Here is a 106,001-nt window from a genome sequence, read left to right as displayed (position 1 = left end):
TTAGAAGTTGCAATTTGACCTATAATGGTTTACTTTTAGAAATTGTGACTTGGAAGGAGAGTCTGGCTTCATCTGTCCCCTTAACAAAATGTGTACTAGTTCAGAGAAAAAGAACGCCATTCTTAACTACAAAACATTAAAATGAACCAAAGTTATGAAAAAACACACAAGACTAGCAAAGACCAGAGGTTCCTGAGTTAGGAAAGGCACAAAAATGCGGCGGGGTTCAACATGTTTTTATAGATCTCAACACTCCTCTATACCTCTGCACAATGTAAATAAACAAAGTGAACAAATAGCAATACACGTCATAGTCTGATGTTGGAAAAAATAAAACATCTTTGGTATAGTCTCTGTTGAATGTATTTACTTCTTTTTCAACCGTGTAATAGAGAGCTTGTTATAGGGTACTTATTGTAAGACACCTGTGTAATGTTGAAGATCTTACTACATGTATGTTGGTCGCGTGATATCTTTTGGTGTTTCGTGTTGTTGGGGTGACATATATTCCGCAGCTCTTAGAATTTTAATATTTTTTTCTGCATGTACTTAAGGCTGTTTGCTGCTCAGTTTCAAAATAAATAGCTTTCCATAACACTAGAATATATTGATAGGTGATTACTTGGGGAATGAAAAAAGCAAAAAAAAAATAGGGGTCAATGTGCTTAATTTTTAGATATTAACCATTGGAATTTGGGCGGGAAAATGTTCTCTCTTGATTTTACATAGCTTTATCATTGACCAGTTGAAGTTCTCAAAAACTATTAAAAAACAAATAAGATTTTATAAGACTTTCAAAAATGGCTTATAATTATACATGTAAAAGATTTATAAAAAGAAAAATGGGGGTCCATGGGCAAATTTTTTTAAGGCATTCAAATGGATAAAACCAGAGGATTTCGAAAATCTGACAAAAATTCTAAAACATGATAAGCAAACATCCTTAAGTGGAATTACTACATATCTGTGGTACCTCTTCGTGTTACTACATGTAGTGTGCACACTGTTGTTTTAATTTTAAGAAGAAAAAAACCTTATGTTAGTGGCTAAGATGGCTTCTATTTTCTACATAAGGAAATGCCTATACCAAGTTAGGAATATGACAGCTGTTTTCCATTTTCTGATGGGTTTGAGCTTCACGTTTTGTTATTAACGACTTTCCCTTTTGAATTTTCCTTGGAGTTCGGAATTTTTGTATTTTTACTTTTTCCAAATGCATGTAAAACCAAAAAATATTTCAATAATAAAAGAAAATTTATATTTGCAATTCTAATTTTGCAATTTTAATTACAAAATTCACACGAAATGTTTGTGTAGTCAATGTAGTTTCTGGTTTAACAAATATTCGAACTATAAACTAGTAGCCATTTTTCAGGTCAAACTTGAAGGAAAAAAAAACCCGCATTTTTCATTTTCTGTTATTAAAAAAACCGGTTTGGAATCAACAATCTCTTAGAATTGGCATGATATATTGTAAAATCCGTTCCGTATGACCAATTCATTTTTAAGCCGTTCCGAACTTCAATTTAAGTAACACATTACAAAAAAAAAGTTTTCAAAAGTCTATTTTCCAATTATTGTTTTATTCTATATTAATCAACTAGATGATAGTAAGAACGGTATCCTTGCCTATAAAAACATGTAGAACGAGCAGGTTGTATTATCCGGAATCCATTTAACTGTCGACAACAGAACATTCATTGAAATAAAAAATGAGAGAGCTTGACCATGACAAACTCAGTTATGATTTGAATAATATTTATAGAATTTTGAATAGAACATTTGACCAGTTGCTGTGACGACCAGTTTATTTACTCCATTATTTTTCGTTTACATTCCAGTTTTTTTTTGCATATATAGACCGAATGAACATTTTTTTTTAAATTACTTACGACCAGTTTATTAACTCCATTATTTTTCGTTTACATTCCAGTTTGTTTTTTGCATGTATAGACCGAATGAACATTTTTTTTAATTACTTCAACAATATTTTAGAAATTAATTGCTATAGTACTAGAACATCTATTTAATGTTGTCCACAGTGGTTGTCGTCTGTTGCCGTATGTCATTCATGTTTTCGTTGGTGTTATAACTTTTAAAATCAGGTTGCTCGGTTTTTCTCTTTTATTCAGCGTTTTTAATTATGTTGAAGCTGACTATGCGGCTTGTGTTATGTCATTGTTAAAGACCTATAGTTGTGGAAAAGTTAAAAAATTATACCACACATCTCCTTATTCTTATAACGAGATTAAAACATTTTTATTTTTAAAGATAAATAGACATGACACAGATTTTTAAAAACATGGTTGGCAAAACAAGGCCAAACGTGATGCATCACTGTTAAACTCGGAAGATCTCAGTAAACACATTTTATTTCAATACAGTGCATATATTCAAACTGTCCAAGAGTTTCCAATCTTTCTTACTATGCACATCGTTGTTACGAATAATTTAAAGTTTTAAATAAAGGCGTATTCTGAAAACTTCATTCATTTGAAAATTTTTAAGAGTACATATAAATGAATTACATAAATTGCATACAAAATTCTCAACATAGGTAGACACAATTATAAACATTAATAATGTTGTTCGAGTATTAAAGCTTGAAATAAATATAAAAAAAAATAATAATATAAACTGAATTAAGGACTATCACAACAATTTGAGTTCTACTTATAATATTCATGTACTTATAAAAATTATATGATCGGTATGTTGTTGGAAAACGAGTAGTCGAATTAAAAAGTAGGATAGAAAAATCTAAATTGATAAAAAGAACATGATTCCGTCGCCAGACGCACGACAGTCAGAAAATATATAGAACAAAATTACATCTATAAGTGGAACTTGATTCCGTCATTTTTGAATTCAGTTGCATTTTATGGAAAATTTGTTTTCATCAACTTCTTCACATAAGAATAATAGTAATCAAAAGTACCAGGATTATAATTTAGTACGCCAGACGCGCGTTTCGTCTACACAAGACTCATCAGTGACGCTCATAACAAAATATTTACGAAGCAAACAAGTACAAAGTTGAAGAGCATTGAGGATCCAAAATTCCAAAAAGTTGTGCCAAATTCGGCTAAGGTAATCTATACCTGGGATAAGAAAATACTTAGGTTTTTGAAAAATCCAAAGTTTTGTAAACAGGAAATTTATAAAAATGACCACATTATTGATATTCATGTCAACACCAAAGTGCTGACTACTGTGCTGGTGATACCATCGGGGACGAAACGTCCGCCAGCGGTGTCATCGACCCAGTGGTGCTATAATAGTTATCAAAGTACAAGTAAATAGTCGATATGATTTCGTTTAGTAAGATAATAAATATTAGTAGACGTCACTGTGTTAACAGCTCGTAGTTTTGAAAATAGAAATGATAAAACGTTCAGTTGCTGTGTATTCCTTCTTTTTCCAAATAGCTGCTTCCATCATTCAATTAACAACTTAAGGAATGTTTATGATAAAGGAATTCTGTTTCTGATTTCTATATTATCAAAAGAATTGTAAAATTTAGAATTTGAAACGTATGTTCAGACTATAAGAAAAATAAGAATGTAGCAAGTAATAAATCGCAGTATATCCGACGTATCTTGTCCAACATGGCTCCGTGCTGAAGACCGTACTTTAACCTATATTGGGTTACTTTTAATTCTTACGTTGATGGAGAGTTTCACATTTGCCCTTATACCGTATCATCCTATATCTATTTTATTATAAAACAGAAATATCATGTTCAGGAGAGGTATGTTCGAAAAGGAATTTCCAAAGTCAAGAAGTTCGTTGTTAGATATCTTTTGTAATATCTAAATGTGGTGTTGATATCTGTTAGAATTGAGAATGGAAACGATTAAAAAGCAGAAAACGTCCTAATGTTACCAATGGGTCATCAACTAAGCAAAGAAAATATCGCACACGGAGTCGGGCTTCAGCTGGCCCCTTAGCAAAAATGTATACTAGTTCAGAGAAAATGAACGCTATACTCAACCCCGAAACATTAAAATGAACAAAAGTTAAAAAATAACATACAAGAATAGGAAAGGCCAGATAATACTGACATAGGACAGACCCAAAAATACGGCGGGGTTTAACACGTTTTTATTAGATCTCAGCACTCCCCTATATCTCCAGCAAATGTAGAATAAACATAGTGAACACATATCAATACGCACAGTAAAACTCAGTTTAAAAGAAGTCTGAGTACTATGTTGGAATATGACTTTACACTGACGAAAAACAACGTATTGAACGTAATCAACGTTGATAGATACCATTCATTCATCAAAACTGCGCGTATCTTAGGTTACGTCAAGAAATTTCTAGATAACTGCCGTAATACAGTTACTAATACTAGTAGACTGACCACAACATATCTAACACCAAATGATATACATAATGCAACGATGAAATTTATTGAAGCTGTGCAACACCGATGATACAGTGATGTTTTTGAAAGCTTATGTTCAAAGTCAACGCATAGTTTGATACGTCAATTACGGTTGTATCTGGACAAAGACGGATTAATACGATGTGGTGGACGCATTAATAACGCACCACTTCCAGAGAATGCAAAATTCCCGTATTTAATACCAACAAAGCATAGACTAACAAAATTACTTATAAATGATATTCACATTGAAAATTTACATTCCGGCATAGGAGTTACCGTGACTTATTTGAGGCAGAAATATTGGATACCTTCAGCACGGCGAGAAGTTGTATGCGTAATTCGAAAATGCGTAAGTTGTCGAAAAGTAACATGAGTTGCCTACAAAGCACCTGATCCTCCACCTTTACCAAAAGATAGATTATCGTCCGAAGAACCATTTACTATATCAGGCGTCGATTTCAGTGGTGCACTTAACATCAAAGGAGACGATGGACTTCTTCGTAAAGTGTATATATGTTTGTTTACATGTGCCAATACTCGACCTTTTCTTCTTGAAATAGTTCCAGATATGACTGAAAAATCGTTCATGCTAGCTTTTCGTAGATTCAAAGGCAGGAAATAGATACAATTTAAGCAAATTTGGAACAACATGGAAATTCACACCAAAACGTGCCCCATGGTACGGCGTATTTTGGGAAAGACTGGTTGGACTAACTAAAAGTTGTCTAAAAGAGATTCTTGGAGGCGCATGTACAGATTTACCTTCTAAGACAGACATTAGTTGTAGAAATTGAAGCTAACCTTAACAATAGACCGCTTACCTATATATCGTTGGACATTGCCGATCCAGAGCCGCTTACCCCGTCGCATCTATTGTATGGAAGATAAATTAAATCTTTCCAGTATCCGTTACATACAGATGATGCAGACTGTTATAGTAGATTTCACAAACAATCATGCAACTATGAATGATCAAGGGAAAAGGAGATTCCGTCTTATTGAACAATTTTAAGCAAGATGGAAGCACGAATATTTGACTTCTTTACGAGAATTTCACCGAGTGTCTGGAAATAACAATAAAAATGTAAAACTAGGAGATGTAGTTCCGATATTTGATGATAATTCTCCACGTACGACATGGAAACTCGGTGTAATCGAAGAACTTACCTATGGAAACGATAACCTTGTGCGATCTGCGACGGTCCGAACATCCAACTCTCAACTCAACAGACCAATTGTTAAGTTATATCCTTTGGAGATTTGTGAATCCGAATCCATTAGTACCCAGACGCAAAGATATCGGCGAAGAGCCAAGATAGATGCGGTAGAGAAAATCACAAAGTGCTTAAAGTGACATTTTTTCAATTATATTCAAGTGAAGTGACAGTAAATTTAAATTACTTTTTAATTTATATGAGACATTAATTTTAAAGAAATATTTCATTTCATTTATTTGTTAAGTTTCATTCAGTTCTAGGAAAATTTATTTAATTTATTTAGTATATTGAGCCACTTTCTGCGGCCCCGGAGAATGTTGAGAAACCCACGAACTTTAGCGTGACGTCCTATGGACGTCGGTAAGGAACTTTTATTGTAACGTCATTCCTTTGTTGTTGTTACTCTATTACCTGAATGTCGCCACTGCAATACAAATATACAGCTTACAACTTTTGTTTCCTTCACAATAACGTCTTTGGTATAGTCTCTGCTGAATGTATTTATTCCCTCTTCAACTGTGTGCTAGAGAGCTCGGCATAGTGTACACACTTATTGTACAGACACCTGTGTAATGTTAAAGATCGTACTATACTGACCTCGAGATATCTTTTGATGTTTTGTGTTGTTGGCTTGACATATTCTGCAAACTCCCAGAATTTTGATATTTTTGCATGTTTTTATTGAATTCTTAGAATTACTACATCTGCATGCGTTACCTCTTCCTGTAACTATATGTAGTGTGCAAACTGATGTTTTAAATTTAAGAAGAAAAAAACTTATGTTAGTGGCTAAGCATAAGTAAAGAATATTTCTATTTGCAATTCTAATTTTGAATCTTCAATTATAAGACTCACACGAAACATTTATTTAGTCAATGACGTTGCTGATTTAACAAATACTCGGGTCAAGCTTGAAGAGTAAAATGAATAGATGCACATTTTTCAGTTTCTGTTATTAAAACATCGGTTTGAAATCAACAATTTCTTAGAATTGGCATGATATTTTGTAAAACCCATGTATTTTTAAGCCGGTCCGAACTTTATCTTTAATTATGAGACATATATTATGTAAGCTTATCAAAGAAAAGTCGATGGTGTTTATGCTGTTGAGTTTCTTTCTTGTATTTTTATGCCCCGCAACTAAAATTGGTGGATATGGTTTTACCCCAGTCCGTCCTTCCCATTATGAGTATATTGTTATTCTGCATAACCCTTTCTATAGTTTGCATCCTAGGAAGTTTTCACTTTGCTGACTGTTTGTACATATATATATGTACCATGCTCAATATTGTTTATTTTAAATAACACTTTGCATCTTGCGGGGGTAGCAATTGTGTCTCCCAGATCCAATATTATCTTAAACAAAGTCATACAGTAACTTCAGAGTGGAGTGCGGGGCATCACTTTGCCTAGTTTCACATTCTGTAGCAGCTGTCAATGTGGTATAGGATCTGTTCATTGCTTTCAATCCCATCCTTTAGTCTCTCGAAGAATACTAGTATATATCATATCTCACCAGCAATTATACCACACATCTCGTAATTTTAATGACATGATTAAAAACAATTCTATTTTTATAGATATACATAACAGAAACGAATTTTCAAACAAATGGTTGGCACGACTCTCCGGTAAAAAGTAGAATCCCAAAAATATTCAAATGACAAGATTAAAATCTAAAACACATCAAATGAATTGGTAATAACAGTCATATTCCTAACTTGGTACAGACATTTTCTTATGTAGAAAATGGTAGACTAAATCTGGTTTTATAGCTAGCTAAACCTCTCACTTGTAATGACAGTCGCTTCGAATTCTATTAGATTGACAATGATGTATAAACAAAACAAGCAGACAGAATAGGAAAAATGTTAAAATAGGGGTACAATGTAAACGATAATTACACACACAATGGAATAAGATAACACGATATACGAGATGTATCACGATAAATCTCGTAAAATCTCGGCATACCGTCATCATATTTCAGTATGCAAACTGTCAAAGAATGTCCAATCATTCTTATCCTACAAATCCGTGTTAAGAACAAGTTTTACATACAGGTGTTATACTTAAAACTTTATTTATTTTGAAAATTTTCAAGAGCACATATAAATAAATTACATAAACTGAAAAACAATTGTATACAAAATTCAACATAGGTAGACATAAAAATAAACATATAAAATGTGGTTCAATAAATAAAATACCTCGAAATACATACAATGAGCTGGAATTATATTAAGTAAAGATAAAAATGAATAAAACAAAATAAGAAAACAAAAAATTGAATGAAGGACTATCACACCAATTTGAGTCCTAGTAAAAATATTCATGTACTTATAAAAAAATATATGATTGGTATGCTGTCTGAAAATACGAGTCGTCGAATTGAAAGTAGGATAGAAAAATCTCAATTGATAAATAGAACATGATCCCGTCACCAGACGCACGGCATTCAGAAAATATATAGAACAAAATTACATCTATAAGTGGAACTTGATACCTTCATTTTTTTTTAAATCAGTTGCACTTTGCGGAAAATTTATTTTCATCAACTTCTTCACATAAGAAAATAGTCGATATGATTTCTTTTCGTAAGATCATAAATATTAGTCGCTGTCACTGTTTTAACAGCTTGAATGTAGTTTTGACGAAAAAAATAATCTAACTTTCAGTTGCCGTGTATTTCTTCTTTTTTCAAAGAACAGTTACTGCTTCCTTCATTCAATTAACAACTTCAGGAATGTTTATGGCAAAGGAGTTTTGTTTCTTATTTCTCTATATATGATCGAAAGAATCTTATAAATTTACAAATTTAAACATATGTTCAGTCTATTAGCAAATAAATAAATAAACAACAAGTAAAACATCGAAGTATATCCGCTGTATCGTATACCACATATTGCTGTTAACTTGTCACCAGTATAACCCGTCAACTCCGTAAGTTTCACAGGGATCCAGTTGTAACAGTCGCAGTAAATAATCATGGGTACACATTTACAGCAAGAATAACTGCCATGTATGGCGCTCATGCCAATAAAAAAGAACTAAACTTTCATAATCTTTTAGGACAAATAAATAAAATGGTAAAACAGCATGAAATTACATAAAAGAAATATTGCACATTTATAAAATATTAAACTTAGTATAACATAATATCCAAATAACAAGAATATTGCACATTTCCAAAGTCACAAGTATGATTAAAAATAAGAATCAATAAAATCATCAATTGTTCCAGTTTAAAGTATTTTATATAAAAGATGTCTCATAAATTTATAAGGTGAAGAATATTGTTTATATTAATTGAATTAATATATATACACCATGATCTATACAATAAGTTGACTCCACCTGAAACCGCCCATCAATGGCACTACACTAGACGTCATTCTTCCATTTGAATTTACAATATTAATACACTTCCACATGATGACTTTGTGTATGTGGCGGATAATCCGAAAATGAATTGTTATTATCGTTGATATCAGCGGCCATCATCCGAGGACCTCCTCCAAGTATGGTCATATTTTCAATAGACATTAAGTGTGAGCCAGGGTGATTGGTCATAGGAATGTTTGGAGACTGTCGACCTATAAACCCAGAAGAGTTGGGCGGAATATTTGAAAAATGAGACCATGAATCCATTGGAGGAGTTCCGGGTGGTACTACTGGTACCTGTCCCATGTTTGGTTCCCTGTCTAAGGGTTGTCCAGAACTAAACATATCACCAGACAAACGACTGTTGTCAACATCATCGAGATCGTCAAGGTCATCATCAACTGAAATATGAAATATGATAGTCGAACAAATTATATATATAAGTACAATAATAGTTAAGTCAACAATTTAGGCATTTATGTTGGTGTAAAATGTTTGTCTTTTCGTACAAGTCAGCAATCCTTTGGTAAAAATTGTTTCTTAAACGTGTTTTGCAGTTATCGTCTTATCGTTTATTGATCATAAAGTTTTGAGTATTTGGTCTCATCTGTTGATGACTTTTTTTTTAAATCAACATGTTCGGGCTCATCGCAGCTAGTATTTCTGATGATGAGCTTTGAGTATTTGCTTTATTTTATGAACTAGATTAAATCTAGTTATCCATAAAAGTCAACATTCACGTTTAATTGTTTGTTGAGTAGACCGCTTCATATGTAACACAGAATTTGCCATTTGACACCGTTGAGTGTATGCTTAGAACAATCTGCATGTTCCTACAATTGTATACAATTGATTATTTGTGTCGTTTCGTTGCTACCTCAACGTCTGACTTCAGTTGATATGATTAATTTAAAACCTTACTGTATGGACAATCCAGAAGACCATCATCTGATCGATCGTCAGCACTATTTGAGCTGTCTGGATCACCGTTGCGCTTAAGTTGTCGGAAATAAGGACTCCATCTTTTCCGTCCTGCATCCTTTTTTAGACGCTTTTCTTTCGCTCGTCTGTTTTGAAACCATACTTGAACAACCCTCATATCAAGACTAGTTTCTGAACTTAATTGTTCTCTAACATGTCTTGCTGGCTTTGGGCTTTCGTTGTATGCTCTTTTTAATGCTTCAAGTTGCTTTGCATTTATTGTTGTTCTTGGTCTTTTGTTTGCAGCATCTAAATCATACTCTGGTAATAAGATAAAAATGTTGAAACTGTAGACAGAGTACAAAAAAACTCATCCAAAGACATTGGGTTTATAATTTTATACGCCTTACAAGTTATTTTTTTAAATGTTTGTGCTATTTTCACATTTCCTGACCGGTGTGAGAAAAATATTTCTCCTCACTAGTGAAAAATCTGTTATTTTTAAAAGTGTCTCGAGTGGAGAAATATCGTAATACACAAGTTACAGTGGTGGAATCTGTTTTTCTTATGATTTGTTTTATCCTTCCTTTTCAAAGATTTGAGGAAAGTTGTGTACTGTTGATGTGACGTCATCAGGCATGGTCGCCTTTTTCATGACGTCACAATAAGAAAATTTCAACCAATCATTTGACGAGAACAGATTTTTCTCTAGTGAGGAGAAATATTTTTCTTACACATGTCAGGAAATGTGAAAATAGCACAAAAATTAGAGAAAAGGTTGAAACTGTAGACAGGGTACAAAACACTCATCAAAGATAGTAGTTTTATATTTGTGTACGCCTTGCAAGTTTCAACAGTTACGATTGCTTTTATCGTCCCAGACAGTTTTAATATGTCACGTGATTTTAAGATGAGTTCTTCCAATTTATTTTGCTGCGTATATCGAAATGTATTTCCTATATCCATTCTTCAAATTTCTCATTTCAAATAAAAGTCCGTCTTCAATAAAAACTCATCAGTTAACCTCGAATCAAAAAAGTTGAAAGGCAAAAAAAAGTACGAAGCAGAAAAATTAATCAGTGCAAACAGTTGTTTTGAAAAAAATATGTTTTCTTTCGGAGGGCATGACTGAATAATTTTCATAAATAAATCTTTTATTTTCAAATAAAAAGATAACATATGGCTGTATAAAATGAAACTATACATTTTCATGTACACGATTTTCTATAAAGCTGATAATAGCATATTTAGATAGCGAGTTAATATACTCTCAAAAGAAAAAAAAACACTTTTTTTATAACCCGAAATCAGTAAAACCAAAGCAATGTCAATTTTTAGAATTAAAAAAGATACATTTTTTATTTGAAAACTATCTTTTAATGTCGCTATTAATTCTTTCATCGACTGCGCTGGATCCTCCCAGAGGGCAATGAAAATCATCATTTTTAATTCAAGTGTGTCATTTTGAGTGACAAAGTGTATCTAATTGCAGTTTGATTATGGAAATAAACACACTACCTTTCAAGGATTAAGTAATAACAGTGATCGATCAGCGAGGATCGCAGGTGTCGCAAAAAGATAAAGTATCTAAAACTGAGATGAAATATGCTACCTGAAGCTACCTGCAAGGTATTAAAATCAGTTTATAGAGAATTTACCGTATTTTTCTATTCCCATGGGCTAAATGGTCGTCTCAGAAGGAATATTATTCAAACCATATAGCAATTTAGGCAAGATAGATTATGGGTTTAAAATATTGTAGCTTGAACAAGTTATATTTTACGACAGTGTAATAGCAGTATCGCCCGATTGACGGCATCACGACATCCGGGAAATATGAAACTTATAGAGTTTCCGAAACCTTAAAAAAACGCATTATTCAAAAGAAAATTGATTTAAGAGAATTTTGTAAAACCTTAAAACAACAATGCAGAATCCTAAAATTCCAGATAGATTCTTTTTCTAAGCTTTATTGACTTTTTATTATGTTATTAAAGGAACAAAGAAGATACCCAACTGTCATTTTATTGAAACAACCACCACCATAACTGAATACAAATTAGCAAAGTTGCTTAGTAATAATTATTAGTACTGAAAGTTGCTTTGCTTTATATTTATTAACATGATTTTATCAAATTCAATTAAAAAAAAAATCATCCTCATGAAATTAAAAGAATTGCTTAAAATCTCTCTTTTGGTTTGAAAAAAGAAACTGTGACATGTAAAATAAAATTAACAATTCAAATAAGAAACTAATTAATACATAGCATTCTTTTAAATTTAGAATTTCAGTTTCATAAAAGAAAAATCTTTTATAGAAGTCGATTACACTAGAACTTGATATGCAACTGCTGCCTAGATCTTCAAGAAACAGAATAAAAATGTCTGACGTACAATATTGTTTTGTTTTTCTGCTATGGAATTTTAAACAGGTTTTATCTGGGTATTGTAAATGACCATATCTTCTCGTATTGGTTATGAAGTTACATCTCTGAAGTACAATCAAGGATATTAGAGCTAAGATCGGAAGAGCTGTGTCGAAAAAGTGTCAACGGATATAGGAAGATGTGGTGTGAGTGCCAATGAGACAACTCTCCATCCAAATAACAATTTAAAAAAAAGTAAACCATCATAGGTCAAAGTACCGTCTTCAACACGGAGCCTTGGCTCACACCAAACAGCAAGCTATAAAGGGTTCATAAAATGGCTAGTGTAAAACCATTCAAACGGGAAAACCAACGGTCTAATAATCTATATATAAAAAAAAACGAGAAATGAGAAACACGTATAAATTACATAAACAAACGACAACTACTGTACATCAGATTCCTGACTTAAGACAGGTGCAAACATTTGCAGCGGGATTAAACGTTTTAATGAATCCAAACCTTCTCCCTTTTTCTGAAACAATAGCATAACATCACACCATAGAAACGGCATTTTTTACACCGGAATCTGTTTGTAAATTTGACAAATAATCTATGTGAAAAGTAAGCTATACTTAAAAGTTTAATTATAATATATCATACAGGACAGTGGATTTTTTTTATTAAGTTTCCCGATAAGTAACTGGTTTTTGTTCAAACCTACCTCTAGCTTTTGCTGATTCATAATCTGTTTTACAAACCAGTTTTCTATCCTCCATCAGATAGAATTCGTCTCCAGTATTCAACTGTCTACCACACATTAAACAAGCAAAACATTCCAAATGGTAAACGTTATCCTGCGCTCGGCGCACCACTTCTGTTGGTGGTATGCCCTTTTCGCATCCTGCGCATTTCGTTCCAAATCGCCTAAAAATATAAAAAAATAAATTAAAGATTTCTTCAAGGAAAAGCCAAGGCAGTTATAGTGAATCGCCCAATCAAGACAACTAAAATATATATAGGCCACAATATTCTTATCCCAAATAAATAAATGATGAAGATTATTTGGTTTTAATATGCAAACGTCACGTATCTGGCAGTACGGAAAGCTTCCTTTGCGGTATGAGTTTTGCTCATTGTTGTAGGCCGTATGGTGATGTGTAGTTGTTAACTTTGTCTCTGGTGGAGAGTTGTCTCATGGCAATTATACCATCTCATAATATATATATATATGAGTAAATGTTGATAATTTTATAGATGTTAAAAGTTCGGCTAGTTGTTAAAATTTCAAGTTGGTAATGAGGGTGACAAATCGGCTCTGAAGGTCAACAACGGTTGTTAATTGGTCCTAAAGGTCACCAGTTTCATCCTCCATTTGTTTTGGTTAATTTGTAGTTATAAATCTAGTTATAAAATCTTTCTGCAAGTTTAATGACTTTCTCTCGACGACTTGTCTGACTTTGACTGCAAATGATATATATCGCACACTTAGTTGTATAATATTTACTACGGAAGCCCTTTTTTACCATCAACAGTCTGATAACTTTTGATTAAATGTATGTAATCGTTTTCTCACGGAATTACAGGTTCTTGCTCTGTAAATACTATAAGAGTGTCCGCAAAATGGGACAGAATTATCATTGTGCAAACGTCAGAAGAGTTTAGCAGAATTGCAATTTGAAATACTGAGGGTTTGCAAGCATTTTAAAAACAATATCTTATTATTATATTGACTGTATATAAATTTATTACAAAAATTTCTTACATAAAACAGAATTTGCACTTCTATTTAATACAATTTTAAATAAAGTAAGAAACATGAGGCACGAATCCTGGGGATACATAAATCCCAGTAGAGATTATCTGCATGCAAACTAATAAAAGAATTATTGTAGAAATGATCAGTGTTCATGTTAAGGTAATATGGCTAAGTCAAGGTCAAATGTCGTCACAGAGCCATGATATAGGAATTAGCAAGGAGTTTGGCAGAATTAAATAAAAACCAGACCAATACTCTATATTTTCCCCATGTTTTATTTATATGGATACTTTTGAAACCTGTGACTATTTTCAACTTTTATAAAAGGAGCAAATATGTATTTTAAACAGCTTGTTCCAATCAACTTTAACATTTACATATTATTAAAACAGTTTATTGGGACTATGAAGTTTGAAGTCTTCAAGAATATCTACAGTTTTTGTTAGTTTTCGTCGCTGTACAAACCCTTGGCTTTCAAGTATGCCTGTTTCATCTTTATGCATTCAATTTCTGGTTTCATATCAAGAGCATCTATTCTACAATAAATCTTTTCGGTATTGCGAAAGTATGAGCAAACAAGACAATTATGACACATTAGCATAACCAATCTTTGATAAAACGAAAATTGTTCAAAAAGAATTTAATATGCCTGCATGCAACAATTGAAAAAATATGAACATGTCCAACATTTTATTGGTTAATTATCATCTGAATTGCAAGTGATTGCAGGGTGTATAATTGAGACTGATTATTAGATTCAACTCAATCAAAACTATTTGAGACATCTTTTCGCTCCACATCATAACTTCATTTCCTATTGTTTGTTTTTCTCATTAATCACGACACATTAAGAAAAGCAAACAATGCATAGGCTTTGATATCTAGCAAAAATATTACATGGTGGAAAAATTACATACAATATGAAATCACTATTAGCAATTGACGAGTTTCAATTTTTTCCACTTCATTTACCGTTTACGAAAACTAGTAGAAACTGAAATCATACTTTTATCCATATTTTACATGTTCTTTATCACTTAGACGTTTGACGTAATGTTTTTTTTTCAAACGCGTATTCCGTGGTAATTTAAAACATTGAAGTGCACATAAATTATTCAGACTGCGTCAAGACGAGGCAGCTAATCATATTAACGAAGTCAACTCATTTGAGAGAAGTGTAAATGACGAATGGACGAGAACATTACCGGCGGGAAAAACATCAACTTACTATAATTAATTAATGGAATATCTACTAAAAAGACTCAAGTCAATTTTTATCACTCATCTATGGTATGCTTCTGTACTATATATCCTTTAAGTTTCCCTTTTTACATATATTTAGAATAAGTAAAAAATAATCGTCTATGATGTTGTACAATCAACTTTCCGTCGTATTGGGATATTAGTTTCTGGATTGTTTAGTATTTATATGTTTAACAATGGATGTATTGTATACTACTTGGATCCTAGTAAAACGTTTCAGACTTCAACACTTCCAAAGACAAAGAAAATAATGTTTACCGAAAACAGAGACATATAATACAATGTCTCTGCCGAAAATTATAACAACTAAATTATCCCGTCATAGATTGATTAAAAAAAATAAACTTCCAAAAAAATTTCTAACACTGTGTCTGTTACTGTTACGCGAATCTTTGTAAGTTCTAGTAGTATCATTGGCTGTATCCGACATCCTAGATTTTATATCAATTCACGAACTAGTTAAGTAAGCACTTTAAAACTTTCAAAATTATCTGTACTGTAATTTGAATGATATGATAAACGTATTAAAGATATTAATGCAAAATTATTAAAATTCATTTCATTTTGCAGACATAAATTAACACTCAAACTATAGTTCACACACTTTTCTCATTTGCTATAGATATACATCTTTTCCCGTATTTTTTATTGTCGGTTTTGTATCATTCTCATCTTACGCTAAGACCATAAGTATCTTACGATTATATGACGGGTAGATAAAGAATCTTACTCGATATCAAGTTCTTGAACTCTCAGTCAATAACTGAACAATAACTGACTTAACCCTAATTTCATAAAATAATTTCAGGTTCGATCTTTTATGAAACATTAGTACCTACACGTGGTGTTCTTTTGCGGCGTGGAAAAATAACATTTCAAAGTGGCAGACCATTGTTTCACATCTTGTGTTTATAAATTGAGCACAGATTTATTATGAGCATTGTACAAGGGAAACCCCGTAAAGTAAGCGTTTCCATTTGTGTAGAGTAAGAAGTTGATTGAAGCTGGAACGGCAGGGAGTTTGTGTACAGGAAGGTTCTTCTCTATTGAACAAAATGCCTTGCTACATGTATGCAATTTTTTTTTTATAATATTGCAGCAGATGTAGTAGTTTTTGAAAGAAATGTAAGGTTCAGTATTTTCAAGTCATTGGGAATATCAGTACTTTAAAGAGCTTATTGCTTGTGTACACACAACTTTTGAATACGTATATGATTGTCCTATGAAACAAATCTCATATATGTTTGTCAATGTTTTTGTGTATAAGGTGACTATTAAAGAACTCCAGTGGCAAATAGTTCATGCAAGGAAATAAAAACCTAACGCGAACGGTCGAATATTGACACAATCGGTCTTGTTTTGTTGGTTGCGATACCTCTATATTTAATCTAAAAGCGGTATACATTTTAAAACGTACAAATGTACTAATATTTCAAACGATTTGAAATATATGGCCAACAACTGAATCATTGAATGTAGACACAATATTGCATATGTGTAAACAATAAATTTATACTGCAATGTTCATGTTTATAGAGGTGAAGTGTTTTCAGTTAAGCTAAAAAATAAAAATGGCACGCTAACACACGTTATTGTAAATATAATATTTTATTTATCTAAAGTGTCTTTTGCTGATACCTTAATTTCATATTAATAACATGTTTTGTAGACATCGAATATTCTCAAAGAACAATCCATATGAAATCCAACACAAGACATTGTTAACATTCTGTAAACTTAAAAGTTGTGCTATTTAAAGTTTGTGTATTCTGTTAAATTACATGACAGATGTGATGTTTTTCAATAAACAAACATGCATGTCAACATTTGTAAGTTATTCTACGGATTCCATCAATCATTAAACTAAAATCATCGTAAGACACGCGCCAACACGTCCAGCAAACACACAACATTGACAAATTACTTAAACCGGACATTTTATGGTTACAGTAAACGACCTAAATTTATTCCGGAAGGATAATTGACAAGCTAGACGAACTATTTCATTTAAGTGGAATTAATTACTACGCCTTTTTTTGTTTCCAAAGCTCTTATTATTGATCGTTTTTTTGTCGGAGTTTTAAAGATAAATGTATATCTAGTAAATTGTCTTCAATCATCGACTGTAAGTTTGTGGGCTGGAAATGAATATAAAAGAAGACATTAATTTGTAAACTTTTAACCAATAGATTGGCCATAATATATAAATTGTATATGTCATGCTATCATGTACGCATATGATATACATTTCAAGTGGTCAATGGAGTTGACATACTCCTTGAAATACTGACAGTCAGTATATTTAGCGATATTGAACAGTCAGGATCCTACTTCGTCAAAATTATCTCCCCATTACGCCAGTTCATTTTCACAATCGTAAAAATGGAAGCCATTGTAGCGATGACGCGCTACCAATTTTGCTCTTGGAAACCGATAAATTTATCCACATTGCACCAATACGATCCTTATATGTCAGTTATATTTTAAAAGACAAATGTATCAACTAGCTAATGAGCATCAGTTAATGATATTGTCTGCATTGATTCAACTTAAAACTATTGTCTGATCGGTTGTTAGGTGGAATTTTCGAAAAATCATAAACATTTAAAAAAAATCTAATTAAATATTTCGTGGAAGGGCAGACTAGATTTTTTTAGTGGTTGAAGACTATAAACCCTAGTTATCACACACAAAAAAATTAGAATTTTTCGAAGATATGCATTTTCATCATCCAACTTGTAAGACTGTCGTCAAGTACTTTCAGTAAAAAAATAGCTATTCGAACACACTTTCCCTGTTTTTGTGACTCATTAGATAGGTATTTCACTTGACCCATATATTTCATCTTTTAGTACTGTTATTTTTTTGTGTTATAAAGTCAACATATAGCTTTTATATATAAAAATGATAGAATCTGAAGCGAGACGATGTATGAAATATTCTTACTTTGAACGATATCAAGACAAAATACTCAACTCAAACACGCCCTAACATAAAAAGGTGCACTCGATTTTCTCTTTTCGATACAATTGTTACCTATGTTTTGGAATTTTTTCTTCAGTCACATAATGGAAGGGCAGACACGAAAATTACTGAACTAATAGATTGATATCTTTTCCGTCCATGGTAATTTTTTCAAAAAAATCGGAGGTTATGCATTTTTGTCATCCAACTTGAAAGATACCCATGTCGTCGACTTGATATATAATTGTTCTGCTTAACTATGTACTAGATAAATTGAAAACTTATGCAAATGGTGTTTTTAAAATAAAACACCTCGTAATTGAGAAGAAAATTGCAGTTTTGTTTGTTTCTATTAACTTTTTAAAAATTTGTCACTAAAGTAAACAATACAGTAAACATTTATCGCCTTCTCTAATAGAGAGCTTCGATTCTTTTGTTCTATTTCAACCTGGTTTCCGACTGTGAAGATGATAAAAAACGTTATAAAAAACCAACAAAGAAAATATATAAGAAAAGGAAAATTAAATAATAAAATATAGAAATATAAAAATATAAGCAAACAAATTAGATTTTTTAAATTTTATTTTCACATAATATTTAATATTTAAAGAGCTGTTTCCCTATAAAAATAAATTATCCGGTCAAGAAGGCTTATAAATCTACATTTCATGATGATAAAATCTTTTCAAATAGTCCAACGTTTGAGATTCAATCCTGAATATTATATGATTAATCCTGTACAAAGATAACAAAGGTCACAGTCATATAACAGAACCACCGTGACAGAACAGGCCAGACATGTTCAGTTTACTGACATAAACTTGACGATAGTCAACAATAATCCTTCCTAGTTAAACACTCGCTAGACTATCATTTGGTGTTTTAAGCATACAAAAAATAACTTGAAGACAAATAGAAAATTAATTGCGAAGAATTAAAAAAAAAAATCAGCAAGACTGACGCAGAAGCAAGTTTGAAAATAATATTAAAATGTTGTTATTATGAAATTCTCAGTCCATAATAGCCAAGAACTTCTTCATATAACATTATGTATCAACAGTCCGTCTATATATACATCTTAAAAATCTGTAAAATTGTTCTGTTCAGAATCTCTCATAACGAATATAATGGATCTAGGAAGATGTGGCATGAGTACCATGTGCCAACTCAGTCTCTCCATCCTAATCACTTTGTGAAAGTAAACCATTATAGGTCAAAGTACGGTCTTCAACACGGAGCCTTGGCTCACACCAAACAGCAAGCTATAAAGGGTTCTTAAAATGGCTAGTGTAAAACCATTAAAACAGGAAAAACAACGCTCTTATCAATAAAAAAAACCAGAAACGAGAAACACTTATGAACTACATCAACAAACGACAGGACAACCATATAGAACAATAAGGCTTGTTCCATGTAGTATGCGAAATGGAATGAATCGTGTTAGCTAATTACCGGATCTCTTGTGGAGAGTTGTCGCATTGGAAATCATACCACAACTTCTTTTTTAAAATACAGATGCAGAGTACAGATTATTATGATAATTTTAATGATTGTCGAAATACTTCACAGTTTCTTTTTCAGTTCAACAGTGTGTTATTGTTTGCCATCATTTTGTTTCATAAATTGTCCTCTGATAGACATAACTGCTTTTAATTTGAATTGGGGAATAACTTTAAATGGAAATTTAAAATCGATCCCCCTCGCGTAATTAGTACAATCATAAACATTGTCAAGTTTAAATTCTAGCAAGGATTTATAAAGTAAACATAATATATAATAAGAAGATGTGGTATGATCACCAATGAGACAACTCTCTGACTACAAGAAACTAAATGACACAGAAATTAATAACGTTAGGCCACCTGTACGGCCTTCAACCATGAGTAAATCCCATACCACATATATAGTCAGCTACAAAAGGCCACGAAATGACTATGTAAATCCTCGGCTTTTAGGAACTATATGACGAGAAAGTGTTATCCAAATGCTAATGATGAACTTAAAGTTTATTTGAACAACAGCAGAGTCTGCGATGTTTATCGTGAAACCCCTCACTCACGTCAACTATGAAAATTAAAATGTAAAGAAAAGCAGCGTCCCGGATGTTTGTGAAACCCCATGCTTACGTCAATAAAAATAAAACGTACTATTGACATCCACTTTCCCAAGAAGATCCGGGCATGACCCTCTTGGAACAAATACACCTTACGGTCTTCTACATTTGACGTAGTTTTCAATGATCAAATAGAAGCCGTATTAATAATTTTAAAGTTCGTTCTGAATCCCAATAAATAAAGCCTTTAAATTACTACATTCACGTCCGATAAATTTGGAGTTTTATTTGAACTTTTAACAATACAAAAGATACAATGAGCACGAGTTTGAACGTCACAGAAAAAAAAACAATACTGAAAATAATACAATCATGATTCACTGATCCAGGTTTTGTAGATACTCTCTCTCTCTCTCTCTGTCTGTTTTAACAGATTATTTTGTTCAAATAATATCAGTTGATATACTGTGGTCCGAAGGATTTGACCACCAAAATTTGCAAAGGATTGACACAATTTTGATATTTTTTAATAGAAATAGTAGTGTCAGGACCAGCAGTTTTCCTATGGTACCATCAGATGTAAAAAGATTTCGAACTCTGTTGATACCTTGATTTTATATCAACTAAATCGTTGAATGAATTTAGTGTATCCCGGCGGATTATTTACGAGAAATATTTTTTTCTCTACAAATTTTGCACTTTTGCCAGTTTTGTTTGAATTCCTTCTTTTAAGTTTGACACAGTATAGAAGGTCGTAATATTTTTGTTTACCATTATTTCTTTTTCATTTCACGTGGCATAGTGATAAAACAAAATAATTTGGTCAAGTCATATATTTTAAATGATTTTTGGAGTTAATTTTTATTTCTTACCAGTAATACATTTTTATTTAGTAACATACTTACTAGTTTCATGCATTATTATTATATTATATTATTTTATCATATTTTATTATATTTCTCCCACCCATAAGTCTTTATTCTTTGTTTTTACTGGGTCTTTATATATATTCTGCACGTTTTGCCCATTATTCTTAAGTTTGAAATACACAACCAGACTCTTCTATATTCAAAGTTTACCTCGTTTCAAAAGTCAAACAGACTGCAATGATGGAAACCAACAGAAATTGTTTGTGATTTGATCATTTCCCATTTATTTCATGAAATTGGTACCCTCTGGGACTTTTCTTATTTCACTTCGAATCTATTGACAGCATTTTGTAAATATAGGGAATAATAAAACTCCAAAACAATAAAGACCAAGAACAGATAAACTGCACTAGGTGCAATAAATCTGCAGCATTTTGAAAATAGACGAAACTGAAAATTATTACCGAAACAAAATCCAAGAGCAGAGATGTTTTCAATTGCGATCTTTTTTTTTAAGAAAAGGCAATGTTTTGTCATTTAAAATTCCTTTTGTATGCAAATTTAAGACACCGTATGATAAATAGAGTTTTAATTATTATTTTTTTTTATTTTCTGATACTGTGCAGTGAGATTTCTCATATTTTTATTCAGAAATTGCTACTTGGCGTGCCAAAAACTGCTTCAGATTTTATAAGGGGAACCAGTATCTTATTTCATTAGCTTTTTACTCTGCAAAAAGCCTTAACTATCTAATTGTATATATCATATATTAAAAAGTCTTTGCATAAATCTGTTTAGATTGGTGTATATATGCATATTTGATTGTTTTATTGACCTTTAATCTTATTTCTGAATCTTAAAAACATGCATGTGTGTTAAAACCATAAGAAAAGCATACCTCGAATCTTGCATAAAACAAAAAATACATTAAAGGTAATTGAGAACTTTTTTTCGATCAAAGATTAGCCGAATAACTACGAACTGAAAGAAACACCTGAATTTTAATCTGCCATAATCCGATTTTCCTAATAGGGAGAATTAGCATCACCTAGTGTTATATGATTGTGGAAAGTTGGCCATTTTGTAAGCTGAGATAAAAAGAATTATACAAACTGAATCAATAAGACGCTTTGTAATTTGACAGACGTTACCTGTCTTTAAAGGTTATTACGGATGTATGACATGTGTAAAAATTTATCTGGAATTAGTAGACATGCAACGAGATAAGTGAAAATAGTATTTTTCCTTTCATGCCAGTAAGAAGTTACGATTTTATTTCGTTTGAGCATGCGTTTTTTTTTCTTTATTGAAACTACAGATTTCCTGATTACCTTGAACAAAAGAAGCTTTTGACAATATTTATTGAATAATACTACAATGTTCTTTCCAAGCCTGTTATCGTAGATTACATACTCGCAAACATATGTGGGAAAAGGATGATGCGACATGATAGCCAATTGAACAAACATACACTAGAGTTCAAAAGACGTGGACGAAACAGCTTTAAAACAAACTAATGTTACGGTCTTCAAAGACGAACAAACCTATACCATAGACAGCTACAGAAGGCCCAGACATGCCGAAATGTGAAACAATTCAATTGAGAAAACAAATGGCCTGATTAGGACGAAAAATGAATATGACAGACAGCAACCAGCGACAAACACATATAAAGAATTGGCGGGGTAAAACATGTTTGATTGTTCATCCCTTTATTTCCTGTAATAAACCCTAAAATTTTATATGATGATTCCATAATAAGGCAGCAACCATTTGATTTTCTGGGGGGGGGGGGGCTATGGTTTTTTTTGGAAAAAAAAGTTTGTTTCCAGTTTTTGGAGAAAAAAATAATTTGTTTTTGATTCTGAGAAAAAAAAATTGTTTGTTTCACCCTCAGCTGCCACTATATGTAATGCTAAAATTGAAAGAAAAAAATTGCTTTCGACTTGTCGCGAAAAAAATAGATTGTTTTTCGCCGCAGGCGAAAAAAAAATTTGTCCAGAAAAAAAAAACCATAGCCCCCCCCCCCCCCCCCCCCCCAGAAAATCAAATGGTTGCTGCCTAAATAGTTCGTTGAAAGTCTTTGGAGCCATAATTTGTTTTCTTTTCTTTTCAAGGAAATGCAATTTTACAAGTGCATTCAACTCAATGTAAAACTTAATGCGACAAGATTTTAAATCAATTTTCAGTTTTCATTTCAGACTTTTTTGTACTTACAGTCATTTTTTTCACATTAAAAGCAAGATGCATTCACTTGTATGAACCGAGAAGTGACAAGTAGTTTGTATTAGACCTCGAAAATATCTCAACTGAACAGCACGGTTGAACACACTAAAGAATTTAGCAAACTTAACACGAACAATCATCTTTGAAACACTTACAGTCATTATTTTTTCACACTAAAAGCAGGATGCATGAACCTGTATGATCCGGCAAGGGACTGGAAATTTGTTTTAGACCATAAATTATCTCAACTGAACAGCACCGTTGAACACACTTAAGTATTTAGCAAATTTAACGCGAACAATTAACTTTGAAACTACTGTTCCTCCATTCTCTTATGTATGATCTTTTCTTATTCTTTTTCTTGCATACTGGTAATTCTTAATAATTTAAATAAATGATTTAATGAATTAATAATATACTGCATCTAATGACTTAAAAAGGAACTAAGTTATTCTTTTTAAGCAATTTTATCAATGAGATATTTTCAGAGCAATAAAAACTCGGCGTTTAGTTTAGAATGTAACTGGCATCATAAAGACGACTCGAATCGTTTCTTTGAATTATTAACGAAACGGTGCCATGGTATGATGTTTTGAGTGCAACTAATATCTGAGGCTTTATAGAAGAGTATATTTTTACGTTCACTATACATTTAACTGGTCTTATGTCAGAATATCATGTTAAAGGGTATTAAGCAATAAGAAGATTACAGTATGCCAGGAACAAATTTATCGAACCTTTCCTATAAGGTATAAAAACAGAGAATTTTATTGATGTCAATGTTGGATGTCTATTATATTATTTGAAAAGTACATATTTCGAGTGTTTTTATGTGCAATTTAAAACTTATTTCAAATCGTTTGTGCTTGCAAGTAAACTTTTATAAGGGATATCATCCAACTGAGTCCAAGGAAATATGATAATATCCGAATTCTGAAATGTAAACAGAAAAACAAGAAGAAAAAAAGGGCAAAAATAGAAAAAGTTGTTTTCCCGTTCTCTTGAAGTAACCTACATACAATGTATATGTAACTGATAGCGGGAACGTTGCGAAGTTTATCAATTATTCAGAACTCCGAACTCTTCAGGGATCTGCCTATCGTTACATTTCCTTCATGTATATTTCATGACCAGTTAACGTTCACGCAAGAACATGATAAACACAAATAATATTCCAGTTCATTTGCAAAACTTTATACAAAAGTTAGAAATAAGGAAGTGCATTTTGTGTTAAAACCCATATAACTGATATATATATGATCATATAAAAAATTTGATCAAATGTCCGCAGTCGAGTTGGACTTTGGAATGATAACTATCGATTCTCTATAGTTGGTAAAGTCAGAAGATTTCATAATATAAAATAAATAGTTTACAAAGACAGTTATTATTATGTGTCACAACAACGGCAATGCAATCTTTTCTATAACACATTTTTTTTTTTAATCCATTAAAGGATTTTCGTACTATAGATTATAATACTTAAATTGCTATTTCGACGAGACTATGATATAACAGTTTCAAAAAAAAAGTTCGAACGTCATTATTTATAATGAATGGTCAAATTACAGTACATGTATCTTGAAAGTAAATCGGGAGAGAAAACAGCAGAAAACGAGGTCAATATGACGAAAATTTGCGTCAATCGGAGAGAAGTATAGGTCATTCGAAAAGAAATTAAGGTCAATTCGTTGCATAATTATTATAAGCTATAGAAATCGAGTCCACGAAGAAGTCAACATACAATTTTTTTTAAAACTTACATAACGTAAAAATATAATAAAGTATGAATATGTACAAAAATAAAGAAAGTTCAAATTTCAAATATATATATAGAGGGGAACAAAGACAAAAGAACTACAAAGACGGTGCAAGAACCATAAATGGCACCAGATAATTAGAAACTCACCTGAAGAAATCATCCTTGCAGTAAACCATATCTCCTTTTGAAAAACATTTGTCACTTAGCTGTAGTTTACAGTCAGAACATTTTAAACATTTAGAATGCCAAGAACGTTCCAAAACTTTTAAAATAAATCTGTCTAAAATAGGTTCTCCACATCCGGCACATTTTGGAATTGCAGCTGTAATAAAAAACAAATATAGAATTATGACGTAAGGTATCAATTTAAGGTCAACGATACTAGAACAAAGATTGAATTAAAAATAAAGTACAACAAATTATTCCCTGTTAATTATCTTACATTTTCATTTTATTTACTGCTTTAAAAATATTCAAAGCGTAAATTTCATTTTCTAGCACTGTGTGGACTAGAGTTCGTAACGATATAATCAGATCAGCACAATTGGTGCTTCGTAATCGCGACAACATGACATCCATTTCTTAAATTTTTCGTTTATAAATTACGAAATCATTAAAGAAAGTTAGGTCCAAACTCCCAAAGAAAAGTTGAACTTATACAGTGTTGGTTGTTCTGTTTCTTTTATGGACATATACATCCGAAAGTATTCATACATTCTCGGGTTCCAAATAATAACGAAAAAGCCAATAGTGCTGAAATGGTATAAAACACCATAAATCAACCAAAGTAAGTGTCTTGCCAAACGCTTCATAATAAAGTGGGTCTCATTGGGGTCTAAGCGTAACGCGGGATTGCCGATTTTTTGTAAGCGTGAAACGTGAAAGTCAAATTATTGTGTCGAGAAAACGGGAAATGAGGTCTAGCGGGACCCGGGAAATGACAAAAAATGAGATTTGCTTACGTACATAGTGTAAGCGGGATACGGGAATCTGACAAAACAGTAAGCGGGATCCGGGATCGGAACCCCCCAATGACACCCCCAATAAAGTTGAAACTGATTTAAAATCGTACAGGAACGAGTTTTACTTTCGTTCTTTTATTCAATTCACATGATGAAGAAGAAGAAAATATTTAATTCAGTCGTAATTTTTCTCGTTTTAAAATTTAGAAATCAAAGTTTAGTTAGATAAATGCCGTGATGATTCTTTTATGGAACTAAATGGATTTTTAATAAACACTTGATAGATCAATTAGAATATCTTATTCGACATATTTGGCTTTTAATTAGGTTTTTTTTTCATAAAATATATTTTTGATGTGCTTTCTCTAATGGATAGCCTTTTCTTTAATTCATTCACTTTTTTTAATTTGCAAAAAGGTTTGCAAACAACTATCTTTATATTCATTAAGTGAGTAAACAAAACGATGAATAAATAAAAGATCGTCAAATTGGAATTAGGCACATATATATTATGACATTTAAGCTACATTTAGAAGAAAATGCATAAAAATAACAATATAATTAATTCTAAATATTTCTCAGCATGCTTGATACATCAAAGTGGATATAACAGGTTAGCTAGTTTATTCAAATTTTGGAAACATAAAATATGATATCATATTTTTCATGAATCATTGACCAATATTGGATACAAAAATTATTGGGTCGGTGATATTGACATTAATAAAATATACATTAATTAAAGAGAAGCTATAATTTTGTTAGATAATTGTCGACAATTCGATGAAACCAGTAATAAGACGGTGGCCTCGGGGTTCTAATTGTGAAATCGACACCACACGGAATATCTTGGAAAAGCTTTGTCAACGTTGTTCACCATCTGTTGAAGAAAAACGTAGAAATACGAAAACAGACATGAAGACTGCTGTTTTAAACGGTCCATGCTGTGTCGTGTTGGGTTAAATACATGTTTTAGAAAAAGCTATGAATAATATCCGCTTGTTTAACTTAAGGAAACATCGATAATTTATTCATAGATGTGTTTTGTTATGAAATATGTATCCAGATTGTGTTGGTTAAGGTTTATTGAATAAGAAGAATACCGTCTTTTCAATTCTAAAAATATTTTATGACAGTTCATATGCATATCGTTTTGTTTCAAGATTCGCTCTGTGATTGGTCTATTGTAATGCAACTTCAAAAGATACTAATTTATGGACGTAGAAAATTAACTCATCTCTAAGTTTTGGTTTTACAAGACTGAAAAGTTGAAGTCAAATATTCTCATTAAATTTTTTGTTGATTATATAATAAAGAAAACATCAAGTATTTGTAAAGGAGTAGGTCCGGTAAGTGCCGGTTTTGGCCTCAAATTTCAAGTTCATCTGACGAAAGATTTTGGACACTTTTTAAACACTCAAATGTCTATTTCAATTGATTCAATTATTTTTTGTGAACGATTTTAACTGATTCACTCATTAAACGCTCCGGTTTTAGCTTAAATATGAAACATCTATCAAATATGCCAAAAAATGTCAATTTTCAGATGGTTTTTGTCAAAAATGAAAGTGGCTGCATCCGTGTTCATTCTCGACCTTTATAAATGTTATGTATTATCATTAAACACAACTCAATATCAAGAATGAACACGAATGCGGCCACTTTCCTTTAAGACGAAAATCGTCTAAAATTTAACTAAAATGCTGAAATTGTGAAGATTTCAGTAATTTAGCATGACTTAATGATGCAAGTACCCGATATATGTGCATTGTAATGCCAAAAACAGCCAATATTTATGTAGCAGAGGCATTATACCTTCCAAAAAATAACTAAAAGTTTACATTTAACAATATTGTAAAACTGCTATTTTTGTGTCCAAAAAGGGGTCTTACTGAATCTACTCCTTATCAGGAAAATGCGGAACACATTTTAATAGTTTTGGTTTTATTTATAAAACAAGTATTAACAAATGTACATATATGAATTTTCAATTTGGAAACATCCGTGTCAAAAGAGTTAACATTAGCATTTTATATACGAATTTTGTAAAACACAACTGCCTTACTGTATCATTTTACTAATAAGGATATTCCGCATAAAAATTATCTTTATATCACTTTAATAATCGTCGCGAGATGTATTAAATTGGCTTGATCTCATCTATGATCAAGATTAGCGCTATTAAAGAACAAATAAAATAATTCCATGCCATATTTTTGCACATAAGGACGATGCTATATTACCCCACTGGACAATAATCCGGGTTCAATTTCGCACGACCTTTGTTCATCGATTTTCGATCGTTATAATGACCAGTTGTACGTTTTGAGTGACGTGGTCACTTCTGGGATAAGATGAAACTGACCCGTGCTGGCACTTGAGGATTAATAAAACTTGGAGTGTTGACCCCGACTTCTGAAGTGCAATTTATCACTTGAAGATGAGCGGAGTGATCAACGCCTTTTGTTACAGGGAAGCACCTGTTATATGTTATTCTACCCCGAGGATAGTACATCACCTGGCTAGAGACAAACTGTCGACAATAGAATTATACCCAGCGGTAACAAATTGTGAGAAATATTACAATAACATGTATTATCGCTACAAAAATAAACAATAAATAAAGAGATATAACATTACTGTTCGATAAATTTACTTAAACAAACTGCATGACGTCATAGTTTTTTGTTGTTGATTTTATGATTAGATTATAAATTTAAAGTAAAAAAACATCAACTGTTATTTGATTTTAAAAATAAGGAGATGTGGTATAACCAATGAGAAAAGTATTAACCAGAGCCCAAATGACATGAAGATGACCAGTGACCAATCATGGCTTATACATACTATTAGACATTTTGTAAGCCTAGTTTTTAACCTAATTAAATTTACACCGTCAACGAGAGAGTTAAATGATACGATGGCCATTTGATAGTTTTTACTTAACAACTTAAAAATACGATTTAATCATTATTCTTGTTTTAACACCAATGTAATATTTCAAATAAATCTTTACAGCTCAAATTAAGGAGATTTTGAATGTATCCTGTTGCCCTCTATTCTTGTTAAAATTGGCGCCTTTTATGATTTTATATATATTTGATAAAAGTTATTTTTCAACTGCTGTTAATGCATGTTTTGAAAAATCAAATGCATTGCTTTCATTAAACTATGAATCTAATTAAACATCACTTCAAGCATACTTTCAATTTAAAGACAACTACCAGAAATGCTTGGTTTGTTTTATGAAATACTTTGCAATGTAATAGACATTGACTGCTTACTTTCCTTGTGAGATCGCTTGATACAAATCGTAAAACTGTGCTTGTCATTTGTGCATTATATACAAACAAAGTGAAAACTATCAGTGAAAGTTATTTCCAACCGTTATCTTTCCCATCGGAATTCCTCTTGTCATTTATACTTTACTTTCGGAAGCCTGAATATTCAAACACGCGCCAAGCACGTGCCTGGCCAATGTAACTTTTACGGCTATTCGTATCTACGTTAGTACGGTTTCCTGTCTCATGTGACCAACGCTGTTCAGCTTTGAATGGCACGTGATGCACATCTGGGTGATTTTCAAAACGTCTGACAAAAATATTGCTTAGAAATTGCTTAGAAATACTAAAACTTTGAAAGTGATTCTAATTCAATTTTTACGGTTGTTTAAGCATTAAACTGTCTGATTAAGCTTAGTTATGAAAATTGTCTTCAGCATTGCATGTTCACGTTTTGATTTTTACAAGATTTATAAAAACGTTGTCTTGTATATTTTTCAGAAGAATTTCATTTCTGCAATTTTTTGATAATTTATGCAATGGCTTAATAAAACATCAGTTACAAACATTAGCTGACATTTTGAATTTATTTGTGAACTATAAAGTCAACTTTAATAATAAGAAAACCAACATTACTACAAACGTTAAACATTCGATCTTTTGAAACAATGACAATAGACCAGTTTCACATAAGCTACTAATCAACGCTGATCTCGAAATCTTCTGCGCGTTTGAGTTTAAATCTCGCGATAATTAACGATATCATACGTGACAGGGGGCTACTGATATTTAGCAACACAATAATAAATCAACCGCTTATAATTACTGCGTTATGTACATTGCTGTATGTCAGTTTGATTTTTCGTGAAAAGAGAAAAATATTTTGATAAAGAGAAAACAGCCTAAACATCAGAAATTCATTTAATTTCAGTTCTGTTCCAGTTTTCTTAAATATTTTTTACATCTTCTTCACATGCATGTAAAGGGTTTTTACGGTCTACATATAGGTTTAGTATCATAGACTCGAACTTTTAATGTTCTTTTAAAAAAATACAGGTTATGGGTACAAGGACATGATACCGGCACTACTAAATAATCGAAATTTCCAATAATGGTAGTACAATGTAGGGGAGTATAATATATAATGTTCAACGAAAATTGATAGAATTTTTCCTTACATACTCTTGTCAAAGATGTAGTACATAATAATTGTGATATGCTAACAATATGAAAAACACAATGATAGGTCACCGAGTGTTTTCAAGCTATACGCTGTGAAAATATGAAGCATTTTGTATGGATTAAACAGAGGCATTTTTAAGGTAAAAGTATTATTATATGAATATTTGAAGGTAAAACAAATGATAGAATTCCAAAGTAAAATGTGAGAAAATAGCTCTTATAAAATCCGTTCAGAAAACAACAGAAAAAATGGAGTCACCATGCGTTTTATCCTGTTTAGCGTACATGGCATATAACATTAATAGAACACTTTCCTATTGATTGTAATAGACACGTAGTAGACAGGGCCCTGGTACCGTGTTGAAGACCGTACATTGACCTATAGTTGTTAAACTTTTGATACATTGTGACATGGACTGATCGACAGTTGAATCATTGGCACTCATACCACATCTGCTTATTTGTATGTACATTTGTTTCAAATATTTCTGTGTCAATGATGTTTTAGACGGCCATGATATAAATGAAGTGAGATATAAGGCAGTTTTAAAATACGTATCAGAAATACAGGTTCATCTTCAATTTTCAAAGATCGGACTATAATACAATGCATTCAATATCATTTTAATTTCTAAGCTATGTTCATGATCGATTTCGTCTAAGCAGAGGTTCAGTGCCAGCGGGGCGAGTAATTTTCTACATATTGTCAACTTTATCATTTTTCGTGCCATTAAAAGTTATTGAATATCATGTATTTACAACAAGCGATGTATGCCTTAAATTAAGATCAAATGCTGAATGACCCCCTCCTAAATTATTAAAATATTCCCAGTGGCATTAACCACACTGGCCATGATATCTCAGTGTTAATAAGGTACCAGGGTTAACATTTTAAACATCTTTACTAGGGGGATTTTCAGGAGGGGGGGGGGGGGTAGAAAAATAATATTCTTAGACTAATTTCCTAATAAATAATTATGACCTAGGCAGGATGGAAAAGAATGATCTGCAACACAAACTACAGGAAATAATTGTGTACAAAAGTTAAATGAATTATCAAACGGTCGCCCTTTTTCAGTAACTGTATACGTTTTATCAATTTTCACCTGGTGAGATTATACAAGGTGAAACGAGGATTCCACATGGCCAAGGTGTTAATTGCCTTCTTAATTTATGACCTTATACTATGTATATGAAGTGAGTCCCGCTTATTTATCTAATTTATTCTTCCCGTTAGGTGAACGATCTCAGCGTGAATTCGTGACATTTAAAGGTGCAATTAATATAAAGCCAGGCGGCATATCAGATCGTAGATAATACTGCAATCAACAACACAGCAGTAGTCCGTTTTAAAATCTTTTATTGTGTCAATTGTTAATAATTAAAGTTGTCTGGTCAATATAAATTTTATATTTTGATTCAAATGATGCTCATGTTGTTAGAAATGACCCAAATGTAAACGCAAACACTCAATCAGATGTTTGTTTTTCCAAGTCTTAATGGTCACTGCTTACAACCGTTAGCCCCCAGTTGATAAACTCTCGAGAATTATCGCGTGATTTCATAGATTTGCTAATTAGATTAGACATGCGCATTTCAATGTGAAACTGGTGTATTCAAAATACACATATAAGCATGAAAATGACCAATGAATATACTATTTTAGTTTTCATCAAGATTTTGTATGATTATAGTTTCAGAGTTGAGATTTAATAAAGCAATAAATCTGTTGAAGTCCCTGTAGCCATTGTCCAAACAGAAAAAAATCACTATTTACTTTATATAACGTATTAAATTTACATTTTAACGAAACATTTCACGGCTGATGGCTTCCGTGATAAAATAACAAAGCTTAGAACCGTTACTCCGCTCAATAAAAAGGTAAATTACTTCCTAGCTTCGGAAGTTTTATCTTTCAACTTGCAGGAAATATTTTGTTTTCAATCTAGTACCAGCGGAGAGCGCTCTATTCATTGTCGTACCGTCATTGTTTCCGATTTTATCTGTTTAACGCATTGACGACTTCGCCGTTAGCATGCAGACGGATTGATAGCAATTGCTTTAAAGACCTTTTTATTTCCGTTTCACCTGAGTTTTATTCTGATCAGTGTTCCGTTAATATGGTTTTCAGGTAAAATTATGGATATTAGAGAGCTAAAAATTATTGCAATTAAAACAATGTTTGTTTTATTCGGAATAAAATAGACTTTCAAGTTATACAAGTAGAAAGTATCATTTAATTTGACCCTGAAATGAAGAGAATTGAATGGAGTGAATAGAATAGAATTCAATGCATTATCATTAACTTAAAAAATTCTTTACAATAATGTTGCAACCTTGCAGCGGTAATTCGTTATTAATTTCATCAGCGTTTATGATAAGATTTGACAGTTTTAATTGGAATGTACCAAACAAACATTGCGAAAAAATGTTCGAGTTTTATACAATGTTTGGGAATCTGAAACCTTAAACAAACGTTGGCCTTGCCAACACCGAAAAGTGGACTAAAACCGATATCTAGATCGCCGTAGCCATTACATTTAGATTGTTTAACGGGCTTAACGTACCTTTACTGGTATCTTATCATTCAAGTTATACTCTGATATTTAAACAAATGATTAAAACTAAATTCTTCTCTAATTTTACAGTATTTGCTCTTTTATAGTTATGCTAGCTTTTATGGTTAGCTTTTTCATGCTTTTGATGTGGTTACTTTTATTTTTGCTTCTCTTTTTTTAAGTAAGCTTGCCTGACGCTTATGCTTTATATACTATCGTTTATGTATGTATGTATTCGCCGGTTAAAAGCTCTATATAGTTTATGTTTTGTAATTTGAAACTATACTGAATCTTAACTAATCTTTCGTATCGTTTTCCTAATAAAACACGTTTTTAACAATTTCATTGATCACATATATAAAAGCCACGTTTGGGAAGATTCTCGTCAAACGAAAATCAAATGAATAGTATTTGCGAATGTCTGTGATACATCATATACTCACTACTTGGTATATGGATGGGTCGAGATTAAAAAGGTCTTATGGGGCCATGATAAAACCTTAATATTGGATTAAAAACATTAAAAAGACATAAATATGTCCATTGTCAAATAGTACGTTTTTTTTCTAGAAAGAATTGACCATTCTCAACATCATTTTATGATATGTCTTAAAAGCTTATAAAGAAGAAAATTATAAGAGACACATAAATATTCGAAGTAGAACAATTTCAAAGTTGCATGTCATGTAGAAAATGATAATGCACTGATTTTTAAAAACTTAAAACATATATAAAAGAAATTAAAGTTTACGAGTTCTTAATTTGAGATAACGTCACACACTGGTGAACATAATCAAACCAGGGTCGAACCGAACCGTCAGACTTATTTTATTCAATTTTATCATGTCGTCAAATGGGACGATTCATCCATTTATTCTCTTCAGGTGTTTTTTTGGACAAAATTTGTTAAATTTATGATTAACTTGTAATGATCACGAAGCAGGTGCGACGTTTGATTGCGTGCACGCGTCCGTTACCTAGCGGGCACGTGCGGTTAAAAACCGTTATTCTGACAAGCTCGGTCGATCAACCAAGACAAGTTACAAGTTTTAACGTCTGTTTGTACTTTTCATTTGCAATGTAAATTACCTGACAACACGGAAAGAGGATTTTCTCCAAAATTCTAAAATCAATAAGATATCAATAATGCATTTCCATGGCAAAATCTTAACTCAATGTCATTCAGGTTATTTTCTTAACCAATTTTCGAAAAAAAAAACCTATAATGTACAGTTTCTGAACAATATAGCTTGAAGAATATTTTACGAGTATATCAGTATATCAGATTTAGTTTTGTTTTCACGCAATGAATAAGGGATAAATGTGCAGGTCATATACAAGAGTATATATTACAGAGTTAAAAAATGTTACCATATTTTTTTTCTAAATTTTTTTTACAATTAATAAGGACAGTGTGGTTTTGTTTTGTAGTTTCACATTTTTCATGCTAGTTAGGGTCTTAAATTCTGTTATAGCAATCTTGCTTTTATAAATTTACAGAGCAAAGAATCAGAAGAATTTCATATGTGTAAATCTGTCATTGTGTTCACATATACAACTGTGTGTCCGTAGAGTATACTTTTTTGAAAATGATGATCAGTTATCTGATTTTTATTAAAAGTACTGAGTGACAGTTTGAGTTTTAAAATGACATATACAATTTAGCTTTTGACAATGATTAAAAAAAACTATATATAAAATTGAAGTATTGCTGTACTTTACCAATCTCAGTGTTAATTTTAATTTTGACGGCACGATTTCTGCAAAAGTATAATTATAAAAGATCTTGAAAGTAAATTTTAGTAAAATTGTCAGGTGGACAATCCATGCTCCTTGCGGCAGTCTAGTTAAACTTTAAGTATGCCAGATACAAGGCATGGACATTTGACGCTATAGTAGTAATTCTGTACAATGTTATCATTTTCTATTTTTCTTTAATTGATCAATTTAGATGTTGAAGATTTTTTTCTTATAAAAAACACTAATGAATGAGACGTTTCCGTAAATGTCTTTGTATACATGACATGTGCAGTGGTGATTTTATCTATATGTTAGATTGACCAGCTTTAAAAGCGCGAGTTACCAAAGGTCGCAAATGGTATTTATACATATATATCTATTCAAGACCATGGCAATAACGACGTAGGAAAACAAAAGTCTATGTATGTGAAAAAAGAGCCTGTTGCTCAGTGGTTGTCGTTGTTGTGGTTCTAAGTGTTTCTCGCTTCTCGTTGTTTTATATAGATAAGACCGTTGGTTTTCCTGTTTGAATTGTTTTACACTAGTCATTTTGGGGTCCCATATAGCTTGCTGTTCGGTGTGAGCCAAGGCTCCGTGTTGAAGGCCGTACTTTGACCTATAGTTGTTTACTTTTTACACATTGTGACTTGGATTGAGAGTTGTCTTATTTTCACTCACACCACATCTTCTTATTTATATATTGAGTGACATGATTCCAGTAGAGCTTGCGTGCAGCCAAAAGGTTAATATAGAGGGGGTATAAGTCAGAGTTACTTATTTCATCTATAAACAGTATTAAAAAAGTGCAAAGCAGCATGTCCCAAAACAAGTACTCATTGAAATAGTTCCTGCTGTACACGTGGTAACCCTTTGGGTCACGCCTAAAAGACAAAGTTTGATATCAAAAACAAGTCCAGGAAGACTAATTAATTTCCGAACTATTTTACATTCTTCCAATTTACGTCTGTAGCTGCAGTATAGTAACATATTGTATCAACTATTCAAATTGTGTAATATGATAATAAGTCAGTTTGAGTTGATCAGTACAGGTATCGTACGAGTTTACAAAATAAGCATGCAACACCATTTCAAGACAAGTTATAAAATAATATATATCGAATACAAAATAAAGTGCAATTTAGGGCAACTATACTTCATGTTATTTGAATAAAAAACCTTGCACTTTCATATCGATTTAAAACGATTTGTTTTAGAACAGTAATCTGTATATCTAAACACGTGTGAATACATTAACTATAGGAATGACTCGGAGTACTAGTATTTTCTATATCAGTAACATTTTTCTAACATTTTACAAGGTTAATATGCTATCAATATTCCAAGTATTATAGTGGTATCGATGTAAAACTGAATCATGATAAGAGACCAAACATATCATTTTGTATAGGCTAGTGAAAGCCTTACGTTGACAGGAAAACACCAAACTGGCCTTATGTTATGCATAAAAAAATGCTGAAAGTGTTATGTATTAAAATTGTTTTAAAAGATTGACGCTGTTTATAAACAAAATTTATAAGGTTTTTAAAATATGCAAAGAAAAACACTTGCGAGGGAGGCCTAAAAATCTCCATATTTTACAACATTGCACTCTTGTTTAATCTACGAAATTATACTACATATCAAAAAATAAGATATGGTATGATTGACATTAACAACTATAGGTCACCGTACGGCCTTCAACAATGAACAAAGCCCATACCGCATAGTCAGCTATAAAAGACCCCTATATGACAATGTAAAACAATTCAAACGAGAAAACTAACGGCCTTATTTATATATTTTTTTTAACAAAAAACAAATATGTAACACATACACAAACGACAACCACTGAATTACAGGCTCCTGACTTTGGACAGACACATACATAAATAATGTGGCGGGGTTAAACATGTTAGCGGGATCCCCCCTAACCTGGGACAGTGGTACAACAGTACAACATAAGAACGAACTATAAAAATCAGTTGAAAAAGGCTTAACTCATCAGATGGACACAAATACAAGTGGACGTGGCCGGGTACTTACACATCCGGACAACAAAAAGACACTAGGAACAGATCTGAGAGTACTCGATGTTATCTGACAGCAAGTTCAAAGCCACTTACACAACTAATAAAAAAAAAATCATTCATCTAAGACTAATGCTTGTTTCCTAAATGGACATATTGCATTTTACTTTACATGGGAAGGTAATTTCTATTTTTCATATAGAATTGATAAACAAATATTAACGATAAGGGAACACCGATGTCATATAATGAAACAATTGAAATATAATACAAAGTGAATAATGGAAAAAAAAAAGTTCCTCAGTTCAAATTGCCAAAATTTGTAAATAGCGGAATACAGTTTAATGGTTGTATGAATTTAGAAGTTTCTTTGATATATATTTTTGTTAAAAGAAACATCTTAAGTTGTCCTGTCTGGTAAAAGAAGCAGTTCGGTAACTTCAACAGCATTTAATGTATTGAATTGGACTATGAACTAATTTTTTTTTTATTAAAAACATATATTGTACAGAAAAATAAAAATGTATTTCATAGTTAATTTCAATTTTCGGATATTTTCCTTCTTCATTAAGAATAGATAAAACAAAAAGGAAAGGAAGCAATAGAACTCGTTTGAACAATAATTTATACACATTTCTTCCCCCTTCAACAGATATTTCATGAAAATACGTCACATTTCATACAGAAAAACTATAAATAGAATAACACATTCAGCAATTGCCTTGAGAGTTTTTGACTGTTTCATATTTGCTTGATTTATAAATGCAATTGAAATATACTTTTCGTGTCATAAAATATTGTTAAGGGGTTTTAAAATAATACTTTCAAAATAAGATTACTCATTTATATATAACGGAAGCATCAATATTTAGAAAATAAATAATAATTTTTTGTATAACAAAAGTTTTGAAGTTTCCGACGAAGAATTTCAATTTTTAGTTCCTATCTAAAACTTTAATCAATCTTCATTCGTAGGCAGAACAAAAGACTTTTTGGAATACATTAAAACTTGTATACAGAGGAATATATATGCAACTCACTCACAAAGTATTAAAACTTTATTTCGTTTTAACCATCCGAATTCTGCATAAACAAATATAAATGGCATTATTGTGATTATCATCATAATTATTATTATTATTTAATGAAATTATTTAATATTCAATAAAATCAATTAAAAATCTCTACTTTTTCAATTTATCTATGCTAATATGGAACAAAATCACCGTTATTTAAATTAATCATATTTTTCCTATCCTAAAGAATCAACTACCTTGATATGTATCCTTTCAAAATCAAATTCTAAAAATGAAGTAATTCTTTTGATTTTAATCTTTTAGTTTAGTTGTGAAAAAAGCATGTTGCAATGCGGTTTTGAATGATATCTATGTCATCTCCCGTTCTGTTTGTGAATACCCGCATTCTCTGAACATCTGAGGCTTTAATTGAAATTTAACAAAGTGAAACACCAGTTTCAATTATTAAGTTAACAATGATACAAAAACGATACCATTGTGATTTTAAACGTGGTGTTGAAATACCAATTTAATGCAAATTTAATTTTATATTAACAATAGACTGAAACAGCACAACTCTTTACCACATCTATGACGATTTTGAAAAGAAAACCAGCGCGACATTATCTACGATGTTGGTTTGTTAACAAACTAATTCTAAATTTTAATTAAATTTGACCGACTGGTTTTTAATTTATTCCCAGAATGTTGATATTGCAATATTGAGTGCATATAAATGGTATGTTATATTTATGAATTAAAGAATAAAAAATAAATTAAAAAAAAAAAGAATTAGTATTAAGTGTATTAATAAATTGCAAAAGATTTTGAACTCATGTCTCAAATTTTAGAATATTAACTCACCTTAAACTGAAACATGTTCAACATAATTATGGGTATAACCATTTTCCACCCCACATTAAAGATCCAAAATTTTAAGTGAACAAACTATAAACTTATTTTAACTATTTGTTAAAGTTACGTCAGTGCTGAACGAACATTAATTTAATTCTGACTGATACCAAGTGACTATAATGCAGTTTTAATTTACAAATAATAAGCAGCAAATTCCTAATTTATCCTAATTACATAAAACAATTTATTTAATCACCCCGACATCTCACTTTCCCTAACAAATTAATTTGATTCGGGATCTGATACTGATGATAAAAACCAATAACTGCCAATTCAATATTGAAAAATACAGGCGGACAATCAATTTTATTAATAAAGGAAAAGGGGTATCGAAATGTAAGAGCTTACCTTCTAAGAATTTGTTCCGACTAAGCATATCTGATAAAGATGCCCGCGTTGGACTTGCAGGACTATCAGCACGAAATACCGTAGAGCCAGGTGACAGATCCGTTAAAGAGGACATGTTTCTATTCAAATATTTTCACAATTTTCCCCACTTGTCCACAAGTTTTTCAGAATGAAAACAAATTTAGTTTTTCTGTAGAAAGTCAATTCTTAATACTTTGTGTCAGTTCTAATTGGTGGAAATGGCCTGAAAGCAGCCACTAGCATCACATGACAGAGATCAATGAATATTCATTGTGTATTGATTTCTCTGGAAGTGCTATAGCTAGGTGAGATGCTGATTAAGATCGGTATGACCTCCGGTAGAGCTACGCACGTGTCCACCTGTCAACATACAACAGGTATTATTCAAGGTGACTGATTTATCCCCTATCGCCAACAGTTCGGCTTAATTTGTGTCTAACGGAAAAGACTGGAGGAGTGATTTTTTTCTCTTTATCCGAAAATTAATGTTGTAATTTGTAAAACAGTGTTCAATTATCACTTTCCTAGAAGATCACAGAAATTCAGAAATTAAAAATCCGAACTTTATACTGAATCAAATCGCAAATTAACCGGTCAAAGTCTCATTCCTACTAAATTGACTTATTTAGAAATGTGATTGGTTAATACTGGTAATTATTGTTTTGCTTTGTAGTTTGTTTTTATATTTTTATTTTACTTCAATTTTATGTTTTGTTTGTCTATCTTTTTTAGTAAGAATATGTGAATTATAGAGTTATATATACGAACACATAAGCGGTATGAATAAAGAGTTATAAAACAGCTGAATTATACATTGCGGATATATGCATAGATAAATATAAATAAAACATCTAATTTAAATTTTGTCTTCATCCTCAAATTGATACAATGAAAATTCTGCTTGAAGGATAAAATTCATATCCGTTTTCTTTAGTAAATCGTGATGTATAGTAAGTAATTCATATCACAAACATATTTTAATTCACAAAATGGCCAGAGTTTACAGCTAAAGAATGAAGCAATTTACAAATTTAAAAAAAAAAACAGTGCATGTTTAGTTTAAGCAGTTCTTTCATGCATGCATACAATTTTGTGTCTAGTACATTTATCTAATTTATACGGCTACAGTTTACATTGATACACATAACTATACCAGCTCTTTAGAACCTTGATAAGTATTTGTTATATAAGGATTTTGTTACAGAAATATACTTATGTTAAAAGTATAAGTATCAATAGGTAACCATAAACCTACTATTTATGTATTCGGGGCTTCTTAGGATAAAGCGGTATCATTGAAAGAATTATGCAAAGCTTTAATGAAATAAAGTGTAATTTGTCATAAAAACCATATATATTGGAAAAAAATAAGCTGAACTGCTTGTGTTGCTTTTTGTCTATCCCTATTTGCGGTATAAAGGACATATAATTATACGCCAACATGTTTGCATTTAAACTCATTCAAGCATGCATTATAAATATGTCCGAAATTGTATCGCCGGGGTGATCGGTTCATATTGGTTCATATATTGTAAAGACCAATTTAATGTGTCCAATTTTTTAAATTCTCCAAAATAATAATCTTCTTACAATGGAACTTCTTAATGATAATGACCTACACTTATCTTATATTTTATATTGCAAAAGACAAGTGGTATATAAGACATTTATATTTCGAAATTCTTATAAACAAAATAGGAAACATTTCAAATATCCATCTAATCTCCGTAGGATGGGACTATAATCATTGCCGGGTTCTAAATTGAATAATGTTTTTATTTTGTCACACACATCTCTGAAATTATATGTTTATAACAACGATAACCCATCAATAAACATTTTTCCTTCAGTCTGCTTTTACTCGTAGATATTTTATTGTCAAAATTTATTTTATTTTCATTTGAAACTTTCTACAACAAAATATAACCAAATAATCAAATATGACGGTGACATTTCTGCTTTTATTGGTACCGAGTTTATTAAAATCAAATAAAAAATATCCCCACAATAACGTATTTTTATGTAGTACCAATCACCATGTGAGCTGCATTGTTCATGATGCGTAGAAACAATCAAAATGGACCACCAAAACTATAAGGAAAATAGTGATACGGGGTAAAGAGGTGTCATTAAACATCGAAAAATAATTCACAAACTACTGCAGTCAAATTCGTTAAAAACAATATTCGCAGTTTCATACCAGCACCACAATGATTCTTATCTGTTATACCTTTACTAGTGATACGCCCTAGGACTAACAGTCTTTCAGTATAGACTTCGACCGAGGTATGGTTAAAGAAACGATGAACAATAAGGCTGACAAGCAGCATATCCATATTTCACAACTTATTTTCTTCAGTGATGTTTCGTAAAGAATATACAAATCTCATTTGTAATATATATTTAAAGAGAATATGTGAATTGGCTTGTCCTTTTGCAAATATCGATCATACGGGATGGCAAAAGTATACAATTTGTAAAATGTATGAATCATAAAAATAGAATAAAAAAGAGTAGAATTACCACTATGTATTGAGAAATAAGAGCAATGTTTAACAATCATATTTTATTGAATTTGGTATGACCAAATTCAATTATTTATAGTAGGTCGCGTCTGTGGCCGAGGATAGACGAGACACTTAATGAAAATGCGTTCAATCTACATAGAATGGATAAATAATCATTGTTCGGATATTACCTGTAATAACTGTTAAAACAGAATATTGACAGATGTAATTATATTTTCTCTCTATTTGTTGTATGATCATTGGCTAAGAAAAGAAATCTCATCTGAATACATTTGAATTGTTTTAATTTTATTGTCATCATAACATCTGTTGATTGTATTAAATTTAAGAATTGCCTTTTGATACATCATGTATTTCGTATGCTTTAACTGTAAACAACTGCATTTTTGTTGACAAATGACAATACTTTTATCTAAATAGCATTATATCTGTTAAATATGATATGTTTACAATAAGATTTGTAAATAAATTATATATGTTTGTGATAATTGTCTACAATCAAACCATAAACGAACTGACATCATCAACGAAAAATACAACAACGAAAATGCAAAACATACTTTTTTTTTATTAATAAATCCTGACCATATTGATTAAAATGACATAAAAAAAAGCAATATTGATTATAACAAAATATCACCATATGAAAAATTCGATGCGACTATGAACTGTATGAAACAAAATAGACACCAGCTTTATTGATACAAAGTTTATAAACTAACAAAACCTACATAGAGACAAAGAAAATGTAAGACTATTAACGTGATGAACATATGTAACAAAAGGTAAAGCAAGTAGAAAAAACCCCAACAAAGTAACAATAAAAAGGTTACATAAGAACAGAAATGACAGTAAAACATTAAAGAGAGATCAAACGTAAACTAGTTATCTTTTTTGTCTAAACGTGTATTCGCTCTTCCAGCGAGTGAATAAGTTTAACCATTTGATTAAATTTCAATCTGTACGTTTAGTGGCGATAAGTATCCGATTGAGATGGTAATACCAATTATTTTGCTTAGTAACCATGCACAGAGGAAAGGGATAAACGAATCCAGAAAACAAATGGATTCCAAATTTATTTAGAATAGTTGATTTATAATAGTATATGACCTTGACCATAAGATTTACTCATCGTTCATCTAAACAACTACATTTTCATATTTTCTTCTAAAACCTCCAGGACAATTTGAACTTGGCTTTGAAAGTAATATGCAAGGTTTTTGATCAAACTACTCATTTCAATCTGATTGGGAGAAAACCAACACTGGGGTTTTTGGTTCTGATTTGCAATCTATTATTAATCTACTAGATGAACTGTTATAACCCTTTAAAGAAGGGAAGATTGAAAGAACATCAATTCTCATTTAATTTTAATCATGCGTTATACATGGCGGCATTGACGACACACAAACTCACCATAGATACCAGGCTTTGCATTTTATTCACCAGACTGGCGTTTTGTCTACTAAAGACTTTCGAATAAAAAATATAATAAAGTGTAAAACTGTACGGAGTTGAAAAGCATTGAGGACCCAAAATTCTGATTTTTTTTGGGAGTCAAAAACAGCTAATAAATCGTAAATTTATAATTACTACCATAGGAAAACCATTAAAACTCAACTTTACATTTTCATCTATAAATATTTTATGGAAGGTCCTCTTAAAGACTATTCTTTTTTTTTTATTTTCGAGGCTGTTTAAGAATATCCCACATCTTTTCCGATCCACTGAAACTATAAGTTTTAAACATAATGGGACTGATAATTTAAAAATCCTGTACTATCAATTTCATTTTTTAAGATCCAGCGGCAATCAAGCGGCATTGATAATACACAAGTTGCATTGCTACTCTCATGGGTATTCACTCTTGTCTGAAACTACATGTTATGATGTATATTAGGTATTCTTCCAACGATCTGTATCTTGTTTAGATCAGGTTAACCTGCAGGACTGGCAAAGGATTTCCTGTTCTGATTGTCAAAAGAGGTATAACAAAAATTCCAAACTCGATGGCAAATTCTTAAGGAGAAGTCCATACAAACTGATCAAATAAAACGTTATTAACCACGGAATGAGTTGGAAGATTATGTCATCTCTAAAACTACATGGTAAAAGGTATGAAACACGAGGAAGTTAATGAGAGAAAACCTCTATCCAAACTATCTACAGTTCTTGGTGATTTGATATCGAATCGCTAACACGATGGTATTGGTGACAGAAAACAAAGGCCAGGTTCAAACTTTATTGAAAATTCCTTTTCAATTTGAATCAAATAATTTACCAATGATAACAAAACTCGACAAAAATAAGATATGTAAGGTTTTTATAATTACTTACACATAATCCTCTTACAATCAGACGAAAGTCATATTATACACAGAGTATAATTTGGAAATTAAAAAAAAAGTCTTCTCTGATTTACATGACAAAATTTTCAAGTGAAACGATATTCAAAACTCATACATGGTATACAGAAAAGAACCTTGTAAAAACATGTTTTTTCCCCCCTGAAATTACATTTTTAATACTTTTATATTTCCGACTGACTTTACACATTCTTAGTCGTCAGATACCCAAACAGCATCGATATTCAGTGAAAAGTGTTGCGTTGGAATAATGATAAAAATCAAAATTTGTAAGTTTCGGTTGTATTAAAAATACACCAAAACTGAATGATGAGTTCGATAGTCTGATGTGCAACTTCATTTTTATAACTTACACAATTCAAGGCAGAGGGTAGGCTTACGTTATGTTCAAACTTGTGTGATATTTCCTCAGTCTAATAAATGAAATCACATAAAATGTTCCAATAAAATTACAAATAAGGAAGCATGGACAATAAACTGTACTACATTTTATACATTTTATTTTCAGCATGGGCTTTGAATTCGCCTGTAATGTCTGTTCACTGCAATAAACCCTTTAGTTTTACTGTTCTTAGAGGACAAATTCTTTCAGCTTAAGATATTTAACGGCTTTTCTGCTTCACAGATTATTCACTTAGATTAACCTTTATTTTGATACAAAAAAAATTGTACTGGAAAAGGGAGGAGGAAGTCGCGTGCCGTCAGCTGAAGAATATTAACTGAAGCGTGAAAACGGTTGTATCATTGACAAAGAAACGAGTGTGGACTGTTAACGAAGACGCTACTCTAATCGAATTACGTTGGAATTTAAGAACAAGCTGGTTTGATGAATTTGACGTTGAAGGGCCTCAAATCTAATAATAATAAATCTCCTGAGGAAAGATAATCGGATTAGGGCACCAGTATAAATCGTACTTTGGCAGATAGAGCTTTTCCTATTGACACACGTCAGTTCCGGGAAAGCATTGATGGCGAAATCCTACAAATTGCTTAAAGGTTTGACAACGTTATTTTTCATTCAACTTTGAAGAATTGTTTAGTTTTGTTTTTTGAGACCTTGTGGAGGATAAAAATAAACAGAATCACTTGAGAGTATTATTTTGCTATAGTTTGTTTAAAACACATTTAAGATTTAAGTTAATTGCTTTTTTAATAGTATATTGAATCTTTTAGTGGCAACTTCAACTATTAGTTTTTTTAAAAAGAGAGAAATAAAGACTTAAAAATATATTAATACGTTTATGTATTTGTTTAATTGTTTATCTTATAACGTCTCATTCATAAAGAGAATCGCGACAATTACAAAATGATGATTGAAAAATGTGCGTTCTTCGAGAGAGAAAAAGTCCATATTGAACTGGATTTTGTTTCCTGATGCAACAGAACCTTGGTCTTCGAATATAAAATCTGTTAAAAGAACGTACGTTTCTGTGTGTGTGTGTTACAGTGACGTTTGTTCTTTTGTTGCACTTCAGTATTTCTGTTGTTTCGTTATTTTCCGCTTATAGTTGATGTGTTCCCTCGGTTTTAGTTTGTAACCTGGAAATGTTTTCTCTCAATAGATTTGTTACTTTTGAACAGCGGTGTACTACTGTTGCCTTTTTTTACGTTTGCAATACATATAGCCTTATATATTAGCTACCGCAACACGCAATTAAGGACCTGGGAAACAAAATGTTGTAGATGGAATTAGCAAGTATAGAAGAAAGGCTGACGATGCAAAAACTCGATTTAAGTCAATGGAACGAGGAGCCATGATGTGCACCAAGATATGATTGTAAATAAACTCATCACAGATACCAGGACTAAATTTTGTATATACGCCTGACGCGCGTTTCGTCTACAAAAGACTCATCAGTGACGCTCGAATCCAAAAAAGGGTTAAAAAGGCCAAATAAAGTACGAAGTTGAAGAGCATTGAGGACCAAAATTCCAAAAAGTTTTGCCAAATACAGCTAAGGTAATCTATGCCTGATGTAGAAAAGCCTTAGTATTTAAAAAAATCAAAATTTTGTAAACAGGTAATTTATAAATATAACCATATCAATAATAATTCATGCCAGCACAAAAAAGTGCTGACTACTTGGCTGGTGATACCCTCGGGGAAAAAAATCTCCACCAATGACTTAAGAATTTAGTTATTGCATTTCATGTAAATAACTGCTTCGCAGCCTTTTCAATTACATATTATAATGAGTTAATAGTTAGAGACAATTATATTTCTTTTGTGTTATTTTTTCAGGAAATTATTTACCTCTTAAGAGGAGGTATTCCTTTTTCCAGAGGAGATTATCATAGTGCCGTGGACACATGTCAATGTCAAAACAACAAGCTAGATTCAAGAACATGTATATTTTTCTGAAGTTCTATCCCCATTAAGAGATAAAATTCGAATCCCCCCTAGTATAGTTCATGTGATTTATTCTGTCAAATGTGTTGGATATACGAGTTTAAAAATGATATAATAGGTTTCAGCTGTAAATGTTATAAATTCAGGTTAAAACTCTCGTCGTCGGTCAAAGCTTACCTGAGACGTTTTAATATTCTTCATCTTTCTTCCGTACGATTATAATACTTAGAAGGCACCGCTGCCTCTTGACTGTGTTCACCAAGATATATCAACGCTTTATTATAGCTAAAGCAATCTCTGGAAAGCTGCAATGTTATAACTAGCACTTTACAATACGTGCACCGATTTCAGATAAATAGAGAAATATGTGCCCTTATAGACCAAGATAAATAGAACTTCTGCTACGCCGCCTTTGTCTTTGGTAACTCATGCTATGCTCTTTAGATTTATGCACCATTAATGGGCATTATGTTTTCTGGCTTTAGATAAATTTGGCTATATGTTTTAGGAATTTTTGACATACAGCTCTTCAACGGTTTCGGTATTTATACATCTTTGGATTTCAAATGTTTGGCTTTGAGCGTTCCTGATGAAGGTAAATCCAGAAAGCGCTTCGGACGCAACAAATTATTAAACGTTGTTTTATTTTTTTTCTGGCCTGTGCGTCCGTTCGTCTGTCCGTTTGTTCGTTCGTTCGTTCGTTCGTCCGTCTAGCTTTAGGTTAAAGTTTTGGGTCAAAATGGTTTTTATAAAGTTGAAGTATAATCAACTTGTCACTTAGTACACATGTTCTCTATGCAATGATCTTTCTAATTTTAATGCAAATTAAAGTTTTAACCGCAAATTCACGGTCCACTGAGCATAGAAAATTATTGTGCGAATGGGGCATCCTCCGTGTACAAAGGACACATTTTTTCTCTATTAATATTCGATATTTTTAGTTATATATAAATATACTGAATAAATAAATGATTTGGAAAATACGTTGAAGGTATAACCGGGCACTCTGGTTCTAAACCTTGGTTCCATCTGGGTTGTTTGGTTCTGAACCATGGTTCTATCCGGGGTCTTTGGTTCGAAACCATGGTAACTGGTTCAACATCCGGGTTGTTTGGTTATAGCAACCCAACTTCTTGGTTCCATCTGGGTTCTATTCTAGATCATTCTAATGTTCCCGTTGAACTTGGAGAAGATAATCCGAATAAAAAGATAAAGTAGGTCAAAGACGCTAAAATTCTTTTATAACATTAAACATGTCAGCATCGACGGTAAAGGAAGCGGCAAGGTATTTATTTTCTCATTTTAATGGTTTTAATTAGGAACTAGATAAAAAAAATAAAGCATATCTTATAGGTTTTTAAGAATACAGTATACCTAACATCCTTTTATTTAATTCAGTCGTTCTGTTTGCATATACAGATTTGATTGCACATTTATTTTCAATTTGGACTGTTTTTCATTTAACTAGCTTTGTAAAAATGTCAGATTTGATAGAAATACATGTGAAGTATATGTAACCAATCGTTTTGTTCAAAACAGAATATTAAAATACAAATGCAAAAGAAAGTTTAGGCATTCATACCTCATTATATGGAGGGTGGGGATTCCGCTATCAAGTTTAGTCCCGCCTTTTTCTGTATGTATGTGCCTGTCCCAAGTCAGGAGCCTGTAATTCAGTGATTGTCGTTTGTTTGCGTTAAATGTTTCTTTTCGTGTATTTTTTGTACATAAATTAGGCCGTTAGTTTTCTATGTTTATTAAAATTAGAAAGATCATTGCATAGAGAACATGTGTACTAAGTGACAAGTTGATTGTACTTCAACTTTATAAAAACCATTTTGACCCAAAACTAATTAAAGTTTATAATGTAAGCTTTAATTAGTTGAAAAATAAGCTATGAAATATTACAAAAATGTATATCTACAATAAATTTGTCAAATTTGATGCTCCGTGTGAAGGACATGCATATAAGCATTCGGCCAAAAATAAAGAAATCAAAATTACGATTCAATATTTTTATAATAAAATTGTGTCCGTTTTAATGACAGTGCTAGTGGGATGAATATCACCAGCACAATAGTCAGAACTTCTGTGTTGGCGCCATAGTGGAGGGGCCGCATAAAGTGTTACCCTAGTCCGTCCGTCCTGAACGTCACAAAAAAGAGTTCCGTTCTCCAAACTTTATTTTACCTCAACTAAATACTACAAAACTTATACACAATATAAAAAAGAAGATGTGGCATGAGTGCCAATGAGTACTCTCCACAAGAGACCAAATGACACATAAATTAAAAACTGTAGGTCACCATACGGCCTTCAACAATGAGCAAAGTCCATATCGCATAGTCAGCTATAAAAGGCATCGAAATAACAATGAAAAACAATTCAAACGAGAAAACTAACGGCCAAATTTATGTACAAAAAATGCTCGAAAACAAACATTTAACGTAAACAAACGACAATCACTGAATTACAGGCTCCTGACTTGGGACAGGCACATACATACAGAAAAAGGCGGGACTAAACTTGATAGCGGAATCCCCACCCTCCATATAATGAGGTATGAATGCCAATGAGAACTCTCCACCACAAGAGACCAGATGACACAGAAATTAACAACTATAGGTCACCATACGGCCTTCAACAATGAGCAAAGTCCATACCGCAAAGTCAGCTATAAAAGGCACCGAAATGACTATGTCAAACAATTCAAACGAGAATTAAATGAGTAATCATGTCCCTTTAAAAACATGGAAAATGCTGAATTTTTCGTTTTCGTTCTCTTAAATAAGTTTGACTCAATCAAATGTTATAAACCTTATATGCAATGCTTATTACCCCATAACACCATAACACAGATCTATCAAGTTCGATATTGGTTGGCGTCACTGTTTATGAGTTATTAGATGTAAGAAGATATACGAGTACCAATGATATAAATGTCAACTCGGGGCATAAAATTGGAAAAATGCTAAATCTGTTGTTTCCGTTCTTTAGTTTGCCTCACCAAATGTTTTAAACTTATACAAAATGCTTATGGTCACAAAACGGTCAAAAATACGTGAATTCTGCATCTATATGTGGAAGTTTACTCATGTTTTTTTTTTCACAAGCAGGGGCATCTGTGGCAAATAGACATATTCTACATTTATTTCAGTGAACAGCTTATTTACTCCCATTGAATTCTACTTCTAATAGAATTAACTTGCATATTTTTTTCAGGATCTCGGTGCAGTTTTGTAACAGACAATGATGTTTCAAGTACATGTGACCATCATAACAAAGTGTTTCACTAGATTGAGCTATCTGTCTACGTGTACTGTAATGTTTTTTTTTGCACTGAGTTCAGTTTTTTGATATGCGTATACCTTCTGTGTGCATGTTTAAGAAGTAAAAACAGACTATCCATACCTACATGTACATGTCCATGAAATAAAATCTAAGATAAAATGATTGAAACATTTTGCATTATCTATCACAACTGGCAGCACATGGTGCTACTGAATCAGTAATTGTTCTCATTATTTTTTTCACGGAAATTAAAGGATTTAGTTTTCATTTGAACAAAACATTCTTCAAAATTGAGAATGGAAATGTGTGAAAAAGACCGTAACATGAAAAAAGAGCAGAAAACAGTCGAAGACCACCAACGGGTGTTAAACAAAGCAAGAAAATCACTCGCCCAGAGGCGGGTTTCAAATGGCCCTTTAATAAAATATGTACTATTTCAAACTCAAGAACATAAAATAAACTTACAATTAAAAACATACAAGACTTACAAAACCAGAGACTCCTGACTTGACATCAAGGTAATCATACCAAGAGACACACCCAATATGCATAGGTCAAGAGCAATAACGTTATAGTCTGGTCAAGAGTTCCTTGTCAAAAAAACACAAAGCAGATTTTGAGGAAAGGGTCATCGTGATGCACAATACTAACAAATGAATCTATATGTCTAATATAGATATAAGAAGATGTGATATGAGTGCCAATCATGACAACAATTCCCCATTTTATTCAAACAAAATATACAAGTTGTACATTGAGGGCAAAGGTCAAGCTCACATGAAGTTTCTCGTGCCACTAGACTCACTATCGTGTGACAATACCTCTTCATGCCACATATTCAGAAGCAATGTCAATTGAAAATCATATTTTGAGGTCAAGGTAATATACCAAGGAACACACTGTATCATGATGGCACACCCAACGTGCATATGTCAAGAGTCAAAAAGTCATACTCTTGTCAAGTGTTCCATGTTTAAAATACACACATCAGTCCTGCACGAAAGTTCATCATGGTACACGTAACAATGTCTTGTGTCATGATGCACTACACATTTCAAATACAGAAAATCTAGGTTAGAGACAGAACACACAAGACATATAATTAAACTCAATTGGAGGGTACTTGTATTGCAGGTCATTACTATTGCTTTCAACATAGAACATAAACTCTCGCAACACTGCAAAGTTAAAACCGTCTTTCACAAAATTTGAGCAGGCTTCTTTGCAACGATTATCTTTAATGTTAATTGAGAATCGAGTCGTGCAATTATGTCAATTAATTAAAACGGTAAGAGTAGACATTAAAACACTAAAACTAGGGTTTACCATTAATTTCTAACCTAACCAAGTGATAGTATTATGGTAAACTGATGGAAACACATTATACAGATGAGTCAATTGAATATTTGAAATAGCACGACCAGAACAATACAAGACAGAGTTGTAAATAAAACATACCCATTTTTAATCACAATGCACAAATAAGGAACCATATTTATTCATCTAAAATGTACGCTTGCGTTAAACAATTGAAATTAAAACTGTTTATTTATATAAACGACAAACCTTGTAATATATATATAAATTTAATTTGAAATTGCTATTGTTCTTTTAAGATTTATCACCATCATCAGATCAGTTAAAGCAATTATCATTAATACTTCATTCACGTTAATACGGTATTTGACATCAAGTCACGCATATTTTTATAATCATGTTAAATGCTTTTATTAGTAAGTAATTATTTATACGACAGAACTGGAAGTTCGGTCTTGTGTGCAGTAGACAAAACATACTTTATCAAGCTTATAAATAATAGACTTTCAGCGCCCGGATTAAATATATCTAATGTGTCTAATTTATTTTTAATTTACATTCATTGTTAAATGTAAATTATACTATATCCTTAATAAAGAACTGTACGGGTGCACATTGTTGATTATCGTTGTCTAATTTAACGTCTTTATGATTATATTTGTATTCAGAAAAAGGAAATACGAAACTTAAATGGAAGATAATACACCAAGTCTGTAGTGCGGACGTCGAGAGAAAAGCTGACGGTCAAAATCTGCAAACTGAATAAAGATTCAATTTAGCAACAATTAGATTATAATTTAGATAGCGGTAGTATAATGTGTTTACCTGTATTACAGAGCTCATTAACTGCGGAACTACAATAGAAGCTAATCGTCATGGCAAATGTCACATGACAGAAGACAAATATTAACATTTGATAATTGAAGTTAAGTAACTAACAGTTACTTTATGACGATAATGTACTTATTGAAATATGAAACTCATCCAGATTTTCCTTAATAACTAAATGTTTAGAAACATTTGTATTTTAGTGTCAAAGAAGAACATGCTTTATGAATAATAAAATAACAAAAGAAAAGAAAAAACAAACACATAAAAAAGAAAAACATGGCATTTTTAAAACATACATTAAAGAATACCTCATTATTCAGGCGAAGCTATTGAGTAATACTGTTCATCGTGCTGTTTCATTTAAAAGTTTACCAAAATATACGAAATATTAAGGAATTTTTACTCAAGGAGTATGTTACCTTAGTTTTTTTTTAGGGAAAAACCTTTAGGTATTTTGTATCCTCAATGCTCTTTAACTTGATTTTTCTATTTTACTGTTTTTCATAGAACGTCACTGATGAGTCTTTTGTTAACAAAACGAGCGTTTATCTTACGCAATGCTAAGCCTGGTATCTTTGATTAGATGTTTTTAAAAGTATGTTGTGATTTTCTTGGACTTATATAGGGTTTTAATTAGAAAATAGTAAAGCTAACTGTTCTAAGTCTATTTATTAGTTGTAGAGTTTATAAAGGAATAATTTCCGCATCTTCAGGTTAAATAATTTGCGCTTTTGATGTCAACGTTCCCTAGCATTCTTTAATATGGTATTTTAAGTAGTGGTTAGAATGAAACGTTGGTGTAATATAGTTATTCGTGTTTTTTCTTTACTTAATTTTGTTCTAATGTTTTACCATTTGTTTTCCTTCTACTTTATGTGACTTTAAACTTTTGGAGCGTATCTTATTAGACGTTTGTAAACCAAACGCGCGTGTTACGTAAAGTATTCAAAGCCTGGTTTCTTTATTGGGTTTGAAACTACAGAGCAATGTGCCTGTTCAAAGTCATTTACCTGGTCAGTTGTTTTCTAAACTTATAGTTTTATGATTTTTATCCGATAGTAAAGTTTCGTTTATGGTCATGTACTTTGAGGCCCTCGATGATCGGTTGACGATAATTTGACCAGCTTGAAATATTTTATCGACTCTAATAACTGGCGATCTTCAGGTTGAAAACAACAAATCTCTACAAAATAGTTTAGCCTATGATGTAGTTACGCATTGTGCCTTAATTCATCCTCTAAAAGTGACACTAAACTTTCAAATAAATTCTAATGATTGAAGTCAAGAATGGATAATTGGACAAACATTTATCAAAGGCACCAGGATTATAATTTAATACGCCAGACGCGCGTTTCGTTCAAATAAGACTCATCAGTGACGCTGAAATAAAAAAAGTTAGAATTCCAAACAAGTACAAAGTTGAAGGACCAAAAATTCCAAAAAGTTGTGCCAAATACGGCTAAGGTAAGCTTTTCCTGGGATAAGAAAGTCCTTAGTTATCGAATGACTTAAATCAGAATAAAATAAACATAGCGGGTTTATGTGTTCTGTCGCTACACCACAACCCAAAGACCAAAATGTTACTAGAAACTTTCATAACAAACGAGTGTTATCACCATAGTTTAAACAAAAACATTATTGTATTATTAAATTACAATAGTGCTTGATAATAGAACTATGTCTAGAAAGTTTACTCGAAAATCCAACATATACTCCGACGACATTCGCTGTAAAGAAACTATACAATAATCAAAGCAGTGTTCTCTTTTATAACAACCAAGGACGAAGAACGAACTTGATTTTCATCGTCCTAGTGGATATACAAATATAAGTTTTCCTACCTTTATAATATAACATTTTTGTTATTACATATCATATATGATGCCGAGTCTATCAATTGTACCATGAAACATCTTTCCTAATTATTAACTTATAAAGATATAGTATGTACACTCATATCCCATCTTCTCGTTCAATAATACATGTATATAAAACATTTGAATGGTCTATTTATGACATAAGTATTCGTTATTTTTTAATCTGATTACTAGATTGTGAGAATTAGTGCAACTTGTTAAATTGAAAAAGAAAGTCCAACATAGAAATTTAAAAGAGATAATGGTTTTGGAAAAGCAAATCATAGTGGTAAAAAAGTATTATTGCTTAAAATAATTCTTTGAAACAAACAACATCAACGTATATCAATTACATTTGCTGGACGTGTTTCTTATTAGACAGACGAAAGTCAAATGTTCAAAACTATGTAACCCCCCTCCCCTAGTTCAAGTCAAAATTCGTAAGGGAGCTTTCAAGAATAAATTCAAAAGAAGGTAGCATTATCTATGAATTAATATGTAAGATATTGTCGCAATTTCTTGAAATACGTACCATTTCAGAAACAAAAAAAAAAACACATTTTCCATTTTGTATTTCATGCCATAAACACGAGTGTGTTTCTAATGAAATATGTGAAACACCTTTATTATGTATTGCATTATTTGAAGTGTATTTATCATTTAAATGCACGAAAATTAACTTTTTCAACTCACAAAGGTAGAGAATAATACTTTGTTTTACCTATGTTGTTTTGTTCCTATAATTTTGTTTTACCTATGTTGTTTTTTTCCTATAGATCGGTAAACATATATTTACATACATTTTTTTGAATTCGTGCCAACCTGATGAATAGATTTAACCTTTAAAAAATGAGATTATTTTTGGCATTTGAATTTTTGATATTTTGATGTTTTATAAAACACAGCAAATGTTAATTAATTAAAAAAAAATGTCTCTGGAAAATGATTCAAAATATTGTAAAAACATTGTCACCATTTCTAAACTAAAAAGAATTAGTTCTCCCACTAATGTATAGAAATTAAGAAAAGTCGTAAAACATCAGAAATTCTAAAACAACGGTAGTAGTTTGGGGTCCATAATGTCGCTCCAACGGAGACTAATGAAAAGAAATCATCTCCGATATAGAATCAATGGCATAACATTTCCATGAAAACGCAACAAGAGTTATGTGAAGTTTTAACCGTATAGAATCTGAGAAATGTCAACTTGGGAAATCATAATATTGCAGTATATTGACTGTAACAATTTATGGAAAAGTGAAGATTTTAAGTATAGTTGCCGCAGGTAAAATATCTTTCAAAACAATCGCTCAATTCCCGTCTCGTCTGTTCATTATCGAAACATCCGCCATGATGATCGCATCAATTAAAAGCGCACATTGGATGTTAATGGCCTTTCACTAAAAAAGTAGTTCCCTAGTGTAAAATTTAATAGCCATATAGCTAGCCTGGATGAAAATGAAAATAGACACAGTGCATTAAAAGTAAAATGGGACCTTTTCATTATAAAAATGTACATTTCAGTAATTTAGAAACAAATTTATCTGTTTTATCAGTTCTTTGAGTAATGTCTATTCATTTGGAACCATGATCAAAACAGTATAAAACGAATGATATTGTAAAGTACACATGTAAATGGAATATTTATCTCTTTATCTGAAGATATTCCACAGTTATTGCTGTTTGTGCTTTAGGTTTTATTTGGTCACGTACTTTGAAGCCCTCGCTGATCGGTTGATGATAAGTTTTAATTCTTCGTGATCTTCATCCTGGCAAACACTTTAATAGCGAATCCGAATATTGTTTATAAAACAACTGTTGAGGAATGATAAAATAAAAATATGATGTAACATTTGAAATGAAAAGACAGATATTTGAAAATTTCATTAAACTTGTCTTATCTATTAAGCATTGAATGCAAAATTATTGCATTAATGTACATATTCTCAAACCGATCACAATGAATTAACTGCAAATACAAAATTTCAATTATGGTAACTATGATGAGTATTTTCAACGCCTTTTTTGTTAAGCTGTTCGTTTTTCCTCCCTCCCGCACAACTATTTGTATGAACACATCCTCTAATGTTAACGTTACAATATATATTTTACAATCTCCTTTCTTGGACATTTTTCTTATTGCCTATTTAGATATTTTGAAAATGTTTCCATTACAAAAGCTATACAACTTACATATTGGTAAACTACTGTTGATTTATTAGTCTTCACTGCAATTTTCCAAGCTCTGAAGAGACGACAATTTCATATCGTTGGAGGCGGGGAGGACAAAAATGCCAAGGAGAATTCTGAAAATATAGGATCAAATCTTGCAAATGGAAGAAATAAATATATATTTTTCAAGCGCTGTTTGAAAATAAATATCCCGACTTAATAAATGTTGGAAATAGTTTAATGAAAAATGAAAAAAATATGCATACAGCATTCCTCCCCCCAAAAAAAACCAAACAATCTTTCTAGCAATGATTAGATATGAATTATCGTGCGAAAAAAGTTATTAATACCCTCCATAATTCAAATGGTCGTCCCCTTAACTGTAAAGACTTTAATAATGTGAATGTGTTTCACCATCAATAACTTATTCTCATATAACAAAATGCATTCGTTAAACACATATTTATAAATGTTGCAACGATTTTTACTATTCAGAGAGTAACAATTACAAGTTGCACCTAAAGAAGTAGTGCGTTTAATGATAAGAGATAAAACCTATCGGGCGTTACTATCTGCTTATCACACCTGAACCTAACCCAGCTATACAGGGTAGAATTTCTAATTCTTTCTCACCTGCGTAACAACGATAAGAAAAATATATTGATTTTAGATTGTGTAGCCGTTAAACAGTCATTGTCTGCAACAGTATCATGTTTGTTGTTCGATACTGGTGATATAGGGGTACAACAATTGTACGACCAAAATAGAACAGATCAAATGTATTTAAGGCTTTGACAAAAACTTGTACTTTGAGAATATCTTAAATGATATTTGTGAATGAAAGTATTAAAAAAATCAATAAACAAGACTTAAACAAAACTTTATTTTATGATCCAACTTTAACGATATCTTTTGACAAAAAAAACACAATACATTTTGATAGATTCTGAATTTCAATAATTGTTTTAAAAATATTTCCTAACTCAACTTGACCAAACCCAACGTAAGTATTGACCTATGTCCTTTTTATATTTATTGTTTTAGATATTAGTATTAAAATTTCTCCTCGTTTTCTTCATGCAATAATCATTAAAACCTTGCAATTGTCATGCATATTTATGATACACATCATTTTTGCTTTCTTATTGTTATTATTTTGATGCTCCGTTGAATCATTTTAATGGAATGGCCATTTTTCATTTAATTTGATATAAGTTGATATGTTTACAGCATATTTAGTTTGTGGATATGAATGTGTTTTAACTACTCATATTAATGTTAGGCAGTCCTGATAGTATAAAAAATAAAATATTAAAAATATCGAACTTCAATGAAAATTATTATCGAAAAGTTCCTTATCAAATGCGATAATCAAATGATCAAACATATCAAACGAATGCTATGTCATATTCCTAATTTGGTACAGGTATTCCGTTATGTAGAACATGGTGGATTAAACCTGTGTGCTTTATAACATTAGGTAAAAATATGAGTTAAGGGGTTACTAGGTATAAATCAATTTTTTTCAAATATAGGATTTTGCTATATTTTTTCATAAATGAACTTTATCATATACTTAAAAGAAAAATGAAATAAAAAGATGGGGTCACCGTTCATTTAAGCTCACAATCTGCCTCTGGAAGAAGCATACATTTTTGTTAATGTCCTTTTTATTCTGTTGAACTAATAGGAGAAATAGATGTAATATCGAAATAAAGAAATAACCTAATTACAGAAATCGCTTAAATTTTACAATTATTTAGTTTATGAACAGCTTATTTGAAAACAATGATAAAAAATATAGGTCACCGATGAGTTTAAAAAGATATTTCAAATTTAATGCCAAAAAAATGGCATTTTTGTAATGATATAAACATTTTAAAAGTCATCTTGGGCCAAACTGAATTAATGTTTTTGGTTGAGTTTTGTACCATATCATAAAGTTATAACTAATAGTAAAATAAATAAAACTTAAATGAAAAAATAAAGGTTTAATTTTTTGCTGAAATTTTTGTACCCAGGAGCCACCTTAAGACTGCTGTTATATATCAATTTTGATGATAAAATGTTTGTATGATAGACATTGGAGACAGTCCTAAGCATGTACTTTGTTTTGTACACAGGATAAAGTAACTGTTTCGAGTGATAAATATATTTTACGAGTTTTCTTTTTTTTTTATCTGAGAATAGCACTAGTAATACCGTTTCGGTCTCAAACGATTATTTTAATCTAAAACGGTATTTTTGATCTCCAAGGACTTTAATAGACTAAACAATGAATTATTGAATGATTTTTAGTCTTTCGGTTCATTTTTAGACTTATTAACTACGGTAGATTTAGTACTGTTAAGACCTTCCGGTTGCTGTTAGTTTATTTAACTATTGAAATTCTGAAAATATTTTTGAAATTGAGGATACAGCCCTCACGTCGTCTTGATGATATAACTGTAAGTTTTTAAGACAAACTATCGTTATATGATATAAATATAAATGTTAGTGCTAAGGATTCGGGTCTCGGAGATAAAGAAGAACCATCTGACTACTGACCAAACAACTGTAGATTGTGTGTATTTTTTTTCTTCTCAAAATTTGCTCATGGGACTGTTTGTACCATCGATATTACTATTACGTAAGTATGAATATTATACATGTATTGCTCTTACAGAAAAATGACGTTACTATCAGTCCAGATCGTATGTTGTTTATCTTTATTTCTCAACAAACCAAATAATATTTGTATAGAGATACACACAGAAGATTAATCCACATGTTTTCATGATATAACTACTAGTATAGAGCAGGAATATATAACTGTTGGTCTTTACGACAGACATACCAGATATCCTTACAAAAGATTTATATTCATTCCCAAAATGTACAAGTTAAATTTTATTAAACAGTTACTACAAGTTCAAAGCCCAGGACAACGTTTGGTCCTTACAAGGTATTAACAATTGAAAGCTAAGAAAAAATCAGAAATCTTCTTAGTTACTAGTATTGTGCCCTTTAAAGTCAGAGACACGTCTTAAGTAGTTTTGTTAGGTTAGTCGCATTTATGTATATTATTCTACATTCACATACACATTCGTTTTGTAAATTTGTTGAATTTGATTTTAAACATTTTTTTTTATAATAGATTTGAAATCAAGTTATAACAACTTATCCCTTTCCACTTTGACGGTGCGAGAACTGCCTTGTAGCGACCTTATCCTGCTCTCTAATTGTTCTCTAATTGTAAATTTGTATGCAGAGGTTAACATGTAATACATAACGCATTAGCGATTTCTTAAATGTGTATATAAGAAGCTTTTTTTTTAATATTCATTAAATAGTTTTAACTTATACAAAATATGCCGTCATTTCATTGAATTTATGACTTGAACGGCTTTATTAAACTTCATAGTTAAACAAATTCATTACTTCTGTTTCGCAATTGCTACTTAATATGTTCAATCAAATTCAATTAACGGATTTATTCAATTCAAATGTAAAAATAAGACAATACAATGTTTGCGCAAAGTCTTGCTTTGTATCAAATTACAAAAATGATTTATTTTTATTCCCAAAAGACCAATTGTTTGGACGTTTCTTTTTTAAAAACGCTTTAATAACTACGACTGATTAACTCATCGTAGTCAGTTGGAAGCTTTAATGCCATCGATATTTCCATCAGGATACCATTCAGTGGTTCCTATCCAGTGTATTACCCATCTGCTCATGAATTCATTATGTTATTCATTTCAAGGGTGTCTCGTTTGCTGAAAGAACTTTCATCCGATAGCCATATTTTTTTTTTAGAAATTCATATTTTGAAAAATTCATTCAATTTCCATAATGATTAGGAATTCTATAAATACAAGACAATGATGTGTGATGGGTATGCATACAGCGTTAATGAATAAATTGTTCTTTTTGTTATGTCATGTATTTTATTGAAAGCACTGAAAGAACTTTGATATGAACAACCGTTGCATGTATAAAGTATGTAGACAATACTTTATAAATTGCATATGTAAGAAGCGCTTTTCCGGATTTACCTTCACCATCAACTCTCAAAGCCGAGTATTTAAAACCCATAAGAACCCAAACAGTTGGATAACTAATTTACTCCCCCCCCCCCCAAAAAAAAAAAACAACAACAAAAAAAAAATAACAACACCAAAAAATAGTTAAATCCGTCCTAGGTCAACTGGGCATTATGTTTTCTGGTCTGTGCGTCCGATCGATCGTCCATTCGTTCGTCGTACCGTTTTTCCGTCTGTCCGCTTCAGGTTAAAGTTTTTGGTCGAGTTAGTTTTTGATGAAGTTGAAGTCCAATCAACTCGAAACTTAGTACACATTTTCCTTATGATATGATCTTTCTAATTTTAATGCCAAATTAGAGATTTTACCCCAATTTCACGGTCCACTGAACATAGAAAATGATAATACGCGTACTTCGGACGTTTTTGATCACCTTGGTCATCGAACTTTGAAAAGAATTAGCTTCTTCAAGATAAGTATTGGTGATATATATATAAAAAAAAGACTTCATTACCCCTTGTCCTTGAAATTTATGCAAAAATAAAAATTTAAAATATTTTAAAACTCATTGCCGAGAATACTAAAATTGGATGCATTTAGTAAGAAATTTAGCCTCATTTCTATATCATTACATTAATCGCTTTATTATTACATATACATTTAGTTGGATTATGACACATCAAATTAAACTGTTTACAATATTTAGTGTTTCTTTCGTATTTGATACTGATGATATACGTATGATAAACGTAGGAGTCGACATCTATCTGAATGATGACATGTCATAGATGATGACAATTCTATAATCCTGATATCTCTACTTATGGTAAAAGTAGTAGTCGACACCTCTAGTTGATGACATGGCCAAGATGATAACAATTTTATAATCCTTGTTGCTCAAATGAGTTTTAAATAATGACTAGTAAAATTTCGTGATAAAATGTCATGATTAGGGAATATAATAGTGTTGTTTTCAAATTTCATCCCACATTCAACCTGGACCGATATGATCTTCCAAAAGTTTCATTGAGAAGAAAAATACAGAGCCATTACATAGAGACTTGGTCAAATTGCAAGGGGGATACAGCCATTTTTAAGAGGGGTTCCCAACCCAAAAGAAGAGGGGTGTTTCCAACTATATGTCCCTATTCAAATGCATCTATCGTCTAAACAAATGGGTTACATCACCCGGAACGCTTCTCCTTGTTGCTCTAAAGAGTTAAAAATCATGACTATTAGAATTTAATGATACAATGTAATGATTTAGGAATATAATAGTGTTGTTTTCAAATTTCATCCCACATCAAACCTCGGCCGATATGATCTTTAAAAACTTTCACTGGAAGAAGAAAAAACCCAGAGCCATTACATAGACTTGGCGACCAGTAAACCATGGGATGAAGATGTTGTCTGTGATAATATCTGCATAATAAAACAATGTGTTAATGGTCCTTTTTTTTTTTTTTTTTTTATCTAAGGCGAAACTTCAGTCTATTTATTGGTGAGAAGATACACATTGTACCAGGGAGCAATCAATAAGAATAAGTTTGAGAAAAACAGACAACATCATGTCCATTGATAAACAAACAAAAGTTCACAAAAACTTTATATAAATTAATATTTCGGCAACAGCAAATCTTTTATACTGCGGGTGAGCGCAGGTACCAGAAAACCTAAGTGAGATTAACTTCAAACGACCTTATGTATAAATGAAACTCACGTGAATTTTTTTTCACATGAATTTAACGTGTACGTTATCCCAAAAAATGTGATTTTCACTTGAAATTCACGTGAAACTTACATGAACTGATTTCACGTGAGTTTCATTCATACAAGATAACAGAAGATGTGGTAGGAGTACCAATCAGACAACTCTTCAAGCTCCTTTGATGTGAAATTCTTGATTCACTTGAATTTCACATCAGATTTACATGAATTCATATTCACGTGAAATTGATGTGAGTGAAATTTTCCTGTTTAGGTATACATAAAATATATGTGAACGAGGTTTAGATACGGTTAGACCGAATATATACGTGGCTCTCTCAAAATAAATAAAAATTCAGAAAATATCAAATGAGATAAATGTTCACCAGAGACCAAAAGACGTAGACGTTAACAACTTAAATCACCATACACCTCCAACAATGAACAAACCCCATTTGTTTACAAGGCCGCGTTCATCTTCAATCCCTTTATATGAATATTCATCTTTGAATACTGCGAGGATATTTTATTTTCTTCTAGAATGTATCCCACACAGGGAATACGAACAACCCACGGACTCGTTTTCTTTTTGACATAACATTGATAATACTAGCGTCTTTACATAACAAACCATATACGGTAAATGACAGTATATCACAAATGTTAGAACCTTCATTTCTATTATGACTATAGGGTAAATAGTTATAATATGACCCATCTTAAGCGTTCAGCATGGTACATATATTTGAAGCTAAAACAAGCAACAGCATAGAGCAAACTTAGCAAATTACACTTTGTTGCCTCTTTACCTAAAACAGCATCGTTGGACTACTCAATTTAAACAGTTTAGTTCCTTTAATTAATAGTTTCTGATAATGCTAAAGTTATTCTGAATCTCTGTCTTTTAAAATCATTTGAAAATGTATTTTACAACGGAATATTTATGATGATTATGCTAAAGGTAAGTTACTTGTACATGTATGATGCAAATAAACAAGTTACTTATTTGATCTTCTTATTTTTATTATGGTCATCAAACTTAAAATCATCTGACTTTAAGTAGAATTAATTGCGCTCCTTGAAAACATTTGAGGCGATAAAAAGGATTTCATTACCCCTAGTTCTTGAAATTGATGCAAATTTGTTTAAAATATTTTAATACTCATTGTCGTGAATTCAGGCCGTCATCATTACTGAAATTGGATGCATCTAGTAAGAACTTTATCCCCATTTCTTTGTAAATAACTTTATCATTATATTAATCGCTTTATTATTCAATATAGTTGGATTAGTACACATGATGACATTAAATTAAACTGTTTCTTTTTCATTTGATACTGATGATATGCTTATGATAAGCGTAGAAGTCGACACCTGTAGTTTATGAAATGTCAAAGATTATAACAATTTTATAATCCTTGTTGTTCTAATGAGTTTTAAATCACGACTATCAAAATTTCGTGATAAAATGTAATGATTTAGGAATATAATATTGTTGTTTTCAAATTTCATCCCACATCAAACCTCGACCGATATCATCTTTCAAAACTTTCACTGAGAAGAAAAATACAGAGCCATTACATAGAGACTTGGTCAAATTGTGACCAGTAAACCATGGGAAGGAGATGTTGTCTGGGATAATATCTGCATAATAAAACAATGTGTTAATGGTCCATTATTTTTACCTAAGATGTGTGTTTTAATAGATGCTTTTGTATGTTTTTTTTTGTAAATGATTGTTTGTTTTAAGATAGTAACACAGTGATGACTGCTTACCCTTATTTTGACTATTTAATTTATTATGACTGTTTTGTTCACGTAAATGTAACGGAATTTGATGCGACTGTCATACAATTGAGAGGTTTAGCGCTATAAAACCTGGTTCAATCCACCATTTTCTACATTTGAAAATGCCTGTACCAAGTCAGGAATATGACAGTTGTTGTACATTCGTTTGATGTGTTTTGTGATTTGATTTTGCCATTTGATTAGGGACTTTCCGATTGAATTTTCCTCGGAGTTCAGTATTTTTGTAATTTTACTTTTTATTTGCATGATACAACAATGTGTTACTGGTCCATTTTGTAATATAAGACGAAACTTCTATTCAATGTTGAGAAGATACGCACTGTACCAAGCAGCAATGAATGAGAATAAGATGGAGAAAAATAGACCACATCATGACCATTGATAAACAAACAATAGTTCACAAAACACTGTATATCAGTTAATAGTTAAGCAAAATTTACTTAGGCTACACCAATTTAATTCTTTGTTCGACGGACCCGCCCGCACCTATTTTTTTCAAAACAGATTTTTTATATTTTTTATATTCCCGCTTCCCGCATCCGGAAATGTAATCATGTCCATTTCCCGTACCTTTTTTGTAAATATTATAAAAAGATATTTAAAATCACAGTCTAACCTGTATATATCGATTTTAAACCTATAAGCATCCCACCACACTGTGTAAATATCTATGAGAATATTTGTTTCAGCTTGAAACCAATTTATCCCAAGTGGGAGTGCTCCGATATAAATATATAACAACAGAAATACATGTACAGAACAAAACATTGGTTTCTTTCCCTCTTACTTATTTTACCTATCAGAAAATATTCGTTGTAAGAATAAAGTACAAAGAACTTCTGAAGGATTTGCCTTCGACTGTAATTATATTGTATGCTGGCGAAACAAAACTATCCATAGCCGCTGCATGTTAATGCACCTGTCCTGATTGATTCAGGGGCCTGTCGTTCAGTAGTTATCGTTTGTTGATGTGGTTCATTAGTATTTTCCCGTTTGGATATATACATGATATAAATTAGATCGTTGGTTTTCCTGTTCGAATTGTGTACACTAATAATTATCGGGTCTCTTATAGTTTGCTGTTTGGTCTGCCCGGATAACAGCCCTGTGTAAAAGGCCGTACTTTGACATGTGTTTGTTATTATCAGGTTGGGAACAACCTTCCCTCAGACAAGGTTGTTATTTTACTGTTTTAGAAAAGAAAATAAATATACCAAGGGTTTGTATAGTGCTACTATACCTGTATACACAACCTTTGAAAACTTAGAATTGTTTACTCAAAAAGAGGAGAATTACAACATATTTTAAACAACTTTTCTAAAAGCGGGGTCCACTCATTTTGAATAATATTAAACTGTTAAAATAAACGTGTTGACATGGTTAAAGTCCAGGAATATTACAAAATTCTTGGACATGTTTTGACCTTTAACACCAAATAGATTTATATATATTTCTTTGGGAAAATATGAGCCTTTTGTACTAAAAAGTGTTTTTTTACAAAAACATATATTATTATAACTCATAAAAGGGATATTTATAACATTAAGGGGTTTAGTTCCCAGCCTGATTATGACTTGGATGGAGAATTTTCTCATTGTCAACCACACATACATATTATTTCTTGGTGAACAGGGAAAATATACTTCATAAATTAAATAAATGTCAAAGTGCAAGTGATAAATCAAGTTTCAATATTGTCAAAACCTACTAATTTATGTTTACAAAAAAAATATTATAATCGCTCGCCTTTACTTTTCAAGTTTCGCCTAAAAAATTTGCAATTAAACATTTTTTTATAAGAAATGTTAAAATTCATTCATATTATGACTATATGGTAAATAGTTATAATATGATCCTTCTTTGGCGTTCAGCATGAAACATATATTTGAAGCTAAAACAACCAACAGCATAGAGCAAACTTAGCAAAATACACTTTGTTGCCTCTTTACCTAAAACAGTATCGTTGGACTTCTCAATTTTAACAGTTTAGTTCCTTTAATTGATAACTTCTGGTAATGCTAATTTTATTCTGAATCTCTGTCTTTAAAAATTATTTGAAAACAGAAATTCAAAATCACGACCGTTTTATATGATCTATTACTTTTATTCCAATTGAATTTGAATAGGCGTTGCTTTGATCGTCAGATATTTATTAACGAAAATCATCTTCAGTATTCCTCTTCGTATTTGTACAAAAGTTAGAAAAATTGTAGGAAAATTTATGATCGTTATAGAATTGGTATCCCATCTGTCATGATAATGTTTTGCCATTAAATTCCGCATTGTCAATAAGTTCCGGCACGATGTCGGAGAAAGAGCAGGGTAAAGTTGTTAATCAAAGATGAGTTAACGATACGATTAGCACGTTACTGATTTATGATAGTTTAATTACTGGGTATATTTTACTGAAGAAAAGTTTAGCTTTCAAATATAACTCTTTGTATTATTTTCATTACATCTTAAAATTTAAGGAACAGATTCACTTTTTCTACGGAGAGTGAAAGGTTGTCATTTCGGCATAATCATTCTTGCTGTGTCAGGCGTTAAACTTTTTATAATTTTATAATAGACCATCTAATTTCAGTTAATTTAAAATTAATTTATATTGAGACTTTATTTAAATTTATTATGTGTGAAAAGGATTTTAAAACTTTTTCACCACGTTCTTTAATTAGTTGAATGCTGCTGGTATTTAAATCAAATATATGAAATAAATAGTTCACAGCGAAATGACTCATTTTGTGAAGTTTAACAACAAGTCAACTCGATACACATTTACTTCATTAGTAATTTCAAAAATATTCTTTATTTGAGAAAAATCAATTATATATATAATATATAGAGACCAGGTGGTCGTGTGGTCTAGCGGGACGGCTGCAGTGCAGGCGATTTGGTGTCACGATATCACAGTAGCATGGGTTCGAATCCCGGCGAGGGAAGAACCAAAAATTTGCGAAAGCAAATTTACAGATCTAACATTGTTGGGTTGATGTTTAGACGAGTTGTATATATATATATAGACGGCTACATGTACAATTATTTACTCTAGATTCATTTCACCTCTTTATTTATATATACTTTGTGATCCATTAATATTATGTCAGTGTCCATTGAATATTTGATAGAATTTAAAGAAACTTAATCGTTATAAAGTTTATAGTTTGAATGAAAATGACAAAAATACTGATCCTTTTCATTACGATTTCTTTATAAGTTCCAAAATACAGCTTATGATGTAGATTTTGTAAAATAGTAAAAAAAAATCGGAAGATTCCGAAGGGATAATCAAAACCCAAAATTTACTAACAGACCAATAAAATCATCGTAAAATCAAAAGCAAAAATGAAGAAAACACAAACAATATTATTAAAAAAAAATACTGCATAGCATAAATAGTGAGTAGCACGAACTCGACCAAAATTCTAAAAAAAAGAAACAATAACGTTATGTCTGAAATTTTAGCCTTTCCGCAATACGAACTTGATGTTTTGAATCTCTATATCCAATATTAATTAGAAATATGAAGAATCGTGTTTGATCGAATGTTATATCAAGACTGTTTAGATCCTGAAAAGATGAAATATGATAGAATGTTTTATGTTTCCTTTACTTGGCTTTGATAAAAGTAAAACAGTCAAAGGCTTAGATTTTGAACTGTCGACAAAACAATGCACACGAGAGATTCGATAAAAGCTAGGAGAGTGCGGGAAAACAAAAAAAAATACAAGTTAAGATGCGTTTTTAATGTTCTGGTTTTGTTTTTCTTTTGTAAATTGAAAAATTAAACAAATTCTGGTTAATATTTTAAAAGATTTACAAGCCATTGAATATTTTCTGTTTCAATTAGTCAGATTATGTGTGTAAAAATCTATTTTATATCAGATATATAATAGATGTTAACACACCAAACAACACTGTAAAAAAGAAAAGACTATATCGAGATATACATTATTATTTTCATTCTTATATCGACCCTTAGGCGAGCTGTGTAATATACGAATAATATACGAGAAATGTGGGGCTAAACATCAGCGAAAAATAACACTAAAAAATTGTAAAGACATCTCAAGGTCAAAATACAGTGTTGAACGATAAATACACATGTATAAAATATTTCAATCTGTAAATCACTCCGATACCAGATGAAAGAGAGGGGAAGACACCAAACGGATATTGGAACCCAATATTCGAAGAAAAAACTGACAACGCTATGGCAAACATCGAAAAACATACAAAATTCCAGGGTAATCATATCCTGTTCAACAATTAATGTATTTAAATGATAATTTACTTATATGTCTTATATGTTAAAAAATTGGCTTAAACCACGTTTTAGCATAGTCTGTTTACATATCCTTGTTGTGATGATTTTCGGTTACACAAGTGTGTATTTTTCCGTAAAATGCTTATATTCTTCCGTCTTTGTCTATTACGTCGGGAACTTCATTCATAAAAAAGCATATGACGTGGGAGTACGATTGGAACAGCCCAGGAAATATATTCCTATTTTACCACGGGTGTGTACTCAAAGCGTTTGAAGGACGTCATGTTAGAATGTTCTACAATTGACACACTTGATGTTGCTAATTTTATTACAAATTCGGTGATGTCACATTCGAGGAAAACAGATATACATAAATTGAGAAAAACTGCGACATTAATAAGGGACAAATATTTATTAATAGCCAACCACTGAGAATTTGGACAGGCGCATAAAAACAATGACGAGTAAACAAAAACATATAGACGAGTACACACAAACATAAGACGAGTACACAAAAACATTACTTGCTTTAATTTTTTCTTCATTTTATTGGTGCATTAAACTTAGCAGAACATTTTCATTTGTACAAAATATAAGGCAATAAAATATCTAGAATTCCTTTAATCGTAGAATCGGCGAGAAATATGAAGTAACGAGATTTTTTGTAATATTGAAAAATTTACTTGGAAACTTCGTTAACAACATGACTGAGCTGCTTCTCTTGCAACTGTACAAAAAATAACATAACACAAATGTTTAAACGTAGGTAGATATATCAAAACAAAGTGTGTGTGTCGCTAATACACTTCTTTACGATAAACAGTTAGACTCTGGAATTTTTTTCATATGATAGTTAAGAATATCCCTAAATCAATATTTGGATAAATACTGTAAATTTTCGAAAAATTATTATAATTTAAGTTTGAGTCATAATTTATATTACATGTAAAATAAGAAGATGTGGTATGATTGTCAATAAGACAACTCCACACAAGAGACCAAAGTGACACAGAAATTAACAATTTGATTTTTGGTAAATATTAATAAAATTGAGAATGAAAATGGGGAATGTGTCAAAGAGACAACAGCCCGACCATAGAACAGACAACAGCAGAAGGTTACCAATAGGTCTTCAATTCATACCTATTAGTGAGTTGGTGATTGAAAACATAACAATATCGAATGTTTATCAAGACAAGTTGACTGAGAAGTTTAAATGGTACAAGCAAGGCTAATTGGGTTGATCAATGGGAAAAGGGGTTACCAAAACCATTAAGGGTAATCAGAGATGCTTAAAGTCTATATTTTTTTTATAATAACATTAGATGTATGTTTTATTATAATACGCTAGTCTGATTGGCTAACTGTACATCACATGTTATTCCTTAAGCAATTGCATTACACAATAAAACTTATCATTCATGATAACACGAGGTCCGACAATAAAGTGCACAGGTAAATTAAATAAAAACCTTAATAAAAATCATGTTTCCATGATCCTAGCTATAAAATGTAATTATAAGTATTGAATGCTTCTTTTAGTAACTTCATAGGGTTGTAAAAGCGTTGACCGTGCGCACATTTTTAGAATGAAGCGCTTCCGCGCTTCATACAAAATGTACTTCGGTCAACGCTTTTACACCCCAATAAAGTTACAAAAAGAAGCATTCAATTCCTAATTAAAACTTGTATACTTATGATTTGCGTTACTAACACGTATAATTTGTAAGCACATTACATGCATATAGCATCGTCACATCTCCTTGTAAACGTTATCCAATTTCATCGAAATTTGAGATGAAAGTTCACGCTTTAAATTAGAACGACAGGCTGTGCACGATAATAATAATAAGATTGTAAGTAATCCACACCCCTACAGTTTACTATCTCTCTCTTTTTTTTCCGTTAAACATTGAATTCCAGTATTTTGTTTAAGCAAACAAAACTTTGACGTATATTATGTGTAAATAATATATATGATCATATCACACATAATTCATATGTCAAGTCTTTAATTAAACAAGATCATTAAAAATTATTTTTCCTATTTTGTAAAATGATGTGCCTGTATAATAAAACATCATCGTGTATGTCCAAAATCAAAATATTGAAAAATTGGAAATTTAGTAGATAACCAAATACAGATTTGGTCACGGAAGAGAGAACCTTAGAGATAACATGTATATTTTGCTCATTGTTGAAGGTCGTAGGGTGACTTATTGCTGTTAACTTCTATGTCATTTGGCCTCTGGTTGAGTGTTGCATCATTGAGAATCTTACAAAATCTTATTAATATCTTTAAATATCATAATATGCATGCATGTAAAAATTACTTTACGATCGCTCTGAATAGAAAGTTACATTTGGTCTCTGACAGAGAGTTGTATCATTGGCAATTATACCACATCTTTTTATGTTTGTATATTCTAACATAAATATATAAAAGAAGATGTGGCATATGCGTGACAATGAGACAACTCTCCAACCAAGTCACAATTTGCAAAAGTAACCGTTATAGGTCAAAGTACGGCCCTCAACACGGACTCTTGGCTCACATCGAGTAGCAAGCCTCTAAAGGGCCCCAAAATGAAACATGAAAACCAACGGTCTACTCTATATAAAAAACGAGAAACGAGGAACACTTATTAACTTCGTCAATAAACGACAACTATACTTAACATAAGACATGTGCAAACAAATGCAGCGGGTTTAAACGTTGTAATAGGTACCTACCTTTACCTTTATCTAAAACAATAGTTTAACATCACAACATAGAAAGACACAAAATGAATAAAATAAGGGGTGAATAAATAAAGACAACTGAGAGACAATTAAATAAAACTCAATTATCAGGAACAAAAAGCCGCCAAATACAATAATATACAAAGGTAAATGAAAATTATTTTGTTAAGGTATAGAGTTTAAATTGAAAATGGAAATATTTTTATGTTCAAGTACGAAAAACGGAAAATTTATAGTCCTACCAAACGCTTATTAAAGCTGGTACATGCAAATAGACAAGATTATTATATAACCCTGAATAAGTAAACAATAAATAACGAAAACGCATTACAAATAGTATCAACAGGTCAAATTAATAAGACAGTACGATTTGGGAGTATACTCGCAGTTACTGAAGCTAGTTGAAAGCCTAGCACAATTAATAATAAAGAATGCATCTTAGACTAAAATCAACTAAAACCCATCCCAGAGATTTAATATTTTAACGTCATGAACAGTCAAAGAAGACATGACTTGTGCAATGTGGATGTGTTTGTAAATATATCTATGATTTCTATGAATGAAATTTTAAAGAAGTGCTACGTTTCAGTATCATAGTGACTCACAAATAAACTACAAAATTATATACTATGATATACAAAAAAGTGCACAAAGGCTAAAGGTATAATTAGGATATTATTAGAAGCGGCTACACAGTACTAAGTAAGAACAAAGGGATCATGTGTTCTCCAATGTACAGACATCAATATTTTGCTCCTCTGTTTCAAAATAACAAGCTTTTAAAAGACTGTTATAATAAAAAGGGAACAAAGCAATTAAGAAGTTTGCGGGAATTTATTCTCTCTAGATTTTTCATGCATTTAACATTAGCATCATTTTTCTTTCAAAAACTATGAAACATATGGAATTTTTTACCTATACAATTATGAAAAGAAACTTAGGGGTTAGAGGGCAAAAATTTTGATTGCAGTAGATGGGTAAAACCAAAAGACTCAGAATATCAGGCAAACATTCAAGGCAAAGAGGAGCGAACATCCTGAATTCTTACAGAATTTCCCTGGAATTGCTGATTGCTCAATAACCAAAACATATTAGATGTATACATTTGTGTACAGTCTTGACGTAAAATGAGGTTTCTTTCAAGTTGAATCAGGTACAATGTATAATCATAAAAATATAATAATAATGAAAAAGTTTTTAGATATTGAATGCAAACTAAAATACAAACAGTATCAATAAGTTTTTTTTTATTGAATTTGTTGTAAAAAAAAATACATGCTTACACATGCAGTATGAAAAAAGAAATATATAAAACAAGAATAACTGTCTTTTAGCTGTGAAAACAAGAAACAGACTTAGTTACAGCTGTACAGTTTATTGTAAAGATATTTTGTAAACATGAAAGTTGGAAAAATATTACATAAAAATTCTACATTTCCTTTCATTATATTTAAAGATGTAAATACAACAAAGAGAAAAACTAAAATGTATTCCGAACAATAATCAACTGTTTTCAGACTTGTAAATGATCCTTTCGTATTCAATATCTGTAAAAGAATTTCCAAAGCTAAACTCTATAAGTTGTCACTAAAATGCAGGATCGCCAAAGTTACACCTATACTTTCAAGTCAGAAGGCCTTCATAACGATTGACAATAATTTTAAATGCAAGTAAAAAAGGGGGAAAGACTAGTTTGTGAATTATGTGAATGTCCATGTTACAAGTCTAGCGATTTCATCCTTTATGGGACTTATCAAGACGTTAGTAATAACAGCAGAAATGAGCAGCATCAAATTGACAAGAACAGTCGAGGAAAAGGCTGAGAACTGTATGAAAACGCGAATCGAGAAACTAATTTATGGAAAACCTGCAATCAGCCAATTATCGCAGAGATGAATGGCAAAAACATATTTTTTATACTCTTTTAGTAAAGTATACAAATATCTCTTCTTGATATATTGATTTTCTGTTGAGTGAAGAATAACATTGATCATAATTCATTTGGGGTTCGCTCGCCTCTTTTTTTATTTTTCTCATTTCTAAAGCTTGTACATATTTTCTAGTAATGTATGTATTCAGATCTATTTCTAAAGCATACAAAAAGATTAACAAAATGTTCACACTCATCCATGTTAATTGCGATATCCTTTTGTCGATGCCAGGATGCAGTGAGACATGGGACAACTGTTTCCCGTGAGAGAATTTCCCGAATAGCGAGGAATATTTGTTGAAATTATACATTCAAAGATGATAGTAATAAATATGCAGATTTTTGAATGCAGTGCGGCATTACTTTCACTCTACAACAAGGAGAGTAAATTACAAATATATAGAAACTGTGGTATATGAAACTTTTTCTTTAGTGATGGAGTAAATTTTAATCGTTCGTCAATGTTCCGCTTACTGTTACAAATTGACTTTTTCTGAATCTCATTTGAACAGAAAAAAGTGACGACTGAAGGTAAAGGGCGATGCAAATTTTGACATTGTGACAATTGCTAACTTCCCTTTGGCTGTTACATGTATATATATGCACGTAATAGATTCCTTTCAATTATTATAGGTCTTTTGGATATCCACACTTTCTGACAATACTGAACGGCTGATTATTTTCATCACAAATACAAAACTGTATATCCTTCCATGTTATTTTATATTATTACATATGTAAAGATTAAAATCCATGTTATATTTGCCACTTGACTTAAGCCAACAACCAATCACAAAAACTCATTTCTTAAATCATGATATGAGTTTAATGGAAGTTATTTACCTTAATGTGTGCAGTAGTAGCATAGTAGCACTGTTTTGACATGCCAGAAAATGTTCTTATTTTCATTCATGCTGAAAAGCAACCAATGTTTGAATTTTCATTGCAGTGAACAATCAATTTCAAACGAGTCAATTTTAAACTTACAAATTATAAAATAAGAGTCAAACTACCGATTCCCATAAAAATTGGAAAGGGATATGAATAAGACTCTGCATCGAGACTTACCTTTGGCAATCTTGTTCTTCTTTCATAACACCAAATCTTTTAAATATGTATATCAGGTATAGAAAATTCCAAAATAAAAAAGAAACAGTTAAAGTTTTCTTACACAATTCAAATGAACCGTCCAATGCAATTGCATCTAATGAAAGTGAAAGTGAATTGCTAAGAATTGGAAAATATATTTAATAATGTTCAATTAATTTGATAAGCCCAATGGTGTAATTTTACAAATTGTCTGGGTAAATAGTGAATGAGTTTGGCGACTTCGTCAAATTAATTCCGTGGTCTCTATCTTTTATTGATAATATCCTTTTTACCAACTGATTTCATCTTTCATAACAGATATTGCTTTTCCTAGTTTCTTCGTGAACTCTGTAATTCGTGGGCAATGAATTTTATCAACAAGTACATTTCAATATTAGAAAATAAAAAAATGTAATGAAATTTTGCCAGAAATTGTAAAATGGAATAGATTTGATTATATTAAACATTATTCGCTGCGTGGAGCCCATTGTTGTGGGGAGAACAAATTTTATTAGTCAATCTCAGCTATAGAGGTAATTGATCAATCCGAAGACACGGAATCATCATTCCGTTTTGATCTAATTCATCAAAATGTTTGTATATGACCTAAAATCTTTTCTTGCGCAAACATCGAACGATGCTTGCAATGGAACTTCTATATGTATTTCCGTCATCAATAACTGGTGTGTCGTTTAAATAGTTTTTTCTTAATACGCCAACAGCAAATATTGCAAAGTAAAATAAAGCAGAAAGTTACATATAATTATTTTGTTTTTCATCTTGTTCAGATTAAAAATTAAACAGAACTTTCATTCTGTTTTTCCATTTGGACTAGAAATATATTTTATATAAAACAATGTACTCACACAAAGGCAGAAAATGATAGTGAGTACCTTGTACAAACATAATTATCCCATCAAACATGTATAACCAAAAAAAGCAAAACATGTTTATATTCATATATTTGTATGAATAAATGAAGAGTCCGCTGTCCGACCTCAATTCTAAAGTTTGTTTAAAAAAGGACCCCAAACCTTCACGATGGGCAAAGAAGATATCTGTTTTTTTTCATTTTCTTAATAAACTTTTAACATAATTATTTTCATCAACGAACTAGATGGTCTGTGTCATCCGTAGAAAATAACTACTAGACTGCTTATTGTGTTTTTTCATTTAAATACAACAGAATTTTTTAGTCAGAACTAATTATGCAAAGATTATTTTTTTTGGTTACGTAACTGTCCGTTTTCTTCGACTTGTGAACTATCTTATTGTTCTTTTTTGTATTTTTTTCTTCTTTCTCTCGTCCGTTTAAAAAAACTCTTAAGTCTTTTTACGCAAGGATGAATTTCATACCGTTAAACTTGGCATATTCCACCATTTTCCTCGAAAAAGTCCATTCTATTACAGTTAAGAAATAAAGCATATCTAAAGCATAGATGCTTCGTATGCTATTTTATTCATGTATATATATTTTTACGAGGTTTTCAATGAAATGCTCCACCCAGTATCATCATTCTGGAAATAATCCAAAACAACCTCCCCTGAAAATAACTAAAACATCTATACTACAGTCCTTCTGAAGTTTCCAAAATATATGCAATATGTATTCCCAATACAAGACGTATGCTTCATTCTTTGCAAGAAATTGTGACAAGTAAATGAAAAAAAGGACACCTTTGTGGTAACCATAGAAAGATGCCACATACATAATATCCTCGTGTCCAAATACTTAAGTTTCTAAGAATATCATTGTTTAAAGCAATTCTACCATCTAGATCCTCATTTAATCAGTAGATGCTCTTGTATTCAGAAGACACTCGCTGGATTGCTTTTAGTTTTGATTGCTCTGTCAAGCGGGGTATGAAACATGAGCAAATGAATACACCACTTTATCAAAAGACATTTTTATTTACTCAGTGAAGATGATCAATGCGGATGCTTTTTTTCTGCTTGTTAGTTCCCTGAAGGCATGGTGATGTTATTTTTAATACCAGTTTGAATGTTTACTTCATTGGCTTTAAATAAGACATTTGTTTGCCTTTCTGTTTAAGTCAACAGTTTCTGTTTTTAGATTTATTTTCCATTTTAAGCTAGTTGGGTATAGAATAAAAACAGCGTTTGTTGAACTAAAAAAGGATTGAATGTGTTATTCAATTTTAGAATGAGTGTATCAATTGCCCGAGTTTAACGTTGATCAGGCCTTAATATATGGGTTTATCTATCTTGAAATTAATTGTATGCACTTGCCTTTGTTTTTTTTCTTTTTTTTTTATCAATTTGAATATTTGCTAGATTATAATGCAATGTACATATCATATATCCAATTTGTGCTAAAATCAGAGCACTTATATGTATAGTGTACAAACAAGTAAGTAAGTAAGTAACAGTTACAGTTTAACAAATTCAAATACTGTAAATTTAGAAATTATTGCGTGCATTTATTATTACGATTTTGTCATTTTACACCTTAATGCGACGATTTTGAAAAAAATCCTGTTTAATTCATATAAAATATTTCAAAATGCGAGTTAAATTATCCGGTTTACAACTCTGTCGCATTTTTTTGCAATAATTAAAACCTCGCAATAATTCCTGAATTTACTGTATATTACATAAACAATAAAATACACCACATCCATTGAGTCTATAAGTCACTTTCAAAAAAATAAATAATTCTTTGATCACGGATTTTAAACAGAATAATAAAAAAAAGATAAATATATTTAAGTGAAAATATTTAAAGCAAAGAGATAATTCCTGATAATACTTTTAATTACATTTCTGACGAATTTCAACTCTGATTTATATGGGACGTCCAAATTCCCGACGCTCAATATATTTTTCGTGTGGCCGTTTTGTTTCTTCCATAATTTAATTTCCGGTGGTTAAGTCATTTCCCAGTTGGATTGACTAATCAACACTGTATGAATATTTTATACCAGAAGAAATACCTTCAAGACAAAGTACAATCGAAATAGCTGTAGCTAGTTGTGAGTTTGGTCTAAGTATTTCACATAGGTTCTCAAAGTAAATACAGATCAATTTGCTTTTCGATATTTTGTATTTCACATCGTTTCAGATTTTGTTGCTTCCTACAACACGGTAACTTTATATAATGAAAATATCTTATTTTTTGCTGTTGGTTTTTATTTGAAAAAAAAAATACACATTAGATCAACACATAAGTAAAAAGTTGTTGAAAATTATATTCACTATGGAACATAGGAATACCAACGAATAAATTCCCCAATATAAAAAATAAAGAAATTTTGAATTGAATAAATGCAGATTATTTCTTTAACTTTCAAGAAATTATAGATATATAAAGGTTATAGAATTTTAACAATAATATTTGGCAGAGAACAATAGATAGACCACATTAATATTAAACACTCAATTCTTTAAAAAAAAAAATTAAAGCACAAACAAAGACAAAGATGTAACCGTTATTTGTAGCTGTAATAACAAAAACATAAATATAAGATATAATAAAATTTAAAACGGAATATTTGGTCCGATTTAGAATTGAAAATGTTACTATTAACAGAGGAGAGAACGAGTCAAGTGAATTTAAAGCACAAATATAAGTCTATTTAAAGAAATTTAAGAACATATTCATGAGTCGATTAAGCATCCTATTAGTCTCATAGACGTCGTTCAAAATGCAAAACTTTTTTAAAAAGCAATCAAACTTACAAAAAAAAAAATAAGTGGATTATGAAAGAATTGAAAATACTCATTTAGTTTTCATTTACATTAGCAACGAATGTTACATTAGCAGAATGTGCTACTTCAATGTAACAAAACTCTGATTCTTTGTTACATATCAGATTTAAGTGAATTCCATTGTGAATGCATTTTTTTCTGATGGAAATCTAATTTCCACCTTCACATAAGATAATACAAAAAGCAAATATTTTAATAACATATCTAAATAAGAAAATCATTTACTGTCCGCGCTTTTAACTTGTTGCTATTGTTTTGAACACAATGGCCTATTATTTCTATAACGGCATATGATGTGTTAATTTTATTGGCAATGTCCCGAAGGATAAGTTGTCAATTCTGACTTTGGAATACAGACAACTAATCAATGAGCCGCTAACGGATACGGTTAATATAGATTTCCGTGAATTACTAACAAAACAAACGACTATATCCGGCTTGGGCATTTTAAATATCAAAATCAAGCGCAGATAGTCGCCGGAGGTTTTCTATTAAGCTGTCAATATAGCACGACATTTTCGTAATGGTTTGCCAATAGAAGCATGCTGGTTAGCTGGAATTAATGGCAGCTTCACATCACATCACTGATTCGCTGGATTCATGTCTTCAGATGATGCTTTTTAATGTCGCCAAAAGTCTACCCTGGGAAATCAACAAATTGAAGCTGATCGAAGTTATTGCAACGGATGCGATATAAAAATTGACCCCATCAATTAGAACTTCTAGTGCTATAAATTTACCAGATTAAGTGTTCCGTGATGGTAACAGCCATGTTTAAAAGTTTAGGGAATCGAAATATTGTTCAACAATCAATTGCGACTTATTTTATTTCGGTTATTAAAAAATTATTTGAAACGTGCAATAAAGCTACAATGCTTCTACGTCATTAACTTTCACGATTGCCACATAGTAGGATTTTTACAAAATTATTCCTTGATAATTTTTCAAATTTATAAAATCTAAAAAGAAAAACATTAATTTTATGAAGGTTTACAATAAAAAAAATCTTTTAAATATTAAGTTTTCCTATATTTTTGTTTAATTGCATGTGTTTTCTTTTGGCTTGTTCGTGGGCATGATGGTATCCATATGCCTGTCTGAAGGTTGGAACCGCGTTCGTATATAGCTGCCTTATGTCATACCTGTATGTTTTTGTGATTTGAATGTACTAGTCTCTTGCATATCACTGAAAGTTATTGTTTGATGCATTAAACACCTTTTTTTAGAGAAGGGATGATGCAGCACATGTTGTATAGCGTAATTATGTAAATAGTTATCCTGGTACCTTGGATAACTATTTCGATTTGAGTTTTCTTGGACTTCTGTATTAAAAAAAAGTTTTATCGAAGACTGTATGTTGCTTTCTGTAGGTCTTTTGGTGGTTAGTGTCATTATGCTGAGGTCTCTCTAATATATAACCCTAATCTCCCTTTAATCAGAATTTCTAACAATAAATTGAAATGTCTATACTCGGACAAGAGTAACCGTGAGAGGACCCGATGGCATTGAATTATTCAAGTTGCATTGACAACACAAGTTCTGCAATGAATATATTATAATTTGTTGCAAGCAAAATATTTAAAGAAGTTAAATGAAAATATCAAGAAATGGAATATAATCTGAACAGTTTAGACACTCAGGATCATGCCTAAGATTTAGGTCAAGGTCAACAGATCGTTACAGATTGCTATGTAGCCATTTTATTTCTTTAATTTTAATTTCAAATACTATTGCAACAGTTCATATTTTCGATCATTATGAATAGAAAAACGATAAGTGGTTGATGCATCTGAGACAAATCTAATAAATACTAGGCACAATAATAAATCTGTCCATGACCGCTAGGATTCGTGTTGTACCACAAAATCTTTTAACGCACATTTACAAAGCCAAATTTTGTCCACGTAGATTTCACGGAAAAATTAACGAGATTTTATGTGAAAACATTCACGTGGATTTGAAGTTTATTGAGCTTATACGTTAAATTCTATCAACTGTTGGTAAGGAATTGAATGTGAAATTTTCGCTGAATTAAAAGTTTGGATGAATTTGTTTAAATTTGGACACGATTAATAATTTTTCACGTGAAATTAGCGTGAAATCAACATGAAATGCACGTGAATTCACATGAAATGAGACCGTCACGTGAGCAAAATTTGGCTGTGCATGTACAGCACCCCCGACAGCACCTTTAAGTTGTCGAGTGAATGTCGTCGAAAATCTTCAAATGAATCACATATGTGTCTTTCCTCGGGGTTATTGTTAAAAATATGAAGAATATCGTCTCGAGTAAAATGTGAAATTGCACGTGCTTACAATAGTTATTGTTATACATGGGACCCAAATTCAAACGATACTGCACGCACGTATGTGAAAAATTCCGTTAATTGTAATTTTAGTGGATATCTTTGAATTATAAAAAATAGAAAAACTGGCATTCTTTTATCAGGGGATGTTTTGTTTCCCAAGGAAAGGTGATACTTTCCAAATTAAGTTCCTTCCAGCATCCAAACATCTATTTATTGTTAAAATTGCATCCAACAAATCCCATAAATTATATAGTTGATGGAATTTATTACTTATGACAATCAAGTTAGCTAACTATTCAATGATTAAGATATTAAGTTATATAATATTTTAGTTTTAGAATCATTATATTTCTTATTTATTATCGAAAATAGTAAAATCACAAAAATACTCCGAGGAAAATTCAAAAAGTAAAGTCCAAAATCAAACGGCAAATTCAAAAGCTAAAACACATCAAACGAATGGATAACAACTGTCATATTCCGAACTTCGTATAGGCATTTTCTTATGTAGAAAATGGTGGATTGAACCTGATTTTAAAGCTAGCTAAACCTCTCACTTGTATAACAGTCGCATCAAATTCCATTACATTGACAATGATGCGTTAACAAAACAAACAGACATAACAGGGAAAAACAAATCAAAATCAGGGACACAACAAGCAACACTGTGCCACAATCTTAATCTCTATAAAAACAAACAAATATGCAACAAAGAGGCACAAAAAGGCATAAATCAAATTTAGCAACATCGTTCATTGAATTAATGAATACATATTTGTAAATTAGTCCCTATAAAAAGATAAAACAATAACTTAAAGATTTGAATAAGCAAACACCTATACACATATTGGATTATATAAAAGTGTCCCTGTTGGCCATCTTCACGTCTTTAAGTGGTTTTGCTTTCTATCTTATTTCGTTTTTGGTGTTCCTGGTGAAGGTGAAATCAGAAAATCGCCTAGATCGCACTTAAAAATATAAATTCAATAGTTTTTAAAGCACTAGTTGATACCGCTGCTTTTGAATTTATACATGTACTCAATCCATAATTTTCTATATTTGAAATGCTTGTATCAAGTAAGGAATGTTACAGTTATTGTCCATTCGTTTGATGTGTTTTATCATTTGATTTTGCCATTTGATTAGGGACTTTCCGTTTTGAATTTTCCTCGGAGTTCAGAATTTTTGTGATTTTACTTGAAATGGTAGTTGCCAACAGTAGTTTACTCAGTGCTTTGGTACTGACCTGATTAATACCATACCTTACGTAAATTGTCGCTGAGAAATTTAGAAACTATAAAGAAATTAATTCTCGGGCAAAGTTTGATTTTTGTGGAATGGGCTATTTTTTTTTGTCCCATTTGATTATAATTTTTTGTATATATGTACAACAACAACAAATATTCTTATATGCTAATAGTTATCAAAAGTACCAGGATTGTAATTTAGTACGCCAGACGCGCGTTTCGTCTACATAAGACTCATCAGTGACGCTCATATTAAAACATTTATAAAGCCAAACAAGTACAAAGTGGAAAAGCATTGAGGATCCAAAATAGTTAATATAGTTAATAAAAATAGGATTTTTATTTCCATCATATAGATAAAAAACATTATTAAATGTTTGTAATAAACGAATATGTTTAGATAACTTGATTTGCAAATGTGTAAATCCTCGTCATATATAAGATACATGAATTTGTATTGTTGCGGATGAATTCTTTCAAACTTATCTCAAAGCACTTAGAATTCTGCAACTTTCTAACTTGTGGCTTAGAAAAAAAATAGCATTACGATTTGGTATTGCTCATGTTAATTAGATTTAGGGCAAAATGCCTTCAATTTCTATTTATTTTCATCCAAGGAATGAAAGTGTTTTCATCTCATTTTACCTTTCTTCCGTGTAAGGATATACAATTCAGCATCTCTTCTCCTAGATAGAAAAAAAACCTTCAGTCTTCCTTTAGCATTGTCAATCAATATTTACAAGTAGAAATGGTAACATCACCTGTCAAATTAATTACCGTCGAGTTGGAACTAATCAATAAAATTAATCAAGAAAATGCCCGGAGATGTCAACGCCAGTCATAACATAAACATAACACTTCACCATCAATGGTAAATATCAAAGTCGTAATTCTTACTTTGTGCGCATGCTCAGTTTTTGAATTTAAGAATAATTTGCTGTCTTACGGATTTTCATATTTTCATTAAAGGGAAACTTTGATAACGAACAAATAAAAAACAGTAAAGGAGCATATTTTTATGAAATAACTCGCACATCAATGCTGCAAAATGCACAAATATTCAAGAAACAAAATGATAAACTGATGTTGGCTTTACGTACAGTGGCAAATATTTCTGGCATGTTCAGGACAAGAAACAGTGCTCATAATTTGTTTTCGTCGATGGAGCGACAATATTCTCTTTTTTTTAATGAATTTTCATAAAATATTTTATTCTGTACTTTTATTCTTCTTCATTTTTTCTATTCTTCATCAGATAATTTAAACTGCTACAGAAAATAATAGATTTCGAAAATTTATCTATTTGGGGAATAAATGAAATATAAATATAAGAAGATGTGGTATGAGTGCCAATGAGACAACTCTCTATCCAAGTCATAAATTGTAAATATACAAAATATGGTCTTCAACACGGAGTCTTCAAGTTGTCTCACACCAATATACCAATATTACAGGTTTCATTAAGGCACTCAAGTTATAATATAAAATTTTGCAAAATGCACCCAACGTGCTCAAGCAAACACAAATACAAACATGTATAATACAGAAAGTGAAGAACTTCAAATATTAACATTGCAAGTGAAACTGTGAGCAACTGCTCACTGATGTTACTCCCGCTAAATATTTCGGTAAACAGGAAATTGTTAAGTGATGAACCTGAAAACGCATCACACGGTATAGCCGACTTATATTAACCCTGAAACCAAATTTCAGAAAAACTTGCATTTAAGTACTTCCTGAGGAAAATGTGACGAAAATATTGATGGGACGGACGGACGAACTTACAGAAGTATAACTATATACCCCAACTTTTTTAAGGCGAGGGTAAAACACATAGTTATAATTTGTAATGTAACCTTTGATGAACATGAACCTTATTTTTTTTCGCAATTATAAAGATTGCTCAAAAAGCTGAGATTCAGAATTTGAAAGTTGTTTTAGCATTGAAAGCGGTTGATAATTTGTATACTTAGGGTTAATATTATTAATCTTTAAAAATAAGCAATCTCTTAAAGTAGAGTTCAGTTTGCAATATAGAAAAAACGAATCGTGTATAGTTTTTGAATGGCGATTTAGATCGTATTCATGAAACTAATATCCAGAAATTAGAGTAATGCATGCAAAACAAACGCAATTGATATGTTGTCAGCGCGGCCTTCTAAAATAATAAAATTCAGAGCTCTTCAAAATTGAAGAAGATTTAAAAAAGAAAGACTTAAATATGTGCGTCAATCAATGTATAGAGAAAGAAGAAAACTGCATCCGGCTCAGCCCAAAACTCAAGAAGAATTTCACAGAATTTTGAATGATTTCGGTATGGTTTCAAACAAAAATGATGACTTTTTATTGTGTAATGATTCAGAAAACGGGATAATTATATTAGGATGCGAAGCCAATTTAAAATTTCTGTGTTTTTTTATGATGGTACCTATAAATGTTGTTCAAAATATTTCAAACAACTTTAAACTATAATACATGGCTTTAAGAATGGACGTTATATTCCCTTAGTATTTTGTCTGTTGCCGTCAAAATCAAAGAACGAATGCACAAAACAGAAAGACACATCATTCCAAACGTCGTCATTGTGTCATGTAGATTCCATCTTGGTCAGGGATGGTGGAGGGAAATACAGAATTAAGGTCTTGGGAAAGAATACAAGAATAGGAACTGACATTAGTAAATGGTTACACCATTTCTTCGGATTAGCGTTCATTAAAACAGAAGATAGGGGCGATAGCTTTGCGGAGATTTAATTCCTGATATGCCAAGTGATATTACCAATGTTATTTCAACTGATCGGGCGGAGCTTACGTTTTAACTTGCTTTTTTTATTTGAAGATGTGTGTGATAAGGATGATGGCCGTTATAATTATTACTGATTTATTATCACCTATCAGTGCCATCAAAGGAATTTAAAAAAGAAAGTCTGGACACTTCATTAATGACTTTAGAATGTTTTTCTAAAACACCTATCTATAGATGGACTGGTTTATTATGAGCGAACCGGTTAAACTCCGCCCAGTCAAGTGAAATAAATTGAGTAATACTAAAGAAGAAAACTTCGAGGACTACGTTTTATCAACTCACATAGAGGATAATGCGTTGTTTCCTCCTTCGGTATAGGCAGAATTCCTTCAAGATCAATAAGAACAAATAACAGACCTTGATCATTTCATGCTCACTATAACGAGCAGTTTACGCTTCACATCCGACAATATTTCATTGTATATTTAGAGAGTCTGACGAAGGTTCAGGCCACGACATACATCAAAATCAAAACTGCTAGCTCAGAAGATGCGAGAAGTCGACACAACTCGGAAAAAGGAAACTTTGATAAAAAAGTGTCAAAAACTAATAAGAGAAGTAAGTAGAAAGGAATATGTGTCTATTCTCACTTACAAATACCAGGCTGCCTTTAATTCAATGTTGAACAGAGCCATATTATATATTTTTTTTAAACTGTATATATATACGAGTGACCGTTTTAATTCAGCATCATTTTTGTTATTAAAATGACTTTTAACTCCCCCAGTCGGTAAACTGCCGGTCCCAGACGGGATACAGGAGGAGGAAAGTCAATCATTTAGTTGTTATTTATGAAGAAAAATAAATAAAATTGGCGCAATTGATACATTGTTTATTTTTTCATTTTTGACGCAAAAAAAAATATCGCCCATGGTGACTTACCCTTAATTTAAAAAAAATAATTGTCTAGTTTTAAATTATAATTTTCAATTTTTATCTCAGATTTTATTTGATTATATAGAAATAATTTTGAACTTTGGAGTTTCTGTTACTGAAGAAAGTTTATTCTAGACTGTTTTTGTATAAACTTCATGTGATATCTGTTTAAATTTCATCTTTAAGGAATATTTAATTTCACGTTTGGAATTTTTGCCCAGTAAGCCTATTACGATAATGTATGAAAATCATACATAATAGCGGTGTCAGTGGTAGCCTACGTCATTAAAATAGTGACGTAGGAAGCAAATGATATGTGTTACAATGAAAATGTATGAAATTAAGATTAAAAAAAAATGTAATCCTGCACTTTCAATCATAGAATTACCAATAATACAATGTCGATTACGCGCAATTGAATTGTAGACTGCCCAAGTGACAGGCCTGTCTAAATATAAACCTAATTAATAGTACAACCGCACTTGTATTGCATTTAATTATAGTAAATCATCATGAGTGTAACTGTGAATAATCTGCTATTTGATTGACGTAAAATCTACACCTTCTTTTGTTATATAGATATTAAAAAAGCACCTTTTTTTTCTTCTTTTTTTTTTAGATATTTTAGCCAAGCAAAAAACTAAATATATTGTCTTCGAAACATGTATATATTCCTTAAGATCTACAGTAACAGTCAATTTATTTTTTTCACCATGTTAAGGTAGAAACAAATATCAAAGCAGTCATAGAAAAAAGAGCACTTTATTTTTCTGTGCAGTATTTTATTAGTTATTTATTTATCAATAAATTTAAATCGCCATTTTACATGTGCTTTTAAACCTAAAACCTTACATTAAGACTCATAACATTTTATTGCTAATCAAAATACGCCATCTGAGGCGATCGAGTATCTGTGATTTGTTCGTGACTTCTTCTAGAAATCGGAGTGAATAATGCCTTTGATTCAACCATGCATATTGTTTATTACCCATTAAATTTCACTCTGTCATTAGAAAAAAGAAACGGTAAAATCTTAGGACAGATGGCTAAATAACAGTAAAAAACATGTCTAAATGACAAAACACAGACCGTACGTTCCGGTGAATTAACTCCGGAATATCAAGAATATCAACATTTGATTAAATGTTCACGCTGCATGATTTTCTATATTAATATTTTTACTTGATGAATGAGATAAAAAATACAAATATCAATTGCTGTTTGGAAAACCACAAGCTTTGTAGTTTCTTATTTACAGAAGATTAATGTATCTTATAAAATAAAGAAGTTGGTTCTTCTGAAGTCATGCGTCAAAATGACTATAATATACGTAGATGCCAAAAGCGTGAAAAACCTCAATTTACATAGTTCTACGCCATAAAAGCGTAAAAAAACCTGTAGAATTGAAAAAAAAACATCAAAAAAAATATTCCCAACCGTGCGAGGGCGTTTAAAACTTCCACCATCATCATAATTTTATTTTTTACAAGTCTTTTGTAGACATTTATAGGGCAACTTGAACAATCAACAAGTATATGATGTAACATATAATATATAATATATAATATTAAGAATCAATTTTTACAGAGATTATCAACGATCTGTTATATGTACAAGAAATTCGATTAAAATAACACCATTATGATCTAACTAACTAAAACTCTATATTATAGAATTACAAAGTACATCTTCTTTAAAATTCAATTCTTTTTTTAAACATACTTTTATGCAGGAAATCAGTGCCACTTTATACCTCTTTAAAAAGGGGGGTCCAGAATTTTTCAAAAAGGGAGCGGAGAGGGCGTAATTCTGTAATACAGATTGTATACTAAAATATTTTGGACGATTCTATATATTATGCTAAAACAAAATCATATAAATCAAGATAACTTTAATGTCACCTACTGACACCAACTTTTTTTTTTTTTAGATATTAGACACTAATTCAGAGGAAATAAAATGATTTTATTTTCATTTAATCTCTATCATTTGAACGATTACTTAATCTGCGACTCTACAGTGTTAAGCATCGTGTACCCATCTGTGTATAAAAATTGTTTCAATTTCGCTAAATCTTCTTCACTTAACCTCAAACGATTTTATTAATCATATGGATTTATTCCCACTTAATATTAGCTGAAGATAATCCTTTTTAACTTCTATGAATATTTAATTAAAGCTAAGAGTCCTATACAATATTTGCCTTAAATACATTTCACTTGTTTAACTGTCAACTAATGTTTCGCATGGCTGGTGAGCGTATTGTGTCTTCAGCAGAATTCCTACTGCGTCAATCCTTGTGGGAGCTACACAGAAATTATTTTCCTTTTTACTAACCAAGTTGGCAGAAAATTGAAGTTCTTTTATCAAATCAAATCCCTTCAATTTTTCCGTTTAACCGTTTTAATATCTCATACAGATCTAATAATATAATCTTATTTTTTATATTCCTTCTTCGTTAAAACGTCGATGACAGATGCGGCCCTAGATATTGAAAAGCAAGCAGTATCAATTATAATATCTTATGGGAGAAATAATTCAATAAAAAGATTATGCAATTGGGAAAACTACCATGGGATAGCTATAAAAGCAAATTATTTGAATCTAAATCATCAGAAAAAATTTCAATCAAAGTACGTTCAATTCAATGCCTTACATTTTGTTTTGTTCGTAGCCTTTTCTCTCCTCTTTCCTCATAAGATATTACCATAAATGCTGATAAATACCTGTAAAACCAACGAATACTTTTTTTTAAAACTCCATCCAGCGTCATCGTTCTGGTCATACTTCCCTCTGGCGCAAAGAAGCGTACATGTAGTATTGTGCCACCACCGTTTCGAACTTTGTTTATTTTTATTTATATTCGAACCTCAGATAAGTTTTGACAATGTAAAAATAAAAATTATGTGTTTTAATATGACATAATTGGGGAGTTTGGGAAAGGTGAAACACTTTTGACCCAAAGACTGTACGTCAGATAAGAATGATACAGAGGAAAATTCAACCGAACTTTACAATATGAGAAGTTTGAATGATATTTTTTTTTATGAAGCACAACTGATTAAAAGATAAGTTCAAGGACTTTTTTATTGCTTATTCGGAAACAGGGAGGTTGTAGCATTAAAATCGCGAGCGTTTTAGAATTTTTAAGAAAATAGAGTCCGACTTGAGAACAATCCGTCCTAGTTCGGTCGTGCATTCAATAAATTCTTTTAAATTTATAATTTCCCACTTTTCTGTTTCAAGAAACCATTTGTTATATATGCACTGTGGCAATGTCAAAGTCCACAATTCATCTTAAGTCCACAACAAATTTCCGCTAAAGTCCATAACGCCGCTAAAGCCCACAAAACGTTCATCTAAAGTCCACAAAATTACCTCCGCTTAAGTCCACAAGGAACAACGTTAAACTCCACACATTTTTTAAAAACATTAATTAATCAATTTGCTTTTTAGCTGACCTTGCCCAAAGGGCCAAGTGAGCTTTTCTCATCACTTGGCGTCCGTCGTCCGTCGTCGTCGTTAACTTTTACAAAAATCTTCTCCTCTGAAACTACTGGGCCAAATTTAACCAAACTTGGTTTTCTAGTTTAAAAAATATGTCCAGTGACCCGGCCAACCAACCAAGATGGCCACCATGGCTAAAAAGAGAACATAGGGGTAAAATGTCGATTTTGGCTTATAACTCTGAAACCAAAACGTTTTTTATCAAGTCAAGATCTATCTGCTCTAAAATTTTCAGATGGATCGGACAACTGGTTGTTGGGCTGCTGCCCCTGAATTGGTAATTTTAAGGACATTTTGTCGTTTTTAGTTATTATTTTCAATATTATTATAGATAGAGATAAACTTTAGACAGCAATAATGTTCAGCAAAGTAAGATCATCAAATAAGTCAACATGATCAAAATGGTCAAATTATCCATTTAGGAGTTATTGCCTTTTATAGTCATTGTTTACCAATTTTTCGTATATTTTGTAATCTTTTACACAAATCTTCTCCTCTGAAACTACTTGGCCAAACTTAATCAAAATAGACACAATCATTATTACGGTATCTTGTTTTAAAAATGTGTGCGGTGACCCAGCCAACCAACCAAGATGGCTGCCATGGCTAAAAATAGAACATAGGGTTAAAATGTAGATTTTGGCTTATAACTCTGAAACCAAAGCATTTGGATCAAATCTGACATAGGAGTTAAATTGTTTATCAAATCTATCTGCCCTGAAATTTTCAGATGAATTGGACAACTGGTTGTTGGTTTGCTGTCCTCCAATTGTTAATTTTTAAGGAAATTTTGTCGTTTTGGTTTTCATCTTGAATACTATCATAGATAGAGATAAACTGTTAACAGCAATAATGTTCAGCAAAGTAAGATCTACAAATAAGTCAACATGGCCAAAATGGTCAGTTGACCCCTTAAGGAGTTATAGCCCTTTATAGTCAATTTTTAACAATTTTCATTAATTTAGTAATTTTTTGTAAATTTTTCCAAAATATTTTCCTCTGTCTGTAACTAAAGGGCGAAGAAAAAACTGTAAGTAGCAAGAATGTTCAGTAAAGTAAGATCTACAAACACATCACCATCACGAAAACACAATGTTGTCATGAATCCATCTGTGTCCTTTGTTTAATATGCACATATACCAAGGTGAGCGACACAGACTCGTAAGAGCCTCTAGTTTGTTTGTTCCGGTAGTACAATAAAAAAACTGGAATTTTGTTCTTAGTAGTCATTTTTTATCAGTTTGTATTGTACATTTCAAGAATGAAAAAAACTAACAGTGTCTGTTAAACATTTGTTGCATTAATTTGGTTTTTATATTGTGAAGATCAGGGGACTCAAACAGGACAATTTGGACAACATCTGAAAATTTATCGAAGTTATTTAAAAGTAGAACATTTGTTAGTTATTATACAATTACTGCAATCTTCATTTAGCATTTAGAGTGTTTGAACTGAACGAGTACTGTCGTACTTCTATGAGACACCCGACCTATTTTTGTTTTGTTTGTAATACACAGACGATGAGCACGTCGACACAGACGATAAGCATCGCGACATAGACGATAAGCAATGATGAATACCATGACACAAACGATGAAAACCATGACACAACCGATGAGCACCATATCACAGACGCTGACTACCACAAGAACTATAGAACTGATTACTACACACTAGAGGAAACTAATAGAGTAGAAGAATCACACGAAAATACTCAAATGGAATATGAGTGCAACTATAGTGTACCGAAAGGTGAATTAACAACAAAATCCCCGTCGTCAAGTGGAGATAATGAGAACAATTTCTCATCAACAGCATTGTGTACCCCATAGAACAAACAACAATGAACGTGGAAAAGCTGTATCTGCAGACATTCAATATATTATCATCAATTTGTGTCTTCTTCAAAATCCTTCATCAAGATATGTCTTAATACGAGGTTACTCCTTTTTTGTCAAGTTGTACACACAGACTGTACATAGAAATGCCTGTTCCTTTGAATTTTACAAATCTTGTAAACGTTAGGCGAATGTTAAGAACTTCTGGACGTGGTAGTCTTTTGCTTGTGACGGCTCGTGAAATTATACCCTACATGGATTAACGCATGGCTTTTTCTAATCGAACGAGACAATCGATGGTTCGAAATAAATAATAATTAGTGGTCAAGACGTAAATAGATTTTTATGCTCTGTGTGACTAATTTACTCGTATTACCTACATTTATCTACTTCTTAAAGTCATTCTGGTCAATACTGAACTTATTTGTCACTACAGTACAGTATTGGTAAACTTATTTTTATGTTCTTCTGCTCGAACATAAATTTGACATGGTGTAATCATTTACATCGTAGCTTAGATATCGATGATTCAAAGCAAATTTGGGCATGCCTGCATTTACATATGAAACTGATTTATGGTTTAAATTACGTTAAATCTTCACTTTGTGATGTCTGGTCTTGTTTTTTAAGTTATTTCGTAGATTGGATTTTTACTTCTTGACATGAACTACAAATCGTTTTTTCCCCAAATGTTTACATAATTATGATGTGTTGTACAAGAAGAAAGTTTTTTTTGTTTTTTGTTTTTTTTATCTCTTTTATACAAGTTTTCATGTTAATTTAAGTCGCGTGGTGAAAGGTAAGTTGAAGTTCCGTATAACATTAACAAAAAAGACCACGACACAGCCAACTGGTATTTCTACGGTAAAAAGGCTATATCTTTTTTTCATTAATCAAACATTTAAAAGTTCTATGTTCACGAGTAAATAGCTGGTTTGGTGGTTTTTGTAGTAAAGTTCCTTATTATTCAAAAACTTGTCTTTCAACATTAGATTTCCTGCATATAACTTCAATTTCACCATTTTTACTCATTTCATTTCAACTGACAAGTTTGATATAGGAGAGTAACATATAAAGTTACAATGTAGCGTGACTTCAGTTTAGTGAAAAAGTTTTTATTTCATTTACATTTTTTTTTTATTAGATCTATTTTTGACCTTTTTCTTAGCGTTAGGCAGTACGGTGCGTTAAAACTTCATTTCTAGGTGCAATATAACCCCAAATAGCAACAAACAGCAGCATACAAGTGAGATTTCTAATTTGAGACATATCGTTGAATAGAATGAGTTTGACAATGGGTTTAAGACTTTGCCGCAAAGGCATTTTTTATATAGAAATGACACATCGGCATACGATCACTCAAGATTTCCCTGTGACCGCCTTTAAAACCGTGCGAAAAAAATATTATCAGCAAGGTTTACACACCCCTCCTACTGTGCGAATCCTTTGGTTTTTTTAGGATACAGAAAACTAACTTATAATCGGATGTCATGATTTAGTTTTTCAATTGAAGATTTTAGAAATTTAAACTGATTTTTACACGAGAGGCAATTCAGTTATTAATAAAAAAAAAAAAAAACACACAACAAGCTGTATTCTGGTTAAGAAATCATATACTAGTACAAATGGTCAGCAGGTCTACTAAAGAATTCAAACTTATTTCTTTTTACTGTCATAATCTTTATGAAAACTTTGGGTGTGTACAATGCTACTAGCCCACTAAATGTAGCGATTTTTCACTGTCGATATTGATACTTATAGGTTTAGATAGGTCTCTTCACAGCCTTAGAAGTGAGGACGTTTAGGCAGATGTTTAAAACAAGGTTCATGATAGTCCTTTCATAGTACACGGCGTTAGGCTTCAGACAGAGCTGGAGATGGAGTTCAAGGGTAAAATTGCACAGAAACTTTTGGTATTGTTAAACTGTATAATTTATAATTACTTCTTTTGATCCCCTCCCTATTTTATTGCAACGAACGCACAACTCGATTTCTTTAATGGTTATTTTTTTCTCTGTCAGAAAATATGTGTTTTAGTACATTGAACAGTGAAGACAGTCGCACTCAAATATCAATTTGAAAATTTTCAGGTAAAAGAGGCGATAGAACATTTTTTTTTTAGATAAAACTCATAAGTCGGATATAACCTGACAACGCCATGGCTTAAAAGAAAGAAACAAGACAACATAGAAAACTTAAGACTCAACAACACGAACCCAACCAAAAACTGCATGAGGGTGATTTCAGGTGAACAAATCCTACTCCACATGTGGCATCCGTCGTGTTGCTCATGTTAGTACAAACCCGGAAATAGGTTTAATTCGGTAGGTCACATTCGGGGAATACAGGACAGAATTGTTGTTACGATATTTTGAGCATATCCGTTATCACCTGTGAAACGGATATTCCTTAATGGCCAACCAATTTGTGGTGGCATCCGTAAAATTTACGAACGATGATTTCAACTTCACCGCATGGATCTCTTGGTTGAATATCTTCCTTTTGAGCTGTAACCCTTTGTCAAGGAAATCATGCATTGATAAGAAATACAAGCCCTTGAATATCGTATCAACTGGAAGATATTATATACTCCGTCTGCAGGCGCTGCTGGAATGTTGTTAAAAACAAACCAAAAAGCTGCAAAAATTTCTTAAAATTACCAATTTAGGGGCAGCAGCCCAACAACAAGTTGCCCGATTGGTCTGAAAATTATTTCAGGGCAGATAGATCTTGACCTAATGAATAATTTATTTCCAGCAGATTTTCTCTAAATGCTTTGGTTTCAGAGATAAGAGCCATGTCGGCCATCTTCATTCACGGTCCAGGTCATCGGACACATTTATTAAACAACATACCCTAATGATGATTGTGGACAAGTTTGGTTAATTTGTCTTAGTAGCTTCAGAGAAGAAGATTTTTGTAAAAGGTTACACAAATTTACAAACAAAAAAATTAACTATAAAGGACAATAACTCCTTCAGGGGTCAACTGACCATTTTGGTCATGTTGACTTATTTGTAGATCTTACTTTGCTTAACGTTATTGCTGTTTACAGTTTATCTCTATCTATAATAATATTCAAAATAATAACTAAAAACGGCAAAAATTTCCTCAAAATTACCAATTTAGGGGCAGCAACCCTACAACGGATTCTCTGATTGATTTGAAAATTTCAGGGCTGATAGATCTTGACCTGATAAACAATTTTATTCCAGTCAGAATTGCTCTAAATGCTTTGGTTTCAGAGTTATAAGCCAAAATCTACATTTTACCCCTATGTTCTATTTTTAGTCATGGCGGCCATCTTGATATGCTGACCGAGTTACCGGACACGTTTTTTTAAAAGGACGACGACGACTGAGCCAGGTGAGCTAAAAATGAAATATTCAAATGGCGGAAAATTAAGATTGCACCTGAAAAAAAGATGTGCTATAACATCGTCATTTCGAATGGATGTGACCGTGTATTCAAACTTCCAGCACAGCCAAACAGACCTCCGTCTTTAGTGTTGATTTCACTTTAGGATTGAACATGCCCAGATGACCGTAGTCTTACACGCCAAGTAAACCTTTGTTTTGATCATTCAATGAAAGACTATTTCTTTTGTTGGGAAAGAAAGCAAAGGAAATACGGCAACATTAACAAATCTGTTTGAGTTGTAACAAATTTTTGATATTTGAAGAAATGTATCAGTGAAAAAACATCCAAAAGATATAGTTCAAACACGACTTTTGAAAAAATAGACATGTATAACGTTTGCGAACTTCAACGTGATTTCTAAACAATTTTCAACAAAAAGAGGAACGCCACATTCTCTCCATTTGTGTACAAATCAGAGCGTACATGTACATGCATATTCTGTAGTTATTAACAAAGAATATTAAGGATGTACTTAGGTAAGGTTTTTGAATTTGTGTCAAATTTTCGGACTCCTTGGTGTTTTTCCATACAATACAATGTAAAATATTTTGCCCCATAACACCCATTTATTTTTTCATATAAGACTTAATAGCTCATGGTAGGTAATTTATCAAAATTTTAGAAGATTCTTGATTTTCTTTCTTTTATTTTGAGACCCAAATAATACCAATGCAAATATAAGGTAAAAGTCCGATTCAAACAGCTTATAGTATCAATTTTAATTTCTTAATTTCTTAATTTTTACCTAATCTCACCTAAGTACATCCTTAAATGAGGAATTATGTTATTTGACTGAGTAGGATTTATAAATACACAGCCACATCGATTTTTGATAATAAGTACGGATGAAAGATAAAGCTAGGACTATTAATAAATACTCTTTTAAGTTGGTTCATGGTAAAAGACCGACAACTCCAATATAAAATATGTGTTGTTGTCCCTCTTTGAAATCACGCAGTTTACAATGTCGGTTTAAGATATTTTTAAAAGCAGTCCTTAAAACTCATTAAAATACCAGGCTTAATCATCGTAATTTAGTACGCTAGTGGAATAAAACAAAGTGAAGGCCAAATGAATTATAAAGTTGAAGCACATTGAAATCAAGAATTTTAACATAAGATGTGTCAAATCCGTCTAAGACCATCTATATTTGGGGAAGAAAACTTTTGGTGTTATAAGTATAATTTTTACATTTTATGGAACGTTAATTTTAAGAAAAGTCCGTATCAATGATTTTTTTATGTCACTACTGGAGAGCTGTCTACATGAGAAAATAAAAATACTTATGATGTTGCGGTATAGGATCAATACGCTCTATGATTTGAATTTCTTTAAATTAAATCATTCTAGTCTAGTGTTTTCAACTTTTATATTTTCATTTTTCTATGTTTATTAGTTATTCTGCAAATTTTGTTTATTTACATGACCATGTATCTTTGAAATAAAGTGAGGCGGCGGATTTGCCAATTTAAGGAGGTAGACCTAGGTTAAGGGAAATAACTCTTAAAATCATCAGTACGTTTGTGTCAGCCATTTTCATAAATATGTTCTAAGCTTCTAGGATACATAGATTATTTTCAATCTGTTTCAGGTAAATGCTTAAAATTCATTGACGAAACTTGACTTTTACAAACGCATAAATAAAGGCAACAGTAGTATACCGCTGTTCAAACTCATAAATCCATGGACAAAAAACAAAATCGGGGTAACAAATTAAAACTGAGGAAAACGTATTAATTATAAGAGGAGAACAACGACACAACACTGCAATGTAACACACCCAGAAACGGACCAAGCATCAGAAAAAATATAACTGATTTAAAGAGTTATCTCCCTGAACCAAGGTCTACTCCCTTAAAGTGCCCAGTGTTTCATAATCAAACCAACAAAACTTTAAAATTCCAAAAATTGGGAAAATGCCTGAAAAAATATATATCGAATCGTTACATTGTAGCATAACAGATAGAAGATGGCCGACTTGGTATCTTTAAGATCTTTTATATATAAATGACAGAGCTTTTAAATTTTCAACATGTAGGTAACCATCAAAAGCACATGTTATTTATATCAACTGGTTAGTCTTATTAGTAGACTAGTCAGAATGAGAACTAGCAAAAATGAAAAACCCAAGCACACAAAGCCTAAACAGTACACTACGGTAAAGTCATTAAAACATAGTAACATAGAAAAGTATAAGCTATGTAAGTCGAATCCAACTTTTTACAGGGTGGTCTTAATCCTGCATGCTAAAATTGTTGCTAGTGCCAAGTAAATCAGATAAAATCTAAATCGAATGTCAGCAACAAAAAGGCCGACTATGAAATACTACAAATATTCGTAGTCATCTGTTATATCAATATTCGATTAAGATCAATAGTATCGTACTGCGCTAAAACTATTATAATGGACGAACATAAACTGTCAAATGTAATAGATCAACATCTAGAGATAGATAAGTTTCAACAAAGGTAGTTGTCAACATGCCGATTAATCACGAGTGTATACCCGCAAAAAAACGAGAAAGAAAGTTATCAATTGACCCCTTCTGTAGCCATGTGAATTACAAATTCTAATGCAACTCGTTTGTGACGATAGTTTTCATTGGACGTTGACAAATATTTTGATGGGGTAAATTCCACGTTCTACCAGAATCTGAAAAAGCCACCATTTTAATTTCCGATTTTTTGGGGTATGTAATTAATCACAAAATAAACATAAAAGTCATATTTTGAGCCTTGAAATATTCTTTATATCAACGTTTTAACCATTCTGAAGCGTACGAAAGTAATAGAGTTTTTTGTTTGATATCGTAAGTATACATATGACGTCACATGTAACAGTTTCGCGGACTTTTTCTGGTATGTCATTTTACGCCAAAATGTTTGTTCAGTGGTATTAATTTTAATATGCTGCATTAGAATTGAGATAGCTGTATTGTATTTTAAGCTTTGCCTTCGTAAAAATCCTAGGTAAGCTCAATTTGCGACAGAAAAATCTACGTTTTACGAAGGCCAATCATAAAATGCAATACAGTTATCTCCTAAATGTCCAAACTGCAATATTATCAAAACAGAAAATATAATGAATAATAGAGATGGTCATTTTTGTGCATATATCCAGAAGAAACTTCGTGCAAAACATTATTATTTATTGCTTTAAATAGAATGAGTATTTTGTGGCAAATAATACAAAGATTTTTTTAGAAAATCCACAGACTTTAATGCAAATATTTGTTTTTATAAAATTTTAAACATAGATTACTCACTACTTGTTTTTCTACGACGTGCTAGCGTTTGTTGTTAACAAAAACTGCTAAACAACTTTTCAATTCCAAACATTACTTGTGATGAGTCAGTAAAGTCGAGGGCACACTAAAAGGTCTTAGTTATATTTGTTATAACCAAGATCTAACTTTATAAACTTGTTTTAGGGAAATCATTGCTAGAACTACATGCAATAATCCTCTATCTATCATGGACCGAATTGCCGAAGTTGAGAGTACAAATAGGAAAGACTGTGGATTTTCTATAAAATTTCCATGTTTGATATTGAATCCATTCAAAAGTATTTAATCCTCAAAGTAATATGAAAAATATAATTCACACTAAATTTCACGCTATTTAATTTAATCCAGATTTATAGTATTCTTTGTTCAAAGAGAGACAACTGATAGATTTCTCTAATACACAGAGTGTAAAACCGGGGAAAAAAGAAAACGAATTTTATTTCCAATATTTTCTAAACCAATACTTCAGTAGTAAGTTACATTACTGGTGGAACAAGAGAGAACGGCCAGAATAAATACACATTGACCTCTGGTCTTTTTTTGTGTCATTTACAGTAACCGTTATACACATTAAAAAGTATGAGCGTCCATTAGGAAGTGAGGGATGTATAAGTACACAGTCCATACGATCAGTTCGGAGAAATTAAAGTCCTTCAGGGATTCCTTTCCTCATTGATCATTAAACAAAGAATTTAAACCCATCTTGTGTTAATGGGCATGTACAAAGTCAGAAACGTCGTAGATATATGTAATTCGTCAAATATAAGTTCTAGATTTGTGTCGATTGCAGAATGGATCTATTTTTTAAAATCTATATTCACAACTCGTCCAAAATTTGTGCCGATTCAGCGATGTATAAAAGTTTATGTTAAAAAACAAATAAAATCACAAAAAAAAACTGAACTCCGATGAAAATACAAAACGGAAAGTCCCTAATCAAATGGTGGATTGAACCTTCAAGACACTAGTTAACAAATCTTAAGAGTGCATTTCTTTCTAACACAAACGATGCAAACGGCTAAGCGCGCACATGTTTTGATCGTGTGTTTTTAACATATTACGTTTGCAAAGTTTTAAATTACATAAACTGTGACAAACTATGCACTCGCTAAAACTGCGTCTACAGTTTGTCGTTCATCGTTTGTTAGTACAAACTCTACATTTGTTTCTACGTTTGTAAAAAGTCTGTTTACCAACAATAGTTATCCAAGGTACCAGGTTTATAATTTAATACACCAGACGCGCTTTTCGTCTACATAAGACTCATCAGTGACGCTCAGATCAAAATAGTTAAAAAGCCAAACAAGTACAAAATTGAAGAGCATTGAGGACCCAAAATTCCAAAAGGTTGTGCCAAATACAGCTAAGGTAATCTATTCCTGGGATAAGAAAATCCTTAGCTTTTTGAAGAATCCAAAGTTTTGTAAAGAGGAAATTTATAAAAATGACCATGTAATTGATATTCATGTCAACACCGAAGTGCTGACTGCTGGGCTGGTGAAACCATCGCGGACGAAACGTCCACCAGCAGTGGCATCGACAACTTGTGCCTGCATTATTGAAAGTTCAAACAGGGTCAGTAAACACTGATTAAACGATGTATTTGTTTCTACTTTTGATGTGTTTAGAAAACAACAAACGCCACACAACGTTTACAAAATTTTGGTTAGAAAGAAAATTTAATGCACTCTTAATGATTGTTTTTACCTTTTGTCGTTTTCTTTCTTTCTCGTTCTAAGTACTACATACTACATCGAGCAATCATAGCCTGTCAACACACGTAAACGGTGCGTTCGTGCGATCTTAATATACTATAATTGCCGTGATTGAACAGTTATAGCCAGTAAGGGACGACATCAAAAGTTCAATGTAGGATAAAAAACTTAATTCACATAGTTTTTTCACTGAACCCCCCCCCCCCCGCTCCCTCTTAACTTAATTTGGAAATTGATTTACCAATAGGGATATATGTAAAAAATCGATTTAAGATATACAAAACTTGCAGAAGGTTAACCCCACCCCCAAACTATTTGATTTAAGTTTTTTATCCTACATCGATCTTTTGATGTCGTCCCTAAGGTAGGGAAAACGAAAGTGCCGGAAAGACCAAATTGTCGCATGCAATTGCTTGAGGAGTTTGAAAGTGAATACAATGATGGTAGGAAAACATGGTAGGACTGGTAGAAGCATTACTAAAGAAAGAAAAAGTATCAGCAGTGTCGAGTTCCTTGTGGGTCAGAATGCCACCAACACTTGCAGCCGAGAAAATCATCTTAATATTGATGCAAGTTTAGAACTGTCAGACTCCCGAGAGTAATTATTATGATAATACTCATGCATGTAGTAGGAATTGAAGCAGAAGAAAAAGCTGCTGTAAATGTTAACAACGAAAGAGAGAGTACAATAGATAATCAGATAACACAATTGGTGAGTGAAAGTGAAATAAAAAGGAAAAATTACCGAATTGAATCAATAGCAGCCTTTAGCTGCATAACAATTTAAAAGAGAAATAAATCAACCAGACAATTTGATGCCTATCTATGTATAGAATGAAGATGATGGCACAAAGGGTTGGCGAAAGACGGGTCAAAATAGAACAAGACAAATTAGAAATCGAGAAAGAAAGGATGAAAAGGGTGAAAGATGTATACTTTATATTTAAATCAACATAGAAATAGAAAAGAAACCAGAAATAAACACTCATTTGAATACAGTATACCTGACAAAGTTATTGTAGTGAACGCAATGAAGATGGCGAGGATAATAAATATGATTATATGTTGTTATAGTTGAATTCAACATTGTTCTGTGATTTTAGACATTCTTATTATAACACTAAGTTAAGGACATATGGTATTGTTTTTTAAAAGAGACCAAATAACGTAAATATAATCAATTTAAAATCATCGCACGGCCTCATGACCATAATGCTAAATATGCATGACACATTTGCCACTAGACATTTTAAAAAACAACACTCAATCGATCAATTAAGTTAACAGTTTAAAAAGTATGGAACGTTTTGTTTTAAAAATATGATTAATTGATTAGTTGCTTGACGTCCAGTGGCAAGTATATCATGCATATTCAGGACAGAACAAATTAAACATAAGTACAATAAGTAGGTCCTAATATGGAGGTCGTCTGTGATGAAGGTCGGGAAATTTTAACTGCCAATGAAAAATAAGGATACATTTAATTGGGATAGAAATATAGCCTTGCTACAGGTCACATACGGATCCCTTAATGAGTGGTTGCTACAGGCTTCTTAACTTGCAGAGAGCATGACACTCTCTCTACACGAGGCATCAGATTAAAAGTTCCATATCTGACCGGACGTTGCTTCGTACTTGTACATCACGCACGGTCAGACGGACGCCCCTGCAATGCTCATATTTCTATTCCCCAGTAACCCTTAGGATTAGGAGGGAGGGGTTAAAAGATAAGGGTTGAATATTTATATGTACCACTTCTACAAAATTAAACATGAAAACAGTGAAAAATGAATAACGATGAAAACTAATTGCGATTCGCCTACGACGAAAGCCACGGAATAAGAAACAAATGGGTGCGAGTTTCGGCGTCAGCCGTGTTTTTTTTTTTAAATAATAAAACATTTTTCTTTCAACATAGAGAAGTTTAATTACTTTTCATGGTTCAATACATTTTTTTCGGGTTAGCTGATTAGACCGCTCAAAAGAGAACATTATAAATGATAGTCTTTATCGACAGCTTCAAAATATTTCTTGAACATGAACATCGAATTTCCTATACAGAAAAATCAACTGGAGTTTTTTCCAGCTTGATTCCCTGAAGTGACCGCTACGACCTTGAATATGTCAAAAAGAAAATTCAAGTAAGCAGACATATTTTGAATATGAAAGAATTGACTAAAACACATGATGGTAATTGATTAAGGCTTAGCTACCCACTTAACATAATTCAACAGCTGTCTTATTCGACAATCTTCACCCATTTTTTTTATATTTTGAATGAGTTTTAACTTAGTATATTTATCTTTTAATAGAAATATATGCGAAAGAACGTGTAAATGGTTTTGTTTTACGATGTTCCATTTTATTCTGAAACCATGTAAATATTTTGATAATTAAGATAATGATGTTTACATTCTTTTTACTGATACTGAGGGTATTCCATTGTTTGAATTCCAATAGAAAATTTGTGTGTTCAGAAGTCAACCCAATGTTGTTAGGGTTTATCTGTTTTTGATATTACTACGTTTATAATATAATCATAAATCTGTTTTAGATATTGTTACGTTATAAATCTGTTTTTGTTATTGTTACGTTCATAGATTTTTTTTTTTTTTTTATATTTACATAAGTTACATGTAGTGTAAGTAAGTAAGTACATTTTATTTAGATGTACAACCGACTTGATATTTATAAACAAACAACAAATTATAAGCACATTTGGCAGAATACACGTGTAAATAAACACATGCATAATATAATATAATAAATAAGCAAACATGCATAAATCAAAACAAGCAAGCTAAAAAAGAAAGGCCCATTTTGCTTTAACTGGTACAAAGACAAAAGCTATATATCAAATAACTAAAATGAAAGCAAACGAAAAAAAAAAAAACCAGAACACTGAGGGCTAGAAAACTTCAGCTGTGAGACAGCAAAGTTATTGTCTACATGAGCCACATACATAGATTTCTGTAGAACAAAAATTTGGACTGTTCCAAAGTTGAGAGGCGCTTTGCATGGTTAGGCAGGGAGTTCCATAACTTTGCTGCCTCAGAGCTAAAGCTCCTTTTGCCATACCAATTCCAGGAGGATTTGTTTTGGATCGGTTATTTATTTTTGTAAACTAAGAGGACAGGTTGTCTATTTTCTGCACTATTGAAGCAAGATTTTTCAGTTTCATTCAAGCAAGGGACTGATTATTATTTTCACAACTATTTAACAATATTCGAAAACATACAATTTTCCTTTTAATCCTCCTCCTCTGCAGAAATGAATCTTTTCTATTCTGAACTGCATTTGCATGTATTGCATACATTCACAGTATTTAAGTTTGGTTGTATCTAGCCTTTTTAAAAGTATTGGGAAACATGTTTCGCCGAGCAGAGCGAGGCAAAAATCTTTTGAAGGGTTTTGGAGCCACTGAAGGCCCAAGAAGCTATAGAACAAATGATGCAAAATCATGCTTTCTGAATGTTCATCGAAGATCCTTTCTTAATCTGAAAATGCAAGTTCTGTTTTTATAATTATTTGACAATATTTTGGTCTCAAAGCAAAAAGTATAGATTCAGTGTAAGACTTTTAAAAGTTTCTAGGGATAACATCAAAAGACCAATATGCATGATAAAGCAAAAATGTAATTCACATTGTTAAGTATGTGGCTTCTGTTGGTTTTTTTTTTAAACTCATGATCAAGTTTATAACAAAATTACTAAATTACAAAAGGAATGCAACACTAACAGAATACAGAAGGGCAATCAATGAACAAAAGACAAATAAATAAGAAAAATTGATCCCGAAAAATCAGTCTGAGGGAGTACAGAACTTGCTTCTCGCAAGGCACTTGCCATGAACTCAATTTGATATTATATGGAAACAAGCGTTTGGTTTTGAAATTTTGGCATTTGCCTCAATGTAGGTACGGCCCTGTAATAAAAGTAAGGTAAGTGTTCCCGAGAAAATATACCTCAAGTTAAATGAAACCAATTTTCAGACATTTCAGGTATATTTGAATAATTATTATTAAAAGATTTGGAAAGTGTTTCCCGATTTTTTTTTGGGAAAAAAATGAATTTATGAAGAATCTGGTGTCATCTCATACTTTCGATTAGACCTACTGAGTTATTTATTTTCAATACATTGCAAGTCAGGTAAATTATTTTCATACTACCACAGAACAAACCATTTATTTTTGTGATTGCCAAGGCTGAGTTATGGTCGTTCCTTAAGCACACTAGACTGGATTTTGTTACAATTTTGAAGGTTTCTAATGCCAGTATTCTCGTGCGTCTGATTTTAAGTGTATCAAAATAGTTTAAATTTTTCGAGTAATTATTATTCATTTACGTTATTGTAGTCATTGTAGATACTGGTCACTCCGGGTACTAACAGTTTTAGTTCATCATCGAATTTGATGCTGTATGAATCAACATTTTATTGGTTTTACTACCAATAGCTATGGCTTGAAATGTGTCTGGATTAGCCTGCATTTTATTAAGTGAGAAGAACCATGAAATTCGTGAACCACTGTCTTCTTCCAAGGATTAATTTGATAACTATAATAATGCCAAAGAAGAACCAGATTTGGAAAAGATATTGACATCTGCATAATTATACAAGTCACAGTTATTTACAAAGAGAAAAAATCGTTTATAATAATAGTTAAATAATAAAACTGCGCCTAGTAAAGAGCCCTGTGGTACACCTTTATATATGTCGAGCATTTGACCAATACTTTAACCGATTTTGACACGTTGTTTTCTACGAGTCGTGCAACTATTTAGTACATTTAGATCAGATTCACGCAGACCATAAACATTGATTTTTGTATTTCATACATACAAGAGTTTGTTATAAAAATTCTTAAATATGATTTACAACAACCACTAAATTAAAGGCTCCTAATTTAGGCCAAGCATATATATATATATACAAACTGTGGCGAGGTTGAACATGTGAGCGGGCGGTCAAACCTCCCCTTGTCTAGTACAGCGGTATAACAGTATATGTACAAAATACGAACTATCTATAAAAATCAGCTGATAAGGACTTAACTCATCAGATCACTAAAAAACAGGACGTGGCAGGGTATTTATACATCTCTACAACAAAACAAACATTAAGTACAGATCTGAGAGTACTCGCAGTTATATTTACTGACAGCTAGTTCAATGCCAAGTACAACTAAAACAAAATGATGAATCGAAGATTACAGTATCAATCAGCACACATCCAACATCCAATGGATTTAGGATAAATGCGTCATTAGCAGTCAGAAAAAAACATGAACTTGTGTTTTGGTTCCCTAATTTTGGTATCACCCACCCCTTTCCCGCGTACGTCCCATATCTGCTTTTCAACTTTGTCAAAAATTTTAACCAACATATCTGTTGCAACAAATGATGGGTAAAACATGACGTTCTATTCGAGTAGTTATGTTTTAAAAATATCCAAACGCGGAAATTCATATACTATGAATGTTTTAAAAGTTCTATCACATCGTTTCCTTGGTGAAAATAAACAATACGTACTCTCCAATGATCATGTCCGTTTTGGAACTCCTTCATATAAGAGCGGCGAAAGATATCGAAGGTGCATTCAAACTCAACTTAAGGTGGTACCTAACATTACAGAGAGATAACTCTGTAAAGTCATCTAAACGTTTTAATTACGTTGTGTTGTAAAAGGAATATTAAGCTTCTCAATGATCGAAATTGATGTTTGTCAAACTGCTATATAACCAGTGTAATTTTTCTGACAAAACGGTTGGTTCAAAATTTATGAAATTTTTATATTTTTGTTAAAGGGTCAAAGTAAATACTTTGAACCAAATTTTATGAAAATTAAACGAGCCGAATTAATTTAAGTGAAAGTGTTGGGTACCACCCTAACAACGTTATGGCAAAAAGGGAGAAAACCCAGAAAACGGAGAAAACGACGAAAACACAAACAACAGTACAAAAATCACAACATAGAAAACTAAAGACTGAGTAACACGAACCCCATCATAATACAGGGTTTTTAAAATAAGTGATAAAAGATCAGACAGTACTGAAAGGTTAAAATAAGCATGAATAACTATATCCATTTCTTTATATATACACCACTGTTCTCAACGGAAGTGTCACATTGTGGTAAGGTAATAATTGAGGATTCATTTGCATTGACTTTTGCATATTCTCCTCTGCAATTACATTTGTTTTTAGATTATGTAAATATAAAGAAGCATACTAAACGACAAAACGGTTGACATTGAATGCTATATCTGCGCACACTTTAATACATTTCTTAGGGCAGGAAACATAAATCAACGTTTTTTTTTTTGTAATTATTTTAATTTTACCTTTTAGCACTGTCTGGTCTTTTATTACTTATCATGAAAAGGTCAATGAGCCCCTTGCTAACAATAAACACGGTAATACAATAAACGAATAAACGTCGCTTTCGTTTTACAGAGTACTTAATGATTTCAATTTTATTAAAATAGTCTATTATTTTATATTGATGATTTGTAGAAAAAAAATTGATTAGTTCGACACTCTTTCAATTAAGTTAAAAGACTAATTATTTTTTTAAGCCGCATTATATTAATTATTTATAATTCATCTTTTTTTTTAGATTAATTTTATAATAACTGTTTTAGAAATCTATTCTGCAGACAATTCTGAGTGTCAGGATAAGTCAAAAGTCAATTTGGAATATCCTCGGAGGTTACCTAGTAATAATAAATTTGGCAGTGTCTGCAGCCAAAGCCAAAAAGTCAATTTTCATATCCCCTGAGGTTATCCGGTAATAATGAATAATAGAGTTGCATAAATAGACGAATTTAACGCCAACAAGCATCATAAGTACGACTTACTTACACCGATAGCAATTCCTAAAACAAACCAAGATCGATGAGAATAAAAGTATTAAAAAGATCGCGAACTCCAAGGTTGAGACTCAGTGCTAATTTTGTTCATTCTATTTCATTATAATACCTACTATAAATATTAATTTCAAGATACTTGAAAATGGCCGAAAACCTCCTGGAAATGAATGAATTTTTGTATTTCTTTAAAAAAAAATATGTATTGCTGCTTTGCTTTTACATGTTGCTGGCGTAAATATTTTCAAATATCTAAAACAACTTTGGCGTTTAACATATGTATGACTTTACATAATTGATCCGAAGGGGGTATATAGTTTATATTTTTTTAATTCTATTTCGGTTCTCGATCAAAATCGCAAACATGGCTAATAATAGGACATAAGGATTTGCCGATAATCTTCAGAACCATAATTGGTACTAAAAGACTACAAGTCACTTTATAAAAACGTTAATGTCATTAGTACGACGAACAAAATAAATCAATTTTATCGAAAATTTTCATTTGAAAAATTGTTTCTCTTACTGAAAACTTGCAATAGATATTTATTAGTTTTTCTAGCATGTCAGTGACATAGTAAATATTGTGAGAAATGTTGAAGTCGTAAATTGTGGTAAAAGTTACAGTTTATGAGGAAATGAAATTAGTTTTCAGCACAGTTATCAACACACATATTACAAAAAACTGTCATCTCCGGCTTCACCTATACAAAACGAACAGTTTCTAACCTGAGTGGAAGAATGCCACACCTGAGTTTACGGTTAAGGGTTAGTTCCATGTAATGTTCACAGCTATATTCAGGGGTTTTGAGACTGTATGTTCGTAGTTTCGGAATGTTCGTAAAAACTTCACCCAATCAGCGGAGCATTTTCTTTAGCACTGTTATGCACTACAATAA

General features: G+C 31.6%; 1 protein-coding gene across 3 annotated transcripts; it reads right to left on the bottom strand.

Moving 5' to 3' along the window:
* Positions 1–8,464: 8,464 nt before the first annotated feature.
* Positions 8,465–56,069, bottom strand: LOC143063766 (LIM/homeobox protein Lhx3-like). 3 transcript variants are annotated; one of them, XM_076236129.1, is made up of 5 exons: positions 55,963–56,069; positions 25,328–25,502; positions 13,009–13,211; positions 9,919–10,239; positions 8,465–9,398 (listed from the first exon to the last, which is right to left on the bottom strand). In XM_076236129.1, the coding sequence occupies exons 2-5, from the start codon at positions 25,354–25,356 to the stop codon at positions 9,031–9,033; spliced, it is 921 nt and encodes a 306-aa protein (XP_076092244.1). In that variant the 5' UTR covers positions 25,357–25,502; positions 55,963–56,069; the 3' UTR covers positions 8,465–9,030. The 3 variants fall into 3 exon arrangements, with proteins under 3 accessions (XP_076092244.1, XP_076092242.1, XP_076092243.1); XM_076236127.1 differs by lacking the exon at positions 55,963–56,069 and adding an exon at positions 39,210–39,445; XM_076236128.1 differs by lacking the exon at positions 55,963–56,069 and adding an exon at positions 38,811–38,939.
* Positions 56,070–106,001: the final 49,932 nt, after the last annotated feature.

The sequence above is a fragment of the Mytilus galloprovincialis genome, chromosome 2, assembly GCF_965363235.1.
Source record: "Mytilus galloprovincialis chromosome 2, xbMytGall1.hap1.1, whole genome shotgun sequence".
Lineage (NCBI taxonomy): Eukaryota > Metazoa > Mollusca > Bivalvia > Mytilida > Mytilidae > Mytilus > Mytilus galloprovincialis.
Note: the sequence above shows the minus strand (reverse complement) of the source record. Positions and strands in the feature narration are given on the sequence as shown.

Bases quoted from the DNA above. Each gene is read 5' to 3' on its own strand.
- LOC143063766 (XM_076236127.1), bottom strand. From the start codon at position 39,324: ATGTCCTCTTTAACGGATCTGTCACCTGGCTCTACGGTATTTCGTGCT. The intron at 25,503-39,209 runs GTAAGCTCTTAC...TTTTTATTACAG, and splicing joins TCGGAACAAATTCTTAGAAG to CTGCAATTCCAAAATGTGCC. The intron at 13,212-25,327 runs GTGAGTTTCTAA...TTATATTTTTAG, and splicing joins TGCAAGGATGATTTCTTCAG to GCGATTTGGAACGAAATGCG.